The sequence below is a fragment of the Lycium barbarum genome, chromosome 5 (assembly GCF_019175385.1).
Source record: "Lycium barbarum isolate Lr01 chromosome 5, ASM1917538v2, whole genome shotgun sequence".
Lineage (NCBI taxonomy): Eukaryota > Viridiplantae > Streptophyta > Magnoliopsida > Solanales > Solanaceae > Lycium > Lycium barbarum.
In genome coordinates, this window is record NC_083341.1 from 12,340,485 (window position 1) to 12,484,663 (window position 144,179).

General features: G+C 37.0%; 1 protein-coding gene, 1 long non-coding RNA gene and 2 pseudogenes across 4 annotated transcripts; all 4 read left to right on the plus strand.

Annotated features, from left to right (window-relative positions):
- The first annotated feature begins 10,374 nt into the window (after positions 1 to 10,374).
- Positions 10,375 to 15,119, plus strand: LOC132640479 (2-hydroxyisoflavanone dehydratase-like; annotated as a pseudogene).
- Positions 15,120 to 15,339: 220 nt separating this feature from the next.
- Positions 15,340 to 17,576, plus strand: LOC132640481 (uncharacterized). The gene is made up of 3 exons (XR_009582245.1): positions 15,340 to 15,655; positions 15,777 to 16,190; positions 16,330 to 17,576. It is a non-coding gene; the product is annotated as an uncharacterized LOC132640481 (long non-coding RNA).
- Positions 17,577 to 18,099: 523 nt separating this feature from the next.
- On the plus strand, positions 18,100 to 26,788 carry LOC132639205 (2-hydroxyisoflavanone dehydratase-like; annotated as a pseudogene).
- Positions 26,789 to 37,929: 11,141 nt separating this feature from the next.
- On the plus strand, positions 37,930 to 81,637 carry LOC132640482 (structural maintenance of chromosomes protein 6B-like). 3 transcript variants are annotated; one of them, XM_060357079.1, is made up of 28 exons: positions 37,944 to 38,275; positions 40,983 to 41,088; positions 42,998 to 43,131; positions 43,955 to 44,010; positions 44,203 to 44,289; positions 44,514 to 44,834; positions 46,778 to 46,897; positions 47,419 to 47,553; positions 48,718 to 48,794; positions 48,931 to 49,006; positions 49,089 to 49,163; positions 56,290 to 56,394; positions 59,832 to 60,001; positions 60,202 to 60,325; positions 60,728 to 60,840; positions 61,333 to 61,537; positions 64,710 to 64,841; positions 64,979 to 65,093; positions 65,188 to 65,273; positions 65,383 to 65,478; positions 66,357 to 66,493; positions 66,682 to 66,784; positions 76,072 to 76,151; positions 76,260 to 76,338; positions 76,475 to 76,532; positions 79,790 to 79,887; positions 80,533 to 80,627; positions 81,360 to 81,637. In XM_060357079.1, the coding sequence occupies exons 1-28, from the start codon at positions 38,134 to 38,136 to the stop codon at positions 81,415 to 81,417; spliced, it is 3,183 nt and encodes a 1,060-aa protein (XP_060213062.1). In that variant the 5' UTR covers positions 37,944 to 38,133; the 3' UTR covers positions 81,418 to 81,637. The 3 variants fall into 3 exon arrangements, 2 of the variants coding, with proteins under 2 accessions (XP_060213062.1, XP_060213063.1); XM_060357080.1 differs by having other exon boundaries at positions 37,946 to 38,275; positions 60,202 to 60,304; XR_009582246.1 differs by lacking the exon at positions 81,360 to 81,637 and having other exon boundaries at positions 37,930 to 38,275; positions 76,475 to 76,613; positions 80,533 to 80,551.
- Positions 81,638 to 144,179: the final 62,542 nt, after the last annotated feature.

Below are 144,179 nucleotides of genomic sequence, written 5' to 3' on the forward strand. Positions count from 1 at the left end.
CCACGCGACAGGTCCCCCCATGTCCGTCGTTCGTGAATGTGTTGGCCGATAATTGCTCCAACCCATTCGGTCATGTTCCAGACGGCTGGAGATATCCACGCCATATCTAATACAAAAAAACGGGGGGGGGGGGGGGGGGGGGGGGCAATCACGTGAATACAAGGGAGTAAAGTGTTGACAAAGCATGGAGGAAGAACTGAGAAACTTACGTCTATCGTTCCGCCTCTCGGGGAAAGGCATGTACTCAATCGGAATAATGTCTGCGGTCCTTACCCGGACATAGCGTTCCAACCACCCTCGATCTCTGTCTTCGTCCATTTTGCAAAAAATCGGGTTCCGACCTCACTTGGCGAGCTTTATCACGCCCTCTCGGAATAGCCTCGGGGAATATAATCGGATGAAATGCGTCATCGAGAATTCCCTTTTGACTTTATTAGCCAGTAGTCGGAGGCAGGCCACGGTCCTCTAGATAATCGGACCAATTTAGGCCAGGGTCATATTGTACGTCCGGCACATCTCCAAAATAACCGGGTCAATTGCAGGGTAGAGCTTGAGCGTAAATGGATAGGCGTAAACATACAAGAAGCCTTCTCTATGATCAGTGATGGATTCGTCGGGGCCTGGGGGCGAACACTTGCACCGGACGGTTATCCCATCCGCAGTCGACCCGGACCTGGTCAAGTTTATCCTCGGTAATAGACGAAAGATATCGCCTTACATCAAAACATCTGTCCGCAACTGGAGAGGGCTTCTCGACTTCAAACTCTTTGTTGTTGTTGGGTTTGGACGGTACTATGTCCAAAGCGGTAGGTTCAACGAAGGTTTTTCCCTTGGGTTGTGAGGTTGGCTCGGCTCCTTGAGAACAAACCGAGGGAACATCCTGGGAGGTAGTTTCGATGTTGGCAGAATTTTGGGAGATATGAAAAGGATGATTTGTAAATTTGAATTAGGAAACAAAACAGGTAATATAAGAAAAGATTGAAAGGGCAGTTGAAGAATTCAAAATGACGAGTGAAAGAGGAAACAAAGGAGCACTTTCGATCAAAGAAAAGCAAATGGAGAAATTGCAAAGTTGGCTTTTCTTACGATCAAAACAAGAAAGAAAAGAAAACGATCAAAACAAGCAAGAAAAGGAGAGATAAAAACGATCAGAAGTAAAGAAGTGAAGAAGTGAAAATGGTAAAATGAAGGGGTTAAGGGCCTTATATAGGCGTGGTAACTGTGGCGGTTACAGAGGTCAGCCAACCAGGGGGGGCCACGTGTCCCACAATTAATGAGACGTGTTATGAGGCGTCGTGCGTTACGGCGGTTCCCGAGGTCGGCCATTCGGGACGAGACATGTGGCTGATTTAAGAGGAATGTGACATAACTATTTTCGCTAAAATTAAAAGATAAGAACGAGCTTATGAAACCACCGGTTTTGTGACTTATCCACTTCCAGTTACTCCGGTAAAACTACGGTCCGAAAAGTGTGGGTACTATCTGTATACGGTAAAAACCGGATATATGCAAGACCGGTGAGACAGGGGGCCGAGGGTAGGACCAAATGAGCACTAGTATGATTGGTTTTTTCTTCGACCAGGGGGATTGCACAAGATGTGGCTGATCCGAGAAAAGAGAAGCGAATCTGTCGGTCCGATGTCTCCGGACCAAACTCAGCATTATCGTTAGTCCGGTTTCTCTAAGTCAAGTTCTCGTGGCCGTTAGTCCGATTCCTCCATGTCCGAACTGATCGTGGCCGTTGGTCCGGTTAACCAGTTGCGGAACTGCCACATGTCAAGACCGTTCTGTCATTTTGTACTGACAACCGTACGGGTGTCAGACCGTACGGTCCTACCTTATCCTTTTAGGGTTTCTTTATTCTAAAAGGATTTATATTGTATGTAAGGCCCATGAGGCAAAACTATAAATAGATGACATTTCCCTACTTTTAGGGGTTGATTTATTGAGATCTAGAACATTGTAATAGAAAATATATATTGAAGCTCTCTCTCTCTTTTGGTCCGATTCAGTGGCGTTTTTTGGCTTTGCTTATTAATTCAACACAATTAGCTTAATCAACAATATATACATATTCATTCAAGGCATTGATACTGTCACGCCCCAAACCATGGCATGGGCGAAACACGGCACTCTGTGCCTTACTGCATGTGACCGAGCGAACCTCATGGCTTGCTTGTCAACATGGGCATCAAAACAATATACTCTATATGATGCAATTTAAATGAATCGTGTAAATGTAATTTGCGGAATAAAGTCATGAAATTATCTCATAGCGTGAAAAATCATGAAAACATAATAGTCTGCAAACATGAAAGCATAACTGACTCTGTGAACTAATATCTGTCTATGAAACCTCTAAAACATGTCTGGACATGGCCCTGGACTACCATAAACTGAATACTAATGGAGACTCCATGTTGAACCCCGAGAGGAGTGGGGCTCACCAATAAGCTGATAACTGAAGTGACCCTACTGCGCAGGTGTATGCTCCTGAAAATCGGTATCTGCACTGTGAAGTGCAGGCCCCGGGCAAAAGGGACGTCAGTACATGGTGAATAGTACTAGTATGTAAAACCTGCTGAAATGAAGAACATGGCACAACATAGGTATAGGACATGAACTGAAACTGAATGTAACTTGAACATGAGCATGAAACGTGAGTAAAGTCTGAAAACAGTAAATCAATGGAAATACATGTATGTAAAACTGCTTGTAACGTGGGGAACGCTATAGTATAACCGACAACATGATCTGGTACTTGCGTCCTACCAGGAAAACACTCACACCTTGCCAGGGATATGAGATTTAAGTAATAATAAGCATGTAAGGATCCAAACTGCATAATGAAGGTGTTGCCTCCTTGCTGACAACCCTTATCCTACGGTGGCAACGTAGTTTCAGGATATCTGAGCCTTCTCGGTTAACTAAGCAATTCCCAAAAATATGAACATGATATAGTTGGCTAAGAAGCCCATGATTTTCGTGAAATAACTTGTAAATAACTTGTAATCGTGATTTCACGAAATAACTTGTAACATGGTTTCATGAAATATCTTGTAATATGGTTTCATGAGATAACTTGTCATAGTCTGGCAAACATATTCTTGATTCATGAGTAATAACAATAGTTCATAATTATATATATAATTGACTTGAAAACATGCTTGTAACTTGCTGGATAAAATCATAAAGTTTCCTATAAGCATAATGAGAACACACGAGGAAGAATTCATGATTCATGGATTAAGCTAGGGTTCCTAATAACCGTAATGGAAGATTAGGAATACAATAACGAATCTAGATACAACATTCATGTACATAAATACATAAATACGGGGCTACCAATATGTTGGGTTTAATGCCCTAGGATTTGAACTTCATGGATATCAAGAAATGGAGCATAGGGAAGAACGTAGAGATTCCCACATGTGGATTGAAATTCTACATACCTTAATTGCTCTAAAACTTGAATTAAAGACTTGAGCTTTGAAGAAGATTTCCAAAATCTTGAATTCTTGAACCTTGAGATGGGTTTTCTTGAAAACCCTAGTTTTGGAATGATGATTTCTTGTTTAGATTACAAGGATATGTATTAGAATTGACTTGGAATAATTAGAGTAGGCTTACCTTGGTGTTCTTAATGATGGAAGAGGGTAGGAGGTCGTTCTAGGGCTTGAAGGAATGAAAAATAATGACTTGAACTGTAATGGACGAATATATACTGTTCTGGAAAAATTAGATTTTCGGCCCAGTTAAATACTGGCCGTATTTTAAAATACGGGCCGTATTTTGAAATACGGTCCATATTTTGAAATACGGTCCGTATTTTGAAATATGGACTGCACTGCGTCGCTTCAGTAAAATGGCCATAACTCTTTGCACAGATGTCCGTTTGACCCCCATAATATACCGTTGGAAAGTTATTTCAAAGATCTACAACTTTCATCAAGGAAGTTTTCCCAAATGCCAAACAAGATTTGAAATACGGGCCGTATTTTGAAATACAGTCCGTATTTAACCATATGACATCCAACTGCCAAATTCCAGAATGCTCAGAAATCCTTGGTACCAGTTTACGATTTGAAATACGGGTCGTGTTGTGAAATACGGTCCGTGTTTAACCATATGACATTCAACTGTCAAATTCCAGAATGCTCAGAAATCCTTTGTACCAGTTTACGACTTGAATTACGGCCGGTATACTGAAATACGGTCACTGTTCATGGGCGTAAACCCCCATCTTACAACTGAACAGGGAAATTCCAATTCCCACATTCTTTATCTGATTTTCTAAGTCTAGGATCATGGTCAAAGCTTAGGTTAAAGGTACGGGGTGTTACAGATACATATACTCATGTATACATATTATCGCATACGATTCCATACATATTTCACATCAACCCTAAGTAGATTAAAGTTTATCTACATATCCTATACCTCACTTCAAATTCAATTGTTACCTAAATTCGGGGTAAACAATAATATTTAAAAAACAAAAAAACACAGGAAATGAAAGAATAAAAGAATCTGGACTGTCGATTTCCCTTGCATATTAAGAAGCCAAATCAACTTCAATAAAAAAACAATTATATTTGCCACTCAAAAATAAGCTATATTTGCCATCCCTTGTATTTTTTTCAACAAATATACCCCTGCAGACATACTTTAGAGCTATAGTTACCCTTCACCCGTTAAAACTAGTCATATTTACCCCTCATCCACTTAAAACTTAACTTTCAGCTTTAAAAAGTCACATGTCATGCTTTTATGGACGAAAAAACCCAATTAAGGAGAAGGAAAAGATAAAGTAAAAAGGTAAGCGAAATAACATAAGTGGTCCTTCTAAACTTATTCGGAAAAGTTAATTACGCATTCTAACTTGGGCAGGGTGAAAATATACTCCTCAGCTTTGCGATTTAGAGCAGATATGCCTCCGTTAAAAAAGTAGTGTATATATATCCTTATCGTTATAAAATGGTGCAAATATACCCTTTTCACTAACAGAATTTTTTAAAAAAAATCATTTAGCTTAATTTAAGAAAATGCGATGTGGCTTTAAAAAAAAGTCTACTCATTTTTAGAAGACATATTTTTCCAACGCCACATGGTAAAAAAAATTCTGGTGGATCGGGTCTGGTTCGTTTAAAAAAGTATCTCCGTGGCTTTAAAAAAAAGTCTACTTATTATTTTAAATGAACCAGACCCACCAAAAAACAATTATCACGTGGCTTTAGAAAAATATTTCTACTCAAAAAAAATGGGTAGACTTTTTTTTAAAGTCACGTGATATTATTTTTAATTAAAAAATAAATTAAATAATTTTTTAAAAAAAATTTGTCAGCAAAAAGGGTATATTTGTACCATTTTGTAACAGTAGGGTTATATTTACACCACTTTTATAATAGGGGTATATCTGCTCTAAATCGCAAAGTTGAGGAGTATATTTGGACATTTTCCCTTCTAACTTTACAAGCTATATTTTATCCCCTTATTCAAAAAGTAATAAAGTGAATAAGGTGTTAGCTGGAGTTGGATTGTGAGTTGCCTCAGTCCTGAAAATTCTTGCACCAGTTTTGTGAATTTAAACACAAGGGAAAAAACAAATCTTAAATTTTTTTATTGTATGTTCTTGATCTATTTCATTTTCAATTTGACTTTTGGAATCTTTGGTAAACTTACACAACCAACCTTAGGAGACATTTCCTTTTGCTTATTAGGTTGAAAATTGATCACTTGTTGAAATTGCATAGTGTTCATTTTGGTTTGAATTTAAAGTTTTGGACGGTGTGGTTATTCACGTGCTTAACATGGGCCAAACGCGTCCTTATAATTTTACATTCGGAAAGGGGCCAAATATACCCTTGTATTATTAGAAATGGTTTAAATATATCCCTCGTTATACTTTCAATTTCAAATATACTTTTTCCGTTATACTTCTGATCCAAATATAACCCACCTTTCTTATACATTGACACTAATGTACCCTTATTTTTAAAGGAATAACACGTGTCAGTTCAGAAATAAAAAGACCTGCTCCAATGTTTTTACCCACTACCCCACCCAATTTCAAAGCAAAGAAATTCACGCCATTCTGGAATTGGGTCGAGTAATGAGTAAAAAAATTGGGGCGGGCCTTTCTTGAGCTGACACATGTCGTTCCATTAAAAATAAGGGTAAATTAGTGTCAAAGTATAAGGACAAATGTATATTTAGACCGAAAGTATAATGAATGGGGTATATATTTGTTCCAAAAATATAACGAGAAGTATATTTAAACTATTTCTAATAGTACAGGGTATATTTGGCCCTATTCCGTTTTACATTTGATCAATTGGTGCCTATGAAGTTGTTTTCTAGATGGTGCTTATTAAAGTACTCCTTAATAAGAAAATATCGTAAGTTCTAAACAAGTATCTGGATAATTAACCCTTTGAAGTTCGCCCAATTTCTAATTTCTGGTACTACTTTTCTTTTCCTTGTAAAGCAAGCCATTATGGAGTACTTAATTTCCATACTTTTTCTCTTAAATAAAAAGTTACATGGTAGGTGCTAGATACTCTATTTTAGCATTGATGTATACCTATGACCAAGTTGAGTCTTGCTAGAAACTGTAGTTCATAATTGCAAATGATGCATAGTTGTATCATGTATGCGTATGACAAAGCTGAAAAAGGAGAAAACAGTCAACGGAGAAAACAGTCAACTCCAATAAGATCTGATGAAGTAAGATAAAAAATTATTTTTAATACTGTATAAGAAATTAGTAAAACGGAATAGAGGAAGTAATTGTCAAGTGAACCAAATAAATAAACAAAAATTGCGACCAAGATGAATATAAAAAGGGAAAGATTGATAAGTACCTAGATAATATCAACAGATCTTTACACAAATAGCCAGACTAGAGTTATTTGCTTTCCCTAGCCGGTGTACATTGATTGTACAAGGTTATACATGTACTAAATATATATTATACATGTATAATGTATTATACATATACTAGTTTCATGCGGCCCTTGCTCCAAACTCAAAATATAAAAATTTGTATCAAATTTTTTTACCGCACTTTTTTCAGTAGACCTTTTTGGGGATTATTAAATATACCCAAAGTGTATCACTTATGTCACCGGAGGAAGAATTATAAGAAGAGGTTAAAGTAGTGAAGCTATCTAATCACAATCTAATTCAAACCAAAAATAGATTATATTTACATTGCATTTTTGAACAAGCAGTTTAGATTATAGTTACAGGACTCCTAAGTTGTGCTATTTGACAAAAACACATTTTCACAGTGGGCAAAACTAAGAGTAAAAGCTATAAGCACGAATAGTTCTGTATATTTTAACTGTTGATTTATGACTGTCTGGGCCATCAAAAGTTTGGTATGTACAAGCCACCAAAAGACCTAAGTACAAGCTCGCCACAGTCATATCTTTTGGAAAAAAATACGTTATCCTTTGAATGAAGTTAATGAAAGTAAGTTAGAGTTTCACCATTTAAAATTATCAAGCCAATAAAAAGTTTTATCGCTGAATTAAGTGAAAGTAGAAAATAAATTATAGTTCTTCAAGTCTAGGCTTTGAATTACTCCATGTTTTTTCTCCATTCTTTTGAGTTTGACTTTGATGGTCTGGTCTAATTTTTTTTTAAAGAAAAAAAAAGTTAAACTCTTCTCTAATAATTAAAGAACAGATTATATACACAAATGATACATATTATATACAAAAATGATACATACCTTAGTGATTCATATTTTATACAGTTTCTATACATTAGAGATAGGTACTGATATATATATTTTTATACACAAATAATACATATTATATACAAAAACACCTCAGTGTTTTTTAGGATATTTCTTATTAAATATACACATATTATACATGTTTTGGGATGGTTAACCTTTAGTGGCGACTTTTTTAATTGCCACTAAAAAGCTTGGTTTTACCTTTCTTTGAGAAAAGAGATTTTTCAAACTATCCTCAAATCTTTAAGTGATATAGTGAACTTTGTTCTATAGGCATAAAGAGCACACAAGTAGAAATGTAACTGGCATGATAGAAAGAAGAATAGTAGGATAACTTATCTCAGGATAAAACAGTGAGATTGACTAAAATAGCTCTAAGGTTCTCAAAATCCTTTTTCTACTACGTAAGGTGGAGGGTATTTTTGTAAACAAATAACTTTTTCTTAAAAGTTATGCAATGCATGTTACTTTTAATATAACAAACCAAACAATCAATAAAAAATAATATCAGCATAACTAATTCCAACATAAATAATCTCAGTATAACTTATCTCAATATAATTAATCCCATCATAACTTGTGTTCAAACCAAACAACCCCTTATGTATTTGTAAATTGTAATACATCATAAAATTTCAAAAGTGATGGATAAAATTGTCCACAAATCATCTAACAAGTGGACCGTGCTTCCTGGAATTCCAAACAGTTTAATCCACCAAATCCAGCCTATCTTTAAAATACCAACTATATATCCTTTCCTCTTTTTTTTTTCTTTGCTTGTCTATAAGTAACACTGCCCCACATAACTTTATCCAGAGTAAAACTTTTGCTTAGCAAAGCCACGTGTAGGCTTCCTATAGGACCTTTAAGGTCTGTGAGGACGACAAACATTTAGGATCAGCGCTTATATATAATAGTAATATAGTGTATTGTACATATATTATACAACTACAGTCTACAGTCTACAGTCTATTTTTAATTTAACCGATGAATGACTATTTAGATTTATTTATTAATCTTTTGATTAATATAATAATTATTCCAATTTCTAATCTCTTGTACAGTACTACTTTTCTTTTCCTTGTAAAAGAAGATAGTTTTTAGGCTGTATTAATTTCTAGAAATTTTCCCTTAAATTAAAAAGTACACTGATAGGTTCTAGATACCCTATTTAGCATTGATGTATACGTATGACTAAGCTGGGTCTTCGTTGAAAGTTCATACTAATTACAAATGATGCATAGATACGTATGTATGACCAAACTGAAAGGGATAAATAGTCAACTCGATTATGATTTTACGAAGTAAAATAAAAAACATATTTTTTTTAATATAAGAAACTAGTAAAAGGGAATAGATCTAGGAAGTAATTATCGAGGAAGAAATTTTCCCTTAAATTAAAAAGTACACTGATAGGTTCTAGATACCCTATTTAGCATTGATGTATACGTATGACTAAGCTGGGTCTTCGTTGAAAGTTCATACTAATTACAAATGATGCATAGATACGTATGTATGACCAAACTGAAAAGGATAAACAGTCAACTCGATTATGATTTTACGAAGTAAAATAAAAAACATATTTTTTTTAATATAAGAAACTAGTAAAAGGGAATAGATCTAGGAAGTAATTATCGAGGGAAACAAATAAACAAATACAACTAGGGAGAAAAATGAATGATAAAAAGGGAAAGGTTGACAAGTAGATAGGTTACTTAATTTGGAGACTTACTGTGAATGGATAGAAAGTGTTCGCCTCCTCCTTGGTTGCCCCTCAAACCTTATTTGTCTCCTCTTGAGTCTTGCCGAGGATAGTTATGTTAAAAATAATCCTTTTAATTTATTCTACTTATCATAATTATTAAAAATAATTAATCAGAGATCTCGAATTCGACGAAGAAAATGAAAAAATACCTTCTAGAAGGTGAAGTAGGCATTTACATTTAATCGTGAAGCTTGTGGAAAAAGAGTGAAAAAATTGAATTCGATTAAATTCATCGAAAAAGGATCAGATTTACCCTTGCACTTTACAAGAAAGTTATATTTGTCTTTCGTTATACTTTTTCGAAATACATGTTCTCGCTATTCAATTTTTAGCCACATTTTTCCCTAATTCATTAAATTCTCATATTTTCACTTTAGACGCCACGTAAAAAAATTAAGATGGAGACATGAAAGTTTAAAAATTAGATGTGAATATGTCTAGAAGTTGGACGACAATAAAATGGATGTGGAAAAGTATAACGAATGACAACATAACTTTTTTCTAGAGTGAAGCAGCAAATCTGACCATTTTCCAATTCAAACCGATCAAATAAAATGAGGATGACACCCACACGGTAGGCAAAATGGCGAACATGACTTCCAACCCAATGCCAATAATTCAAACAAAGGCGATCCCCATTCTCCCAAAACGGAAAGTCCATTTTCTCCCGCAACAAGAATAGAAATTAATAGGAAGTGGACATATTTTACAAATTGGCTGTGTGCACAGACATTAAACAATTTACACGGAAAAAATAATTTCTAAGTTAGTCAAGAGTAACCTTTTATCTATAAATATATATATATATAATAAAAACCGGACTCTATTATATTCCATCTCTAACTATCTAACATTTGCACACTTAGTTACCGTTATGGCAGCTTCCAACAACCCCGACGAAGTAGTCACTGATTTCTTCCCTTACTATCGACTTTATAAAGACGGTCGAGTAGAGCGTTTCTACAAACTTCATGGTGTAACCGAAGTCCCACCATCACCGGAAGATCCAGCCACAAGCGTATCATCCAAAGACGTGAACATCTCCCCTCACGTCTCCGCCAGGCTCTACCTTCCAAAGAACACCACCACCGATCAAAAGCTGCCCCTCTTGGTTTATTACCACGGCGGAGGACTTGTGTTGGGATCCGCCTTCTTCAAAACGGAGCATTGTTACCTCAACCATTTAGTTTCTGAATCAAACTGTGTCGCCATCTCTGTAAATTACAGGTGCGGGCGTTAAATGAGCAGGTTGAATGAAATTTGGGCGGGTTAAAATGAATTGGATTAATAACGGGTAATAGGCAGGAATGCCCTTATTTTGGGGCGGTCTTTAATTTTTGGCCATTAAATTGGTGATCTTTAATTTTTATCTTTCGTTAGAACCTCTTGATTTCGGATTCCAACCCCGCTCAGTTAAAAATATAAAAAAATCACAAGGCCTCTACCTTAAGGTAGAGTTTTGAGGCAAACTTTGCCTTAAGGCCTAACTTTGCTGCAAAACTCTTGCCTTGCAAATTGTCTTTTTTTTTTTTTTACTAAACCGAAGTTCGAACCCCAGACCTCATGGTATTAGGCGAAAGGGGCAAAACTTAAAGACCCCCAACTTGAGAGGCAAAAATTAAGACCACTGCATTTGAAGGGCACTCCGCACAAAAAAATGATTAATAACTGGACAGTCAAAAAGTTGAATTGACCTGCCCAAAAGTTGATTGGGCTGAAATAAATTGGACTAAATGGGCTAAAAAGTGAGTTATAACCCCATGTGCCCAAGCCTTAATTTTTTGATTTCTTTGTTTTTTTTTTTTTTTTTTTTGTATTAAGGTTGACGAGGTTAAGGGTGCTGTTCGTAGGATGCGCAGGGGAAGAGCAACCGGACCTGATGAGATTCCGGGGGAATTTTGGAAGAGCGCGGCCCCAGAAGGTTTGGAGTGGCTGACTAGGTTGTTTAATGTCATCTTTAAGACGACATTGATGCCCGAAGAATGGAGGGCGAGTGTAATGATCCCTCTATACAAGAATAAGGGAGATATCCAGAGTTGCAACAACTATAGAGGTATCAAGCTGCTAAGCCATACTATGAAAGTGTGGGAAAGGGTGGTGGAGATGAGGGTGAGGAGAGGTGTGACTATTTCAGAAAACCAGTTCGGATTTATGCCGGGACGTTCAACTACAGAAGCCATCCATCTTATGAGAAGGTTGGTCGAGCAGTATAGGGAGAGGAAGAGGGACTTACACATGGTATTCATCGACCTAGAAAAGGCTTATGACAAAGTTCCAAGACAGATCCTATGGAAATGCTTGGAGGCTAAAAGTGTACCTGTGGCGTACATTAGGGTGATCAAGGACATGTATGAGGGAGCCAAAACCAGGGTGAGGACAGTAGGAGGAGACTCAGAGCACTTTCCAGTTGTGATGGGGTTGCATCAAGGATCAGCTCTTAGTCCGTTTTTATTTGCCTTGGTGATGGATGGATTGACACGGCAAATTCAAGGTGAGGTGCCATGGTGTATGCTTTTCGCGGACGACATAGTCCTGATTGACAAGACTCGTAGCGGAGTTAACGCTAAGCTGGAGTGTTGGAGACATACTCTGGAGTCTAAAGGGTTTACGCTGAGTAGGACCAAGACAGAGTACTTGGAGTGTAAGTTCAGTGAAGCAACTCAGCAGACTGACTTGGAAGTAAGGCTTGGTACCCAGGCCATCCAGAAGAAAAGTAGTTTCAAGTACCTTGGGTCTATTGTGCAAGGCAGCGGGGAGATTGACGATGATGTCACACATCGTATTGGGGCAGGGTGGATGAAATGGAGGCTTGCTTCCGGAGTGCTATGTGACAAAAAGGTGCCACCAAAACTTAAGGGCAAGTTCTACAAAGTGGTGGTTAGACCGACTATGCTGTATGGGGCGGAGTGTTGGCCAGTTAAGATCTCTCACGTTCAAAAGATGAAAGTTGCCGAGATGAGAATGTTGAGATGGATGTGTGGCCACACCAGGAGTGACAGGATTAGGAATGAGGATATTCGGGATAAGGTGGGGGTGGCCTCGGTGGAAGACAAGATGCGAGAAGCGAGATTGAGATGGTTTGGGCATGTGAAGAGGAGAGATACAGATGCCCCAGTGCGGAGGTGTGAGAGGTTGGCCATGGATGGTTTCAGACGAGGTAGGGGTAGGCCGAAGAAGTATTGGGGAGAGGTAATTAGACACGACATGACGCAATTACAGCTTACCGAGGACATGACCTTAGATAGGAGGGTTTGGAGGACCCAAATTATGGTAGAAGGCTAGTAGATAGTCTCGTTATCCGTTCTTATTAGTAGTCGCATTATTGCAATATAATTTCTTGTGCTCCGATTTCTGCTATTATTTGTTACTATGTGTTATTTCCTGTGCTTTGGTTATCCTGTGTCATCTGCTCTGATTTCTGCTATTATCGGTTATTTTCTGTGCTCTGATTATCCTGTATTATCTGTGTCGCTTGCATTATTTCATTTCCATATCGCTTTAAATCTCTTATCCGAATCTCTTAACCTTATCTAACCGTATCTGACTTCGTTTTATGCTTTTATTGAGCCGGGGGTCTTTCGGAAACAGCCGTCCTACCTTGGTAGGAGTCAGGTCTGCGTACACTCTACCCTCCCCAGACCCTACGATGTGGGATTTCACTGGGTTGTTGTTGTTGTTGTCTTTGTTTGTTTTTTTTTCATAATGTCTTAAGTACCTAATCAACCAACTTTATTGAGAAATATTACTTTTTTTTAGGCCAAGGGATTAATAGCGAGATTTCGAATCAACTTATTGGTCTTATGGTTAGTAGTAATTTTTTGGGCCCTTCTTTTGGGGTGGTCTTTAAATTTTGTCCCTCATATTTGAAATCTTTAAATTTTGCCCTTCGGCTAAAACCCATGCGTTCCAGGTTCGAACTCCCACACAGTTAAGATTTAAAAAAAAAATCGCAAGACAGAGTTTAAATTTCGTTATGCCCCTACCGGCATACACTTGTGAAGGAATTACCAAAGTTATGTCGGACCCGACATACTTATGCCTTATGGGCAGACTTGACATAAGTATGTTGGGTCCGGCATAACTTTGGTAATTCCTTCACAAGTTTATGCCGGGTCCGGCATAAAAGTTTCCCATTAAAAGTTTGCCCATAACTATGCCCCCGCCGGCATAAACTTGTTAAGGAATTACCAAAGTTATGCCGGACCCGGCATACTTATGCCAAGTTTGCCCATAAGGCATGAGTATGCCGGGTCCGGCATAATTTGGTAATTCCTTAACAAGTGTATGTCGGGTCCGGCATACACGCGACCCAAACCTTGCCTTGCAATTTTTTTTTTAATTTATTCTTGAGCGGGGGTTCGAACTCAGAACCTCGTGATTTCTGCGTGAACGCTCAGAGTTGCAATGCGAAGGGTAAAAATTAAAGACCAGCAATATGAGGGGCATAATTTAAAGACCACAAATACGAGGGGCAAAATTTAAAGACCACCCCAAAAGAAGGGCAATCCGCGCAAAAAATGTAATTTTTTTCCCTCTTTGTTATGACTATATAACTATAAACAAAAAAAACTTTTTGACAAGGTTTTTTATGAATCAATTTGGGCTACATGGCAGCCCAACTTTTAAATAAGTGGAGTTAATAAATGAGCGGGTCAACTTGAATGAGTTGGACGAATCATGTTTTCATAAGCTAACTTTGTCACGCTTAATTATAGGCTTGCCCCAGAGAATGACTTGTCAACACTTTACTAGGACTGTTGGGATGCCCTTCAGTGGGTCGCTTCACAAGCTGATGCTACCACCGTTAACAAAGAACCATGGATAGAAAACCACGGTGATTTTAACAGAATGTTCGTCGCAGGGGATAGTGTCGGTGGCAATATAGTCTATAACGCGGTCATCAAAGCCGGTAGAGAAAGCTTAATTGGAGATGTGAAACTCTTGGGTGCCATCTTGGCTTTCCCTTTCTTCTTGTTCCCATCGCTAGAAAACATTGAGCACGCTATGATGTACAAGCTTTGGAATACCATTTTCCCACAGTCTGAACAGGGAATTAATAGCCCAATGGCTAATCCAATTGCTGAAAGGAGCCCGAGCTTATCGATATTAGGGTGCTCGAGACTTTTCGTATGTACAGGGGAGAAAAATGAGCTTATCCCAAGAGAAATTGTAATTCAATTAGTTGAAGCGGTGAAAGAAAGTGAGTGGAAAGGAGAAATAGAGTTTATTGAGGTTGAAGGTGAAGGTCACTGCTTTCAGGCTGCTAATCCTGAAGCTGAGAAAGCGAAAGATCTGATCAAGCGCATGGCTTCTTTCATCCAATGCAAGTGATGGAGTTTTGCAATTCAATTATAGCATGTGTCCGATGAATTATTATTATTATTGAATTAATATTTGCAAATAAACATATTTAAAGGTGAATCTATTGGAAGTGTTTTCTCATACCTGTAAATTGTTAGCAGCTATTACATTAGTTATGAATGATATGTGGGAGAATTTTTTTTTCCCTTTGGAGAGTTTAATTTGGGCTTGTAAAGAGTTTGCTATTGCTTACATTAGACTATTAATTATTATTTATTATTTATTAATTAATAAGTGAAAAGTGAAAGTTCATGGTACGGCAAAAGGTATTACGGTAATTTTATATTGTCCAACCTTTTTTCTCCTTCTAGACAGATCCTAGACAAATACTTTTCTAGACAGATCCTTTTCTTTTCCACTTTAGTGCCTTATTTCTCATTTCTTAACTATCACATTTGCTTTCCTCTAATTTCTCACTTCTCCATTCTGCTTTACTCTCTCTTTCAGGTAAGTCGTCATTCTTTCTATTTTCCTTCTCTCAAATGTTTTAGATTATTTTATGTGCTGACTTTTGGGTCTTTGATTTTCTCTTGCTACTTTTGTTTTTAATTTGTGTTTTTCCTCTGCTTTCTCAACCATGCATGTGTTTCGGTCTCATTTAAAATAATATTTTAGGGTCTAATTTCTCTAACTTGCATGTGTTAGCTAGGATTTTAAATAAATAGTACTAGAAGTTAAGACTTGCCCTCTAATTTTATGATGTGTTTCGTAGTGCAGATTTTGCTATTATTGAGCAGAGTAGTAATTTGTTGTTGTGATACTGTGCTGGAGTGAATGTCGTGGTGAGTCGATTGCTACTTTTTTCTTTTGATTGTTTTTACTTTCATTGCCAAATCTGTCTTTGAATGCATCAATTAAAAAAGGCTACATTCCTACCTTTACCAATATTTTATATTTTAATAGGTTTTAAACAACAATGGAGTCTTAATCTTTTATTGTTAAAGCTTCAACTAGATATTTTTTGGCAAGGTAACAATCACCCGTTCTACTCACTCGTTGGATTCCTAATTTCAAAATTTTCTCTAACTTTGTTTTTAGTCGGAAAGATTGTGCATATTTCTGTTCCAGATCGAATAACTGAAAAGAGAATTTGCAATTTCTTGAGGGTAAGAATAGGGGTGTACCAAAGAAAGCTCATCTTAGGTGTTCAATATTTATGAAGAGAGATGTATATAGGAGGGTCAGTTCTTTAAGGTTTCACGAAGAACTTCGTAGAGGCATGTCGCTACGCGTGTTTGGTAGAGCTATTCACGTATTTTATATCACCATATGAGACACAAGTTTGGATTTTCCCCCTTATTTTGGATTAAAGTTGAGGTGATAATTCTTTTCTATTTTTGTGAATTGATTGGAATTGCACTGAACTAGAGTTATTCCATTGATTTGTCTATATTTTCTGGATTCATGAGTTTCTGAAAATCATGTCCTCATAGTTGATTTTTATTGGACTTCGCAGGTGTGCATTTTTTATATGGTAAGTCGAGCTGTTGGTAAGCTCAGTTACTTTTTAAATTTTGTTTATACCTTTGAAATTCTGAGGAGATATGAAGCTCAAAGAGAACATGACTAACCATAGTAATGGTTAACATGATAGACTAACAGTCAAATGTAGTTATAGAATATAACGGATTTGGATCTTGTGTGTGCAAATTATAGTCTGATTATTTTAGCACCGTAGTATTTAATTTCAAAGGGTAGGAAGGTTAAGTTGTTGACCTAACCAATCCTGCTAATCTTTTCCAGCTTCTCACTAGAGTAGAAAGAAGAGGAAAGAGGATAAATTTATGACACAGTAACTTCAGTTGCTCACTAACTGAATAAAAGAAAGAAAAATTCATACCAATTATATTGGCAACTGATAATTTATTTCCATCATGTTAAGCTGCCTAGCTTTTGGTCAAATTCATCTTGTTTACAAACAAGTTTATGTATGCTAGTTTTTTATTACATAAATTAATTACTATGAGCTACCATACATCGTTTGATTAATTTATATATAATTCTAGACATTCATAAGGTACTTTTACCTTGTAATATTGATTTGATTAGGGGTTGTTGTCATAGTTTTGAGACACATTTATTGCTTCTTGTTCATATATTTAGTTGTTCTTAAGCAGAGTGAAATTTATCTGTTGCCAGAGATGAGGATATTTCGAAAGACAATTTGGAGAAGTTGCAATGTTGGAGAGACTCATTTAGTCAAGTAGGCAAAATAATAGAAGGCAATTTACAAGTGTTATGACGTGTACAAGTCTCTCTGTCTTTTCCTCTTTAGTTTTCTCTGTTGACAAGTTCTCTGAAAAGTAAATGGATTTTGTGTAACCATGATGTTTCAAAATTGTTTCTTCTTTTTTCTTTCCGTGAATGAGTTTATTGGTTGAAAAAACAATGGTAACAAGTGTTGTTGAAAATACTATCCCTCCTTGCTAGTTAAAAAAATAAAAAATAAAAAAAGAACGGAAAACAATCAAGTCTAAGAGGGACGGAGAAAACACACAAAGAAAGGTTGTTACTATATTGAAAAATATTTTTCAAGTTCACACAATGAAGGCTGTATAGGATTTTAGGGAAGCAGAATAATATCTAGCTGTACAATCTCTTGAACTCTTCTTCTTGGGCACATTTAACAAATTCTAGCTGCATTGTGATTCAAATTAGTGGATCTATTGTATTTAAGAATTGACCCTTTAATGTGTCAACAAATAGTGGAGGTTTTAATCTTTGTAATTGCACTTTCAACCTCCACAAATCACCCTTTTTTTAGTTGGCATGGAGATGGATTAGTTTTTGACGCATGAACTATATCATCAACTGAAAATAAATGGGAGACTGATTGCCAGACACAATAATCAACCGCCATGTCGATACGACGGAAAAGCAATTCCATGCAGATAATAAAAAGGTTCGGGAATAAGGAGTCCTCTTGTCTGATTTCTCTAGAAGGCAAAAAAAAAAATCAGTGGGCTTACCGTTAGTAAGAATGGATATGATTCAGGTGGAAATACAAGGCATAATTATTTTTAGGGAAAAGGTGCAAATATACCCCTCAATTTTGTGATTTAGAACAGATATATCTCTCGTTAGAAAAGTAATGCATATATACCCCTGCCGTTACACAAATAGAGCAATTATACCCCTGTTATTAGAAAATTAAAGTACTTGAGAGCTTGTTTAATGAAAGATCAATCCAAACAGTGAAGGACTTTTCGAGTCAAGCTTTAAAAGCATGTATGCCTTTACATTTACTGGAAGAGAAACCACCTGGCTGTTGCAAATTGATAAAGAAGCAGGCCAAGCGATTGAAGCGGAGGCTTTAGGCCCCTCAATCTGTGAGGCCCCATTTTCTATTATAACAGTATGTTCTAAATAGTTGTGGTTATTTGTCTTTAAGAATATTGAATAATTTAAGGTTAAGAAATAAAATATCTTCAACAGCAAGAGCATTGAAGAATTAAAATTTCACATTTCTTTCCATTAATTTTAATAACGTATAGTATTTTTCGTATAGTTCCTGAATATCTAACTTTAAATTTGAAAATATTAAGTTTATATCATCCAATTTAGCTTCGAAAATTAGTTAAACTAATTCTCGATAAACGAAAAATGTCACATATTTTTACATTTTCTTATATATTTAGTTCAAAGGTGTATATTGTTCTTTTTTAATACTCATTTAGAACTCAAATACGTCAAACAATAAAATATGAATCAAGTTACTCAAACACACATACACAAAATAAGAAAAAAGAAAAGAAAATAAAAAACAAAGTTGAAACTTTTATACAATCTCAAGAAGAGCTCTCTAAACAATGTCTCATGGAAAACTAAAATACATCCGTTATATTGTCCATTTAAAACAGAATTGTTAGAATAAGTCCGTTATAAATTTGATTAAAAAGCTAGAAAAATGGACATTAAATGAAATAAAAAGTTTTTTTTAAAAGTAAAAAATCCAAGGCCTCTTGATAAACTTTTGCTTTAGGCCACCAAATATATTGAGCTTCCCTGTAAACAAGCATAAATAAAGAGGTAATAGGATCAATAAGGCAAGAAAAGATGTTGTTGATACTCCCTCCGTTTATTTTTATTTGTTCACTATATTAAAAATAAATTTCACTTTTACTTATTCACTTTAGCATATCAAAAAAAGATAAAAAAAAAAAACTTATTTTATTCTTAACATTAATTACTCATTTTCAAACTTTCTCCAAATTCAATGAGATTATATATCAATTAATATAAATATTATAATAAAATATATATTTTATGTATTATTAATTTTATAGGAACATGCAAAGTGAAAAGTTAAAGTGAACTGAATCTAGAATCTAGAAAGAGATGAGAGAGTGGACTGTCTACGGTCATGACTCTGACATAAGGCATTGAATAATAAATGGTCTATTATAAAATGAAACTAAAAGAGTCACAATATTAAAGGATGAAAACCATAGAAATAGAATGACAAAAGAGGAGGAATTTTTACTATTCTTCCAAAATGTGTTTCAAGTGTATTTCATATGAAAACTTATGCCTCTATTTATAGTGCTACATATGCATTCAATATATGAGAAAATGGAGGAACCATTAAGATGGTGGAGCAAAATGGAGGAACCATTAAGATGGTGGAGGAGAAGCATTATATTTGTGTATTGGACATCCATAATATATTTCATAACACTCCCCCTTGGATGTCCATAGATGATGTGCATCGTTAAAAACCTTATTGGGAAAAACTCTGTGGGAAAAAGCCTCAATGAAGGAAAAAAAAAAGAGTACACATATCTAGTAATACGCTTTGAGAGCTGCCTCATTAAAAAACTTACCAAGAAAACCCAATGGGACAAAACTTGGTTAAGGAAAAAAAAGTACAACCCGTATTTCACTCACCCTGACGAAGACCAATATTCAGATGTCGGAGTCTTCGCATTCCAATCTTGAATATCATCTTCTCAAGAGTTGAAGTTGGCAAAGATTTGGTGAACAAATCTGCAGGATTTTCACTTGAACGAATTTGTTGCACATCAATATCACCTTTCTTTTGGAGATCATGTGTGAAAAATAACTTTGGTGAAATGTGCTTCGTTCTATCTCCTTTTATAAATCCTCCTTTTAATTGAGCTATGCATGCAACATTATCTTCATATAATACTGTGGGTAATTTTGTATCACACTTCAAGCCACATCTTTCTCTGATGAAATGTATCACTGATCTCAACCACACACATTCTCTACTTGCTTCATGAATGGCTATTATCTCAGCATGATTCAAAGAAGTAGCAACAATGGACTGCTTTGTGGATCGCCATGATATAACAGTACCTCCGCATGTAAACAGATAGCCTGTTTGAGATCGAGCTTTATGTGGATCAGATAAATAACCTGCATTTGCATAACCAACAAGATCTGTACTACCTTTGTTAGTATAAAACAGACCCATATCACTAGTTCCCTTCAGATATCGCAATATATGCTTAACTCCGTTCCAATGTCTTCATGTAGGAGAAGAGTTATATCTTGCTAGCAAATTAACAGAGAACGCTATGTCAGGTCTTGTAGCGTTAGCAAGATACATAAGTGCACCAATTGCACTAAGATATGGTACTTCAGGACCAAGAAGCTCTTCATTTTCTTCTTGAGGTCGGAACGGATCTTTACTCACTTCAAGTGAGCGAACAACCATTGGAGTACTTAAAGGATGCGCATTGTCCATGTAAAATCTTTTTAAAACCTTTTCGGTATAAGCAGATTGATGGATAAGGATCCCATTTGTCAAATGTTCAATCTGCAAACCAAGACAAAGTTTTGCTTTTCCCAGATCTTTCATCTCAAATTCTTTCTTTAAATATTCAATCGTCTTTTGGAGCTCTTCTCGAGTTCCAATTAGGTTTATGTCATCAACATAAACAGCAATTATAACGAACTCCGATTTTGCTTTCTTAATAAAAACACATGGACAAATGACATCATTTATATAACATTCTTTTACCAAGTACTCACTGAGGCGATTGTACCACATGCGCCCTGATTGTTTTAGACCATACAACGATCTTTGTAATATGATTGAATACATCTCCCGAGACTTTGAGTTAATTGCTTCAGGCATTTTAAATCCTTCAGGAATTTTCGTATAGAATTCATTATCAAGTGAGCCATAAAGGTAAGCTGTAACCACATCCATTAGATGTATTTCAAGGTTTTCATGTACAGCTAAATTGATGAGATATTGAAATGTTATGCCATCCATAACTGGTGAATATGTTTCTTCATAGTCGATACCGGGTCGTTGAGAGAATCCTTGTGCAACAAGGCGTGCCTTGTATCTCACAATTTCATTTCTCTCATTCCTTTTTCGCACAAAAACCCATTTATGGCCAATTGGTTTTACACCATTGGGCATTTGGACTGCAGGTCCAAAAACCTCACGTTTGGCAAGTGAATTCAATTCTGATTGAACTGCCTCTTGCCATTTTGGCCAATCATATCTTCGTCGACATTCTTTGACAGATTGGGGTTCCTGATCGTCAATGTCTTTCATAATATTTAGGGCAACATTATATGCAAAAACATTATCCACCATAATCTTCGATCGATTCAAATTTATCCCATCACCAGAAGTACTCAATGATAGTTCTTTATTTACTTGAGTCTCGGGTTCCCTAATATCTTCAGGAGTATCAGGATTAGTCAGATCTTGAATATCTTCATGATATTCTTTCATAGTGTCATTTTGATCATTTTTTGTGTTTCTTTTTCTAGGATTTTTATCCTTAGAACCCAATGGCCTACCACGCTTCAGGCGTGCATGAGATTCAGAGGCTATGACACTAGTAGATTTTCCCTTTGGGACATCAATTCGGATAGGCACATTCTCTGCAGGGATATGTGACTTAGTTATCCTTTTCAAATCAGTAAATGCGTTTGCCATTTGATTTGCTATTTTTTGCAAGTGAATGATCTTCTGGATCTCCTGTTCACATATGGGGGCACGTGGATCAAAATGAGATAGTGATGGAACTTTCCACACAATTTCTCTTTTGATTTCTTTTCTCTCTCCCCCTAATTGTGAAAATTTGTTTCATCAAATCGACAATCTGCAAATCGGGCAGTGAATAAATCTCCCTTCAATGGCTCAAGATAGCGAATAATAGAGGGTGATTCAAACCCAACATATATACCTAACCTTCTTTGGGGGCCCATCTTAGTACGCTGTGGTGGTGCTACAGGCACATATACAGCACAACCAAAGATTCGGAGATGAGTAATATTTGGTTCATGACCAAATACTAATTGTGACGGGGAGTATTTATTATAATGAGTCGGTCTGAGGCGAATAAGAGATGCTGCATGTAAGATAGCATGTCCCCAGCCGGTAGTGGGCAACCGTGTTTTCATAAGTAGTGGTCTTGCTATCAATTGTAGTCGTTTAATAAATGACTCAGCAAGGCCATTTTGGGTATGAACATGTGCTACAGGATGTTCAACTTTTATCCCAACTGATAAACAATAATCATCAAAAGATTGAGATGTAAATTCTCCGGCATTATCGAGGCGTATAGCCTTAATGGGATAATCCGGACACTGTGCCCTTAAGCGTATTATTTGTGTCAATAATTTCGAAAACGCCAGGTTTCGAGACGATAGGAGGCACACATGAGACCATCTTGAAGATGCGTCTATTAGGACCATAAAATATCTGAATGACCCACAAGGTGGATGAATAAGTCCACATATATCCCCATGTATACGTTCTAGAAAAGCAGGGGATTCAATTTCAACTTTCATTGGTGATGGCTTAGCTATCAACTTACCCTGATAACAAGCAGCACATGAAAATTCACCACTTTCAAGAATCTTCAGGTTCTTAAGTGGATGCCCATTTGAATTTTCAATAATTCGTCTCATCATTATTGATCCAGGGTGACCTATTCGGTCATGCCAAAGCATAAAAGTACTTGAATCATTAAACTTCTGGTTTACGATCGAGTGTGCTTCAATTGTACTAATTTTTGCATAATACAGACCAGAAGACAAAGTTGGCAATTTCTCCAAAACATATTTCTGGCCGGAGACATTCTTTGTAATGGCAAGATATTCATCATTTATTTCGTTTAATGTCTCAGCGTGATATCCATTACGGCGGATATCTTTGAAACTTAACAAGTTTCTTAGGGATTTAGAAGAGAATAATGCATCTTCTATAACAAGTTTCGTCTCCTTAGTCAGAAATATAGTAGCTCTTCCGGAGCCTTCAATCAATTTTGAATTGCCAAAAATTGTATTAATATTTCCCCTTTTTCTATGCAAGTGAGAAAAGTATTTCTCATCTTTGAATATGGCATGTGTTGTTCCACTATCAATCACACAAATATCTTCATGATTGATCATTGATCCAAATAAAATTTGAGGATTTCCCATAGATTCTTCAAAATGAAACAATAGATAAAGTGAATATCAAAGTAGATATTATGATTAGGCAAAGCATTACACACATTTTATTACATATATTACTATTTAAACAAAGCATTACACACACTTCATTTACATAAACATGGAAACATAACCACATACAAACGACACGTATGAAATATCTAAGTTTTTACAGATCCATCACCGATCAAATGATCTATTTTCCCTTCAGGGAGTTCAAAGAAATCTGCCACATCTAGATGCATGGGCTCAACATTATCTTCAGAAATAAAATTTGCTTCGGCATCCTTTTCTGCCCTTTTGAGAGAGGCTTGATACAAATCAACTAGGTGCTTTGGCGTACGACAGGTACGTGACCAATGCCCCTTTCCTCCACATCGGAAGCATTTATTTTCTGAATTTTTCTTTTGCACAGCTTTATGCTTTTCATCCTTCCTTTTACACTGCTGGTGGTGAAGGATATTATTTGGTGCAAGACGAGAATCATGATTAAAATTCCTTCCTCGACCACGACCATGACCACGACTGGGGTCACAACCTCTTTCACGCCTAGAATGACGAAAATTTGCCTCATTCACTTCAGGGAATGGGGCAGTACCAGTGGGTCGGCTTTCATGATTTTTCATTAATAATTCATTATGTTGTTCAGCCACTAAAAGATGTGTTATTAAATCAGAATATTTCTTGAATTTCATCTCTCGGTATTGCTGCTGCAGGAGCATACTCGAGGCAGGAAAAGTGAAGAATGTTTTCTCCAGCATATCATGATCAGTAATATTTTCACCACATAATTTCAACTGAGAAATAATTTTAAACATGGCGTAATTATATGCCTTAATAGATTTAAAATCTTGTAGCCTTAAATGGAGCCAATCAAAACGTGCTTGTGGAAGTATGACCATCTTCAGGTGGTCATATCTATCTTTTAAATTATTCCACAGAGTAAGAGGATCTTTAACAGTGAGATATTTCATTTTCAAGTCCTCATCAAGGTGATGGCGGAGGAATATCATAGCCCTGGCACGGTCTTGGTTTGATGCCTCATTTTTATGTTTGATGGTGTCTGTCAGACCCATCGCATTAAGGTGAATTTCGGCGTCAAGAATCCAAGACATATAAGTATTGCCGGATATATCTAAAGCTACAAATTCACGTTTGGTAAGATTTGCCATTAGTAAAGAAAGATAAAGAAAGATAGAAAATCAATACCTTCGAGGCTTTAAAGTATTTGCTCGGAACGGCAGAGTCTCGTGCTGATAACGTATTATAAAATGAAGCTAAAAGAGTCACAATATTAAAGGATGAAAATCATAGAAATAGAATGACAAAAGAGGAGAGATTTTTACTATTCTTCCAAAATGTGTTTCAAGTGTATTTCATATGAAAACTTATGCCTCTATTTATAGTGCTATATATGCATTCAATATATGAGAAAATAGAGGAACCATTATGATGGTGGAGGAAAATGAAGGAACCATTAAGATGGTAGAGGAAAATCATTATATTTGTGTATTAGACATCCATAATATATTTCATAACATGGTCTTATTTATTACTCCAGTTCTTCAACAACGACTAACTGCTGGTTCATACGTAATTTCGCTAAACATCTTGAGCATTTATTTATTTGGAAAGTTGAAAGTTCTTTCAATTAACTGGAAGTGGAGTGCCCATAGACATTGGACAATTTGCACGAAAAAGTAATTTTAGTTGCTAAATTGCCACGTTAATTTGATCCAAATTTAATTATATTTATGTAAAAATTATTATAATTTCTATTGTATAATTTTGAATTAAGATAAATTTTAAAAAAATATATATATTAAATAAGCATAGATTATTAAATTTAACCTAAATAATCATATAAATTTATCCTATTTGAATCATTATGGGCAAAATAGTGTGACAAAAAGACGTTTTCCTTTCTAAAACAGTGAAGAGTGACCTTTTCTCTCTCTCTGTCTCTCTATAACCCAGACTAATCTTTCCAGATATATATAACCCAGGCTAATCTTTTCATATATATATATATATTATAATAATCCAGACTCTACTCCATCTCCAACACAAAAACAACATTTTCATAGTCACTGTTTTCTAACATTTGCACATTCTGTTTCGACTATGGCAGCTTCCGATGAGGTGGTCACCGAGTAGAGCGTTTCTACGAACTTTATGGTATAACCGAAGTTCCACCATCGCCAGAAGATCCTGCCACGGGTGTATCATCCAAAGACGTGTACATCTCCCCTCACGTCTCCGCCAGGCTCTACCTTCCAAAGAACACCACCGCCGATCAAAAGCTGCCTGTCTTAGTTTATTACCACGGCGGAGGACTTGTGTTGGGATCCGCCTTCTTCAAAACGGAACATTGTTACCTCAACCATTTGGTTTCTCAATCAAACTGTGTCGCCATCTCTGTAAATTACAGGTACGAAAGATCAATCCAACCAACTCTTACTAAATTCAATTTCTTTATTTTTATTTTTAATTTCTGAAGTACCTAATAATTTCTTTATTACGGTTATATATAATAATCAATAAAAATAAAAATAAATTAAAGTATTTTAACTAGGTTTTCTATGGATTAATTCAATTTTGAGATGGACTGAATTGAACGGGTCAAAATGAACTGAGCCAATGGCTAGGGTCAATTTTAATGAGTTGAGCGGATCATGTTTCATAAGCTAACTTTTTCACCTTAATTACAGGCTTGCTCCAGAGAATGACCTGCTGACACTTTACCAAGACTGTTGGGATGCCCTTCACTGGGTCGCTTCACACGTTGATGCTACCACCATTAACAAAGAACCATGGATAGAAAACCACGGTGATTTTAACAGAATATTCATAGCAGGGGATAGTGCCGGGGCAAATATAGTCTATAACATAGTCATGTGAGTCGGTAGAGAAAGCTTGATTGGAGATGTGAAACTCTCGGGTGCCATCCCTCCTTTTCCTTTCTTGTTGTTCCCATCGCTCGAAAACATCGAGCATGCTTTAAGTTACAAGCTTTGGAGTACCATTTGTCCCCCGTCTGAACGGGGAATTAATAGCCCAATGGTTAATCCAGTTGCTGAAAAGAGCCCGAGCTTATCAAGATTAGGGTGCTCGAGACTTTTCGTGTGTACGGGGGAGAAAGATGAGCTCGTACCAAAAGAAATTGGAACTCGATTTGTTGAAGTTGTGAAGGAAAGTGGGTGGAAAGGAGAGATAGAGTTCATTGAGGTTGAAGGTGAAGGTCACTGCTTTTCAGGCTGCTAATCCTGAAGCTGAGAAAACTAAAGATCTGATTAAGCGCATGGCTTCTTTCATCCAACACAAGTGATTAGAGTTCTACAATTATGTATCCTAGGAAATATTATTGTTGAATCTTCTAACTTATATTAGCGATGAGTAATATTTGCAATAAACATATTTAAGAGTGGATATTTGCTATCTATTTTGTTCTACAAATATATATTAAGGGGTGAATATTTTATTGAAAGTGTTCTCTTGTGCCTGTAAACTGTTAGCTACTGTTACAGTTTCGAACTTTTGAAGCAAATCGCTTCGAACAAGTAATATATAGGTTGGCCTCATTTCCCTGGAATAGTGGAACCCCGTAAGGAGGAGGCAATTTTTTCCCCTTTTGAGTCACATTTTAAAGTAGTGTGATATTCAATGTTTGTAAAGATGCTTATAGCAATAGTTTATTACTAAACAACAGCCAATCAGTGGCGGATCTAGCGCATAAACAACAAGGTTCACAGATATTCAGTAACTTTCCATAGACGTTGTATATATAATAAAAAATTTATTTAGTATCTGAAATATTTGATTGAGAATTCAATTATTCTTGTATATTAAATTTGAAATAGCTATAGAAACTCATAAACCTTAAGTATCTACTTGTCATTATTCAGCCAACATTTTCCCATAAAACATAGTGCAACGTCCCATTGTCCTAATAAAAGAGTGAGTTACTTAAATGGTCATTCAAATATAATAAATTATCTATCAAAGTCTCTTATCATTAGTTTGTATCAATAAAGTCACTCAAGTTAGACTTATCTACAAAGCCATTACAACTAAAAATCTAAAAGGGTAATTTCATAAATTTCCCCTGAAGTTTGATTTTATGACGCTAACTTTCTCTATAATATTATACGCCGAACTCCCTTATTTTATATATCTTTGCTTCAAGCGACAATAGTTTATTATAAGTACACTAACATTTCTTATTCTACATTTTGCTTCCATATTATATGAGATTGCTTTTTTGCACTTGATAGGATTGATATAGTCCCTCCATCCTTAACTAGAGTTTTTGAGTTTGACCTTGAGAAATATTTTACAGTGTCTACCCTTCTCATACCTAGCGTTTTAAAAATGTCAATTATATATCGTATCATCTCTTCAGGTTATGTTTGGTACCAAAAGAAGGTCGCTAGAAAATATTTACATCAATCTACATAAGAAACTGACAAAAGAAATAAAATAAAATGAGAAATTGAACAAAGTAATGATGAAAGACAACAACATTGGTAGTGTCACTACAGGAAGGTATGGAAATATCTTATAGTGGTCGAGTTTTTACTTCTTGTTCAATAATTCCTTTAGGCAAACTTCTCTTGTTACTTTTTTAGAGGAAGGGAGTCAGTACTCTCTCCGTCCTATAATAAGTGATACTTTAGTAAAAAAAATATTTCATAACAAGTGTCATCTTAGAAAATCAAGATATAAATTGGTTAGTTTTTTTTTCCAACTCTACCTTTAAAGAAAAAATGACAAGTTAAAGTAACATCTAAATGATGATTCGAAAAGCCACATAGTAACTTAATATTGTTGGATTCTCAATATCAAAAGGATTACTACTCAGTGCTCATGCATGCTCTAATCAAGAGGAAAAAATAATTCATTTTTATTATATAGGAGTAATTTAATAAACTTCAAATTACATTATTATTTTTTTAATATTCATATTTTTTAATAAGGTGACACTTATAATTAAAATCCTGTTATGATTAGACACAAGCTTTTGATGCAATTATTTTGCATGACTATGATGGGTTACAAAGCCATTGAAATAAAGAATGAAATTATTTCGCTTATGATTTGATCTTTCACTGATCGCAGCTGTTCACTTCTTGTTGGTGGTTTGCCACTTCTTTGTTAGTGTCATCCTGTGATTTTATTTTAATTGGGTTATTGTCTGGACAAATTTGGTACACTTCTTTAAGGCTTCTACATTCACTAGCAATACATGCACGTGCGATGCATGAGCCGAATATATTTATTCATTTTAAATAATCAGTCTTTAAAGTTTATATTTTGAAAATAACTTTAAAAACATTCTAATTGTTATTATATATACAAAATGTATTTTATATATCATCACTTTAATTGTAATTAAAAGTCTTTGAGATGGAAAGAGTCAGACCTTTTTATCATTATCATGACAATAAAAGTTGTTCATTGATGTAAAAGAAAATTAGTAAGAATATGAGGGAAAATTAATATTTTGATTCTAAATTTTTTCTTTTAAATTCTTTAATCTTTTATATGTATACCGACAGGTTGATATTCATTTCAATTAAGTAATTATTCAGATCCAAACATAAAAACCATTTTGTTGTATATATTGGATTAAAATATTTTTATTAAATTAATTAAAAAATATATTATAATTTTTTATATTAATTGTTACAAAAAAATAAAAATTAGAAAGATATATGTTATATCATTAATCATCAAATTTTAATTCTGAAATGAAAATATAAAGTAATACATTTTATAAATGTAAAGAAACAATAATCAGAAACTGCAAAGGAGAGTAAATAAGTATAGTATTGACAATGAAGGGAAACGGGGATAAATGTCACTCCCTTCCTTTACTTTTACTTGTCGATGTTAACATATCAAGGAAAAAAAAATTCTTCTTATTTTACCTTTCACATTAATTATTCATTTTCAAATCATTTTCTGAGGCAATTGAGACTATATACCAATAAATACGGATATTATGATAAAATATATACTTGATTTATTAATTTTCAAAGAACGTGAAAAGTCAAAAGTAAACAAGTTATGTGTAGGAGCATTAAAATAACTTTTGGTGCAAATATACATTGCTATTATTTGTCCTCTCTTCACGTTTAAAGTATTGACAAAGAAGGAAAACGGGGATAATAGAAATAAAAAAGAAGATAAATATAAAATAGAAAAATAGACATATATTTTTAGTAATGTGACTAAGTAATATGGACGAAGGGAGTACTTCATTTTTATTAATTCTTAAAGAACGTAAAAAGTCAAGTTTAGTAATGTGGACAAGTAATATGGGACGGAAGGAGTACTTCATTTATTAATTCTTAAATAACGTGAAAAGTAAAAAATGAACAAGTAAAAGTGCACGGAGAAAATAAATATGTGTCGGAGAATTAAAATAGAAGTGCACACATGTATACATGAGAAGAGAATAAATATTCAGTACGATGACATGTATCCACGTGAGATTTATTAATTCTCAAAGAATGTGAAAAGTAAAAAATGAACAAATTAAAGTGCACGGAGGAAATAAATTTGTGTAGGAGAATTAAAATTGAATTGCATATGTCTATATATGAGAAGAGGATAAATATTTAGCTACGCGAAAATCAAAAGTGAACAAGTAAAAGTGCACGGAGGAAATAAATGTGTTGGAGAATTAAATTTAAAGTGCATATGTCTATACATGAGAAGGGAATTAAATATTAAGTACTATGACACATGTCTACGTTAATATGGACGAAGAGAGTACTTCATTTTTATTAATTCTTAAAGAACGTGAAAAGTCATGTATAGTAATGTGACCAAGTAATATGAAACGAAAGGAGTACTTCATTTATTAATTCTTAAATAACGTGAAAAGTAAAAGTGCACGGAGGATATAAATATGTGTCGGAAAATTAAAATAGAAGTGCACGGGTGTATATATGTGAAGAGAATAAATATTCAGTACATTGACATATATCCACGTGGGATTTATTAATTCTCAAAGAATGTGAAAAGTCAAAAGTGAACAAATTAAAGTGCATGGAGGAAATAAATTTATGTAGGAGAATTAAAATTGAACTGCATATGTCTATACATGAGAAGAGAATAAATATTCAGCTAAAACACGAAAAGTCAAAAGTGAACAGGTAAAAGTGCATGGAGGAAATAAATGTGTCGGAGAATTAAATTTAAAGTGCATACATACATGATAAAGGAATAAATATTAAGTAATATGACACATGTGTACATGGAATATAAAAATAGTTGGATAAAGTGTTCAAATTATATAGCTCATGATACAAGAATTTAATGCGGGTACAATTAGTGGAGCAGTGGGGTGCAAGGAGGGACTGTTGTGTTCGTCCCTCCATGGCACTTATTATACTCCATGGCATTTATTATATGGAAAAGGGCCAAAATTACCCCTGAACTTTGAGAAATAGTTTATCTATACCCTTCGTTATATTTTAGGTCAATTATATCCTTACCGTTATACTATAGGGTCAATTATACCCTTATAGCTAACAGTAACCACATGACATCATCTCAAGCCTTCAAAATTATTTTTCCCTCAAATAATTTTTTACCTATTAAAATAACTAACCCGACCCAGAATTTATTATTTTCAGCCAACTAATACTTACCCACTACAATAACCAACCCGACCCGAACTTATTATTTTCAGCCAAACTAATACGACCCAACCCATTTACCCTAAAACACTATTTCCCTCTCAAAACTCCCACTCTCTCTCTCTCTCTCTCTCTCTCTCTCTCTCTCGTACGTCTTCAACCGGTTCTGTTTATGTTTAGCTGCTCTAGTAATTGTGCTATTTTGCTCTTTGATGAAAAAAAAAAGTTTAGCTGTTTAGCTTCTTACCTTCCTTTAGATGCCTCTTACGTGTTCGTTTATTTAGAAGTCACAGAGAGTTCAATCTTTGTTGGTTATAAAGCTCAAAGTGAAACAAATAACTGCAGAAAGTTATTGCAACCAGTCAGACGAGCTGTTGAGTGATTCCACTAGTTATAGGAAGCTATTGTATTAAAACTGAAGGAATCTTTGTTTTGTCTAGCATCAGTGGGTTTATGGAGAAGTCGGCTATGGAAGTTGATGACAATGGAGAGAGGGAGAGTGGAAGTTTTGAGAGGGAAATAGTTTTTTAGGGTAAATGGGTTGGGTTGTATTAGTTTGGCTAAAAATAATAAGTTCGGGTTGGGTTGGTTATTGTAGTGGGTAAGTATTAGTTGGGCTGAAAATAATAAATTCGGGTCGGATTGGTTATTTTAGTGGGTAAAAAATTATTTGAGGGAAAAATAATTTTGAAGGCTTGAGATGATGTCACGTGGTAACCGTTTGCCATAAGGGTATAATTGACCCTATAGTATAACGGTAAGAATATAATTGGCCCTAAAGTATAACGAAGGGTGTGGATGAATTATTTCTCAAAGTTTAGGTAATTTTGGCCCTTTTCCGTTTATTATATATAGAAAATGTATCATAAAAAAGATTTACGTTATTCCTCAAATACTTTGTATTTCATCATTTTTACAAAATTAAAGGCTTATATATAGAGAGTATAATTCTGACTTCTTTTACATTATGAAATGTTAAGAAGCGTTCATTGATACAGTTGTAATTAAAATAAGGGAAGTAAGCTTAATGGAGTATGATAAGCTACAAGGAAAGTTAGTGTCATAAAACGAAATTTGAGGGAGTTTTATGAAATTATCCTCTTAGATTTCTAGTTATAATAATTTTATAGATAAAATAGTTTGACTTGAGTGACTTTGTTGATACAAAATAATGATAAGTGACTTTGTTATATAATTTATTATACTTGAATGACCATTTAAGTAATTCACTCCCTAATAAAAGAAAGAGTAAATTACAAAAACTTATCTAGGTTTGCCTCTATGATAGTTATCTCCCTTCACATTTTAGACATTACAAAAATTTCTCTTATGTCCATCAATTGAATGTGTGCAATACAACAATTAATCCAAGGCCCCAAGAAAAAACGAAAATTTACCCGCATCGGGTGTTTGAGTGTTTACTTCTTTGCTATTGAGAACATTTAAATGTTCTTCTCAGGAGAGGATTCAGCTTTTGCTCAAATCCTATTTATGTATTACAATTTAAATATTTATAATTTTTGACTGTGAACTCAGTTATTATCGTATATTAACTTTATATCTTGAGCACATATGCTTTAAATCCTGAATCCACCTTTGATTATTTTCTCATATTTTTTGTTTCTAAAACAAAGACACACACCACTCCAACTTTATTTCTCTTTGATGTATCTCCGTGTCTCAAAAACATGTGTTTCTCATCGTATTTCATATTTGTAGTACTAGTTTTTGAGACAACGATTCTCATAAATTTTTAGTGGGGGTAACTTCATGGATTAAGGAAACTCATCATGCACGTTTTAGTTATAACTAGACAACGACGTACTAATTAGTCACAGATATGTGTCAATTTTTTTTTTCCCATCCGCTATTCGATCGAACATCAATTAATTTGAATTTGCGCCGCGTAAAGCAATCATTCCATATACCAAGTTTTTATTTTATTTTTGAGGCTCGAACTCAAGACTCGTAACTGAAAAAAAGAGGAATGATATTCATTCCACTACAAATCTCTTGGTGGTCGATCTATACGGCATATTCAAACGAGCCACAGACGAATCAGTATGTTATTACACGAACGATTTCCACACATTTCTTTGGAGCTGCAGTACTTGATGAAACTTTAATTTTGTTGCCCCCATTTTCTATTGCTTTTGTGGTAACATGACAAAGGATGGTTGCTGAGATATATACATGTCACCTTCAATGGGCCACCCAGAGCCTCAGTTGCTTTCATGAATTAATAACATTGCTACACAAATGTGGTTGAAAAATTGTGCAATATGACCACTGAACATATCACAGGCAAAAAGATAAATCGATACCGGTTTGCAACAATTTTTTCAAGTACGGAGAATACTGTAATCATAAAACAAATAAAAAAAGCGACTTTATTTATCAAGATCGTGAGCACAATTATGTGTTCATTCTTCTATTTTAAATTTTCTATGCATTCGAGGGTTGTTAGTAGCGTTTTTTTTTCGACGTAGGATGATGAGGATCTTCTTGTGATGTATTTGATCACCAAGAACGTCGGGCAACACTTCGGTATATATTCCGAATTGATCTTGAGAAGAACGCCTCTTTATCATCCATATGATGCAAACTAAAATAATATCATCATTGACACAAATCCAAGAACATTAAATACGCTTTGAACAGTTTTGGTCATTTAAATTTGTCAAAAATTAACACTTTTAGTCTCCATCAAATTAATATTTAACGAACTCCGTTTGTTGATTTGATGCGAACTATGAAAAAAGAATTTAACAGGAACTTACATTCGGAGGTAGAGGTTTTGCAATTTATGCAATGTTTAGTTCTCTTCCTAGAGTGAGGTGCAATTTCTGCTATTTTTTTTATATCTAGTAGTATAATTTTAAGATTGGATGGAAATTAAATATGCTAGTGTTCTTTATTAAATTTCTTTTTGATTAAATCTGCAGATGGAGTTCGTTAATATTTGATGGAAAATATGCTCACTTTCAACAAACTTAAGGACTAAAACTGTTCATAACATACTTCAGGGACTGTTTTGAACCCTCTCCAAATATAAGGGACCATTTTTGTCATTTTCTCCCCCAGATGTATTTGTTATAGAGGGCATGCACACACTGACACTAGTTACTGCCTCTGTCACATATTAGTTTTATTGTTTCGCTTTTCGAGAGTCACTAATTTTCAGAGCTAAATTGGATTAGATAAATTTAATATTTTAAAATTATAATTTAGATATTAAAAAACTATACGAAAAATATTATAAGTTGTAATTTTTCTCATATTAATAAGGGGAAAAAATATATCTCAAAATATTGGTCAAAATTTATATAGTTTAACTTTTTTTAAAAAAAGTGGATAAATAATATGAGACGGAAGAGTACATAATTACATTACATCCAAACGTGCCTCTTCCGTTATATGTTCCATAGACCCATACGCCTTCTATGCTACGAGAGAGAGTTGTGTGTATAATTGTACTCCGGTACCGTTAATTTTATGCATTACTAATATAAAAAATATTTAATATGATTGCATAATTTATATTAATTACAAAAAAAAAATCTTACTAAAAAATATTGATAATTTAATAATAAAAATCACGGGAAAAAAATAACTGAATTATGTCGATGGGCAAATTGAGAAAATGACAAAAATGATTCTGGTAAGTTCAAATAGTCATATAATTTGCGATTTGTACCCCTAACGTATACGCTCTTTTATGACTTACACCTTATTCTATCGTTTTTAGCGATTTGCACCCTCGTCTCCTTAATTCCTTGCAAAACCATAAAACCCCATTTTTTTCAATAATTCACAAAGGGCAAAATAGGAAAACACAATTAATATTTCCGTAAATATTATTTTATCTACACGAAAAATGGGTGGGTATTCTTCCCGCCTTCTCTGCGCAGTTTAGGTTTAAGCCATAATTCTTCTCTGTGCAACGGTAGCATATTGTAAGCAAATAAAAAACCCAACAGTTGCAGGTTATCATATTTGAAAGACGATTCTCAACTTCACTAAATCAATCATGCATAGGATCAAAGAGGAGAAATTGAAAGGTAAGTGGTCTTTTCTGTACGTATTTGCAACCACAATACCCCACTAAAGCTCTACGAAAGGATCTATTTTGGTTGTGATCACCAATGTTATTTTGCCACTGTAATATTGACCTTTAAATATATATAAAAAAAAAAAGTGTTTGTTTCCAGCAACATAAACGAAAACTAGAAAAGCTTCAAACTTAATTTAACAAAGGTAGAACCATAAATACTATCCGAATAGTGAAGGGTGCTTGATAATATTCCATTCCTTAAAATCTTGTGAATACTAGAACCAGTGAAACGCAGCTACTAAAGCGTAAACTGCTCGTTTTTCCCAAATTCAAAACAAAAACAACTTTCACCTCTGTACAAGTAAATTGAATTTAACCCCAATCGATGAAAAAATAAATCCCTAGATCTTGAAATTTCCAAGCTAATTCAGGAAAGAAAGCTTTACTCCTTGAGTGGAGAAAAGTTGTAAAGGCAAAAAGAAAAAACTTGGAGTCCCTGTAGATGATTCTGTTTGTATTCAAATGTTGTTGCTTTTTTTCTTATTTATTTAAATGATTTTTTTTAGTTTTTATATGTAGTTTTCCTATTTTGCCCTTTGTGAATTATTGAAAAAATTGGGGTTTTCTGGTTTTGCAAGGAATTAAGAAGACTAGGGTTTCGGCTTTCTTTTTCTAGCTCAGGCGAAGCAAACCATATTATGAAACACAGATAGACCCCAAAATCATATTATGAAACACAGATAGACCCCAAAATCATATTATGAAACACAAATAGACCCCAAAACAATAACAACCCATTACAATTCAGTTCAATGAAATTTTCTTTGACATTTGAATCAATTTCACAGCCACAAACTTTGAACTCTGAAAGACCCGGAGCTTTATTATTTGAATTCAAAATTTTCCAACCTCAAGCTTCAGTTTCAGTAAATTGATTCGATTTTAAGCTAAAAAACTTATATCTAAATGAGTATCCCAATTAAAATATAAAGGGAAAAGGTGTAAATATACCCTTTAACTTTGCGATTTAGAGCAGATATGCCCCTCGTTACAAAAGTGGTGCATATATACCTCTGCCGTTACAAAAATGGTGCAAATATACCCTTTTCACTAACGGAATTTTTTAAAAAAATCATTTAATTTATTTTTTAATTAAAAAAAAAGTCTACCTATATTTTCTTTAGTAGACATAATTTTCTAAAGCCACATGGTAATTTTTTTTTTCTGGTGTGTCGGGTCTGGTAAGTTTCAAAAAATATCTCCGTGACTTAAAAAAAAAATTAAGTCATTTATTTTTTGACTTTAATTTGACTTCTTCTTTTTTTACTTTTTTTTTTTTTGGTACCATTAGAATATTTTCTTATCCTACATGTGCTTTGAGATCGTACTCGATTAAATAAATATAGTTGCATGAAGCAGCATAAGTGCTAACCTGATTTTAAAAATTAAAAAAAAGCTAAAACGTTAGGTTATTTCGAACGTCAAACATCTGTAGATCTACTAGTGATGAGGTATACATAGGTGGAAATAGACTAAAAGGAAGGCTATACGGTGCGACATCTCATTAAAATCACATAAAATAAAAAATTCCTAATAACCTAACGTAGTCTATTTCCACCTATGTATACTTCATCACTAGTAGATCTACACATGCTTGACGTTCGAAATAACCTAACGTTTTAGCTTTTTTTAATTTTTTTTAATTTTTAAAATCAGGTTAGCACTTATGCTGCTTCATGCAACTATATTTATTTAATCGAGTACGATCTCAAAGCACATGTAGGATAAGAAAGTATTCTAATGGTACAAAAAAAAAAAGAAAAAAAGAAGAAGTCAAATTAAAGTAAAAAAATAAATGACTTTAATTTTTTTTTTAAAAGTCACGGAGATATTTTTTGAAACTTACCAGACCCGACACACCAGAAAACAAAATTACCATGTGGCTTTAGAAAATTATGTCTACTAAAGAAAATATAAGACTTTTTTTTAATTAAAAAATAAATTAAATGATTTTTTTAAAAAATTCCGTTAGTGAAAAGGGTATATTTGCACCATTTTGTAACTGCAGGGGTATATTTGCACCATTTTTGTAACGGCAGGAGTATATATGCACCACTTTTGTAACGAGGGGCATATCTGCTCTAAATCGCAAAGTTGAAGGGTATCTTTGCACCTTTTCCCAAATATAAATGCCTGAAAGTAAAGAAAATGAAATGAGAAAAGAAAGTAGGAGAAAAAAAAGAAAAAGAACACCAAAAAAATGAAATATTTTAAAAAATTATAATTAAGCATAATTAATTGTCATCCAATTAGAGGATGACACGTGTACAGTTTGGACCCTTTTTTCATTTTCACGCGCTTGTAGGAAGGTGAGTGCACTTTTTTCTTCCATGTCACTTCTGAGGTGATACTAGGCATTTGTATGTTCATTTTTGGGTTGTTGTTTGTTTCAACATTAAGGCCCCGTTTGTTCATAGATATCAATTTTTTTTCCACTTTTTTTTTTGGGATTTTAGAGTTGGAGTTGTGTTTGGCCATAGTTTTTGAAATTATAGTTTTTGTTGAAATGTAATTGTAAAAAAGTGATTTTTTTTTGAAAAATAAGTTTTTTGAGTTTTTGGTATTCCGGAATACAACTTCAAGTTGTATTCGGAATTCTCATGGCCAAACGCTGATTCTGGAAAAAAATGAAAAACTTTTCAGGAATAAAGTGAATAATTCTTATGGCCAAACGGGGGCTAAGTTTGTGATTCTGGGTCCTATTTCTTAGCACCCCTTTTTCAAAAGTTTCAATTTCATGTTTTGGTTACCTACTCGAGTTCTTACTATCAATGAAGCTAGGTGGTACTTAAATACTTATAAAGTTAAATTGGTAAAGTGAGTTTTGGAGACAAGTTATATATGTATTTTGTCCCAAGTATAAAAGACCATTTATGTCATTTTCTTCCCTCCAATAGTGTATTTGTTGTAGAGGTCATGCACACATTAGTTACATTACATCCAAACACGCCTTTCCCGCCATATGTTCCTTAGACCCTAGGCCTTAACAGTTGACACTACTAGAAAGAGAAAATAGAGAGGTTGTATAATTGTAAATTCAATCGGCGATTGAGTATCAATCAAATCAAAAATGGAGGATAGGGTTCCTCCTTCTCAGAAGCGTCTAGAAGCTGGTATTATTTCTAGAATCAAGTTGGAAAATTTCATGTGTCATAATAATCTCGAGATCCAATTCGGTGATTCCGTTAATTTCATTACTGGTCAGAACGGCAGTAAGTTACTGTTCCTTTTTGATCTGCTTTGTTTTTTGCTTTATCTTGTGCCGAGGGTCTATCGAAAACAACCTCTGTACCTCACAAGGTAGGAGTAAGGTCTGCGTATACTTGTCTTTGTTGTTGTACCTGGTTTAGCCCATATTTGTGTATAAACACCTTTAATATTTCACATGTTTGGGAAAATTACGCTTTATGTTTACTGGGAGAAAATATTTACGCCATATACTCCATATTTTGAGTTTGTTGCCTGGTTTAGCCCATATTTGTGCATAAACACCTTTTAGACACAATTATGTATAATGCTTTCTCCCCTAGGTATAATGTTGTACTATAATATTGTATAAACTGAAAATATGGCTTGGAAAACATTTCTTTGGAGCCGAGGGTCTATTGGAAACAGCTTCTCTACCCTAGACCCCCTTGTGGAATTACACTGGATTTGTTGTTGTTGTTGTTGCTGCAGTATTTGAAGTTTATGGGTTCGAAATGACACTGAACCCGCTGATCATTTGTGGGGTGAATTGATTAAATGACCCTCTACAAAAAATATAACAGATTGTCTCTGTGTTATTTCAAAATCACCCATGTATACAGAGGGTCATATACCTCTATTCATTTTGTAAAGACTAATTTCCTCTATAAATATCTCATTAAGGATAAAATGGGAAATTTAAAGGGGAAATTGCGCTCTAGGTCTATTGGGAGAACATATTTATGCTGCGTAGCCCATATTTTGAGTTTGTCACCCGTTTTAGCACATATTTGTGTATAAAAACCTTTTATACAAGTTGATAAATTATGTATAATGCTTTCCCCTTAGGTATAATGTTGTACTACAATATTGTATAAACTGAATATATGGCTTCGTGGCATAATATTTTATGTTGGGCTGTATATTTTCGAAAATTTCCCGTGATTGGGTTAAGTTTCGTTACTGGACAGAACGGAAGTAAGTAGCTCTTTGTATACTCGTTGACATACTCGGTTTAAGTTCCGTTATATTGTTTGTCTTCCCCTTTACCATAATGGAAAATTGCATTCCAGTAAAGGCCTATGCAGTGGCTGAGCAAGAAATAAATTTTTCTAAGGGGTGTCAAAATATTAAAAAAAAAAAAAGAAAAAAAGAAGAAGACATACGTAGAAAATAAGGGGAGTTAACATATACTCCCTCCGTCCCAATTTATGAGATATAGTTTGACCAGGCACGGAGTTTAAAAAAGAAAGGAAGACTTTTGAAACTTGTAGTCTAAAATAAGTCATAGATATATGTGTGGCGGTAAAATATTTCATTAAGGGTAAAAAAGGGGAAGTTTCAAGCTAAATTATTTCTAAATATAGAAATGTATCATTCTTTTTGGGACAGACTAAAAAGTAAGTGTATCACATAAATTGGGATAGAGGGAGTAGCATATATACATTAAACTTTTATTTTACCTAGCTAAGCTCTTCCCTATAACCTTTTTTTCCTGTTTCTCTTTGTATTCTCGTTGATATACTTGGTCTAAGTTCGGTTATGTTGTTTGTTTTCCCTTTTACGTTAATGGTGAATGGTGAATTGCATTCCACTGTAGGATTTGAAGTTTATGGGTTCTGAATGACACTGAACCCGCTGATCATTTGAGTTAGTGGATTTGAACTTTAATAAGTACTCCCTCCGTATCAATTTATATGAGGGTGTTTAATTGGGCATCTAAAATGAGCCATAGATATTTGTGTGACTATTAATCATCTCATTAAGGATAAAATGGGAAATTTAAAGTTAAATTGTTACTCTAAATATGGAAAGATGTCATTCTTTTTGGGACAGACTAAAAAGGAAAGAGTATCACATAAATTGGGACGGAGGGAGTATATGTGTAGCTAGCGTTTGACCATAGATTTAGTTGAAACTTGAAAAAAAAAAGTGTTTTTGAAGTTGTGTTGAAAAATAATTTTTGGGACTTGAAGTTGTGGACATGCATTTTACATGAAAAAAAGTTGATGTTTTGTGAGTGGAAGTTAAAGTTCACCCAAAAACTGGCCCAAACGGGAGATTAGTAGGTTTCTTAACACATATACATGGTTTGAGCTAAAGCTACTTGGTTTGGATGAAACCATAGCTTTAATTGTGCTTCCGCCCACTAGTCCTCTTTGAGAATGCAACTTACCCGAAAAAGAAGTCTGCTGTGAGAATGCATGCAGACTTAGTATGAATATATCTTTTCAAAATTTATCAACTATGTATATTTTTTTTAGAATCAAAAGGCAAGCGGATGCACCCTGCTATTTAGTACGGACTTAGTAAAAATTTGAACTAGTTTCCCTTGCAAAGCAGGAGTACAAGTTGTAGAACTTGTCTGCTTAGTGCTTACAAGGACAACTTCCCAAGACTCCAGAGTCATTTTCCCCTACTGTGTGTGTGGAGTACTTACTGAAAATGTGCTTGCATTCATCTGCTCTACCTGGTATAGTAAATTGTGGATAGGTGGTTCACTCTCAAAAAGTTGGATTAGAGTGGCAGTTTGAGATGCACAGCAGAAGGAATGCTCTGTCCGCCATTAGTAATATGACTTGAGATCAAATAGTGTAGTTATTTTGGTTAATTTAGAAAATTTTAGTACTATGTGTGAATCATTGACTAAATTGGTGTTTGCTTTTATGATCTTTTCCACAATGCTTGAGATGAACTGTTTGTTGTCCGTGTATTGGTTTTTGATTGTTGTAGGTGGGAAAAGTGCTATACTGACAGCATTATGCGTGGCATTTGGGAGCCGTGCTAGAGGCACACAAAGGGCCAATTCACTAAAGGATTTTATAAAGACGGGCTGCAGGTTTATTGTTGTTTAATTATCCTTATCTCGTGCTATTTTACAAGGAAGCATTTATTGTCTGCTATTTTGTGGATTGTGTTAAAAGTCCTGTTTTTGCTGGAAGATTAGTTGTTTGTTCTCATACTAATTCGCTCCTCCCCCCCCCCCCCCCCCCCCCCACCCCCCACCTCTTCCAGTTTTATCTCTATTTCCCTCGGTGTGGAGAGGGTGAATATGTTCTGAGAGAATTGCAAGATGGTGTGTGTAATTTTTTTGACTTAAAACTTACTTTGCGGAGAGCTGAGTGTGTTGCACACGTTAGATCAACAGGGTAACAATATGAATTCAAAGATGCTGCGATGGTTTCATCAATTGAACGATATGTACTTTTCTTAGGTTACCTTTGAAGTCAACTGCATGAAGAACTGCTTTTAAGTTTTATAATATGCAAGCCAAGATTAATTCAGTTAGGAAGCGAATTTGCAGAATTGGCTTTATATCTTTATGTTCGATTCTGGTGCAACAAGTTGATTGCTGAGTTGTTGGCAACACGGAGCATTATGCGTTAATCTATTAGCGGATGTCCAAAACTCAAAAATCTAGTTGAGCCCCGAACTTTTGTGATCAAATGTATCCATGAATAACGGTTACACTTGGTGACTTCCTTGCTGTCATGATTTAAGGGTTAGTAGTTAGTTAAGGGCAGCCCGGTGCACTAAGCTCCCGCTATGCGCAGGGTCCGGGGAAGGGCCGGACCACAAGGGTCTATTGTACGCAACCTTACCTTGCATTTCTGCAAGAGGCTGTTTCCACGGCTCGAACCCGTGACCTCCTGGTCACATGGCAACAACTTTACCAGTTACGCCAAGGCTCCCCTTCAAGGGTTAGTAGTTAGTTGACCGTCATAAAAGAGTTGCTCTCAACATTGCAGATCATATAATATTTCTGATATGTATATTTAGCTGAAGCTCGTAATAGTGACTAAAGAAGCTTTTGAGTTTACCTTCTAGTTTCTTTTTTGAAATTCTGTTTGAACTCTTGACAAAGAAAATTCTCATAGAATTGATGAAGGAAAAGCTTTAGAGGAAATGCTTGTCTGATGTGATTCATGTCTAAAAAGAAACTTAAACATGGATTAACATCTTCAGTATATGCCCATGTTATTTAGGCATGAAAGACGAACACTTCTCTTCTCTCCTTTATGTTTTTCAAAAAAAAAAAACAAAAAAGAAAGAAATTGGATGGGCAGACACAATAACATTTCTCTTCTTTTCATAATGTATAAAAAATTGAAAACAAAAAAAATGGATGCATAATTTTTTAAATATATAACCAATAGTTTCTCTTATTTTCTCAATGAAGAAGGAAATACTGTTCTGTTTTCCCAGTTGCTACAGATATCTGGAATATTCCTCTCAATTTTTGGACTCTACTGGATCATGCCTCAAAACATCAAAGAACCTTATGAGTGTTGGAGTTGTTCGAAAGTCGGTAAATCCGTCAGGAATTTCCTGAAGATTATACGAGCTTGTTTTTTGGTGTATTTGGGAAGAAACTGCAGATGCTTTGATAGAATATCAACTCCAAACCACTCCTCTAAGGCTAGGTGTTTTTTGTGTTTATTTAGTTGGCTTAACCAAACAAATACTAATACCTCCTTTATGTTTTTGGACCTTGTCAGCTTCTTATCCTTGGCGTAGGCCCGTTGTAATGGAGCTGTCAACCTTTTTTTGCACTCTATGTGTTTTGTTCTGTATGCATCTTCTTGATGCCATTAATGAAACTAATTACTTCATTAAAAAACACTGTTCAATCTAGTATCCATCTCATTGTTCACCTTTCCTTTTAGCAAGACAATCTAAGTTGATATCTGTGTTTGAATTTCTACTAATTTGCTTATAAGGTGCTGCTAATTTGTATCTATTCACAGCCATGCCCTTGTTCACGTGGAAATGAAAAACCGAGGAGAGGATGCTTTCAAGGCTGAAACTTATGGTGACCTCATAATGATAGAGCGCAGGATTTCAGAGTCTACTAGTTCTATCGTACTAAAGAATTACCAAGGTTTCCTATATTGATTTCAGTAGCTCTTTCTAGTTGATAGATTATGCTAGCATCTGTGACATATATCGAATACGTAAAAGGAGTAAAGGACAGCAATCTAAACTTTCGTGATATATGATTATATCTTGATTTTTACTGAAGATATTTGTTAACTAATATGCTATTTTTTGTGCTGCTTGCTTATTTTTTGTTTTCTTAAGATGTTCCATTGAGAAATTCCTTACTTTCTACAGAACTGATGTAATTAGTATTTAATTACTGCTTCCAAAATTTTCCTGGTAAAGCAAATCTTCATCCATAATTCTTCATGTCCAAAGTTCAGCTGAACCTTTGTTTCTTCCTTTTCTTTAAATCTTTGTTTTGATCTCGTGTTAGCTATGCTCAATTAGATGTTGGAGTAACTTGGGTTGATATCGGTTGTGTAGCCTGATTAATTTACAATATAGTACTTTTTCTGTCTGTCTGTTTCTCCTTTAAGTTCCCAACTTTAGGAGTATAATCATATTCTTCTGAAATTTAATGACCAAGTTGGAGATCAGGCTGTGCAGCATTTATGCGCCATGTATTCAGTTTCCAGTTTACATTCTAAATCATTGCTCTTATGTCACAATTGATGATTCAGTAAACATTCAAATGCCAAAAAACAAAAGTAAAAGAAAAGTTCATCAAGCCTCAATTTATGCTTGTGGATACAAGAGCTCAACTAAACTAAGTTACCTTGCTTGTTATCTCTTGGCTTTTGGGGCAGGAGCTTATAGATTTCCTGCTGAATCTTCTTGTGTTTACCTATCTTTTTTACCTTCTTCTAATTGACATTTAACAGGTAAAAAGGTGGCTGCCAAAAGAGAGGAACTCCAAGAGCTTATAGTACATTTCAATGTGAGTGCCTGCTTAGACAGAGAAATTGTTCTTAATTTTATTGATGAAGCTTGAGCTTTACTTTGCCTAGACTGGTAGAATTTTTCTTCCTTGAAAAGCACGAATATGAGCAAGTGGAGGGTATTGTTGGCTTCTTCTTTATGCCATTTCCGAAACAAGGTTTCTAGATGTTGTTCATTTTTGATTATGCAGATTGATGTGGAAAATCCATGTGTGATAATGAGTCAAGACAAGAGCAGGGAGTTCTTACATTCAGGAAATGCCAAGGACAAGTTCAAGGTGAGGTGCTTAATTGCTAACTTTATTAGGTAATGGTTCTGTTATTTGATCTTCCACTTGGTAGCCCTTTTTCTGCTTTACTCATATTTCATTTTGAGTTTAGAGTTTGGCCAGCTTTGTTCGATGAACTTTATATCTTTTACTGTTTCATATTTTTAGTTTATCAATGACAATTGTTTAGTGACATTTAGTGATTAATCTGCCACTGTCATCATCTTTTGCAGTTCTTTTTCAAAGCAACACTACTTCAGCAAGTGGAAGATCTTCTGATTGGTATTGAGATTCAATTGAAAAACGCAAATGAACTAGTTGCTGAATTGGAGAAATCGATAAATCCTATAGTGAAAGAACTTGATGAGCTGCAAGGAAAGATTAGAAACATGGAGCATATAGAGGAGATTTCTAATCAGGTGGACTTGTTGAAGAAGAAATTGGCATGGGCATGGGTCTACAGTGTAGATAAGCAGTTACAAGATAAAAACAAACGGATCGAGGAGCTGAAAGGACGGATTCCCACCTGTCAATCTCGAATTGATCAGCATCTTGTAAGTGCTCTGGTTTTCCCCAGAGAAAGTTATGCTAAGAGTTTGAAGTTTTCTTTTCTTCCACATATGCTAATGGCAACTTCTTCATTACCTTGATGTAATGTTTATTAGTATGGCAATCCCGCATTTGTTAGAACCGGCTGCGCTGCTGCCTTTTGGGAGATAGTTAAAACTTAAAAGTGCTCCCTCCCTTCAAATTTATGTGACGTAATTTTACTCGCCACAGAGTTCAAGGAAGAAAAAAATACTTTTGAAACTTGTGATCTTAAACATGCCATGACATGTGTGTATAACCACTTCTCATTATGTGTGAAGTGGGAAGTTCACAGTTAAATTGTTTCCAAATATAGAAACGTGTCATTCTTCTTGCAATGGATTATTAAGTAAAAAGTGTCACATAAAATGGAACTTAATTAGTAGAATGTTATTGCTCTTATTATATTATCAAATGAGAATAAACATCAGTTAATAGACAGTGGAGGTAAGATTTTCTTCAACCAACAACATATCCTAAGCTAAAATATGAACTTAAAGAACTTGTCAATTAATCTTTTTGCTATCATCAAACTTCTGTTTCTTGCTTCCTGCAGAACTGTTCTTCCCCTTCCTCGTGTATAGTAAGGTGTAGTCTGTCTGTGAAAAGTAATATTGGATATTGGGATAAAGAAAGATGGCCCACTCTATCTTCGCTTGTAACCACCTCCTTTGAAGGAAAATTGTATTTTCAAGGAACTTTCTTTTGTTCCCCTGGTCTCTCCTACTCAAAAATCAATGGCAAGTAGCGCAATGACCGCTCCCAGCCATTTAAAGAAAGCTTTAGCCATTTAAAGAAAGCTCTTATGCCAGTTTACATGTAATCAAGAGATGCCTTCAAATATAGTTAGGATTGCTCTTAAATGCCTGATCCGTGTCACCTCTGGTTCTCAAAAAACTAGAGCATCATCTGCATACAATAGATGTGTAACTCCCATAGCATTTTCTCTAGTTGTATGTGCACAGAAACCTTTCATACATGCATTTGCATTTGCTTTCCTGATCATGTGATTAAGCCCCTCCATGGCTAAGATGAATAGAAAGGGTGACATAGGATCCCCTTGCCTCAGGCCTCTCTGGGATTGGAAGAAACCCTCAGTGCTTCCATTGATAATAAGAGAATTTCACTCATCTTTAAAGAAATGAGAATTTGAAGTAGGTGTTTGGACAATATTTTGTTGAAGTTGAAAGGAGTGTTATTTGAAATTAAAAGAAAGTTTCTGGAGGTTGTAGTGTTTGGGCATGAACTTGAAAAATTAGTTGATGATTTATGAGTGAAACCATTGTTTCGCCTGAAATACTCCTCAAACGAACATTTTAATATTCCAAATATAGAAGTTCAGCATTTGCAGATACTGATGGACTACCAGTATTTGCAAATACTGAAGACCGTAATCATCCTTCATTTTTCCACATTGCATTTTTTTATCTAAAGAAAGAGTTGGCCATGCTGTCATATCCCTGTACAGAGTATCTGTGACGTTTTCTAGTCTGATTCAGTAGTTTCTCCTTTTCCCCCCTTCTCTTTTCTTTCAAAGATGAAAGATCTATATAACTTGAAGGAACTAGGGGATACATTTTCTCTCTCTGAAGATTTATCTCTCTTGAAGGAAGTAGGGGATATGTATAATATTGTTGCTATACTCTTTCTGTACCAACCCCAACTTGCTTGTGACTGACGCGTAGTTGTTGTGTTTGTCTCTTTCTGTACCAAAGTCATACATGTTTTAGGCGTGTTGTTAGGTTCATGATAATGTTAGTCAAAACCAGAAGAGGGCATTGACAATTTGTCCTTGTGTATTCTGTGGTGAAACTTTGGTTTGTGGCTCTATTGCCTATCACATTGCCTGATGTGATGTCTTATTCCTAGAAATATATAACACACTAAGCAAACTTTTTTTGGTTTTCAGAGGAAGATGGAGGAACTGAATGATCAGTTATCCAAGAAGAAGGCTCAAATTGCTCATATGATGGAAAAGACATCAGAAGTCAGGAGGAAGACAGAAGAGTTGAAGCAGAGTCTTACTTTGGTATGTGTGCAATTTCGTATATTTTGTTTCTGATTTGGATGGTGTTATTTGATATGTATGATGATGAGATGATGGTTTCATTGTCGTCCTAGCTTTGATTGTAGTTGATGCCCAGTTCTGCTACTCTTGTTCTTATACAACAGCAACAACAACCATGCCTTAATTCCAGGCTAGTTGGGGTTAGCTATATAAATCCTCACTGTCCCTGTCACTCCTTCTAGACCCATTCTTTGTAGAAAGGGCTTTTCACATTTCCTTTGTCTCCTTACTTCTTCGGAGTTAGGAAATCAAGTTATCAGCATGTATATTTTGATCATCTTCAGTGGTGATCTATTACTATTACTATAAAAATAAACGTACTATTACTACAAAAATAAACGTACAGTACTTGCCAAGTTTTGCTCCTTCAGCTGTATCTCCTGCTGAAAATGACTGAACGCTGTATACATTCAAATGCTCTTTCTCTACCATTTATCTTTATTGCAGAAACTTTTCTAATCTATGTGCATTTCATTTGTTAGGCTACAAAGGAAAAACTTGAGCTGGAAGAGGAGCGGGGTCGTAGACTTAATTACATCCAAAAGATGGCAAAACGGGTCAAGATGTTTGAACAACAAATATGTGATATGGATGAGCAGAATATTAGAAATACACAGGTCCTCTACACAGGTTTCCTTTGCCTCTGTGAATTGGTACTCCATATAACTAGTTCTCAGTACACCCTGATATTGCAACCCTAGAATGAAAGTATGCTTCTTACAAAATAATGATAGTAAGCCCATTCCGACCTGTTCTTTTATTTTGTTAAGATATTCCTTCCAGCCTTCTGATTGTTTCTTTTGCTACGCCGTCCTAGTATATTTCTGCTATTTCGGCTTATTATCACTGTTTATTATTACTAATGCTTTTTATATCCCTCTTTGAGTCGGGGGTCTATCGGAAACAGCCTCCCTGCCCGTCAAAAGGTAGGGGTAAGGTCTGTGTACACTTTACCCTCCCCAGACCCCACATGGTGGGATTATACTGGGTATGTTGTTGTTATTCCTTCCAGCCTTCCATGATGTGATGTGGTTCCTAATTTGACAGTAGCATTCCGGTATTTAAGCTAACAGTAGTAACTCGACTGTACAATATGGAACTTTTCACTCTAGTATCTCAGAGGGAAAGGGATGGTGAGGCTTTCTGATGCTATATGTTGACGTTGAGGGTAGGTAGCTCTAATGACATAAACTCCTTTGTGATCACCTAGCAAAGTCGCGTTCCATGGATGGGGTTAATGCAGGAGCTATAAATTGTAGGCATTTCTCGTGTAAGGGCTGAAAGTTGTGCAAAGATGTTGAAATGATTTTGACCTCAACAAATCTTCTCGTTTTCTATGTAGCATAGCCTTTTGCTTAAACAATGATAATCCAGTGTGTTTCCAGCCATGGTGAATAAGGTGGGGTTTCAATAATGTCTGCCTCTGATCTAGATAAAAGCTGCTTCTGTCAGGGGCGGAGGTACAATATTAGTGTGTTCGGACGAACCTAATAGCTTTTGCTTGATTTTTGAAATTCATTAAGTATGTTTAAATAGTTAATTGCGAACCGAGTAACTAAAACAAGCTATGAATTGGTGGCAACTGGCAAGTTCAGGCTCCACCTTTGGTTACTGTAATGTTGAGGTTCAATTGGGTGAAAACTGATAAGATAAAAAGTAATCATCTTGGAAAAATGTGTGTTTTGCTGAATTAAATTATTTTATTCAGCTGACTAAATGTGGGGTTCTATATTTATCTTGTCAAAGTGTTTTACATGCTTCGATCTTCCAAAATGCTGTAGGCTGAAGAACTTGATATGGAGGTGAAACTGAAGGAGTTCCAAGCTGAGGTTGACGATGCTAATATTGTATTTCAGAGGTCATAGAATATTGTGTTATGGAAACATTTGATTTTGTTATTGCTTGACTCCTTTACGAGTAATGTCCCTTTCTGTATTTTTTTAAAGAAATTATTCTCTTGATCCAGCTGAAGTTTTGAAGCTTTAATATGGCAGGTTGAGGAATGAACAAGAGAACTTAATAGAGAAAATTAATCAGGTGAAGGATCAGATAAGCAATATTGTTCATGAGGTATGAAGATTTTAACTGATTTTCCACTGTTCAACGAGCATGACAGAGTATGCGGAAAGCTTTCCTGATTTGGTTCTTTTAGATTGAAGAGAATGACAAGAAGGATCGTGACAGTCGCTCTCGCATTCGCGAGCTTCAACTTCATCAAACCAACAAGGTATCTTATATCTATAATGTCGACTAGTGTTATTCTTAGAGCTTCTTTATTCTTCCTAGCTTGCTTGAATCGAGGAAATTCACTTTGCAAAGTTCTTAACTTCGCCAACCCTAACAATTGATAATTTGGTGATCTTCATCTTGTGGAAAGCCGGCTTCACCTCCTTTGTTTCATTCATGTGTAAGACCTCTATCTGTCATGCCATTTTAGAAGACTAAATCTAGATATCTAAATTACTGGCAATTAGAAATCACAGTATCATCTAACCTCACTTCCCCTTCGTTCTTCCTATGGGGATAAAGTTGCAGCAAATATATTCTCACTTTGACTTTTCCTAAAACCCTTGCACTTCAGATTCTCCGGTGGTTCTCTGCCATTGGAGCTCAGCCAACCCTTTTTCTTTCTTTATTTCTTTCTTTCTTTCTTTCTTTCTTTCTTTCTTTCTTTCTCTCTTTCATGGAAAACAGGCTGTACTTCAGACAAGGGGGTAAATCTTATGATTTAGCAAAAACTATCTCTTCCTCAGAGACATGGTTCGATTGGGTGGAGAGCTCAAGATTGTCGATCAGACGCACGGTCTTGAGTAGGAGAGCTCTACTCTGGCTTTGTAAAAGGCTAAAGGAAGCATCAGAGAACAGGGGGAAATCTTTCAAATCATGGAGATGTCGGGATTTCTCGACAAATATTTATTGTGCTCAGAAGTTCAATAAATATGGACGATTCATATCAGTTATTTCTGTTAAGGGGCAAAGTAGATCAGTGATTATTATCCCAGAAAATGCATTCAATGAGGGGTGGGGGAGTTTGGTAACAAAAGTGGAAAAATTCATTAACAGGAATGCAGAGACAAAAGGTGCACTTATTACAACAAGGGAGGCAAATCTCAATACAATCATTGGCAAGGGGAATTACAAGGAAGTTTTACATAACAATAAATGGAGCCAAAAAGAACTGGTAGTAGTTAAGGAGGACTTGAAATTGAAGACTTCATCAGACATTGATGATAACCTCTTGCGCAGATGTCTTGTCGGCAAGTTCTGTGGAGGGGAAGATGCTCCAGTTCGCAACGATGTTTGTAGATGGGCCCAACAGACGTGGAAGGGGGCGCAGAATATATAGGTTTATGACATGGACGGGTATCTCTTTCACTTTGAATTTCAGACTAGGAAGGCTGCTGAACATGTTATTATGGGGGAGTGGAAGAGATAAGGTTCGATTTTGAAGCTTGATTGGTGGTCACCAAAAAAAAGAGCCTTCCCAGATGAAACGAGGTTCGATTGGTTTTGGATTAGGGTACTAGGGCTCCCATTACAGCTATGGAATAAAGAGGTGATGAAGAAAATAGGAGATGAATGTGGGGGGTGGTTAGAAAATGAAGAGGAAACTGAAATTAAAAATCACTTGAGATGGGCAAGAATTAAAGTTAAAGGGCCAAAGGAGAAGATTCCGACAAAGATAGAGATAGAGGACGACGGATTGATATATTCTCTTCCAGTGTTGTGCGAGTCGCCGGCAACGTACAGATCGGCGAAAGAGGAGGATAACGTCCTTCGAGGTGATAGCGAGGATGAAGCTGTTGAGATAGAGATCAGAGATGAGCCTGCAAAAGACAGAGACTCTCAATCCTTAAGAGGAAAGGGGAAAGAACTGGAAAAAACATCGGATATCGATGTTAACATAGAAGGGGTAATAGAGATGACCAGCAGTCACGTGGCTAGTGGAAGTGGGGCCAAAGACTTTAATTTGAATCTAAATGAAAGTGGGGTCAAAGACTTTAATGTGAATCTGAATGAAAGTGGGGCCACAAATTTCAATTTGAATCTAAATGTAAGTGGGGTCAAAGTATTTAATGTGAATTTGAATGAAAGTGGGGCCACAGACTTCAATTTGACTCTGAATGAAAGTGGGCACACAGACTTTGATTTGGGTCTGAATGAGCAACTTTCTTCACAGGCCCAGGACTCTCAACAAGTGGGCCTTTCAATTAAGCCCAAGCAAACTATTTTTACAGAGCCTTTTTCAGAATTCATTAATGTGGATTGGGGAGAAACTTATCAGCCTTTTAAACATTCGATTTTAGATGGGATACTGGAAAAAAACATGCGAATGCCTTCTGAGTCTCAAAACTCATGGAATCAAAGCATCCAGGAGATTCAAAAAGAAAATTTGGTGAATGGGGAAGATCCTCTATCAATTGAGGTGGAGGTAGGTGATAGGGATACGAACAGAGAAGGTTATTCTTTTCTAGAAATCTACGACAATCAATTGGTGTCTTTCAATGACCTAGTTCCCTTGAGCATCGAAGAGAATCTATCAGAGAAGATGATCGAGACAAGGGACACTATACGGTTACATCTCAATGTGATCAATCTAGGCCATGCCTTTGGAGAAGCTATTAGGGGATGCGAGAAGGAAGCATATGCTTTGTGTATGAAGCTAGACCAAAAGAGGTACATGGAGAGACAAGCAGGAAAGGACAAAGCTTCAAACAGCAGCAAAAACACAGTTCCAAAAGAACTCAAAAATCTCATTTTTGATATGAAATTCAAGGATGGGGAACCTAGAGTTAGAGGGAGGAAATTAGCTTATCACACATCAATGAGGATACAAATTGTATCCTGGAATGTATGGGGGCTTAATGAGAATAGCAAAAGGGGATTAGTCAGAGATATGATTAATCAATGGGGTGTAGATGTGTATATATTGGTAGAAACTAAGTTGAGGGGAAACATAAATAGCCTTATCCATAGTATGTGGGATAATAGATGGGTAGGGGAGGTGCATATAGAGGCTGTAGGTAGGAGTGGAGGGATAATAATTCTTTGGGATAAGAGGGTTTGGGAAGGGGAGTTGGTTGAATGTGGCAACCAAAGCATAACATGTAAAATGTCTGATCAAAATTCTGATTTCACCTGGTTTTTGACAGGAGTATATGCCGACTGTAAAAAAGTTGAAAGAAGGGAATTGTGGTGGGAATTGTATGCAATGCGGGGAAGGTGTGAAGGGCCTTAGGTGGTGGGTGGTGATTTTAATGTCATCAGGTATCCCAATGAGAGAGCAAATTGTTTTAGAATCAATGGAGCAATGTCAGAGTTCTCTGAATGCATTGAAGAATTGGAGCTTGTGGATCCTGCTTTATTTGGAGGATCTTATACATGGAGGAGAGGAGAAAATCATAGAAGCACCTCAAGAATTGATAGATTTCTTCATTCATCAACCTGGGAGGAACAGTTTACCCTTTTAAAACAAACACTTTTGCCAAAGATAGGATTTGATCATAATTCTATCATGTTATCATGTGGAGAGATGAACTTCAAAAAGTCCTACTTCAAATTTGAAAGCTGGTGGATGGGAGTAGAGGGCTTTAAAGAGAAAGTGAAACTTTGGTGGGGCTCTTTCAATGTCAATGGGAGACCTGGCTTTGTTTTGGCTGAAAAATTAAAAATGCTAAAAGCAAAGCTGAAGGATTGGAGCAAAGATAACAGGGGCAATTGGAAGCAGAGAAAGGAAAACATTCTCAATCAACTGGCCAATTGGGAGACAGTTCAAGAACAAAGAGTTCTCACAGATGATGAGTTAATCCAGAAATCAAATTTAGCCTTGGAATTTGAGGAAGTAGTTAGAAATGAGGAGATAACATGGAAGCAGAGGTCCAGGATACAGTGGTTGAAACAAGGAGACAAGAACACTAAATACTTCCATAGGATTGCTACAGCTCATAAAAGGGTTAATTCTATCGATTGCCTAAATGTGGGGGGAATGAGGTGACAGACTCAGAGGATATTAAAGAAGCTATCCAAAACTTCTACATGAATCTTTACAAGGAAACAGAAGACTGGAGGCTAGAATTGGTGTTACATGAAGCCAATGGGATTTTTGTGGAGGAGCAAGGGTGGTTGCAAAGGCAATTTGAAGAGGCACAGATTCTGGAGAGCATTAAAATGTGTGCTATGAAGAAGGCTCCTGGGCCTGATGGATTTCCTATGTCATTTTATTTAGCTTTTTGGGAGACCTTGAAAGTTGATATACAGAAAACTATCCAGTATTTTCATGATAATCGGAAGTTTGAGAGGAGTTTCAATGCAACATTCAAAGCATTGATTCCTAAAAAAGCAGGGGCCTCAGAGTTGAAAGACTTTAGACCTATAAGCCTCATTGGTGGTATTTACAAGATTATTGCAAAATTACTGGCTGAAAGACTTAAGAAGGTAGTTAACAGTTTGGTGAACAAGCATCAGATGACATTTATAAAAGGGAGACAAATCATGGATGCTGCACTTATTGCTAGTGAATGTGTGGACTCCAGATTTAAAGGTAGAGAACCAGGGGTCATGTGTAAACTGGACATAGAAAAAGCTTATGACCATGTGAATTGGAAATTCTTGCTCAACATTCTGAGACAAATGGGCTTTGGTGAGAAATGGATAGATTTTTGCATAAAAACTGTCAGATTCTCTGTTCTTGTGAATGGAGAACCTGTTGGTTTTTTTCCTTCCGAAAGGGGACTCAGACAAGGTGATCCATTGTCTCCTTTTCTGTTTATACTAGCAATGGAGGGTTTTGATAGCATGATAAGGATAGGTATGCAGAACAGATGGATCAAAGGCTTTGAATTAGGTAATAACAGGGGGCAGATGAAGGAAATATGTCATTTGCAGTATGCAGATGACACAGTGATCTTCTGTGAGCCTAAGGTTGAGCAGACTGGTTACATTAGAATGATTTTGACAATTTTTGAGGCCTGTTCTGGATTGAAAGTCAATTGGGGGAAAACAAGTTTGTTTCCAATAAAGGAGGTGCCAAACATACAAAATCTTGCTCACATTTTAGGTTGTAAAGTGGAGAGCTTGCCAACAACTTACCTTGGCATGTCTCTAGGAAGCAAACACAAAGCAGGGGAAATCTGGGATGGTTTAGTGGAGAAAACAGGAAGAAAACTAGCTAGGTGGAAGGCTCAATATTTATCTCTAGGAGGAAGGTTGACTCTTATCAACTCTGTCCTAGATTCTTTGCCTACTTATGTTATGTCCTTGTTCCCTTTGCCTTCTAATATACAAAAAATTCTGAATAGACTCAGAAGGGAGTTCTTGTGGCATGGGAATAGAGAGGGCAAAGGTTACAACTTGGTGAAATGGCAGATAGCAATGCAGGGGAAAGAGAGGGGTGGTTTGAGCATCAGAAACTTGAGATCACAAAACAATAGCTTATTGATGAAATGGCTATGGAGGTACAATAGTGAGGAAAATGCATTGTGGAAGGAGGTTATTAAATGCAATTTTGGGAAACTCAATCCATGGTGTACTAATGTGAGTAATGGTACTTATGGTGTTGGAGTCTGGAAAACAATAAGAGCTCTTTGGCCAAAACTGGAAAGGAACTTGCAGATGAAAGTAGGAGATGGGAAAAAAGCAAAGTTCTGGAAAGATGCTTGGAATGAACAAGTCCCTCTTATGGAAGTTTATCCAGATCTATTCATTTTAAGTGACAACCCGGAGGTCACTATACATGAAGTTTGGAGTGCTCAGGGATGGGACTTAACTTTTAGAAGATTTTTGAATGACTGGGAGGTGGAAAGGGTGGTTAGTCTGTTTAATAGAATTGGGAATTTTCATGGCACTACCTCTGATCTAGACACTTTGAGATGGAGACACAATATTGATGGGCAATTCACTGTAAACAGGGTTTACAAAAAGGAGGACATGGTGCCGAATGGGGAGCAGTCAAAATTTTGGATCAAAATATGGAAGTGTCCAGCCCCAACCAAGGTGAAATGTTTCACTTGGCTGGTGGCAAAGAGAGCTTGTTTAACACATGAAGTATTGAGGAGAAAGGGGCGCATCATAGTTTCCAGATGTTATCTTTGCAATGAAACAAATGAAACCAACAACCATCTTTTTCTTCACTGCAAATTCGCAGCACAGCATTGGTCTTTGTTCTTCAACCTGACAGAGACTAACTGGACTATGCCTGAGCATACTGCAGGTTTACTAACTTGTTGGATGAGAAGAGGAGGCAGCAAGAGCCAGAAAAAATGGTGGAGGATGATCCCTCATTGTATTTGGTGGACTATTTGGAAAGAAAGGAATGAAAGGTGTTTTGAAGATAGATCCAATTCCATTCAGAAAGTCAAATGGAATTGTATAGTATCTTTCTACTTTTGGTGTAAAGAAATAGGATTAGAAGATATAGATCAGTTTGTAGATTTATTAAGATCAATGTAAGTGTTTCTTTCTCTTTCTGTCTTCAGTTTAAATCTTTTTGATGGTCTCCAGCATATCCTAAATGCTGAGGAAATACAATTTACCAGTTTCAAAAAAAAAATAATAATTTGGTGATCTTCCAAATTTTATAGTTAGATGGGTTTGAATCATGGCACTACCATATGATTTTCCATTGACCTAGATGAACCACCGTCTTATTTACCACTTTCAACAATTGTTTCGAAGATCATCCGTTAGAATTGTATTTTGGTTATCAAGAGCTCAAAAATGGGGACATGATTGCCAAGAGATTTTTTAAACACGAGACATCATATATCTGTTACATATAATGCCATTTTCTGAAGTCATCCTTTGTTTTTATTTTTATTTTTGTTTAGTGAATACGAAGTGTAACTTCATCTTTAATTCTGGATTTTCTAATGCCTTTTCTGGTGCGGATTTACCTCTGCTTGCTCTGATGTATTATAGGGATAAGCTATGTTTCTTGTCACGAAAAGAAAGAAGAAATTTAAGAAAACGGATATTGGGATTCCTATTGAATTCTTCCTTTTTTCACCAACATCCCCTTCTCACTCAAGAAACTGGTGAAAGGCCTTTCCCTTTGGGGAATGAATTGCTTGATTATTCCCTTAAAAAATGTTTAAAATAGTCCTAGTGTTGTTCAGTTGATGTTAATAGACAGATGATGGAAGCTTGGCATGATGCTTGCCAGAACTATGATGCAGATTTTGAGTTGTTCTGTCAGCCTTGTGTGGATTTTTTCCGGTTTATTTGTGTATTAACATTTACATAAGAAGTTGAATATTCCATCTGGTTTATGTTCTGTCTCTGTAGCATAAGAATCTGTATTAGAATTTACTCAAGCTAATTGACGGACTTATTTGCTCTAATTTTCTTTTTCTCAGGTTACGGCCTTTGGAGGAGGTAGAGTGATGGGCCTCCTGGAGGTGATTGAAAGACAACGTAGAAAGTTCAACAGGGCGCCGATTGGTCCAATAGGTGCTCATGTGGTATGTGATAGTGAAAACTCATTGTACATTAGTGAAGTATATCTTGTCTTGCTTTTCTTTGCTGAGTTTTTTTGTTTTGTTTTGAGAAGGTAACATTTGTATGTATTAAACACAAGACAGTACATGGGTTGTACTGAAACCATGTTTACAAGTGAGCAAGAGATAGCAAAACCAGTCTACATTTCTAAACAGGAACCTAATGTGTCTAGGATAGATATAGCATCCTCTGGGTAGATCTGGTTGCACCAAAAACAAAAAAGCTTAATACAGTTAAGTTTGATCATCTGCATAGTGTTGTTATTCTCAAAGCATCTAGAGTTCCTTCTTTCCAAGTTGTCCACCAAACGCAAGCAGGGACCATCCTCCATCTGTTTCTGTCATCTGCTCCAGCTCCAGCTACTTCCCAACTAAAGAGAGCTTCAGTAATCTTAAAAGGCATTGTCCAAGCTATGCCTATGACATTAATGAAGATCTTCCATAAATGATCAGTTATCCTGCAGGGCAGGAAAAGGTGGCCAACTTTTCTTTGCTGAGCTTACAAGCTAATTGTTGAGGTGTGTGATCATCTCGTCTAAAAGGTTAAGCTATTATAGATAGCACACTCTTAATTACTTAATTACTCTTAATTACTTAATTATGTCTTCAACACGCTCCCCTCTCGTGCGCGCTTGATTTTTTTATGGACCAAACATGTGGAAATTCTTTTTGATAATATGTGACAGTGAGATTCGAACTCAAGGCCTCTGTATGCTTGATACAATTATTTATCAATTTACTCTTCAATCCCTGCTTGCAACTTATGGTTGCTCTCAATTGGCGCCTGCTGGTTTGCACCCCAACCTACCAGCTTCCTTCCAGAGATCCAAAATATATTTCCTCTCATAGTCTCATAGATGAAGATTCCTTTTCGTGATCTGGCTACTTTGATTCCCAAGAAATATTGTGTAGCTTTCCTAGATCCATGGTATCAAACTCCTGAGCAACAAGCTTCTTCCGTCGAGCGATCTCTTTTTTGTCATCTCTTGTTACCACTATGTCATCAACGTATAAAAAGAGTGATTACCTTGTGATGTCTTATAAAGAGAGTATGATCTGCATTGCTTTGTTCATAACCAAAAAAGATCACGGCTTTGCCTACAGCCCTACACAGCTTTCCTTGAGTTTTCTTATCATCAATTTCAGGTGGAGTCTTCACATACACTTCTTTCAAGTTTTCTTGCTGGAATTCATTTTTGAGATCAAACAACTGCTATTCTAAGTCAAGGTTGACTGCTCAGGGTAACAAGATTTTGGTTGTGTTTGTTTTTGCAATAGGAGCAAATGCTGCCGGTTGTCCGCTTCATATGTTTGACTGAATTCCTTAGCTACTAATCTGGCCTTGAACCTCTCAATCAAACCGCTGATTTTATGTTTCACAGTGAACATCCACTTGCAGTTGCCCAATTTCTTGTCCAGTGGATGAGTAACTAATTCCCAAGTCTTATTTTCTGCTAGAACCTTCACTTCTTGACCAAAGCTTTTTTCCACTTGGGTATCTTTGGCTCTAATCTTGTGAAATAGAAAAAAAAAGAAAGAAAAAGAAACGGACAAGGCAAAGGCTGAACAAAAAGGGGACAAGGAATTATTGGACACAAAGTTAGAAATAGGATATTTGGACTTTGGTACAAGATCTGACCCCTTTCCTTTGAGCAATAGGTGTATCTAGATCATTAGTGGAGTAAAATAGTAAAGATACTCACCACAATAGAAGGGTTCTTGGCATGGAGTAGGATGCATGATGGCTTTTTTCCGTCTTGTTTCTCTTTGTCTATCCCATCAAATCAAGTTTATCCAGATATCTGCTAGTTCCCTGTTCTCCCTTTGAACCTACAGTCTTCCCCTGAATACTTTTTCTAACGGTACTCTTCCCGGGAGCAAGGTCATCAAGAATTCCAAAGCTAGGGGCGCCTCTTCCCTTTCATCTCTCTCCCAGAGTCCTGACATGGTGATTGGGTTGCACTAAAGTAAGGTTACTTCCATACTAACAAAAACTTTCTTGATGGTGGATGGTAGTACTGATAACTTTTTGTGGTGGATACCCGATGAACACGGATCTAAGGGCTCTCAGATCCAATTTCCCTGTATCCCTAGTATCAACATAATAAGCACACAAACACCTTTTGGAGGAACAATATAAACATTGCCCCCCGTAAGACCTCTAAAGGACTCATAAAGTTGAGTGCTTTGAGAGACATTCTATTTTGGAGGAACAATATAAACATTGCCCCCCGTAAGACCTCTAAAGGACTCATAAAGTTGAGTGCTTTGAGAGACATTCTATTGATAAGATAAGGAGCTGCTAGAATTGCATCCTCTAGTAAGGTTTTTGGGGGATTTACGGTGAACATAAGCATTTAGCAACTTCCAAGAGATGTCTATTTTTCCTTTCAGGCACTCCCATCTTTTTTCTAGTGTAAGGACAACTTGTTTTTTTTTTGAGTAAAAGGTAACTTTGTATTCACACAAAAAACTCATCTTATGGTGATGAGGTATAATCTTACATCCCTTGGTAGGCTGAAACTACCCTGAAACAAAAAAAAAAAAAAAAAAAAAAAAACTAGAGCTTACAGATGTCCTATAAAATCAACTAAAGATTCTACTTCCCCCATCATATCCTGTTTACACCAAAAATAAAGTAAACTAAGGCACTTCATCTTGATCTTTTGAGTGCTGCTGCCATTATCATGAAAACATCTTGCATTCCTTTCTTTCCATAGTGTCCACCAGATGCATGCTGGTATATTCTCCCACCAGTTCTCCTTAGATCTTCTTTTTCCAATTCCTTTCCAGCTGTTCAAAAGTTCAAAAGTGGTCTGTGGCATGACCCAACTCACCCCAAGTAAACATAAGAACATGCTCCACAGATTTACAGCTGTTTTGCAATGTAGGAACAGGTGACCATTGATCTCTGTTTCTTGTCCACACATAAAACACCTTGAGCAAATCTGAGTACCTCTTCTCTGTAACACTTCATGAGTTAGGCATGCTATTCTGATCACCAACCATGTAAAGCAGGCAACCTTATGAGGAACTTTGACCTTCCAGATTAGTTCCCAAGGCCAGTCTACTAGCGTTAACTGATTGCTATTCATGTTCCAATAACAAGATTTTACCTAGTGTAAGGACAACTTGTTTGGTGGATGATCACATTATACTCCAAATAAGTACTAAATTGAGCATCTATGTATTCAGTGCCATTGTCAGTTCTTTAAATTTTCATCTTAGTGTCAAACTAAGTACAACCAATCTATAAAAAGATTGAAAGCAAGAAAATAGATCATTTTTTTGTTTGCTTTTATCAGATACCCTAATTTGCATGTACAATTAATACATTTAGCTTCTCTTGTTGTTTAACTTTTGAGAGCTCTTGCTAAACATGTATCAACATGTTATTGCAGACCTTGGTTGATGGTGACAAGTGGGGTACTGCTATTGAAGGTGCCATTGGCAGGGTGCTAAACGCTTTTATCGTAACAGATCATAAAGATTCCCTTATATTAAGAGCATGTGCAAGGGAAGCGAACTATAATAACTTACAGATAATCATTTACGAGTTCTCTAGACCAAGGTAATGATTTTTCTCTATATGTTCGACATTAGTATGTGTGCGTGTGTGTATTGATATTTGATAGGGATGATTTATGTATTTGAACATAGTTGATGGATGATGTATACCAGTCACTTCTGTGGAGATACATACTTCTCTGTTTTATTTCTGACAAGTGGACTATTTATTTATCAAGCTTTTGCTTATATTTATTGGTGTAGGTTGAATATTCCCGATCACATGCTTCCCCAGACTCATCATCCAACAGCAATTTGTGTTCTACGCTCTGACAATCCTACAGTACTAAATGTCTTGATTGATGTGGTAAAGTTGCGATTTCTGTTGGTAATTTTTTTTCCTGATAGTTACCAAAGTTTAGCTGTTCTTTAGTTCCGTAGCTTCTTATATTGATCATTATAAGCAGTTTTGAATTCGATCTTAATTAGTTTTTATGCATAGGCATATGATGGCGAATTTGCAGTAAACACTCATTGTCATATCGATTATGATTATGGTAGCTCGACTTATCCCTTGCGGTCATGTTCGTAATTCCTTGTTTCTTTTATTCTTCTCACTTCCGTGGTTTCTCTAAGTTGTTAGTTTTGATTGGTCTTCTTATTCGTTGCCATGAACTCCAGACAGTTTTGCAGTCTCTTGTGTTGATTTTTAATCACTGTACATCCGTATTGTGCTATTATTTAGGTTAGTTGAGCTGATTATGCCTTGATATTTCCTGTGTCTTATTAGGGTAATGCTGAGAGGCAAGTGCTCGTTAAAGACTATGATGCTGGAAAAGCAGTTGCTTTTGAGCAAAGGATTTCAAATTTGAAGGAGGTTTACACTTCTGATGGGTACAAAATGTAAGATTATGTGGTCTCTCATATGCCGCTTAATTCTTTCTCCATACTAAGTTGTTTTCTTGTAACCCCGTGAGTAACTTTCCGTATGAGTCAGGTCAAAGTATTGGCTAAGTTGCACATGGTTCGCGTATAGATTCATCTAGTACTTGGTGGGCAAAGTTTTTGATTTATTCTCGATATAATTAGATCTATATATTGCTCTCCATCAGCTTATTTTGTGTGGTTTAGGATAGCTAGCCTGATGCTCTAAACCTGTCCAAATTTATAGTATCAACGCCAACGAAAACAAGTCGGGCAATAGTTTGTTTATTACAAGAGAACATCCTCCACTATAACCATGGTTCTAATTCAACATTGCTTAAAACTTATAATTTGTTGTATTTATGAGCCCTTAATTAATGTAATTAACTCTGGCATTTCTTATTTTAGTATTGGCTTAGATAGAACAGTACATTTTGCACTGACATGATTAACAATCCCAAAACTTCCTAGGTTTTCTCGGGGTTCTGTCCAAACTATTCTTCCACCAATGAAGAATATGAGAGGCGCGCGTCTTTCTGGTTCATATGAAAATAATATTAAAGCTCTAGAAAGCGAAGCATTTGAGGCTCAGAGGAAAGCTCGGGAAATCAGGGGTATGAAAAGGAGTATGGATGAAGAGCTTCAAGGACTCCATGAGAATCTGCAAAGGGCTAAGGTATTTGTTATCTTTAGTTAAGTGTAGCTTCCACCAGAGTAATAGTTTTTACTCCCTTTCTAAAGCTGTTGCAAGTTTCACTTTGGTTTACTTATCAGAAGTACAAGTGGTCTTTCGTGAGTGAAGGGACATCATCTCAGGCTGTTACTCTTTGCTATCTGGTTGTCATGTATATTTGATTACCTTATTGTGTTATGAATACTCCATACACACAATTGCTCGACACCATTTCCAGATAATGATTAGTCCATCTATCAATTGCATCATACTTCTGCTGTTCCATTGCATCATACTTCTGCTGTTCCATTGCATCATACTTCTGCTGTTCCATCCTATAAATATGTGAAAGAGCATCAAGCCTCACGGACTGTTTGCTCTGTCCGGAAAGTTAAAGACTTGAGCAAGAAAAAGTAGTGCGTAGCCATTAAGCCAAAACTATGAACATAAAATTATTGACTGGCCCTTGCAAATTTAAATGGGATCCTTCAAAGATCTTGATTCTCTACTACCTCCCTTACTTAATTAATTACTCAAGTCTTAAATATATGAGATCACAAGCGTAGTTCTTCATCTCACTTTCGTGAAGGGACATCATCTCAGCTGTTACTCTTTGCTATCTGGTTGTCATGTATATTTGATTACCTTATTGTGTATGAATACTCGATACACACAATTGCTCGACACCATTTCCAGATAATGATTAGTCCATCTATCAATTGCATCATACTTCTGCTGTTCCATCCTATAAATTTGTGAAAGAGCATCAAGCCTCACGGACTGTTTGCTCTGTCCGGAAAGTTGAAGACTTGAGCAAGAAAAAGTAGTGCGTAGCCATTAAGCCCAAAACTATGAACATAAAATTATTGACTGGCCCTTGCAAATTTAAATGGGATACTTCAAAGATCTTGATTCTCTACTACCTCCCTTACTTAATTAATTACTCAAGTCTTAAATATATGAGATCACAAGCGTAGATTGCTTGCGGCTGCCCCCTGACTTTGGGGGTGGGGATTAAGGGGGAGGATGTCCAAAACTTACCATAAAAAAGTACACAGATCTGCTCACAAAGAGCTACAGGACAGCCAAAATATAATGAGGATCATATAAAGCTTGTACTATCAGAAGGGATAATTGTGATGTCCCTTCATGGCCGGCATGTTCAGTGTGGAGCCAAAGGCGAGGTTTTCAGCAGGCCTATAAAATGCAAGGTGAGGCTGCGTACAATAGACCCTTGTGGTCCGGCCCTTCCCCGGACCCCGCACATAGCGGGAGCTTAGTGCAATTGGCTGCCCTTATGGCAAAGAACAGGAAGAAAATAAAAGGAGAAATTTGTCCAATAGTAAGAAAGCATGTGGAAGGGTGCTTTCCACAGGTTGACCATGTTCCCAGAAAAAAGATATTTTCGAGAAAGGACGAGCAAAACTGCAGTGGCTATGCATTCAAGTTTACTCACTGATATATATGCTCCGAAATCCAAATACAGTGGGATGGGCATCTTTTATTTCTGCTACTATGCCTCTTGTTTATTGTTTAGTTCAGTTACTTCTCTCTCTCTCTCTTTTTTTTTTTTTTCAAAAAAGGGGAAAATTTTGAGTTTTGTTTAGTGATGGGCAATAATGGTATATATATGTTGGGCCTTATTGGCTGAAGCAATTCAACATATGCCAAGATTTCCATGACGTGTATCTTTTGTTTTGGCCCTAACTCCTAAGGTAGATGTTTTGCAGTTAAGAGTGATCCTTATTCCCGATTACCTGTTTTTTGAGTTTGTAGTTTCAGCATCTACACCCTGTGTAATTGCATGTAGAAAATTGAGCATCTTCTTATCCCTGTTTTTTTTTAGGGAAAAAGAGAATTCAGGAGGCCCATAACTGTCCTAGTTAGATGCCTAACACCTAATTATTTACTGTTTCGATTTATGTCATCCTCAAATTGAGATCTACCCTCTTCAGATTATTCTGCAGAAAGAGTGCTTGTGGTTGCCCGATCACCAGAATAGTTTCATGTGACTGATCATTTTGCTGGCAAAAGAGCTAACATTCAGAAAATGATAAATTAAATTAACATATGGACCAAGTAGGATTAACTACTGTTTTTTTTTAATCGTTAAAAGGTATTGAATTGGCCTTTTCCAGAACCCACCATGTGGGAATTCACTGGGTATGTTGTCATGTTAAAAGGTATTGTATTGGATGTCCAGCAACCAGAAGGTGCTGTGAGGAATTTTCTAGGGGTAGCCCCATTACATATTGTGTAATGAGTCCAAAAAAAAATCTATCATGGCCTCTATATCATTTGCAATTTCCATGTTACACCAAAAAACACTTGGGATAAACATCTGTATACTAACTACAGATTCTGATTTGCTTTAAAAAATCCTTGCATTCCTTTCCTTCCAAATGGTCCAGCATACTGCTGAAGGGAGAGTATTCCATGTTTTCTTCTTTGTCTTACCCAGACCTTTAACTTCTCTCTTTGATTTCATTAGTTTTTCGTTTGCATGCTTTATTTATATTTTAGATTGTCTGGACAATTCCTCTTCATCTGGTTATTGGAAAACATCTGTGTGTCCAGATATATCTGGGAAAATGTGATTTTATTGCCTAGAAACAAAGAAATGGTATAAATTTCACACATTCATAGTCGATGAAAAATTTGGGAATGTGAACTGGAGGACATAGAGAATCCATTGCTAAGCTTTTAATATGCTTTTTTATGGATGGTTCTTTCCTGAAGAATCATACAACCTTCTTTTAAGGTACAAGAAGAAACTTTGACTTGCTGTTATTTTTTTCTTCTCACAGAGGTTTGCTGCCTCTTTGATAGTGAAGCAATGCCAAACCTTCTAAAGAGAAAAGAAACAAAAAATATGTTGTACTTGTACTGCAGAGAAGTTGGTGCTACTCTCATCTAATTGGGTGCATCATTCTTTCTGGATCATGATTTGTATGGTCAAGACAAAGGAGTGTTCTTGCTAGTCATAGTGACTGTCATCCATATTCTTTTGGAATTTGATCCTTATGGCTCCTGAATAACTTCCTATTACAAACTTTCCTTTAACGAGCTCTGATAAGAGAGTAATTCGGACCCCGATATATGTGAGTGGGGTTTTTTAAGTTTTGAATGAAATGAATAACTATTGATATAACCATTAGTTTCTCTGCTCCTGTAGAAGAGGCGCCTTGATGCAGAGCGAGTTTTGAGGTCCAAGGAGTTTCGCTTGCAAGATTTTAAGAAGTCATGTGTTGCAGAATCTAGCTCCACCGCTGTATCAACAGTAGATGAGCTTCATTTAGAGCTATCGGTTTGTTACTCTTTTCATCCACCCCCTCAGAAAAAATTTCACTTCTGTTTCCGGGGCTTCAGTTTCAAATTCAATGTTTTCTTGATCTTTTAGAAGGCATTCCACTATAGTTTTATTTTCTTGAAAACGATGTACAGAATATCCGTGATGAGATGCATGAAAGAGAGAATTCGTTGGAAAAGCTTCAAGTGAGGTTGAAAGAAGCAGATAGCAAAGCTAATGATGTCAAAATATCCTTTGAAACTTTGTGTGGTATGCCATATTTTGCTTCTTTGTCAGGTTCGAATAGTATATTTCCTGCTATATATGCCCTTTTCATAAATTCCATTCCATTCTGGAACTGTAGAATCAGCAAAAGTGGAAATTGGTGCCTTGGAGGAAGCAGAACGTGAGCTTATGATGATTGATAAAGATCTAAAAGATGCAGAATTGGTTCAGTCCCACTTTCTTCTGTTAATTGACACTTCATAGTTATTTTTTACCGCGTTGTGATGTTCATTGAAATTCATGGCATGTGTTACGATTTAAACTCTTACTTCAGAAGAAGAATCACTATGAAGATGTAATGAGTACGAAAGTTCTTTCCCAACTCAAAGGAGCAGAAGAAGAGTATCAGGAACTTGAACACAACCGTAGGGTATGAATAATTGCTTATATTCATATAATTTTATGAGCACTGACTGGGATTGATTTAGATATTATTTATTGTACTACCTACCAAAATGAAAATTATTTATAATACTGCATTATCTGCTTTGCTACTGATTCAACTTGTTAAATAATAGCTCGAAAAGCTTGATGAAGTGCTTAAACACAAAGGGTCTTAATTAATTAGAATATTTTGTTGTATACTGATTGAGACTTTTGGCTTTCCTAGTTCTTTTTCTTATTGTACATGTAATTTTATTTGTGAGTTTGTGATGTGTGCAACGTTACATCACTTAATTTTGTTGTTGGGCCTATACTTTTATTCTTTTACTAAACTAAAATCTTGTTATTATTAGGAAAAGGAATATTATTTGCTCCCAATAAATTGTAAACTTCATTAAGGAACCTATTCATGCAATGGAAAGAAACATCATCTTTAATTTCTCCTCTTATTTTAAGAACTTCTTTGAGAGTACAGTTGTATTGCACATAGAACTACAAGTACTTGGTATTTTTTTCCAAACATTATTTGTCTGATATTGTGAGTTTCATGAAATGGCTAAATGGATATATTCTAATTAAGATAGCTGTGGAATTAACGGAAAGTCTACTTTTGGCAAGTTGCTGTATTTAGAGAATGATTATTAGAGCTATAGTTCAGTTACTGGTTGACCTATGTACTAACAATATGAAAACTATGACCACAAATTTTATTAGTATGATTGATTGCTCACTGCGTTGTTCCCCCTCTCCATGGTCTACCTTATTGGTGCATGCATGCTTCTTTCTCTCTCTACTCTAGTTTTCATTTCATGTCAGAGAAAGAATCTTACAATTACCTTGCTTTAACTGTATCCCTGGTTGCAGGAGAGCTACAAAAAAGCTTCAATCATCTGTCCTGAAAGTGAAATTGAGACTGTAGGAGGCTGGGATGGAAGCACTCCGGAGCAACTAAGTGCCCAACTAACTAGGCTAAGTCAAAGACTTCAGCAAGAAAGTCGGAGGTAAGATTTGATTATGTTTGATTGTTTATGTTGAAGAGTTCCACATCCCATGAAAATGGGATGGGTGGTATCCTTATATGGACTTGGGTAATCCTCCCCTCATAAACTAGCTTTTGGGGTTGAGTCAGGCCCAAGATCCATTCTTAACAGTTTACCTATTCAAACTCATTTTTGAAACTTCCATGCAGACATCCAGAGTCCATTGAGGATCTCCGCATGTTGTACGACAAAATAGAACGCAAGATTTTAAGAAAGCAGCAAACCTACAAAGCATTTCGTGAGAAATTAGGTGTAAGTTACCTCCTTTATGGTTTTCTTGTGGTTACAGAGGCTCAAGTCCTCTCTAGTTGCATTATATGTGAGAACTGATCTGTTTCTGCTTTGTCATCATCCTACAGTGCTTAGATCTTAAATTTTGTTCTGTAAATAAAGATATGTTCTTCCCATTGATATGAATGACTTGTTCCTCATAGAAACTTTATCCTAGTTAGGAAAGCTTTCCTTGAAAGCCACTTTGCATTTTTGGTATAGGCTTTGTGGTACCACATATCTTTCACTGAAGAGGGTACAGAGAGATGTTAGGGGGCAATAAATCTTACCAAATTTGTCTGATCTTCCTCAGAAGAAGGCAATTTGCTATAAAACCTTCAGTATTCTATCAGAATCGGAGATGATATAAGGAGGAACTTCTTATAGAACCGGACAGTGTTAGAGTTTTCCAAAATGGTCGAGGGAATAAAATGTTGTCTCATTGTTTGGTCTTTGGTAATCCTCACCTCAAGAGCTATGGCATGGGGTTGAGTTAGGCACAAGGTCCATTTTCTTACCATAGTGAGAGAGCTAGACTCATACCTGTTCTTGGTTTGTCAAATGTTGGGCCAATGTTATGTTGTCCATGCTTCAGACGTCTAACCTTGGGCATACAGGGGTGTTAGAATTTTTCACATTAGTTGGAGGAACGGGCGGTTGTCTTGTATATGGTATTGGACAATCTTCATCACAAGAGCTAGCTTTTGAGTTGAGTTAGTCCAAGGTCTATTTTCTTATCATGTCAAATAGAAGAAACTTCTCATTGATTTGATAAAATAAGAATTTTCTATGCCCTGTTGTATCAAGTATGAGATGACACCTAAATTGATGTACAAGTTATACTGGAATGAAGGACAAATAACACCAAATTTGTAATGGGATTATTTTTCCTGATCCCTCCAACCAAAGGACCCTATAGGCTGTTTTGATTTTATCATATAGGTCAAGTTTCAATTCTTACTGAAGTTTGGACTGTACTCATCTTTTTGAATGTTTTTTTTTTTTGCTTTTATACTAGAGTTACTTCTTTACTTCTTAGGAAGGATGATAAAGGTTTGTGCAAAGACTGTAAGGTCATTCCGAGGGACAACCTTACAACCCGACATAAGCTCTTGGTGATGGATTTAGGGATCAAGATGACGAGGAAGAAGAGGGTCGTGGATGATCGACCTAGGATCAGATGGGGGAGTTTGACCACGGCTAGTGCCCTGGAGATGGAAGAGAAATTGAAGGATATGGGGGCCTGGGATAGTAGTGGGGATGCGACCAGTATGTGGGATAGGACGGCTAGTTGTATTAGGGTTGTAGCAAGGGAAGTGTTGGGAGTCTCGACAGGTAGTCGTGGTCGGCATCGAAGGGACTGGTGGTGGAATGGAGAAGTGCAAGGGAAGGTGGAAGCAAAGAAGATGGCATATGCGAAGCTGATAGAAAGCAAGGATGAGGTGGAGACGTGGACGAATAGGGAACTTTATAAGATAGCGAGGAAGGAGGCGAAGTCGGCGGTTTCGACGGCAAAAACGGCAGCTTTTGAACGCCTCTATGCTGAACTAGAAGAGAAAGGTGGGGATAGGAAATTGTTCAGGCTAGCCAGGGTGCGGGAGAGAAGGGCGCGCGATGTGGATCAAGTGAAGTGCATTAAAGATGAGCATGGAAAAGTATTGGTAGAGGAGACTCTCATTAAACAGAGATGGCAGTCATATTTTCATAAACTCTTGAATGAAGAAGGGGAGAGAGACATCGTGTTGGGAGATTTGGAGTAGACAGGGAGGCGTCACGATTTTGGGTATTGCAGGAGTATTAAGGTCGAGGAGGTTAAGGGTGCTGTCCGTAGGATGCGCAGGGGAAGAGCGACCGGACCTGACGAGATCCCTGGGGAATTTTGGTAGAGCGCGAGCTCGGCAGGTTTGGAGTGGCTGACTAGGTTGTTTAATGTCATCTTTAAGACGGCAACGATGCCCGAAGAATGGAGGTCGAGCGTAATGATCCCTCTATACAAAAACAAGGGGGATATCCAGAGTTGCGAAAACTATAGAGGTATCAAGCTACTAAGCCATACTATGAAAGTGTGGGAAAGAGTGGTGGAGATGAGGGTGAGGAGAGGCATGTCTATTTCAGAGAACCAGTTCGGATTTATGCTGGGACGCTCAACTACAGAAGCCATTCATCTTGTGAGGAGACTGGTGGAGCAGTATAGGGAGAGGAAGAGGGACTTGCATATGGTATTCATCGACCTAGAAAAGGCTTACGATAAAGTTCCAAGAGAAATCCTATGGAGATGTTTGGAGGCTAAAGGTGTACCTGTAGCATACATTAGGGTGATCAAAGACATGTATGAGGAAGCCAAAACTAGAGTAAGGACAGTAGGAGGGGACTCAGAGCACTTTCCAGTTGTGATGGGGTTGCATCAAGGATCAGCTCTTAGTCCGTTTTTATTTGCCTTGGTGATGGATAGATTGACGCGACAAATTCAAGGTGAGGTGCCATGGTTTATGCTTTTCGCGGACGACATAGTCCTGATCGATGAGACTCGTGGCGGAGTTAACGCTAAGCTGGAGGATTGGAGACATACCTTGGAGTCTAAAGGATTTAAGCTGAGTAGGACCAAGACAGAGTACTTAGAGTGTAAGTTCAGTGAGACACCTCAGGAGGTTGGCGTGGAAGTTAGCCTTGGTGCTCAGGCCATCCAAAAGAAAAGTAGTTTCAAGTACCTTGGGTCTATCATGCAAGGCAGCGGGGAGATTGACGATGATGTCACACATCGTATTGGGGTAGGGTGGATGAAATGGAGGCTAGCTTCCGGAGTGCTATGTGACAAGAAGGTGCCACCACAACTCAAGGGCAAGTTCTACAGAGTGGTGGTTAGACCGGCTATGTTGTATGGGGCGGAGTGTTGGCCAGTTAAGATCTCTCACGTTCAAAAGATGAAAGTTGCCGAGATGAGAATGTTGAGATGGATGTGTGGGCACACTAGGAGTGACAGGATTAGAAATGAGGCTATTCGGGATAAGGTGGGAGTGGCCTCGGTGGAAGACAAGATGCGGGAAATGCGACTGAGATGGTTTGAGCATGTGAAGAGGAGAGACACAGATGCCCCAGTGCGGAGGTGTGAGAGGTTAGCCATGGATGGTTTCAGAAGAGGTAGGGGTAGGCCAAAGAAATATTGGGGAGAGGTGATTAGACAGGACATGACGCAGTTACAGCTTACCGAGGACATGACCTTAGATAGGAGGGTGTGGAGGACCCACATTAGGGTAGAAGGCTAGTAGATAAGTCTCGTTATCTTTCCTTATTAGTAGGCGCATTAGCGCATTATAATTTCTTGTGCTCTGATTTATGTTATTATTTGCTACTTTCTGTACTTTGATTACTCTATTTTATCTGTGCCGCTGTCGTTATTTGCATTTCCATATCGCTTTGAATTCCTTGATTATCCTGTTTTACTGTGTCGCTTGCATTATTTCATTGCAATATCGTTTTGTATCTTTTAACCTTATCTGACTCCCTTTTTATGCTTCTATTGAGCCGAGGGTCTCTCGGAAACAGCCATCCTACCTTGGTAGGAGTAAGGTCTGCGTACATTCTACCCTCCCCAGACCCCACGATGTGGGATTTCACTGGGTTGTTGTTGTTGTTGTTGTTGTTGTTGTAGTATACTAGAGTTACTTCTAAAGAGTAAAACAAATACTTGTTCTTGTTATATATAGATTACGAGCTGCTATCTCCAAATACTTAGTAATTGATTACCTACTAAGTGATTGTTCAAGATTGATTAGTCAGAATTGTACATCTAGTTTCTCAGCTTCTCCTTTTTTTTTTTTTTGTTTTTTTTGTTTTTTTGTTTTGTTTTTGGGAAACTGGTAATGTTGTATTCCTCAGCATTTAGGATATGCTGGCCACCATCAAAAGAGCAAAAGGCAGTAACAAGAAAGAAAATACTTACAGAGAGCCTAAGAAATCTACAAGTTCTATTTCCTCTACATCTTTCTCTTTACACCAAGAGTAAAAAGATACAATACAATTCCATTTGACTAAGTGGATGGAATTGGACCTATCTTCAAAGCTTCTGCTATTCCTTTCCTTCCACACTGTCCACCATATGCAGAGTGGAATTATTCTCCACCATTTCTTCTGACTCTTGCTTCCTCCTCTTCTAACAAATCTGCAGTCTGCTCAGGCATGGTCCATATTGTATTTGTAAGACTAAAGAATAGTAACCATAGTTGTGATGTGAAACTGCAATGCAAAAAAAGATGATTGTTTCTCTCTTCAGTTTCCCCCCATAATTGACATTTTGAAACAATGATCTGCCCTTTTTTTCTTCAAAACTTCTTGTGTCAAACAGGCCCTTCTGACCACCAACCATGTGAAGCATTTTACCTTAGTTGGTGCTATGTTTTTCCACACATTTCTCCACAATATTTGCTGGTTTCTGTTTGGTTACATATTAGTTAACATGTAGGCCTTGTTGACAGAGAATACCCCATCCTTGCTATGCATCCACCTCAAAGTATCTGGCTCTAAGGTGGTGCCTTTGAAGTCCTCCAGGCTATGTAACAAATTGGCTACCCTATCCACTTCCCAATCATTCAGCAATCTTCTAAACGAAAGGTTCCATCCCTGATCTGAACAACATTCATTGACAATGCCCTCTGGATTATTGCATATCCTATACAAATCAGGAAATGAGTCCTTTAAAGGCCTCTGGTCGTTCCAGCCATCTCCCCAAAAATTTGTCTTCGTCCCATCTCCCACTTTTATGTTCAAATTGCTTTCCAGACTTGGCCACAAATTTCTAATTGTTCTCCAGACTCCTGCCCCATAAGGGTTTGAACTAACATTACTGCACCATGGATTTAATTCCCCATATTTGCTTTTGATCACCTCCTTCCATAGGGCTTGTCCTTGTTCATTGTATCTCCACAACCACTTCATTAGGAGGCTGCTGTTCTGGTTTCTTAGATTTCTGATTCCCAAACCTCCTCTATCTCTGCTTTTCAAAACTTTCTCCCATTCTACCAAATTGTATCCGTTGTTTTCCTTACAACCATGCCACAGAAAATCCCTTCTAAGCTTGTTCAATTTCTTCAGCACTTTAGAAGGTAGAGGAAATAAAGACTTCACATAGGTTGGAAGTGAGTCAAGCACTGCATTGATAAGAATGACTCTGCCTCCTAGAGAAAGATATTGAGCCTTCGACTTTTCCGATTTCTTCTCTGTTTTCTCTATTATGCCATCCCATATCACTTCTCTTTGTGTTTGTTTCCTAGTGGCATGTCCAGGTAAACTGTTGGAAGATTATTCACCTTGCATCCTAGTATTTCTGCCAGAATTTGTATATTTCCCACCTCCTTTATGGGGAACACGTTACATGTCCCCCAATTTACTTTCAACCCATATGTAGCCTCAAAAAGCTGAAGTATTACTCTTATGTAGCTTATGTGTTCTCTGAAGGTTCACAAAAGACTGAACTTGGGGGAATCAGGGGTCTATGGAGTGACAACTGGGTTGTAGAGGGGGATTTCAACGTGTGTAGATATATAACCGAAAGACTGAATTGTACCAGAAGATCTAAGTCTATGAGATGCTTTTCGGAGACAATTGAAGATCTTCAGCTTATAGATCTACCATTGGAAGGGGCACAATTCACTTGGTCTAGAGGTGAAACTTTGCTACAAGCCTCTAGAATAGATAGATTTCTAGTCTCTTCAGAGTGGAATGTTTCAAAGTCATCAAACAAATAGTACTACCAAGAGTCATCTCAGATCACAATCCTATACTACTTGAGAATGGGGAATGGGATGCACCACCTTCTTACTTTAAATTCCAAAATATGTGGTTTCAACATGAGGGGTTCCTTGACATAATGAGAGGATGGTGGCAGAATTATTCAGTTAATGGCACCCTAGATTTTGTGCTAACTCAAAAATTGAGAAACTTGAAGAAAGATCTTTCCAAGTGGAATAAAGAGGTTTATGGCAGATTTGAAACAAGGAGATGCAAGGCACTTGAAGAACTAGCTATCTTAGAGCAAGCAACAGAAACCAGGGTTCCATCTCAGCTAGAAAAACAAAAGTTTATTAGCCTGAAACTTGAGTTGGAAGTGATTGCCAAAGCTGAAGAAACCTGCTGGAGACAAAAATCAAGATGCCTTTGGCTGAAAGACGGGGACAAAAATACCAAGTATTTTCACTCTCTAGCCAACTCACATAGGAGGTTCAACTCTATTGATAAGCTCAAAATTGGCAATGTTATTACAGAGGACAAAGATTTGATCAAGGGGGAAATACTGAACTATTACCAAGAGCTATACAAAGAAACTGAAGAATGGAGGCCAACCACCAACTTTGAGGATGTTGCTAGACTTTCTGTGGAAGACAGTGAGGGACTAGAAGTTGCGTTTGAGGAAGAAGTAGTTCATGCAGTCATTCAGTCTTTTGCACCGGATAAAGCCCCAGGGCCAGATGGCTTCACAATGGCATTCTTTCAAAAATCCTGGGAGTTCATAAAGCCAGAAATCATGGGTGCTATCAGTCACTTTCACCTACACAATTATATGGTAAGATCATGCAATGCCACATTCATCTCCTTGAATCCTAAAAAGACTGGTGCTATGGAAATGAGGGGCTTCAGGCCAATAAGTCTCATTGGTAGTGTTTATAAAATAGTTGCCAAACTTTTAGCAGAAAGGTTGAAGAAGGTAATTGGGAAGCTGGTTTCCAGTCACCAAAATGCTTTCATCAAGGGAAGACAGATAACTGATGCAGCCTTAATTGCTAATGAAGTTTTGGACTGGAGGATAGGAAACCCTGGGATCATGTGCAAATTTGATTTGGAGAAGGCTTTTGACAAGATCAATTGGTCTTACCTGACCTCCATTATGAAGAAAATGGGATTTGGGGTAAAATGGCTTAAATGGATCAAATATTGCATCTCCACAGTCAAATATTCAATTCTGATAAACAAAGGGCCCGTGGGTTTTTTCTCTCCACAGAAAGGAATCAGGCAAGGAGATCCACTCTCACCTTTCTTGTTCATCTTGGCTATGGAAGGTCTAAGCAAGATGCTGGAAAAAGCTAGACAGCTGCAATGGATACAGGGATTTAGTGTGGGCACAAATACAGGAAACACAATGACTATCTCACATTTACTGTATGCTGATGACACACTGATATTTTGTGAAGCAGAGAAGTCTCAAATCCTTTATCTGAATCTTACACTGATGCTTTTTGAAGCATTGTCGGGATTGCACATCAACATGTTGAAAAGTATAATTTATCCAGTTAATGATGTTCTTAACATGGAGGAGCTGGCAGGTTTTTTGGGGTGCAATATAGGATCTCTTCCTAGCACTTATTTGGGCCTACCTTTGGGTGCCAAATTCAAGTGTCGTGATATATGGAATGGGGGGGTGGAGAAATTTGAAAAAAGGTTATCCAGATGGCAAATTCAGTATCTCTCATTGGGTGGAAGGCTCACACTTATCTGTAGTGTTCTTGATAGTATACCAACCTATCTCATGTCCTTATTCCCCATTCCCAAAAAGGTGCTAGATAAGCTGGACAAGATCAGGAGAAATTTTCTATGGGAAGGGAATAGCAGCACACACAAATTTCATTTGGTAAAATGGGACAAAGTATTGCTCCCAAAGTGCAATGGAGGCCTAGGAGTCAAAGATTTGGCAATTCATAACAATTCCTTACTCATGAAATGGCTTTGGAGGTTTGGCTCAGATGATGATGAAAGCCTCTGGAAGAAGGTGATCATAGCTAAACATGGTAAAAAGGACAATTGGAGCTCTAACACTGTACTTTTACCTTATGGAGTTGGGCCATGGAAGTATATCAGTAAGTTGGGTTCTGAGTTTTCTCATGAAATCCACTTCCAGCCTGGTGATGGTGTTCATATTTAGTTTTGGAAGGATAGATGGCTCAACAATACATCTCTCATGGAGGAATACCCCAGCCTCTTCAACATTGCCAGAGACAAGGATTCCTCAATTGCTCAAAACAGGATCAACAACAGTTGGGATGTGCATCTCAGAAGGTCTGTACAGGATTGGGAACTTGGGAGTCTGATGGAAATGTTAGCAAAGGCGGAAGCTCACAACATTGATGAAAGTGCACCAGACAAGTTGAGATGGGGAAACAAAGGCACATTCACAGTGAAAGAATGCTATAGGCTGCTATGTTCTCATAATCAACTGCCTGATATATGGCCATGGAAGCTAGTATGGAAGACTAAACTGCCTATGAAGATTAAATGTTTCAGCTGGGTTATACTAAAGAATGCATGTCTTACTCTGGACAATCTGAATAGAAAATGCTTCCAGTTGGACAACATATGCTATTTCTGCAAGAGCACTCAGGAGACAGTTAACCACCTCTTTCTACATTGCCCACTAGCTTATGGCCTTTGGAACATGTTCCTATGTATTTTTCAGTTAAGCTAGGTGATGCCACAAAGTTTGAGAGAAGGCCACATGTCTTGGAGTTTATGGATAGTTGATAAGACCATCAGGAAGGTTTGGAATATGATTCCTGCTGCAATTTTTTGGTGTATTTGGACTGAGAGGAACAAGAGATGTTTTCATGATACCTCAATTCCTATTCAAGCTCTTAAAGCCAAATGCTTAGTTAATCTTTTTTGCTGGACAATGTTGTCCCCAGTAGCTAATACTGAACATTTCTTAGATTTTATTAGTACTCTAACTTTAGAAGGAACCAATGTATAGGGGCTTGCAATTCTTTTGTTTTTTTGCCTATCTGTAATTACGCCCCTGTAATTATGCATCTACTTGATGCTTTTCTAATGAAACATCTTACTTCATCAAAAAAAAAAAAAAAAAAAAAGGTTCACAAAAGATGATTGTATCATCTGCACACAGCAAATGACAAATCTAATTTCTCAGCTTCTGTACATGTTCTGAGTTAAATTGGCATGCCTAGAAAAGCTAGTCATCTTAAAGTCACGAATCTTGGACCTCCAATGTTACTCAAGTTTCTGGCTCACAGCTGAGTTAGTGAGGCAATGCCTCCTTAAGCTATGTGTTATAATTGTTGCAGTTCAGCCAATATTCATGACATATGGGAGTTAAGTCAGTCTTTTATTCCTTATACTTTTTGGATTTCTTATTGCTTCGTCCAAGTTGGTACTCACTTTCATTTGCAATTCTTTTACCCTTTTGCTTAGTTCTAATGTAATCCATCTTGTATCTTGCCTATTTGTTTTGTAAACATTATTTAATAGAATTCTTCCTAATATATTGTCAGGCATGCCATAAAGCCCTTGAGCTACGGTGGAGCAAATTCGAGAGAAATGCCACTCTTTTGAAGCGCCAATTAACATGGCAGTATGATCTCTATCATTTACATATATATATATATATATATATTGTGTAGTTTCCTTAGTTGGTAGTTCCTACATATCTCAATTTTCTTGATTGCCAATATTGCATTAGATTTAATGGCCATTTGGGAAAGAAAGGAATCAGTGGGCACATCAAAGTTAGCTATGAAGAGAAGACCCTTTCAATAGAGGTGACTTGAACTAACATGACACGGTTCTGTTTGCCTAACCTAGTAGACCATTGTTATTATTATGTGGACTGATTCTTTAAATTTTTGTCCCACCCATCTATTTTTTTGTTTGTTTGTTTCTCTGAATATTCCTTAGGTAAAAATGCCCCAAGATGCATCAAGCAGCAGTGTTCGTGACACACGAGGGCTTTCAGGTTTTTTTCTCATTCTTTACAAATACTTAGAAAGTGAGTGCAAGAAACAACGGATGACGCCCTAGCGCAGGAAATTTGAATGTAAAAATCTTTTTCTCCCTCAAATTTAAATAGATACTCACACCACAATCACTTTTACATTTTTCTCCCTCAAATTTAAATAGATACTCACACCACAATCACTTAACTAAGGCGTAATCCATAAATAGCTGGGTCGGCATTGTGTTCACATTTGGTAGTAGTGGTGTGGGAAAGAGAAGTATTCTTAAACATCTTCAGAAAGATCAACTTTAGATCATTAAATTGGGATGTGGGACTGGTTTGTTGCTGCAAGTACCAGAAGGGAAAAATCTTTTCTATCTTGAAATTGCTGCGGATACTATATAAATAAATGTGCAAGCATAGAGGATATAATGAGTGATTGCAATAGATTATATGTTCACATCCTACGTAAGCCTGATAAAGGAGATGTGCTAATTCTCAACGAAAACTTAACTTTTGGCCAACGGTTCAGTACACTTCTGAGGACAGTTCCCCGCAGGTTAAAATCTTTATGGGGAGAGACCTAGCCAATCCCCTGGCCCCTAAGCCCTAAGGTCGGTTGGTCAGGGGGTAGTCCAGTCTTGTTCTTAATTTTTTCCTTACTATAAATAAATTATCTTGCAAACTGTTTTCATTTGAATTCAAGTAAATTTTTCATTTTATTCTTCTTCTTGTAGCAGTTGTTCATTTTATCCCTCAGTGTAACGTTATATATGAGACTAAAAAATGGGCTATGTTCAGAGAAAAATATAATTGTAATACGTGCAAAATTGAAAAAACTTCATAAGATAGTAGATTGTAGTTATAATTTAAAGAAGGGAATAAAGTAACTAGAAAGCTTAGGGCTAAAGATAGTGAAAGATTGAACCTTCAAGTGGATCTAAGTTTGTGCCGGTGTGTCTGTTTTCTATGATTTGCTTAACTCATGTATTTTCGAAATTTAACTCTGAAAACAATCAACTGTGGTTTAACTTTGAACTAAGACATCCTTTTTCTATTTCATCCATAACCTTAAAAGGATCAACTTCCAATGTTAGGTATATTCAATATTAATTTTAGTATATCCCATTGTATCAATTCTGATTTACTTCTTGTATACGGGCATTCCTTGCCCAAACTTTTAATAAATTATTTACTCTATCAAAAAAATCATATTTGATTTTAAAGTGATTGTTCTGTGTTATAACTTGAAATTCAAATCATTGTTTAGGTTCATGTTGGATTTTTTATTCTATATTGGAATCTTTTATGAATTATTTGTTTATTATTTGAATTTATTATGTTTGAAAGTACTCGCCAATGTAAGTTTGTTATTATTAGACTAATAAAAGGGAATACCAATCGTGTATTTCGGAAAGCATTTCTCAGATAAGGATATTTCAATAGATAATAAATTGGGAAAAAAAAACATAATTAGGCAGCATTTTAAAAATAATTGCACAATAGTAGCAGCATTAGTTAGTTAACATTCCGTGTCAATTAAATATTAACACATCTATCAGCTTACAAATAACCATCCCTAAATTTTAGCTGGATAAAAATCAACCACACGCAAACTTTTCCTAATTTCTTGGTCAACTTTTTTTATCTTTACAACCACTCCATTCTTTTTCTGTTCTTTCCGTTTCTCATGCCTTTACGTATATATATATATATATATATATATATATATATATATATATATATATATAGATTTATATATTTTGTATACCATACATATAAACAAAAATATATACAGTATATCTGACTATATATATAGTATAATAAAGATATATCTGGTATAATAAAGACATACATGGTATAATAAGTATGACATATTTGAAGTATATTAAAGGTATATTTTTTTTTAATAAAATTGTCCCAAATTTTATGTGTGTATATCTAATTATATTTATAGTATAATAAAGATATACATGGTATAATAAAAGACTTACACGGTATAACAAAGATATCTCTAAGGATATTAGATATATATACATGGTATAATATATATAACCAAACTGAAAACATTTATTCCTTAATTAGTGGAAAAAATAATGATGAAAGAGAAAGGGATATGTACATATTAATTAGAATCATGCGTAAACTAATTTCTAAGCGAGAAAGATGATGATGAAAGAGAAAATGATATGTATTAATTAGGATGTAACTTAATTCCTTAGTGGTTAACGGCAAGTGATTTCAGAATATGCTAAAATGGTAAACAAGTCTGTCATCTTTGGAATAAAAGAGTACTCTTATTTATGAAAATACTTTTAAACAATTGACTTCTCGGGTAAAAATCTCTAATAAATTTGTCCATTTGTTCAATTCTTGCTAAACGTATATTAACTTATGGAAAAGTTTATCTATAAATTATAATTTCAAATAAAGTGAAGTGTTGAATTTGTATTTTACGTGCTTAGTAAATTTAATTTTCTTTTTTTTTTTTTAATAAAAAATCGAAAAAAAACGAGAAAACCAAATTGAGAAGGAAAATATTACTGACTGTTGTAGCTTTACTTTTTTATGTTTTGATTATATTTTGCTATACTTGACCGGTTTGGTCCGAAATGGGTTCGGCTCCAATCCCAAGCTGGTCTTTGGGAGGGAGAACCAATTCTAGCCCCTCTAGGAGGCAGGCCTGCTCAGAACCCTTAAGCATGGGCCATGGATGGTTCCAGCCTCCTTTAGCGGGCTGGGCTGAGCCGGTTCAGAGCAAATTTAATCCACTTGACTTGTATGATGCCATGTGCTAATAATGGTTTAAAGATAAATACTAATTAGATTGTAATGGCTCAATGTTGCCCCTGAAATTAATCATTAATGCTATTTGGTTAGAAAAAGGAAGGGTCCTTAATGAGTTATTAGGTAAACAAGTGAGGAGTATGAACCTCTCTGCATGCATTTAGCAGTCTTGAGTCTCAGATTGTTCGCAGGACTCAAATTTTCTCTCTTTTCCCCTTTTCTTTTCACCTGAAGGTTGGGGGAAGGGGAAAGTTGTGCTTTTCCAATTCCCATTTCCCGAGGCTTATATATATAAATGTAATATGATGTTTGCATTTTCAGGGGCCATGAAGAGTTATATCTAATTTGTTTGTTAATTGCATGCTTTATTTGTACCTCTTCGGCGATTATCTTTGACAATGAATTCTTTCTCCTGGGAATATGTACTATGGATGACTTCTTTGAGTATCCTGGTAAATTTGATCTGATGTGAAACTATGTAAAATCAGGGGGAGAACGCTCTTTTTCAACTTTGTGCTTTGCACTTGCTCTTCATGAGATGACTGAAGCTCCATTTAGAGCAATGGATGAATTTGATGTATTTATGGTGAGTTTTTCAACTTTCTTAAAAGATGCTTTCCCTATTAATTGGGAAATAGTATTTGGTGGAAGAGTCATTTTTTCTTCTTCTTTTTTTGGGAGAAAATTGCAATTTTCGTCCGCAGTTATTGCTTTATTCCCTAGCCCCCAAGGTAGAGGTAAGGTCCGCGTACACTCTACCCTCCCTAGACCCCACTTGTGAGATTACACTGGGTATGTTGTTGTTGTTGTTGCTTTATTCCGGTTTAGCCCCTGTTAGCACATTTGATGTTCAATTAAGCAAAATGTTTGATTTTAGCCCGTCACACGTTGAAAATATGTTTCTTCTTCTAACAGACCTCAACTTGGGCAGTTTCTATACATTCTTGATTTCAACTTGAAAATAATGGAATCTGAAATATACTTCCAATCATCATCATGCCAATCTTTATCATTGTTTTTACGTCACTTTTTACTCATTGCAATGGGAGATTGGTTTACTCATATATCTGTTCCTCAATATGAATAAGAAATTTGTTGAAATATACTAATCTGTTGTGCAATTATAAATCCTTATCCTAGTGGGGATTACATAGGGACAAGTTCAGTTGCACTACGCATCCTAGAGAAACAGTCAATTGGTTGCAATCTCTTACTTTCTGATAATTTACAGGATGCTGTAAGCAGAAAAATCAGCCTAGACGCTGTCGTGGATTTTGCATTGGCACAAGGATCACAGTGGATATTTATTACCCCTCATGACATCAGGTAATCCGGAAACACGATTACTAAGTTGTCTATCAATCTGAAAGCCCGATTCTATATTGCTACGTAATTACTGGATATTTGTTACGCCCCATGATATCAGGCAATCTGAAAACACGAATAGTAAGTTGTCTATCAATCTGAAAGCCTGATTCTGTACTGTTACTTTAAATTGATAGACAGACGGATCGTGCGCTTATTAAAACATGTACTAATAAGTCTATGCCTCTCAATTTTTTTCATTCTACCTTCTATGTCTTCTCCGGACCCCGCGCATAGCGGGAGCTTAGAGCACCGGGCTGCCCTTTTTTAACCTTCTAAGTCTGGTAAAGTCGGTTTTTGTAGTAATGACAAATTGGCACCCAACATATTAAAATGCTTAGTTTTCCGTAGGCTCATCAACCCTCTTTAAAAGATTCTTTTTTTGTTAGTCAGCTTAAAATCTTTCATTTGTTCTAATTCCGCCCTGTTCACAAAGGAAAAGAAAAAAAGAGGTGGGACAATGGCTGTTACAAAGTTGGATTGAGTTTATCAATTACTAGAATATGGCAACCATTTATTAAAGAGAAAGTTGCACATTTGGCTGATCGGCTAAAACTATTTACACATATTATGTGTATGTTATACATCTGCTTGGTATTTTTCTTTTTGTGGATGGCTATTTATGTCAATTTCTAATTTCTTTGCTTTGAATTGGTTGCAATGTTGATCCGTCAAACGTTCTTTTGTGTTCAGTATGGTGAAGCAGGATGAAAGAGTAAAGAAGCAACAAATGGCGGCTCCTCGTTCCTGATTGCTTTTGTATTTATCTTTTTGTGAGAGATTTCTCTTGGGGTTTTCAGGTGGGCATGAAGAAGAGTTTGCTTACAAAAGAGGTCTTTGGCTTACATGTTCCAAAAAACATTACAGTTAAATTAATCATTTTGGATAGGTAACTTACTGCCATTAGAAATTCTAGAGAAATGTAAACTAGAAGGTGAATTGCTTTATAATTTAATGTGCTCTATGTCCAAGTCTTGTTTCCAATTTCTTATTGTACAGTTTGTCTTTTTAATGATAGTGTAACACATCCAAGCTTATAGTCAGACACACGCGTTGTGAATGACTATCATCATTTGCCTACTAAATAGAAATGCCATTTTTTTGGTATGATACATATCAAATCATGCATCCTGTCAATGCCAATGTTCCGTGCCCAGTTTACCAAAACCAGGTATAAGGCATGCTTCATCATCTCGAAAGTGTTGTGTCATAGACATAAGAGAATATAACATAGCTTCATACAAGAAAGTCATATCAAAACATAGCATTTATCTCAAGAACTGAGTACATATCCCACATCGCGCTCGCCCCACAATATACTAGGTAGTTGGTAGGATTTGTGCGAATTCTCAAGTCATACCTTGGGAAAGTTAAGCAATCAAAGTTTAAAGTCTCACCAACCAAATGACCTCTAATAGTCTCAAACTACATAAATTATCAAATAATGGGCAAATATGCAGCTCCGGCTGCTTTCATAAATTTTGACATTAAAGTTGATACGTTCAAATTATACCTAAGTTAATAGCGTAGAGCGGTCGCTGTCAAATATAGTAACCCGACTTGGTTGGGATTGAATCCCATATTTTCCCCTTATTATTTCATTTACCTTTTCTGAAACGGCTCCACTTATTCGTTGAACACGCTCGTTCCTTCCCTATAAGTTACGTTCACTTACCATCCTGTCAGTTTCGTGTCTTTTCCTCGTCCATACATATGCATTTATTTTTATGTGCGACAAGAGCAGCGAGACGCCATTAACAATTAATCTCAGAGTCTAGAAGGCTCATCGTTCTTTTTGTTTTTTGGTCCTTATGATTCTCGGAATCTCTGGTAGTATCATACTACTACACTTAAGTAGCAGTGTACTGTGTATTGACAAAAAGAACTTCTCCCATGAGATTCACATGGTCAAACTTTTGAAGTTTACTTTATTACTACTACTGTAGAGACTAGGACTAGGCCATATTTTCTACGAAAAGTTTGGATTGCTCCAAGTTTTCACGTGATACCTACTTTTCAGTTTTATGCATTGTATTTCATGGGGAAAAATGTGACTCTCTCTAATTATCTATTAATCATATCTTTATTCCTTTCTCTCCCGCCTCTCCAAATATCCCTCGGCCTACACATTTGTTCGTCAGCAATTCAGTTTTATATGGCTCTCTGCATAGACAAGTTAATTGTTTTCTTATATTTGTAATATAAGATAGCGTAATCCTAATTGCACATATTTCATAGACATATTAACATACTAAATGGTTGTTTTCAGGTTCAAAAGACAGAGATTTGCAGCCTGAAATTTGGGCTCCAGGACAGAGAGATCCTTGACGTTTTTCCTTAGAGATCCTTGAAGTTTTAACTTTAATTTAGACGACTTATCATAGGTGCCGACGTTGGTCAGGTGTAATCTTTTCCCCCTTCATTTAGTTAGAGTTAAACTTCTAAGTCTTGTTAGGATCTACAACATCTCTGTTCGTTAATTTTTTTATACACCTCTCTAGCATGCTAACTCATATGTTGATGCTGAGGTCAAATAATCAGTTTAATCATGCAAGATATATGTTATGATGAAGTTGACACGAAATTTAAAAAAGCCTTTTGTTATTATCATTAATAATGATGATGAGAATGAAAGTAGAGAAGAAAAATGTGACATGGAGATGTGCCGAATGTAAATCATGATATCATAAAGTGTTGAAATGCACGAGAAACCCCACAGTTCATCTCTCACAGATCGAGGAAAGAAGAAGAATGAAGAAGACGAGTTGAAGATGAGAGAGATGAAGATGAGAGATGAACCATGGGGTTTCTCATGTATTTCAACATCTCCTTTCAAGGTGGAGGGGAGAGTCATTACCCCCAACTTGCTTAAAATAGCCTTGTGAGAAACCCCAGAAAGGGGTTTAGTAAATAAATCGGCTAACTAGTCTTTGGAAGGGATCCTAGATAGAAATTGTTGGCGCACAAAGTGGCAGTCCAACTCCACATGCTTTGTGCGTTCGTGAAACACGGGATTGCGTGCGATGTGGATGGACGCCTGGCTATCGGAGTGTAAATAAATAGGAAGAGTCACCGGAGGGGATAGATCTGCGAGAATACGGATTAACCACGTGATTTCGGCCGTCATCCGTCGCATTGAGCGGTATTCTGCCTCTGCAGAAGAGAGAGATATGGATACTTGCTTCTTCGACTTCCACGAGATCGGAGCACCGCCGAGAGTGATAAAGAACCCACTTATCGATCTTCGAGAGTCCTTGCAAGAGGCCCAATCGGCGTCACAAAAGGCAAGGAGAGAAAAGGAAAGATTTGATGCTAGTAAAATTCCTTGTCCTGGGTTTTGTTGAAGATAACGCAAGACCCTCAAAGCAGTGGAAAAATGAGTCAAACATGGGCTCTGCATATATTGGCTTAAACAGAGCACTTCAAATGAGAGATCTGGTCGGGTATTGGTCAGATAATTCAACTTCCCGACCAAGTGATGATAGATCGTGGGGTTTTCCATGGGAGGACCTTGATTCATGCGAAGCTTGAGAGATGGATCTAGTGGAGAGGAGACTGAGGGTGAAGAACTCACGTTGAATTCGTCCAACATATCTAAGGTAAACTTTCTCTGGCTTACAATAAATCCTGATTTTTCTCGCAAAATTTCTATACCAAGAAAGTAATGTATGTGTCCCAAGTTTTTGACTTTAAATTCTGTATTGAGAAAACATGTGATGTCTGATATTTCTGGTTGGTCATTCCCTGTCAATAATATGTCATCTACGTAGACTGCGATAATTGAAACAAGTGAACCCTTTTGCTTGAAAAACAGTGAATAATCGTTTAGAGAGGATGAATAACCTTTAAAACTCAAAGCCCCTGCAAGCCGAGCATACCATTGTCGTGAAGCTTGCTTTAAACCATACAAGGAATATTTTAGTAGACAGACATGCCTAGGAGTTGGGGGAGGCGTTCCTGGAGGGAACTTCATGAACACCTCCTCCTGTAAATCACCATGTAGAAACGCGTTAGTAACGTCCAATTGAGACACTTCCCAATCTCTTTTGGCTGCAATGGTCAGCAAACATATTATGGTGGTCATTTTTACCACTGGTGAAAATGTCTCTCCATAATCTATGCCCTCTCTTAGAATGTACCCCCTACCACAAGCCTCACTTTTAATCTTTCAACACTACCATTTGACAAATGTTTCACTTTATACACCCATTTACAGGGTAGTGCCTTCTTCCCAGGAGGTAGTTCTATGACATCCCATGTTTTATTATCTTGTAAAGCTTTGATTTTTGCATCAATGGCCAATTGCCATCCTGGGTATTGTGAAGCTTGATTGAAACTGGTAGGTTCAGTGAGAGTAGAAAGGGAGTGTAGGACAAATTTGTTGTGGGTAGATAGAGATGAGAAGGCATATTGAACAGGAGGATCAGGCTGAGTGAAACATGCTTTGTTAAGATCAGTGAAGACAATACTGTTACAAATATAGTCTTTCAAATATGCTGGTTCTTTTGGTACCCTGCTTGTTCTCCTAGGTTCCTCAGGTGTAGGATTGGTAGTGACTCCTTGAGTAGGAACTTGCTCATTAAGACACATAGAGTGTGATCGAGGTGTTAAGGTAGGGATAGGTGAACTATCAATGTTTGGTTGTGTAGGAATCTGTACATTAGGACTCATAGAGTGTGTACTGGGATTGGAAGATGTACCAGGTGTGTAGGATGAGATAGGAGAGCTGTGGGAAGTTTGATGAAAGGGATTAGAAAAGTGTGCATCATCTGAGTGTGTTGAACTTGATGCTTCTAATTGTGGTGGTAGGTGAATATCATTGGCATCAGGTGTGGAAGGAATTGTAGAAGGAAAAATGGGCATATGAGATTGGTTGACATTAGCAAAAGGGTAGTATGATTCATGGAACTTGACATCCCTAGAAACAACTATTTTTCTAGTTTCTAGGTCCAAAACTTTGTACCCATTTTGATGTAAAGGATAACCTAGAAGTACACAAGCCCTTGCTCTAGGCTCAAACTTGCTCCTTCCCTGCTTCAATGTAGACACATAGCAAAGACAACCAAAGTTTCTCAAATGATCATAACTAGGTTCATGTTTGAACAGTATCTCATATGGAGTCTTTCCCTTTAAGACACTAGATGGCAGCCTGTTGATTATATAAGTGGCACTAAGTATGCATTCTCCCCAATAGCACTTAGGAATACTTGACTGAAACATGAGTCCCCTCGCTATTTCCAATAGATGTCTGTGCTTTCTTTCAACAATTCCATTTTGTTGAGGTGTAGCTACACAACTTAATTGGTGAATAATACCTTATGATGCAAGGAATGCTGCCTCCTGTGATCCTTTCCCCAATTCAAGTGCATTGTCTAACCTTATGATTTTAACTTTTACTTTAAACTGTCTTTCCACCATAGAAAGAAAATCCTTGAGTACAGGGAAAACATTGCTTTTGATACTCAACAGGAAAGTCCAGGTCCCTCTACTACAATCATCAACTATAGTAAGAAAATACCTGAAGAAGAATGAAGAAGACGAGTTGAAGATGAGAGAGATGAAGATGAGAGATGAAACCAAATGAGTTCAAACAGGATGTGGTCTTGGATACATTCTAGATTTTTCTTTTCCAAGATCAGATGGACATGTGGGAGCATCAATACTATTTATCAGGAAATGTGGCAGACACATACATACCGTTGGATGGTCACGTGTGCAACACATGAGGGACTGTAGATATTTTATATATCCCTCACGTGAGAAGCATATGAGAGAATAATATTTGGTTACATGTAACTTTCTGTTACTGCATAGACTAATTAGAATAGGACAGGTGTCTATACAATTTTTATTTTGTTTTAGCTAGTTTTGTATATATACATGTACATGGAAGAGCAATAAGATCAGAGCAAATTTTCCACAAATTTACAATCTCTCATCAATGTTTTCATAAAGCGGAAGGGAAAAAAGAGAAAATAAATAAGGACAATAGTGATAGAAATTGCAACTTGATTACATACTCGACATGCTCTCCCTCTGTGTTATTCTCAAATGAAATTTTACCTACCTAATGGAGTAAATATCAAATTTAAACATAAAAAGAGTCCAAGTAAACCTATTTTCTCTTCTTTCCATTTTCGGAAAATCAAAGAAATTAATAATATATATATATATATATATATATATATATATATACACACACACTTGAAACACATTTATAGCAGGAAAAAAACTTCACAATTCTCACTATGATGACAAAAAGGTTCTATCACATACATTTTTTATTATTAATTTTAATTTAATCGAAAAGTGTTGTGTTACTAAATGGTTGTACATATAAAGTTATTAAGTATGTGTGGAGCTAACCAAAGAAATATATTAATATTTTGAAAAATATTTTGATGAATATTAGAAATTTTTATATTGATGACGTCTAATAAGATATTTTAAGACCGCGCAAAGCGCGAAATATTAACTAGTTAATTATATAGTTAGTGTTAATTAATTATTTCCTATGTCTAAATATTATCTTCTTAAAGAGTTACAGGTTTGGCGTGGCTGTGTGTGTGTGTTGGGGGGGGGGGGTTACAGTACTGACCAGATACAAAAAGTAGGATGGCCAGAACACAACCAAACTTGCTTGAAAAACTCTTTCCACCCACACTACAAGAAAGTATAGAAATCACAACAATATTTTTTTATATTTGACAACAACTTAGTTTTATTGTTGGCAAATGATTTTTTTGTTGCCAAAACATTTAATTTTGTTGTCATAGTATTGATTATTGTTGCAAAAAGTACTTTTGGCAACAAAAAAAAAAGTTGTTGCACGTTGTTGCAATAACAGCCGTTGGGAAAAGTTCATGCAACAATTTGTTTTTGTTGCCAAAAGTACTTTTTGCAACAATAATCAATATATGGCAACAAAATTTTTTTTGTTGCCAAATATAATTTTTCTTGTAGTGCCATTGTGCTATGAGAAAATAAAATAATTATGAAAAAGAAGATGTGCCAATTGTATTGCATCCATGACATATTTATAGGGGGTCTGGAGCATGTTGTTCTTTCGTGGTTGTATAAAATGAAATAATAGATTGAGTCAGATAGGCCACCTTAAATGGACCTTGTAAAGTGTGAATTTAAATTAGTTGGACTCCATGCTCACTATAAAAAACTAAAAATTAGAATTAGCTACGGATTTAGTCATTAATTTGTCGTTATAGCTCATACCTAACATAATTTCCTTGATAATATATACGTCAAATAGGATTAGCGATGAATTTTCCTACTCCTTCCGATCCCTCTCAATTTATGTGGAATTTTTTGTGCAGTTTGAATCTCGAGAAGCAAAAACTGTCTCATAAATTGGTAGAGAGAGAGTGTGTTAACTGAACATTGATATATATGCGTCTATGCCCATGCTCACACACTGTGTGTCTAAGGAAAGGTGCCACATCATCACAATGTTTTTTATTTTTCACTTTTTGGTCAATTGTGATGATGTGGCACCTTTCATTAGACACACAGTGAGGCTACTCATGCCCCTCCCGTTTCAAATATACCCCTTGTTTGACGGAGTGGCACGTGGAAGCCTCACAACGGCTAACCCATGTTTTTAATTTTATACCCGTTAAAACGAGTTGACCCACTACCCAAATTAATACCCACCACAAATTAAAACCCCACCCCAAAGTAAACCCCACCCACTGATTAAAAGCCCCACCCACTCATACAAACCCTATACTCGTACACTCTCATTTTAGAAAGTTATGGGTCAGATCTGTGTTGCAATTGGAGCTTCAAAAGGTAATTTTATTCAGTAAAGATTGTTGTGTTAACTGATATTAACTTTTTAGTAAGTTCATTTTATGTTTAGTTGTTGTTTTTGTGCATTTATAGTTGTGTTGTCATGCATGTGGTCTTTAATGCGTGGTCCTCTGCTTTTTTGGATTTGTTATGTTTTTTTTTAGTTATTGTAGGGTTTGAGGGGGGAGGGCAGGGGGGGGGGGGGGGACCATAAGACTGAAAGTAGAACTGTTTGGTGGTTTAGGTTTTCTATTTTGGTGTTATGTGTGGGTTTGAAGTTTTTTGGTGGTTTAGGTCTTCCTATACCCGAATTACATGTCTTAAGTTGCCTTTTTATTATTGAATTTGGTCCCGACCCTATGTGACTGATTTTGAATTGAAATGTGGTGGTTGAGAGTTAAATATGTTAACTTTATGCATTCTTTATTAAGTAGGGGCTCTTATTGTGGTACGTTATTAATAACTTTTTTTGGTGTTATATGTTTAGTGGCCCCAATGTATGCTGTTTTATAACATATGAGTTGTTTAATATGACTTTATGCACTGTTTGTCTAATTTATGTTTGTTTTTTAACTTTATGGCTCATTCAATTTTTGTACCATGTTTGTAGGTTAAAGATGGTTCATTTGGACCTGGTTTTCAATCATGGTGGTGAATGGATAACTAAGCCCTATGCTCTCTACTCAATTAAGGAATTATCTTTGGAGAGGGTATGACTCAGACCTTCTGTCCTTTAAAGATTTAGTTGACGAGTATATTCATAAATTAGGGTTTGTAGGGGTTCAACAACTAATTATTGCTGGTCCATCTAGAAAATATTATGAGATTGAAGATGATGTTGGAATTAGGACCTTGTTGTGTCTTGTTAGTGATAAGTTTAGTGTTATCAATATTTATGCTGTAGATGATTGTGAGCTTGCTGTTTCTATCCCCTCTATTGTCCACCATACCTAGACTTATGCAGTTGTAGCTTCAGTTGTTAGTGATGGTAGTAGTACTGAAAATGAAGGGGAGGATGATGATGAAACTGATCCTGAAGATTTGGACTATGACTCTGAACAGATAGGTTGCTTTCTGGCACAAAGAAAACAAGAAGTTACTGAACACCTTATTGAGTATAAGGAGATACATAGTGGTATGTCTTTCAAAGATATAGATGAAGCTAGGAATTTTTTGAGCTTGTATGCAATTGTTAATAAGAAGGAGTTAGTGCTTTTGAAGAGTGACAACAATAGGTTGAGATATAGGTGTGACAAGGGATGCTAATTTATTTGTCTAATATCCAAGGACAAAGGCAGGGAGGGCTGTAGAGTGAAGACATTAAACACAAAACATGATTGCAATGATTACTTTAAGAACAATAGGGTTGATTATTTAACCATTGCACACTACTTCAAGAGGAAGTTGCAAGGTGATCCTAAGTACAAAGTGAGAGAGATGAGGGCTGATTTGCAAGCTACCTTTAACCTTAATGCTACTCATGGTAAGTGTAAAAAGGGAAAAGAGAATTATCTTAGAGAAGCTGGAAGGCAATTTCAATAATGATTACAACAAGTTGGAGGGTTATGCCAAAGCTTTGAGGGGTAGTAATCCTGGATCTGATATGGTTATTAACTTATCCAAGGAGGCACTACTTCAAGGCAAAAGAAAATTCCTTAGAGCCTGTTTGGATGGGCTTATGCCTTTAAGCTGAAAACAGCTTATAAGCCAAAAAAAATAAGTTGGGGTAGTCCAACTTATTTTTTTTGGCTTATAAGTTGTTTTCAGCTTATAAGCTGTTTTAGATAAGTTAAGTCAAATGGACTCAATTATTTTTTTGAGCTTATTTTAAGCACAAAATGACTTTAAGCTGGTCAGCCAAACACTCAAAAAAGCTAAAAACAGCTTATAAGTCAACTTATAAGCCAATCCAAACGGGCTCTTAGAATGTACATTTGTTTCCAAGCCCTAAAGATAGGATACAAAGATGGTTTGAGTCCATTTATTGGACTTGATGGCACTTTCTTGAAAGGAAAAGCAAAAGGCCAACTGTTAGTGGCTCTTAGGCAAGACAACCAAACTCATTTCTATCCTCTAGCATGGGCAGTTGTTGATAAAGAAACAAAGAGGAGTTGGACCTGGTTTATGGAGCATCTGAAGGCTTTATTGGAGCTGAATATGGGAGAAGGAGTTACATTTATCTCAGACATGTAAAAGGTACCTCTATTGTCTTTACATTGTATTAATTCTGTCCTTAGTTGTTTTTAGTTAGGTCCTTGTCTTAAATTCTGTACTTATTCTACTTAACTTAGATAAGTAAGTTCATTAGTTGACTTAGCTTAGGTACCTTTATTGTCTTTACATTGTATTAACTCTGTCCTTAGTTATTTTTAGTTAGGTCCTTGTCTTAAATTCTGTACTTATTCTACTTAAATTAGATAAGTGAGTTGATTAGTTGACCTAGCTTAGGTACCTTTAGTGTTTTTACATTATATTAATTTTGTCCTTAGTTGTTTTTAGTTGTCTTAAATTCTGTATTTATTCTACTTAACTTAGCTTAGGTAATCAGTTTACTTATTTATGCACTGTTATTCTGTAGTTAGTATACTAAGTAAGTTGATTAGTTGACTTAACTTAGGTAATCAGTTTATTTATCTATGCACTGTTATTTTGCAGTTAGTTGACTTGAATTCTGCAGTTAATTTCTGTAATTAGTTGACTTCAATTCTGTACATATTCTAATGCAGGGATTAATTGATGCCATTAAAAATGTGCTTCCAGAAGCAAAGAGAAGGTATTGTGCCAAACATGTTGAAGCAAATTGGGCAAAAAATGGAAGATCCTTGGAGATGAAGAAGCTGTTTTGGTGGGCTTCATGGTCAACTTATCCAGAAGAGTTTAAAGACCAATTAAAGTGTATGGGGCAGTTGAGTGAAGCTGTTGTTAAGTCATCGTTGAAGTATCCTTCCCAAAGTTGGTGTAGGGCCTATTTTGAAACTGTTTGCAAGAATCCATCAGTGACCAACAATATCACTGAGTCCTTTAACAAAGGGATTTTGGATGAAGATACAAACCAATAATTAAGATGCTTGAAACTATAAGGGTGAAGGTAATGAATCATCTAAGAAATCATGAACAGAAAGTGAGTTCATAGAGACAAGAGTATAGTCCTAACTGCTTAGAACTGTATTATGCCTTCCTCAAAATTGCTCAAGTTTGTGCAGTGGAAGCAAATGGTGATGATGGTTTTGAAGTTTCAGAGGGGCAAGACAAGCACATTGTGAAGTTGGAGATGCGAAGATGCACATGTAGGATGTGGGACATCTTTGGGATCCCATGTCCTCATGCAATAAAGGAAATGCAGTATTTGAAGAAAGACCCTATAAGGGATGACATTAAACAACCTAATCAGCTACTCCAAACCTGCCGGGCCCGTGCTCTTCCAAAATTCCCCAGGAATCTCGTCAGGTCCGGTCGCTCTTCCCCTGCGCATCCTACGAACAACACCCTTAACCTCGTCAACCTTAATACTCCTGCAATACCTAAAATCGTTACGCCTTCATGTATGTTCTAATTCTCCCAACACAATGTCTCTGTCCCCTTCTTCATTCAAGAGTTTGCAGAAGTATGACTGCCATCTCCGTCTAATGAGAGTCTCCTCTACCAATACTTTGCCATGCTCGTCCTTGATGCACTTTACTTGATCCACATCACGTGCCTTTCTCTCCCTCGCCTTGGCTAGCCTGAACAATTTCCGATTGACATGTATAATAAATACAACATCAATATATCCTTAAAATTTCTTCCTGCAGAAAATCCTGAAGAAAAGATTTTAGCAAAAGCGGTTTTGCCGATCTCTCTAGCTACACATCTCATCTTTTATCCTGGACATTCTCTATCTCTCAAACTAGGAACCAAATATCCCTGGTCGTTAAATTTCATGACAAAAGCAGAAATAGATCCTAACTACGTTGTAGCTGATATCATAGTGATCTATAAATGTTACAACACCCCTATAAACCATCATTGTGAAAAAGAGGTGCAGATATTATCTCTCTAGTACCATTTTCAGAAAAACCCACATGCATGGTTCTGGTTCCACCTTGAGAAGGTTCTAGTTTTTAGACCATTAAACTGCATTATAGGATCAAGTCTAGAAAGGATGCAGAAATAATTTTTATGATGCAGAAAATGGGAGTAGATGTAGAAGGGCTACAAACAATCAAACAGTCAAGATTCTTCACAAAGCTGTTCAACTTGTTAAACAACAACTACTCAATATAAAGTCTCCTATAAGTGAATATAGCATCAAAGAGATATGTATACCATCTCTGAAGTGAATACTGAAAACAAACCATTAAGAGTATGTGTATATATATACACGCAACAGAAAAGGAAAAAGAAAAAAAAACAGTAATCTTCATAAATTGTCGTTAACACACAACATATAAAACAACCTTAGACCTTGGGAATAATTGAAGAGACAATTTGTTGGTGAAATAATTGAAATGTGTACAAGATGCTCCAGAGATCACTATCCTAAAGAATTAACATGCCATATTGCCATGCATGCATGGTACGAAAGCAAGGACTCAGTAATGACCCAAATTAAAAGTCTGCCAAATCTCAACACACATCATATGATTTCCAAAATAGAGTGTTTCAGTCTTGCTTAAATTTAACAAATAAGTAATGATTCACGCTGAGAAATAATGAGATAAAGAGCCAGAGAGAAGAACCTGATAAAGTGGAGTGCCCAGTGAAATGAGAAGTGAAACCAAATAAGTTCTCTTGAACTGAGAAGTAAAACCAAATCTATTTGTTAGTTTGTATATATAGCAAAAAGAAGATGCATGAGGCTTAAAAACAAGTACATGTATACAACAAATAATCTTACGATTCAAGTTTTGATAGGCAAGCCAATAATTCATCACAGGCTTTATTAGGTTATTAAAAGTTCAATTTGTATAGCCCAACTTTTTGGATTGGGGCGTAGTAGTCTTTGTTGTTCACAAATTTTGCAATGCCAACAACACTTGCTTGTAAGTTACAAATCCTTAAGGGCCTGTTTGGAAAGCCACCTGGTAATTGGAATTGGTGTAATTACTAGGTTAGTAATTACACAGCCTAGTAATTACACAGTAGTGTAATTACAACGACCTGTTTGTTTGTCATAACGTAATTACGTGTAATTACAAGCGTGCTGTTTGGTTGCACAAGTGTAATTACACAGTCAGTTTAATTTAAAAATAAAATTTAATTATAAAAAATTTAAAATTAATATTTAAAAAATATTGCCTTTATAAATGATATTAAATTAGTTATTTAATAACACATTGTTTCTTGAAAATATATTAATTAATAATTATATATTTGCAACTAATATTGTAACAAAAATAATTGATATATATTTTTCAAATTAATATTCAATTTTAATTAATTATAAAACTTAAAAGAAGACTTTTTTTTTTTTGTGAGAACGTCATGGATTGGATGTTTGACAAAACAATAATATTAATAAATATAATGTCATAACATTATTCAAATGTTTGATACAAAAAATCCATCAAATGTAAGTAAAAAATAAATAACATGCAATGTGAAAGCAAATAACTTAAAATTGAAATATAACCTAAATTCAAAATCCAAAAGAAAAAGTTCAACATAATACTCTTATGTCAAATTCCAACATTACATAAGTAAGTTTCAACGTAACATAAGTAAATAACTCAAAAGAAATGAAAAATATAAGTTTATAACCCCATTCACAATGAAATTCTACTTTAATAACGTCACCCGTTATATGTCAAGTTTGTTAATAACTCGTTCTTTTCAATATTAACAGGTGTAGTTTCAATTATTAGAATAATAACACGGTTATGCTAAATGAATAAAATAAAAAAATACGAGCAATTACATGGAATCACAAGAAGTAAAGGTTGAGAATGAAAATAAAGAAAATGAAAAATAAATAATATAAAAAGAATAATACATTTTAAAAAATAAAAATAAAAAAAAGTAAAAATAAAAAAGAAATAAAAATAATAGAAATAAAAAAATATTAAAAAAATATATTAAAATAATAGAAATAAAATAAATTAAAAATAAAAATAAATTAAAGTAAAAAAATAAGCAAACTAAAAAGTAATCATGTAATAACAGGGTGTAATTACACCCAATTCTTAGCCCCCCCCTTGAGAATTGGAGAGTGTAATTACACCCTGTCAATTACACTCAATTCTCACCTAATTGTGTAATTACTTGGTCAAACAAACAGGCCAAACTGTGTAATTACACCCAATTACACCCAATTTCAATTACCTGGGTGGCTTTCCAAACAGGTAATTGTTGCCGGCTCGACAAAACTTGCAAACAATTTAACTTTTTGACTTCCGACAAGACTTGTGAGATTGTTTACACTTTTGGTACGTCCGTCATCTTGGGTTATTTTTTTAACAAAATCCATAAATGGGAAGAAAACTTAATAGGGCGCATTGTCCAAGTTTTAAAGGGCAAGCCAACCAATCATCACAAGTTTTATGAGATGCCAAGTTCAATTTGTTCACCCGTTTTGCCGATGGATATAGCACTCAACTTGTTTGGGATGATGGCATAAATAGTAAGCTATTGTTGTTCACAAGTTTTGCGGATGTGAGTTCAAATCGTGACTGAATAATTGAAAAAACAATTTGACGGTGAAATAATTGAAATGTGTACAGGATGTTCCAGAGATCACTATCCTAAAGAATTAACATGCCATATTGCCATGCACGGTACAAAAGCAAGGGCTTCAGTAATGAACCAAATTAAAAGTCTTCCAAATCTCAACACACATCATATGATTTCTAAAGTAAAGTGTTTCACTCTTTCTAAAATTTACCAAATAAGTAACGATTCACGCTGAGAAATAACGAGACGGAGAGCTAAAGAGAAAAGAACTTGATAAAGTGGAGTGCCCGTTAAACTGAGAAGTAAAACCAAGTCTGTTTGTTAGTTTGTATATAGGAAAAAGAATCAAATTCCCCAACCCCATCAAAAATAATCAAAAAAACACAATGTACTAATTCAATGGCAACTTATTGTATTACTGAGCGGCCACGTGACGCTCCGTCTAAATTAAAGTTCTGTGACAAAGAATATATAATTCGTATAAGAGAGATTTAGTGTGACAAAGAATATATAATTCGTATAAAAGAGATTTAGTCATAAAAAATTTAGTCAATGTCAAAGTTTTAAATATTAAAAAAATAATTAAATAAACCAAATTTTGATAGTGCAAAATTATTGAACTTTCAATGAATATGACTATAAAAAGAAAAAAAAAGAAGATCCAAGTTATTTACATGAAGGTAAAATTTTGTATACGTTTTAAATCCCAAGATGTTGTATCTGATTCCATATTCACTACTGAATTGTTTCTCTATACGCCCACATTCAAAAGATGAAGGTAGCGGAAATAAGTACTTACTTAACTTTGATTTAATAGAAATAATACTCCCGTAGATTCTTGTCCTTCGATTTCACTTACATAACTTTGATTTAATAGAGATAACAAGTATGAATACTATATTAACCAGGTTGGCTCAAGCTAGTGTCTCAACTGTCATTTGTGCAAATAAGACAGCAATAGCAGCAGCAAAGGCCCACATTGATGACGAAGCTGGTATCCATATCTAATAATTTCACTCCCAAACCCTCCCCTATACCTTATCATCGCTTCAAAAATTTACTCTTCCAATATATGTCTCCTTTTTTTAAGTTCAATCGATCTTCCAATGACAACTCAAAATAAAATTGCCATTTCATTAGGACTCTGTGCATATGTCAAAGAAAGTTCCTAAAGCAAACTTTTAAGGAAAGTTTACTTAAAAATCCAAAATACCTACACACAAAAAGGAAATACTTTGTTATCACTTATAAATCACAAACTAATTCCATTAGAGAAAAGACGATTAAACATAAAGTTCGTTCTTTAATTTCATTCCATTAAAGGTAGCTACCATGACCCTCCTTATTTATACAATCATAGTACGTAGTAAAGATGCTACTACTACACCACCATAGATGTATTACACTTATTGAATTAATTACCAGTAAACATATATACTACCATTCGATTGTGTACTGAATCACGTCGATTTTTATTGAGCTTCTATATTTGCTCCAGACCAGGAAAGACAGGTTAAAACATCGTAAAATGCAATACAATTACATATACACTTGTTACATAGTAACATAAAAAGAGCCCTTCATATAAAACAAGTTCTTGCGATAATTCAGTGCCGCAAGCTTAAACTTTGTGTCTACCATATGCTTGGAATTTCCCCCTATGATAGTAAATACATGAACTTCTAAACTTAAAAGTTAATTTACCTAAATACCCTTCTAAAACTTAAATATCCCTACTTAAAATAAAAACCAATAACACAACGGTTAGCAACAACCCAAAACGAAAAGACCCTACTCTAAACAACTTGCACCGTTTGAGAAAAAAGACGCATAGTGTCACCAAACACATCTCCTAATGAGCGGTTGATCAAACATTTCTCTTGGTGTCAATTGAGACAACTTCCAATTGGACAATCAAAATTTGTCTGTGTCTAATTTTTTAAAATACAAGGAATCTTGGTTTGTTAAGATTCCAGATCATCCAAACCAGATAGGTGTTTTACTTGCTGATTTTTTGGTAAAGATGTTGCCTTTTAATGGCTCCATTCGGGTACAAGTTGTGGGTTTGGGTCTGGGCCTGTATGTTAGGATTTGAATCCCAAATTCGACCTTTGTAAGCAGGTTCCCAGGAAAGATTGGAGGGTCACAGCTGGACCACTTAAATACCAACCTCCTTAGACAGAACCTACTTACGCCGTGATGTAAGCGAAGAATAAATAGCACACACAAATTTATAGTGGTTCACCCTCAATGTGAGAGCTACGTCCACGTTGCTGCTGCAGATCTTATTAAAGAAGAATTATTACAAGTGTTTACAACACTCAACCTCACAACCCCAATCCCAATTACACTCAAGAATTTTACCACAGAAAATTCTCTCAAAGACCTTCTCTTACTTAGGCCTTTCACTAAGAGTATTTCTCTTAGATTTTTTTTTCTCTCTTTGGGATGTGTTGTCTTCTTCAATTTGGTGTGTTTTACAAATGAATCATAAGCTACCTATTTATAGGAATGAATTTCCTATGATGAGGTAAGCGCTTACATCACAACTATCATGAGGTAAGCGCTTACATCACGACTATGTGAACTAAAGAATTGACTTGTTTGGCCAATTCCACACCCAACACTGTATGCACTATTATCAATAGCTATCTTTCCTACAAACGTATTTCATGCATTTCCTAGTATTGTATTTCGAACAAGTGTCGCTGTGCCGCTGCAAACTGGTTGATGGAAAACATAGCAGCATATAGTGGCATTGGAAGTCCTTAATTTTTTTTATTACGGTAATCTTTTTCTTTTTATACTCCCTTCATTCACTTTTACTTATCCACTATATTATAAATATGTTTTCACTTTTACTTGTCCATTTTAGCATATCAAGAGAAAGACAATTTTTTTCCAGTTTTACCCTTAGCATTTACTTAATTCCCCAAATTATTTCTCAAGATTTTTGAAATGTTAATATTCATGCATATTATAGTACACTATGCACTTCATTTATTAATTTCTTAAAAAAATACAAAGTCAATTGGGTACAAGTAAAAGTGACCGGAAGAAATATTTGATATTAAAAGTTAGTAGGAGAATTAACAAAAGAATTAGAGATTTGATCTTCAGAACCATACAAATATAAAGATACTTGTTTTTCATTAATTCAACATTCTCATTCTGATAGAATATGATTGATCATGCTTTATTTATATTTCTCCAGACTGATTTCTTTTTTCGGACGGATGTGGTTGCTTTTCTTTGAGACGAGGGTCTTTCGGAGTCTCTCAACCTTCATGGAAGAGGTAAGGTCTGAGTACACACTACCCTGCCCAGACCCCACTTTGTGGAATTACACTGGGTATGTTGTCGTTTAATACTTGTATTATTTTATAAAGGCTAAAGTCATAAGCGACCTCCTAAACTTGTCCACAGATTCCTCATGGCCACCTAAACGGACGCTAGTTCCAATTTGACATCTAAACTATTCAAAATGAGTACCTATTAGACACTTTTTTAACAATTAGCAAAAAATCAAAGAGAGTGTAAAACTGTTACACCTCGGAAAATTTTCCGTTGGTACGCAAGAGAATGAACTAGTGATGAATATGAGTGCATGACGTCCATGAGCAAGAAACGACGTTTGATGACCTTAGGCGAGATTTCGAAAGTATCCGATGTGAGACGAGGAAGTTGGCTAAGTTAAGATAAGATACAAGGTGGGCAATGCGTGTGCATGGACGGGGGTGATTAAAATGAGAAGTCTAAGAAATATGGGAAGTTGCAGAATTGCAACTGCCCAGTGGTCGTAAATTGCAAAATACGGACCGTAAATTGCTATACGACGTAAACTGGCAGTCGTAAACAGCCATGCAAAAAGCTTCAGCTTTCAAACCAGCCGATAAATGGTAAAATACGACCAGGTTTACGGACCGTAAAGTGATTTACGGCCCGTAAACCATGGTCGTAAATCACCATGCATGCAGCCTTAAGTTTCTGGTTCTGCTTAAGCTTAAAGACAACCACGAGGGACGGTCCGTAAACTGAAATACGGACCGTAAACCTCCATGGACGACCACTGTTCACCCAGCACAGATTTTTCAATTCATTAAATATGAGGATCAAGACTTGTTTCATTTCATTTCCACATTACACCACTTCTCTCTAGAATCATCTCTCTACATTTATTTCATAAGTTTTCAAGGATTATAAGTCACCAACAACATAAACAAGTGAATCAAGTGTAAGCAAGCCATTAAATACCATTCAAGTCAAGAAATGCAAATGGAGAAAAACTAGGGTTTGGCCCAAAGTGGGGTATTATCAACCAAAGCTTGTTCCTACAACTTCTAAGGTAAGGTTCATGAGTTTTACATGACGTTTAAGGTATTGGAGAATTAAAATACATGGATTGTAGAAAATGTGGTCAACTAGGTCATGGATGGTGAATAGTGACATTTTGAGGAATAGTTTGAATTGAATTATGAATGTTGTTGTGTTACGATATGAATGTATTATAAATGGTACTAAGATCATGAACTCGACACTTTAGACTAATGGACGAAGTTGGAGGTCATGACCATAAATATGGGAGAATTAGAAGCAAATTGAGGAATCTAGATAATGTGGATGATGTGAATGACTAATGGCCATTGTTATGATATTAATGAAGGTATAGACGCTAGCATTGGAAGGAAACGTGCAAGTGTAGAATAGTCTGACGAAAAGGTATGTAAGGCTAACCTTTCTTTCATAAGGCATGGTTCTTGGCCAAATTTCTAATTCCTCTATATGAGTATGTTGTATTCAAGTGATTGACATTCCGAGCTCATAAGCTCACGATCCTTAACATGTACTACGATTGTACTACGCCCCTCATATGACGAGTAAGCCTAAGATATGGATGTAGCAATAATGATGATGATAGTGATGACGATAATAATAATAATGATGCCAAAGGTGCCTATGGGCTATTATACTTATATGTGCCTATGAAGGGCTATAATGATACCCCGAGCTTATAACGCCGGGTAGGATATATGTATATGATTATGTATAAAGTATGTATACGATTACGTGACGCGCGCACACCTCTGCAGATGGTACGGATAACCCTGATGCCTTGGTAGGGCCAGGTATGTATGATCTTGAGCCTTGGTTGGCCAAGTATGTATGAAACACCGATCCTATAAGGTCGGGTATGCTATGTAAATGTTATGTATATGAAATGACTAAGTATAATATGAATATGAATGTGATAAGGCTATAAATACGAATGTGAGCACAATTATGGTACGGGAACTCTTATGGAATACGAATGATGATGTATGCATACGAGTACGTATGAGGAATGGAAAGCCCCTACGAAAGGTAAGTAAGTGCCATGACGATGACATTATTGTCTCCCCTCCTACGCTATTTCTACTATTATGCATTATGCTTATATATATATATCTCGATGTTGATCATGCTTTACATACTCAGTACATTCTTCGTACTGACGTCCTTTTGTTTGTGGACGCTGCGTCATGCCCGCAGGTGCACAGGGAGACAGGCTTGATCCATAGCTGTTTATCCAGAGATTGCATAGCAGAGCTCCATTTCTTTCGGAGCCGCAGCTTTTGGGTAATCATTATTTTGTGTACATAATTATGGGCATAGCGGGGTCCTGTCCCGCTCATACGATATGTCAATACTCTTAGAGGCTCGTAGTCATGTGTATGTGGGTAGAGATGTTCGGCTATGTCGGCCCATGTTTTGTATATCTTTTGTTGGCCTCGTCGGCCTTGTACTTATGACGTGGCATAGATGCCTATGATAGGTTAAATGATGATGGTCGTCTAATGGGATCAATATGATTAACGAAAAAAAAAACATGAATTGACTTATGGTTCACCTAGATGTTATGTTATGTACGATAAGGGGGTGCCCGGGTGGGGTAGCACCGGGTGCTCGTCGCGGCCCCCTAGCCGGGTCGTGACAAAAGTGGTATCAGAGCAGTTCAGTCCTAGGATGTGTCTACGAGCCGTGTCTAGTAGAGTCTTGGTTATGGGTGTGTTGCGCGCCACACTTATAAACATGAAGCTGCAGACATTTTAGGAATAAATGACCTTCTTTCTTCATAAGAATCGTGCGATAGAGCTATGATGTAAGAAATTATAGTTCCTCAATCGTGTGTTGTGTATTTCAGAGATGCCTAAAAAGAAAAAGGCTACAGCAGCCCAAAAGGGCAAGATGGTGGCAGAAAAGCGGGCTGAAAGAGCACCGCCACCGGTAGTAGAGGAAGATGAGTCCCAGAGTGCGGCTCAATCTCAGTCCTCCCAGACAGTGCCTATTACCGAGGATCACGTGGGAGCCTCATCCCCAGCTCCAGCTCCTCCACCGAATGCTTCTGGCCAAGATGTGAGAGAGGCCATTAATTTGTTGACTCAGTTGGTTGCGGCCCAGACTCAGAGGCCAAGCGCAGGGCAAGGTGACAGGGCTGTTAGTGCAAGGGCCCGTGACTTCATTGCTTTGAAACCCCCGGAATTCTTTGGGTCGAAACCGGAGGAGGATCCTCAGGACTTCATTGACGGTATGTCGAGGACGCTCCGGTTGATACATGCTTCAGACACCGAGTCGGTAGAGCTAGCGTCATATAGATTGAAAGATGTCTCGATCCAGTGGTATACGGTGTGGATGGCTTCACGGGGGGCCAATGCACCTCCCCCGGTATGGCAAGAGTTTGTTGATGCTTTTCTCCGTCACTATATGCCTCCAGAAGTTCGGCGAGCAAGGGCCGATAAATTCTTAAATTTGAGGCAAGGTAGTATGAGTGCCCTAGAGTATAGCATCCGCTTTAACTCCTTGGCTAGGTATGCTTCGGCCATGGTGGCAGATATGGGCGACAGGGTACACCGATTCGTAAAGGGCCTAGGGCCACACTTGATGGATAAATGCTTGACTGCGTCCCTTCAGGATGGCATGGATATTGCACGCATTCAGGCACATGCTCAGGAATTAGAGGAACACTTACAGCAGCGGAGAAATGAACGGGAGCAAGATAGGAGGCATAACAAGAGGGCTAGACCTTCGGGTTCGAGGGGCGAGTCCAGAGGCGGACACAGGCAACAGTTTCCCAGCCATTCGGGCTATTCCATGACCAGTCCACCTCCACGGTTTTCAAGCCAAGGCCTTGATAGATCTGTTCGTTCAGGGCCGACTCAGAGTTATTCAGGGTCCCAGTTCAGAGGTGATTCAGGCCAGTCAAGGCCGCCTGTGCCACGATGTTCCCAGTGTGGGAAGTCGCATTGGGGTTAGTGCCGATTGGGTTCAGATGTTTGCTATTCATGTGGTCGACCGGGCCATATTATGCGTGATTGCCCCTCAGTGCATGGTAGAGGTAGGACCCAGCCATTAGGGTCGGTAGCCGGATCTTCGGTATCTATACGCCCTACGGGGCCAGGTTCACATGTGCCAGTCGGCCATGGTAGAGGTAGAGGCAGAGCTCTCAGTACTAGCGGTTCTCAGCACCGTATTTATGCTTTGGCTGGACGCCAAGATCTTGAGTCTTCTCCTGACGTGGTCACAGGTATATTATCGGTATTCTCTCATGATGTATATGCTTTGATTGATCCGGGCTCTACATTGTCTTATGTTACTCCATACATTGCAGGTCGATTTATAGTCGAGCCGGAGTCGATCAAACCTTTTGAGGTGTCCACGCCCGTTGGCGAATCGGTGATAGCTAGACGAGTGTATAGAGGTTGTGTAGTCGTGATTTGTGACCGTCGTACCATGATTGATTTGCATGAGCTAGAGATGGTAGATTTTGATGTCATTATGGGCATGGATTGGTTGGCTTCTTGTTATGCCAATGTTGATTGTAGAATGAAGATGGTTCATTTCCAATTTCCGGGAGAACCAGTCTTAGAATGGAAAGGAAATACGGCATCACTAAAAGGTAGGTTTATTTCCTATCTAAAGGCAAGAAAGATGATCACGAAAGGGTGCATTTATCACCTAGTGTGAGTTCAAGATGTAGAAGCTGAGTCGCCGACTCTTCAGTCAATTCCGGTAGTGAACGAATTTCCGGATGTGTTCCCGGAAGAGCTTCTAGGCCTTCCTCCCGAGAGAGAGATCGATTTTGCGATTGATGTGTTGCCAGACACTAAACCCATATTTATTCCTCCCTATAGAATGGCACCCGCAGAGTTGAAAGAGTTGAAGGAGCAATTGAAAGACTTGCTTGAAAAAGGCTTCATTAGGCCTAGTTCGTCCCCGTGGGGAGCGCCCGTATTGTTTGTCCGAAAGAAAGATGGCTCCTTGAGAATGTGCATCGATTATCGGCAATTGAATAAAGTGACGATTAAGAACAAGTATCCTCTCCCGAGGATCGATGACTTATTTGATCAATTGCAAGGTGCCAAGTGGTTTTCAAAGATTGATTTGAGGTCTGGGTATCATCAAGTGAGAGTCAGGGAAAGAGATATCCCTAAGACGGCCTTCAGAACAAGATACGGTCACTTCGAGTTTTGAGTGATGTCGTTTGGGTTAACTAATGCCCCGGAAGTGTTTATGGACCTAATGAACAATGTATTTAGACCTTTTCTGGATCTATTTGTAATTGTATTCATCGACGACATCTTAGTGTATTCTAGATCTGAGGACGAGCATGCAGATCATTTGCGAATTGTCCTTGGAGTTCTTCGAGCTCGAGAGTTGTTTGCAAAATTCTCCAAGTGTGAGTTTTGGTTGAACTCGGTATCATTTCTGGGCCATATCGTTGCAGCCGATGGTATTCGAGTGGATAGCCAAAAGATCGAGGCCGTGAAGACTTGGCCAAGGCCCACGACTCCTACGGAGGTTCGTAGCTTTTTGGGCTTAGCAGGCTATTACAGAAGATTTGTTGAGGGTTTTTCTTCTATTTCTGCGCCACTCACCAAGTTGACTCAGAAGTCAGCTAAGTTTCAATGGACAGATGCTTGCGAGCGTAGTTTCCAAGAGTTGAAAGACCGATTGACTTCACCCCCAGTCTTGACACTTCCAGAGGGATTGGAAGGATATGTTATTTATTGTGATGCTTCAGGCGTCGGGCTAGGCTGTGTATTGATGCAAAAAGGTAAGGTGATTGCGTATGCTTCGAGACAATTACGGAAACATGAACAGAACTATCCAACCCACGATATAGAATTAGCCGCAGTGGTCCATGCATTAAAGATATGGAGACATTATTTATATGGTGTCCATGTGGATGTTTATACAGATCATAAGAGCCTTCAGTATATCTTCAAGCAGAAAGAGTTGAATTTGCGACAACGACGATGGTTGGAGTTGCTAAAGGATTACGATGTTGATATCTTGTATCACCCCGGAAAGGCTAACGTTGTGGCTGACGCTCTTAGCCGCATATCCATGGGAAGTCTAAGTGATGTACGACCAGAAAAGAAAGAGATGGCCAGTGAGCTTCAACAGTTAGCGAGCCTAGGAGTCCGAGTAGTGGACTCAGGTAGCAGCGGAGCTACTATTCAGCATTCGGCAGTTTCATCGCTAGTAGCGGAAGTAAAAGAGCGACAATATGAGGATCCCATGCTAATGCAGTACAGAGATACACTCCCTCAGAAGGAGGAGTCATCATTTGATATTTCGGAAGACGGAGTTCTCCGATGTCGAGGCAGGTTATGTGTTCTCGATGTGGTAGGTCTACGTCACTAAATATTGAGGGAAGCTCATTGTTCCCGTTACTCCGTTCACCCCGGAGCGACGAAAATGTATCATGATCTTAAGTCTATATATTGGTGGAATGGGATGAAGAAAGACGTAGCGGAATTTGTAGCTCAATGTCCTAATTGCCAACAAGTGAAGATCAAGCACCAAAAGCCGCGTGGCTTGTTGCAAGCTATAGAAATCCTGACGTGGAAGTGGGAAGTGATTAATATGGACTTCATCACAGGGTTACCCCGTTCTCGACGTAAATATGATTCTATATGGGTGATCGTGGATAGACTCACAAAGTCAGCGCATTTCTTACCGGTCAGAACGACCTATATGGCAGAAGATTATGCCAAGCTTTATCTTAAAGAGATAGTGAGACTCCATGGCGTTCCGGTATCTATTATCTCCGATAGAGGGACTCAGTTTACAGCTAAGTTTTGGGAGTCTTTCCAAGAGGGTTTAGGGACCTAAGTGCGCCTTAGCATGGCGTTTCATCCACAGACAGATGGGCAGGCCGAACGTACCATTCAGACTCTTGAAGATATGTTGCGAGCATGTATGTTAGATTTTGGAGGAAATTGGGATGATCATTTGCCACTCATTGAATTTTGTTACAATAATAGCTACCATTCCAACATTCAAATGGCACCGTATGAAGCTCTATATGGGCGAAAGTGTAGATCCCCAATTGGGTGGTTTGAAACCAGAGAAACTAAGTTGATAGGGCCAGACTTGGTCCAGCAAGCAATAGAGAAAGTTAAGCTCATACAAGATCGGTTGCTAGCGGCTCAAAGTCGTCAAAAGTCCTATGCGGATAATCGTCGAAGAGAATTAGAGTTCGAAGTGAAAGATTGTGTATTCTTGAAAGTGTCGCCGATGAAGGGCGTAATGAGATTTGGCAAAAAGGGGAAGCTCAGTCCCCAATATATTGGGCCATATGAAATTGTACGCAAGATAGGTAAAGTGGCCTATGAGTTAAATCTACCTCCAGACATGGAGTCAGTTCATCCAGTATTTCATGTTTCGATGCTTCGGAAATGTGTTGGAGATCCTACTAGGATCGTCCCAGTGAATGATGTGCAAGTTACAGAGAAATTGACTTATGAAGAGATACCCATTGCCATACTAGATAGGCAAGTACGGAGACTTAGAAACAAAGAAGTGGCCTCAGTTAAGGTCTTATGGAGGAACAACAATCGAGAGGAAATGACGTGGGAAGCAGAAGAGAGTATGCGATCCAAATACCCACATCTATTTCAGCCCTTGGAAGAAGTACAAGATGAGACGTCGAGATCATAAGGTATGCATGTTTTCCTTTTATGCTTTTGGGTCGTGTGTGGCCAATTTTTATGTTATTATGTAGTGGCCCTGTGTGGCATCGATATTATGGGTTGTTGTGGCAGGACGGCAGTGCCATAATGTAGGGGAAACTCTGACGAATTTTTTATAGAATCCCCGAAGACTTTAACATTCGAGGACGAATGTTCTTAAGGGGGGAAGAATGTTACACCTCGGAAAATTTTCCGTTGGTACGCAAGAGAATGAACTAGTGATGAATATGAGTGCATGACGTCCATGAGCAAGAAACGACGTTTGATGACCTTAGGAGAGATTTCGAAAGTATCCGATGTGAGACGAGGAAGTTGGCTAAGTTAAGATAAGATACAAGGTGAGCAATGCGTGTGCATGGACGGGGGTGATTAAAATGAGAAGTCTAAGAAATATGGGAAGTTGCAGAATTGCAACTGCCCAGTGGTCGTAAATTGCAAAATACGGACCATAAATTGCTATACGGTCCGTAAACTGGCAGTCGTAAACTGCCATGCAAAAAGCTTCAGCTTTCTGCCCAGCCGAGAAATGGTAAAATACGACCAGGTTTACGGACCGTAAAGTGATTTACGGCCCGTAAACCATGGTCGTAAATCACCATGCATGCAGCCTTAAATTTCTGGTTCTGCTTAAGCTTAAAGACGACCACGAGGGACAGTCCGTAAACTGAAATACGGACCGTAAACCTCCATGGACGACCACTGTTCACCCAGCACAGATTTTTCAATTCATTAAATATGAGGATCAAGACTTGTTTTATTTCATTTTTCCACATTACACCACTTCTCTCTAGAATCATCTCTCTACATTTATTTCATAAGTTTTCAAGGATTATAAGTCACCAACAACATAAATAAGTGAATCAAGTGTAAGCAAGCCATTAAATACCATTCAAGTCAAGAAATGCAAATGGAGAAAAACTAGGGTTTGGCCCAAAGTGGGGTATTATCAACCAAAGCTTGTTCCTACAACTTCTAAGGTAAGGTTCATGATTTTTACATGACGTTTAAGGTATTGGAGAATTAAAATACATGGATTGTAGAAAATGTGGTCAACTAGGCCATGAATGGTGAATAGTGACATTTTGAGGAATAGTTTGAATTGAATTATGAATGTTGTTGTGTTACGATATGAATGTATTATAAATGGTACTAAGATCATGAACTCGACACTTTAGACGAATGGACGAAGTTGGAGGTCATGACCATAAATATGGGAGAATTAAAAGCAAATTGAGGAATCTAGATAATGTGGATGATGTGAATGACTAATGGCCATTGTTATGATATTAATGAAGGTATAGACGCTAGCATTGGAAGGAAACGTGCAAGTGTAGAATAGTCCGACGAAAAGGTATGTAAGGCTAACCCTTCTTTCATAAGGCATGGTTCTTGGCCAAATTTCTAATTCCTCTATATGGGTATGTTGTATTCAAGTGATTGACATTCCGAGCTCATAAGCTCACGATCCTTAACATGTACTACGACTGTACTACGCCCCTCATATGACGAGTAAGCCTAAGACATGGATGTAGCAATAATGATGATGATAGTGATGACGATAATAATAATAATGATGCCAAAGGTGCCTATGGGCTATTATACTTATATGTGCCTATGAAGGGCTATAATGATACCCCGAGCTTATAATGCCGGGTAGGATATATGTATATGATTATGTATAAAGTATGTATACGATTACGTGACGCGCGCACACCTCTGCAGATGGTACGGATAACCCTGATGCCTTGGTAGGGCCAGGTATGTATGATCTTGAGCCTTGGTTGGCCAAGTATGTATGAAACACCGATCCTATAAGGTCGGGTATGCTATGTAAATGTTATGTATATGAAATGACTAAGTATATAATATGAATATGAATGTGATAAGGCTATAAATACGAATGTGAGCATAATTATGGTACGAGAACTCTTATGGAATACGGATGATGATGTATGCATACGAGTACGTATGAGGAATGGAAAGCCCCTACGAAAGGTAAGTAAGTGCCATGACGATGACATTATTGTCTCCCCTCCTACGCTATTTCTACTATTATGCTTATATATATATATATCGATGTTGATCATGATTTACATACTCAGTACATTCTTCGTACTGACGTCCTTTTGTTTGTGGACGTTGCGTCATGCCCGCAGGTGCACAGGGAGACAGGCTTGATCCATAGCTGCTTATCCAGAGATTGCATAGCAGAGCTCCATTTCTTTCGGAGGATCAACTTTTAGGTACTCATGATTTTGTGTACATAATTATGGGCATAACGGGGTCCTGTCCCGCTCATACGATATGTCAATACTCTTAGAGTCTCGTAGTCATGTGTATGTGGGTAGAGATGTTCGGCTATGTCGGCCCATGTTTTGTATATCTTTTGTTGGCCTCGTCGGCCTTGTACTTATGACGTGACATAGATGCCTATGATATGTTAAATGATGATGGTCGTCTAATGGGATCAATATGATTAACGAAAAAAAAAAGCATGAATTGACTTATGGTTCACCTAGATGTTATGTTATGTACGATAAGGGGGTGCCCGGGTGGGGTAGCACCGGGTGCTCGTCGCGGCCCCCTAGCCGGGTCATGACAAAAACACCCGCCAGTGATGTGGCAAAGTGGCGAATTAACTGCATACACGTGGCATTTAAAAACCCGACACAATTAGTTTGGTTTGGTATTTGAAAAACCCGAACCAACCCAATCCATGTACACCCCTACCAACAACTATTAGTTTATCTCCTTCTACATATATCTTCTCTATTCCTCCATTAAAATACAAATACCATTTTCCTTCTTTTCCCCATAAAATGCACAATAACGAAGGATTCCTGTTGTTCTGCCTATTTCAATCATAAAATGCACAATAAAGAAGGATAATCATAAAATGCATGGAAGACACAATACACACACTATGAAGATCATGATAACAATCCTAACATTTATAGATATTGGATTTCATGAATCATAAGAATGAGTAGGGTAAAGAAAGCATCACCCGGAATATATAGTTGTCACTTTTAGTCTCAAAGATAATCTGATTCATGTATAGTGAAAAATTCTCCTTCCATAATTCCTTGCAAATACCAGAATGATGTAAATATATGAACGACAATAATATGATGCTTATGTAAAATGAATAATCGCTTAATTCATAATTTTAAGGCCGCGTTCAATGTTCAGTTGTTCATCATTCCCTCTTGACATGTTTATGAATTCAATTTATTTGCTCTTGACGTAATTTAACTCAACAAATTAATGAAGCGCTTCCAATATTTTTCTTTGGCTTGGATGATCCACTTTTTTATGCCTCTGGAAGAATCGGTCCTAATCCATAATTTTTCACATGAGGGGTGGTGAGTTTTACCCACAAAAGTACCCAAAGGCACTTACTATGTAGATCATACTGGTCAAATCACCTGTTAGGATTGGAAAAGTCTTCTATTCATAACCGGAACAGAATTACAATAGGAGGAGCAACTCTCACACTCAACTATTACAAAAAACCAATCCTAAACTGAATACCTATATCTCACTCAAGTGTTTTCCTTACTGTTTTTCTCTCTTGCTCTTGGTGATGCTACAAATGATAGAAGGCTTCCCTATTTATAGGGATGAAATGAACCTATTGATGTCATTTGTGACTCAAGCAAGCATTTGACAATTTGCCAAATACAAGGAAGATGTTTTCTTCCTCAAAACAAGGGAAATGTTTTCTTCCTTGTTTTCTTCCTTAAAATGAGTGAAATGTTTCTTTCCTCAAATTATGGGATGGACCCAACAAATCTTCCCCTCCAGTCCCATAAACCTGAAGGAGGGTACACTGGCTTTTAGTTTGAGTGTATGCCGACAAGTTCTTTGCACAATTCGAACTTGTCTCTCGGTACCACCTTGGTCAGCATGTCTGCAGGATTGTCGTTTGTGTTGATCTTGGAGTGCTTCAGTTCATGTTGCTCGACTGCTTCTCTAAGCCAGTGATATCGAACGTCAATATGTTTGTGCGTGAGTGGTACCTCGAGTTTTTGCTGAGATCCATAGCGCTTTGACTATCACAATGAACTGTCTATTCTTCTTGTTGGAAACCCAGTTCTTGAAGGAAACGTTTCAGCCACATAAGCTCCTTCCCAGCTTCAACTGCGGCAATGTATTCGGCTTCTGTGGTTGATAGTGCTACACACTTTTGTAACTTGGATTGCCATGACACAGCTCCCCCTGCAAATGTGAATGTATAACTCGAAGTTGATTTCCTGCTATCATAATCTCCTGCCATGTCAACATCAGTGTAACCTTCCAAAATCGGCTTAGCTCCCCCATAGCACAAACATAGTCTGGATGTACCCTTCAGGTACCGTAGTATCCACTTGACAGCTTCCCAATGTATTCTTCCTGGATTTGATAAGTATCTGCTCACAAACCGAAAACATGAGCAATGTCTGGCCTTGTGCACACCATTGCATACATCAAACTTCCAACTGCTGAAGAGTAGGGCACTGCTTTCATCTTCTTCTTTTCTTCTTCGGAAGAAGGACAACTTTCCTTGCTCAACTTGAAGTGATTTGCTAGTGGAGTACCAACAGGCTTGGTATTTTTCATGTTGAACCTTTTGATCACGCGTTCAACGTATTCCTCTTGTCACTCTTGTGACAAGAATAACTTCTTTGCCTTTCGATCACGAATGATTTTCATGCCCAAGATATGTTGTGCAGGGCCTAAGTCTTTCATATCAAAGAACTTAGACAAATCTTTCTTCAAGTTGTTGATCATAGTTGCATCCTGGCCTACTATCAGCATATCATCCACATAGAGCAGAAGGATGATAAATTTTCCATCGGGGAACTTCTTCAAGTACACACAATGATCTGCAGTTGTTCTTTTGTATTGATGTTTCAGCATGAATGAGTCGAACTTTTTGTACCATTGCCTTGGGGATTGTTTGAGACCGTAGAGACTCTTCCTTAACTTGCAAACGAGATGCTCTTTCTTTGGGATTCGGAAACCATCGGGCTGCTCCATGTATATTTCTTCCTCCAAATCACCATGCAGAAAAGTTGTTTTCACGTCCATCTGCTCAAGTTCAAGATCCATACTTGCCACCAATCCGAGAACCACTCGGATAGTCATCATCTTCACAACCGGCGAAAAAATCTCATCAAAGTCGATTCCTTCCTTCTGTTGGAAACCTTTGACTACGAGCCTTGCCTTGTACTTCACGATATTTCCGCTAGCATCTTTCTTGAGCTTGAAAACCCATTTGTTCTTCAAGGCCTTCTTTCCGGGAGGAAGTTTCACCAACTCATATGTTTGATTCTTTTGTAAAGAATTCATTTCTTCCTCCATGGCCTGTCGCCAATTGGATTTTTCACGATGAGATTGAGCTTCTTGAAAGCTCTCTGGCTCCCCCTCGCTGGTAAGAAGGATCCATTCTGTTGGCGAGTATGACCTTTGAGGGATTAACCCTCGTGCAGAACGTCGAACTTGATTATTTCTAGCTGCGTCTTGGGGTGAAGGCTCCCCCTGCTCAAGAATTTCTTCGTTTTGATCATCATCAACATCTTCCGGATTAATGTTTTCTTGTTCATCATGGACATTATCATGAATTTCCTCGTTGTTGAGAGGAATGTGTGGTGATTCAGGGACATCATCTGGAGCATGATAACTTCATTGCTTATTGACTGTTGAAGCACACTCATGAAACTGGTTTTCATGGAACACGACATCTCTACTTCGAATCACTTTCTTCATTTCGGGATCCCACAGCCTGTATCCGAACTCTTGATCTCCATAGCCGATAAAGATACACGGAGTTGATCTGAGATCAAGCTTCTGCCTCAACTCCTTGGATACATGCACAAATGCCTTGCATCCGAACACTTTCAAGTGAGAATATGAAATATCTTTCCCAGACCATATCTTTTCTGGAACTTCAAAGTTCAATGGGACTGAAGGTGACCTGTTTATAAGATAACAAGCTGTTAGAACAGCTTCGCCCCAGAATGGCTTTGGCAGTTTAGCCATACTGAGCATGCATCGGACTTTCTCAACAATAGTGCGGTTCATTCTTTCAGCTACACCGTTATATTGTGGTGTTCGTGGCACCGTTTTCTCATGTCTGATCCCATGTTTAGCACAATATGCCAAAAACTCCCGGGAAGTGTACTCGCCTCCATTGTCGGATCGGAGGCATATCAGCTTCTTTCCAGTCTCCCTTTCTACCATAGCATGGAATGTCTTAAAACGATCAAATACTTGATCCTTCGATTTGAGACAATAAGCCCAAACCTTCCGTGATGTGTCGTCGATGAATGTCACGAAGTATTTGCTACCACCAAGAGATTATTCTTCAATGGGTCCACACACGTCAGAGTGGACAAGGCTCAGCAACTCGGAACGATTCTTTCTGGTGGAACTGAAAGAAACTCTATGTTATTTCCCAAATAAACAGTGATCACAGGGATCCAAAGTTACGTCTTTATCTATTGAGATGGCTTCTTTCTTTGCAAGAGTCGTCAATACCTTCAGACTCATGTGGCCCAATCGTCTATGCCCCAAAGTTTGGCGATGTCTCTTCTTCAACTGCATTGAGACTCGATCGATACAACTTTACATTGGTTTTGTAAAGAGTACCACAAATATGTCCTCTAGCAATAACCATAGAGCCTTTGGACAGCTTCCACGTACCATCCTTGAACAGATTTCCATACCCCTGTCGATCCAGAGCTACTCTTGAGATCAGATTCAATCTCAGATCCGGAACATGATGGACCTCTTTCAACACAAGTGAGCTTCCATTGCTGGTTTTTATGTGCACATCACCAATGCCAACAATGCTCGAGAAGTTGGTGTTTCCCATCTTCACAACGCCGTGGTCTCCAGATTTATAGGTACTGAACGAATCCCGGTGTGGAGTGGCATGGAATGATGCAGCAGTATCAATCACCCACTCAATATCATTTGTGCTCACGTGTAGGCATGCTTCCTCTCCGCATGTAACAAGTGCAATGTCTGGTGACACGGTGACCATGGTCTCACCATCTTCCTTGCTCGAACTCTGGTTAGTTTGAGGCTGCTCCCGTTTAAGCTTTCGACACTCCACCTTCTTGTGGCCATAGTTGCCACAATAGTTACAATAGCCCTCGAACCAAGTGTTGGTATCGACGGACTTTCCCCGCTCTCGTGATCTCCCTCGAACTTGAGATCTTCCTCTGCTTTGACCTCGACCTCTACCTTTTCCTCGGCCTCTTCCTCTACCTCCGCTTCTACCTCCGTTGCGTCCACTATTTTCAGAAACAAGGGCATATGATTGATCTACCCCGGCTTCTTTTCTTCGCGATTTCTCGTTTATTAAGGCGTCCGTGACCATCTGCATGGTCACCTTACCATTGGGGGTGGAATTACTGAGAGTGATGACAAGAGTCTCCCAGCTATCAGGTAGAGAACTTACGAGCAAGATTGCTTGCTCCTCATCTTTGATAACCCATTCGGCTGCAGTTAGCTGGTTCACGAGATCTTGGAACTGACTTGTGTGTTCTGTGACAGAGGTACCGCTACGTAGCTTGTGATTTACCAATTGCCTCATCAACAATGTTTTATTTCGAGCCGTTTTTGCTTGGTACATGCTCCCAAGCTTTTCCCAAAGTTTGTAAGCACTTGTTTCCTGCGCGACATGATGGAATACACTATGGTCAATCCACTGTCGAATTTGTGCGACCGTTTTCCTATTCAGTCTTGCCCATTCTTCGTCTGTCTTCTTATCGGGTTTGGCACCTTTATTTTCAAGCGGCTCGGCTAAATCCTTCAAATTTAACAAGTCCTCCATATGAGGTTTTCACATGTTATAATTTGAAGATGTTAGCGGAATCATGGTATCCGATGATGATTTCTCCATGATAAAGTGCACCTAATCTGCTTGTACTGGACTGTGGAAGCAGAATCAGGAAAAACGGGACTCACGGTTGAATCCGGAATGGTCGAAAACCTAGGGAGCCGGTCTGACCAATCTGAAAATCGGACAAAAACAGAGTGAACCGGGCTGCACTAATTCAAACCGAACCGGGCCGGTTTAACCACTAGCTAGTTGAAAGAGTCAACAAAAGGATGATGTGGCAATTGGACTTTGACCAGATCTGGTTCTGGTCAAACGGGTTGGTCGGATCGGGTTTCTCCGGTCGTATTCTCCGGCGAGCTGGTGGCCGGAAGGTGGCGGAGCGGCGACGGCGATGGTGGACAGAAAAACTTTGACTGGACTTTTGGAGGCCTTCCGGTGGTCGAAAAATTCCGAAAATTATATATTCGGAATCCTCGGAACGAGATCTTTCTAATGGTATACTCAGAGCACAATTTTGGGACAAAAAAGTTTTGACTGAAAATTTTACGAAACTTTAAAAGATTGGCCTGGAAGATTAACCAAGCTCTTGATACCACTTGTTAGGATTGGAAAAGTCTTCTATTCATAACCGGAACAGAATTACAATAGGAGGAGCAACTCTCACACTCAACTATTACAAAAAACCAATCCTAAACTGAATACCTATATCTCACTTAAGTGTTTTCCTTACTGTTTTTCTCTCTTGCTCTTGGTGATGCTACAAATGATAGAAGGCTTCCCTATTTATAGGGATGAAATGAACCTATTGATGTCATTTGTGACTCAAGCAAGCATTTGACAATTTGCCAAATACAAGGAAGATGTTTTCTTCCTTAAAACAAGGAATATGTTTTCTTCCTCAAAACAAGGGAAATGTTTTCTTCCTTAAAATGAGGGAAATGTTTCTTTCCTCAAATTATGGGATGGACCCAACACCACCAAGGGAGGAGCCATTGTAGAACATAATTGTGAATGATCCACAAAGGAAGGAATTTCGCCAGAAGCGTTAGTTAATATATGGCTGGTCATTTCATTAAGTTACACACAAGAGTGCCATGGTTATATACTTGAGAGCGTTCCAACAAACTGTTATATTTTTTGCTCCCCGTTATAATTCATCTCACTATTTTCCTGGTTAAATCCTCGCTGATCTTCGATAGGTATAAGATATGAGTTGGTAGGTTAAATGGGTTCGGGTTGGGTTGAGTTAAATGAATTTGATGAGTTAAATAAAATTATTATTCAACAAAATAGAAGTTTATGTGACATGACATGCCAACTAGAAGAGACGAAGAGTTTTGTATGTTAAGTATATTCTGAAGAAAATAGTGATAATTGAATAATATTTTAATCCTAAAAAAAAGTGATATTTATAGATAATTCAAATATATGAGTGACCTTTTAGAAAATTTAGAGCATGGCGAAAAGTAAAGGCGTAAGAAGTGACACGTGCTTAGAGGATAATTATTAAATTCCATTTGAAATGACATCATCTTTTGTAGTACATATTTAAATGAGCAGGGCAAAATAGTGAAGGTAGAAGAGCACGAGATTGAATGGGAAATGGGACCCAAGGAAGATTCAATGGAAATGCATTAATATTTGTTGTGAATTACAATACTACCCTTGGTCGTTTCAGTCATCACTCTTCTATATAATAGAAACTAGACGATTTATGTGTTGTGCACGGGCCCAACACTTTAGATTATAGTGCATCTATGTGTATGTAGTTGTCTTTGAATAGTAATTATATATATATATATATATATATATATATATATATAGTATATGTTATGTTTAAAACATGATTAATATAACATTGTAGTTTGTGCTCCGTATCTAAAATTTTACTATATTAATATTTGCTACGAATACAAAATCGGCAAATTTATTAATATTTTTTAAAAGAGAAGACTTGTTGTAGAAATTGATTTTCTATCTAAACGAAGAAATACTATTTTTTAATTGTTGGTAAATATTCTCGGTTTAGCTCATTTTACTTGTCATGTTGTCTTTTGCATTAAATTCTATCTTATTTTAAAATATAAATATTTTAAGTATATTTAGTGAACATAATAACTTGATTTTGTCAATATGGGATACTATGTTCAAAACACGATTAATATAACATTGTAGTTTGTGCTCCGTATTTAAAACTTTATTATATTAGTGTTTGCTACGAATACGCATGGTGTTTAATATGGGGCCCACATTTTTTTTAACATTGTTTGTTTTTTAAATATGGGATTCACTTTTTTTTTTTTTTTTTCAATATTGCTTGATTTTGTTAATATGGGGTCCACTTTTTTTTTCCCGTGAGTTTGGATGTGGTGGGTTCCATTTTTTTTTTAATACTGGATGATGTTTAATATGAGGCCCACAATGTGGGATTCATTTTTTTTTTTTTTTTATATATTGCTTGATTTTGTCAATGTGGGATACTATGTTCAAAACACGATTAATATAACATTGTAATTTGTGCTCTGTATTTAAAACTTTATTATATTAGTGTTTGCTACGAATACGCACGGTGTTTAATATGGGGCCCACAATGTTTTATTTTTAATATTGCTTGATTTTGTTAATATGGAGTTCACGTTTTTTTTCCCGTGAGTTTGGATGTGGTGGGTTCCACTTTTTTTTTTAATACTGGATGGTGTTTAACATGGGGCCCACATTTTTTTTAATATTAGTTGTTGTTTAATATATATAGGGCCCACAATTTTTTTTAATGGGCCTGTTTAATATGGGGCCCAATTTTTTTATTTTTTATTTTTATTTTTTTTATATACTATGTTCAAAACACGATTGATATAACATTGTAATTTGTGCTCCGTATCTAAAACTTTATTATATTAGTGTTTGCTAAGAATACAAAGTCTTCACTTTTTTTTTTTTACATTGTTTATTTTTTTAATATGGGATTCATTTTTGTTTTTTTTAATATATTGCTTGATTTTGTCAATATGAGATACTATGTTCAAAACACGATTAATATAACATTGTAGTTTGTGCTCCGTATTTGAAACTTTATTATATTAGTGTTTGCTACGAATACGCACGGTATTTAATATGGGGCCCACAATTTTTTTTTAACATTGTTTGTTTTTTTAATATTACTTGATTTTGTTAATATGGGGTTCACTTTTTTTTTCCTGTGAGTTTGGATGTGGTGAGTTCCACCTTTTTTTTTAATACTGGATGGTGTTTAATATGAAGCCCACATGTTTTTTAATATTAGTTGTTGTTTAATATATATGGGGCCCACATTTTTTTTTTACAATTTTTTTTTATGGGCCTGTTTAATATGGGGCCCAAATTATTTTTTTATTTTTATATGTACTATGTTCAAAACACTATTGATATAACATTGTAATTTGTGCTCCGTATCTAAAACTTTATTATATTAGTGTTTGCTACAAATACGCATGGTGTTTAATATGGGGCCCACTTTTTTTTTTTTTAACATTGTTTGTTTTTTAAATATGAGATTCACTTTTTTTTATAATACTGGTTGGTATTTAATATGGGACCCACAATTTTTTAAAAATATTAGCTATTGTTTAATATATATGGGATGCACAATTTTTTTTTTATTATATATTTTTTTAGGGCCTGTTTAATATAGGGCCCAATTTTTTTTTTTTAATGGGCCCATCAACGGACGACGAAGAGGGACGACCAAACTCCCTCTTCTAAGTAGTAGAAATATAGGCACTCTGATTTTTTTCTTTTTTAAATAAGTTCCACTAGGCTTGTGAGCCTAGGGCTGATTTTATAAATTTTCTCAAAGCAACAAATTAAATAGTCTTTACAAAGATTGCCAAAATGGCTAATAAAAGTACAAGAATTAAACTAAAGACCAACCTAAGTCCTATATGATGACTTAAGTTGGCACTACAAATTGCTAGAATAAGAAAGTGGTAAAAGACTAAGACTTGAGTAAATGAACTGCTAGTCCCATTTATTATGCATATGTGAATGTTGTTCCTCCTCTTGTCAACCAAAATATGTCCTAAGTTTGATCCCTTGATGCACAAGTTGGCCAACACTCCATGTATATCAGCTGTATACCTGTGTATATCAGCAATGTACTTGTGTATATCAGAGCCTGCAATCCTGTAAAAACTCATGACTGCACATGTATGTCCTTTGTCTATCAGTAACACAAGATTTATCCTCCAAAACTCAGGTAGTATACTGCAATATACATATGATATACTGCAGGATACTAGCTGCCTGAGATTTTGCATGCATGGTCCTAAATTGATACATTAAATTCTAAGTGACCTTAACACTGAAGTTGTTCCTTTGATCCTTGAAACATTCTGCAATCTAAAGCTTGTACCTTTGATGCCCATAGCTTCCTTATTGCAGTCAAACCAGTCTCCATATAATGTCATCTCCTCTGCAGGTTGAGCACAAAGTGCTAATACCACTGCATAAAGATTTGTCATCATATAGGAACTGATTGACACTGTAAGGATTTGCCTTAATTCCCATAACAGCAGTTCTGGAAATTCCTGAACACCTACCATCCTCAAGTGATTGTACAGATTCATTGTATTCCCAAAAAATAGTCTTAAAAGGCCATCTTGATTTCTTCTTGTCTCTTTGTTGTATGAGTCCAGTACTACCATCCACTCAAATTCTGAGATTCCCATATCATGTCTTATGTGAATAGGATCAATAGGACAAAGCATGTGATCAGCTTTGTTTATAACTTGAGATTTAACCTCAGAGATCCAAGTCACTCTAAAGAAATTGATCTTCAGGAGTGTGTAATCTAGCAGCTGGACCATGTCATCTCCTATGTGAGTAGTATCAATGGTGCCAAGTATTTGACTAACTTGGGAATAGTTGAAATTCCACTCAACATGCATTATATCCTTTCCAAATTTAGTAGGATCAATGATACAATGCTCGGTAGAAATTCCAGTCAACTTGTAGAATTCCAGTTTCCATGCATAAAGTGTGCCTGCAAAATAGAAAATACTGTTAGTGTATAAAGCCTCATCATGTTCTCCTCCAAAAGGCCTTGAACATGATGAGTGAAAATTATCAGCACAGTACCAACACCAACTCAGATCCTCAGAGTCATAATCCATCAGTAATATGTTTTGACAGTTGTAATTCTCAGATAGGGACACTGCAGTTTGTCACTATTGAGAATTTTCCTTCCTGTTGAGTCAAGTTTTGCAAAAGAGGCTACATTCACTTCTCCATGATCCAGTGCATAATTAGCTAAATGATCTGCTAATTGGTTTCCTTCCCTCATTATGTGCAGTACTTGAACATTAGCATTGTGTATTATATCCCAAATCTCCTCTACTGTATGAATAATATTCCACGGAGGCTTCCATTCTCTATCCAGAATCTTTTTCATCAGTAAAGAATCAGTTTCAAGAATAAAGGAGTACACATGTTTTGCCAGACAATATCTTGCAGCACTAAGCAAAGCCACTGCTTCAGATGCAGTGTTAGTGGTTTCCTGCATTTCCTTGGCCCTTGCATAAACCAAGTCTCCATCAGAATTTCTTACACAAAAAGCATAAGCACTCCTGCCAGGATTCCCTCTAGTGGTCCCATCAGTATTGCACTTCCAAATTCCTGCAGTAGGTAGAGTCCACATGACTTTTGTAATTTGAAGCTTTGGCACAAAGTTCTCCAGAATCTTCAACATTTCCAACCATCTATGAGGAACTGAACTTATGCCTGGTTTCCTGAATTTCACCAACTGTTGAATGTTGCTTGATGCTTGATATATAACCTTGCTAGTAGAAACCTTATTTCCATGCTTGTCCCCATTTCTTTTCTTCCATAACTCCCATATAATTATAGAGGGAATAGCATAAAAAATAGGCTTCAATCTAGCTAGTGTATCAGTAGTCCACCATTTTGTAATCAGTTGATGCAAGTTCAGGCCTGCAATGTTGATACCAGCAACAACAGAGAAATAATACCAGGCCCTTTGAGCAGTTTGGCACTTAAAAAAGATATGATGTACTGATTCCTCTGAAGGTTCAGTACAGCAAAAACACTTTGATGGCATATGATATCCCCAACTTCTAATCACATCATCCAGAGGTATTTTGAAGTGCCACACCCTCCACATCAAGAAGGCTATTTTGAAAGGCAGACCTTTCACCCAAATCTTCTTATATGCATCCCTAGGCTGAGCTCTACTCCTTAAGTAATCCCAAGCTGATTTAACAGAAAACTCACCCCTAGCTTCAAGTGTCCACCATGGCTTGTCAAGTTCTCCAGCACTACTAGGAGGTTGTACTTCATGCATTATATGTTAAGCAAGTTCCTCAGGTAGACAGTTCCTCAGAATATTTTCATTCCACCTGCCTTCTGTAACTACATCAACAACATTATTGATGTTCTCATCACAGTAAAAATCAGGAGGTGTAAGAAAATAGAGTGGTCCCAACCCAGACCAATTGTCAAACCAAAATAAAGAAGAGCCCATTCTGAGTTGCCACCAAATGAGATGATCAATTGCATCCCTTGCTCTCAACATTTTTCTCCAAACATGAGAACCTTGTTTCCAAGGTACCAGGATTGGATTGTTCTTTTTTAAGTACTTGTTACTCATTGTTGCACCCCATTTTTACCGAAGGCTAAACAAAGCACAACTTATGGAACTCTGAAAGAATTAATTATGTACAGAGTCGCCACCTAGCATTTAAGGTATACTAGGGTACCTATAAATTATTAATATATGCAGCTTAACATGGTCTACGAAAATAAGTGAGATTCTAGGTAAGGGTTCAAATTATTCCGAAGGGAAGGTGTTAGGAATCCTTCAGAATCCACAAATGTGGTTCCCGGCTGGACCAATTTAACTATTCGAGGGATGTGTAAAAAGGCTTGATTATTACTTACAAAAATTAGTAGAATTTAGACTAAAGAATAACTAATATGACTATTCACATAAATAATCGTGCAATATGTATTTTTTACATATGTGATATAATAATTACTTTTTTTAAAAAAAGGTTATGTGCAACTTAGAAACTTGGGTATGTGACAAAGGTATAAAAAGAAAATGGATATGAAATTATTTTGCACTCGAAGTGAGTTAACTAATTTAACTAGTTAAGTATGTACGCCTAATCAATTAATTATGAGAGTACATTCTAAAGCCTAAATATTGAGGCAAATCACCCTATTTATTCACTTAAGTGTGCTAAGCTATTGAATTAAAACTCTAGTGAAACATGATAACTATCAGAATATTAACTACAAAAATAATAACTGTCTAATATTAATTTATCTAAAACACATAAAATTTAAATCACCTAAGCAGATCATAAATAAATACCACTAGCCTACACCCTAAAAAGTAAAGTTTCACTATATTTTATGCTTGCATAATTTAAGAATGTAAAATATATATATATATATATATATATATATATATATATATATATATATATATATATATATATATATATATAAACAAAGAATTTAAGAAGCTATTTGAACTTCTTTGAGTGTCATCTTCCAAAAAATAACTTCAGATACCTGCATGAGACTTAATAAAAAATGTTAGTAAGAAAATAAATAATTATCGGATGAATTAAAAAATAATAAATAAACTTATAATAAAAATCCGTCTTTGTACATGGAAGGCCTTGGAAATCGACGGAAATTTCTTCATCGGCCACTTGGGTTTAGTATTCGCCCAAATGAATTTAAATAAAGTTGACAAAAAATGTAACAATACAGTTGACCGTCGGAAGTATTTTCCGGGCACAAAACCAACAATGTTATTTGTAAAAATAATGTAAAAATGTGTAAAATCAGTCCAAATAATTAGCAACATCGACAGTAGTAAAACCATTGGAAAATGATAGAGATTGTCAGGGAAGTGTCACAAAATAATTAACGGAGAATAAAATCAATCCCTTGTGGAGCAACCATCAGTCAAACAGAACAACAACCCAACATTAACATCATTACGCAGTAACGGAAATAATAGCAAAACCAATCAGCAATGGTAATGCTTGGAGCAAAAAATAATCACGAACAAAATTTGAGGATCGTCGGAGAAATTAGAGCTACGCCGGAGTTTTATTCTGTCCGGCTAGATCTGAACATTCACAACCTAAAATAGAGCAAAAATAAAACGTGAAAAAGAGAGAAAGGGGAAGGGGAGCAAGAAGAATGGTTCCTATGTACATCTTGTCGCTTCCACACATAGCCAGAGAATATAATAGCTGGAAGCAACAAATGGAACTGGCAAAAGCCAAATTAGGCATAACGTTTCGATTTTTTAAACAGAGGAAGAAAAAGAAAGCTGCATCAAGAAATGATAAATTAACACTAAATCTATATCAGAAGCAAATTCACCAGCTTGGAGGCCATTTAAACATCATCTCAAACATGGCCTCGGTGACATATTATTCCAGAAAGCGACTGGTTCGCGATGGTGCTGATGGTGTTTGGTTGTTCCTCGCCAGAGCAATGAAGAAAATAAAAAAAAGGGGCTGTTTTTGTTGTTGTTGGCGTGGCGTTTGGTCGCTGGTGGCTGGTTGTATCTCGTCCTAGTAGTGACGGGAAAGAGGGGAAAGAAAATAAAAAGGCAAATGATAGAGGTGTGGTTGCAGTGGCGGCCTGGTTGCGTAGGCGAAAGAGAGACGAAGTGGTGGGGCAATGGTGGTTGATGGAGGTGTTGTCGTGGTGGTGTGTGGGGTGGTTTGGTGCGTCATTTTTTGGTGGAGCTCGCTGGTCGCAGCGATGGAGAAAGGGACGAGAAGGGGGGGGGGGGGGGGGGGGGTGGAGAACGGAGGGCGTAGTGGGCTGGTGGAGCGTGGTAGCTGTTGTTGTTTGGTTTGTGGAGATGGTGGCTCGCCGGGGTGGTGGTCGGCGGCGGTGAGGGTGATGGTCGGCGGCGGCTAGGAGAGAAAATGGGGGGAAATGTTTAGGGTTCTTGTTAGGAGAGAAGAAGAGCCAAATCTGAAAATTAGGGTGTGTTGTGCAAATATGTGTTGGATCCCATCATTAAATTAACCCCCCCCCCCCCCCCCCCCCTTTTTTTTCTTATAATATAAATAAACACCCCTTTTTATGCCCAAAAATAATGAAACCATACCCCTTTGTCCCCAACACATCACCTCAATTAACTTTTTTTTTAAAAAAAGTGATAAGACCTTTACTTTAATCGAATTCTTGCTCCGCGTTTAAAAATTAATTGCTCTAATTTTTTCTACACTGTCGGACTGCACTAAAATATAATTAATTAATACATGTATAAATAATAACGTAAGTATAAAATATAAATATTAATGTGCAAGATATGAAAATGTATTGCTATAAAATTAAGAAACAATTTAATTGCACGAAAATGGTAATATTGTGCTATACATGTGCAAAATAATGGTTTCTTGAAAAAAAATGACAATAAATTGAGAAAATTCCTAAAAAAGGGTAATCATCAATAAATTGTAGAAAAAATGTAAAAATGTGTAAAAAATGTATTTCGTGCTCTTTAACGAATCAGAGCCCCCCCAAACGTTAATTTTAAGCACGTCGAGCCAAAATTAGGTGTCAACACTCATAAATGAACTCCATAAAGAAGGCCTGGTTCTAAAGTTCCACCAGAGTTTTGAGAACAAAGCCATAGACATATCCTCCAGCCTTCTAAAACCAAGTCCACCCTTTTCTTTAGGCATGCAGACCTTATGCCATTTAACCTAGTGTCTGTTAGTCTCACCAACAGAATTGCTCCAAAATAATTGAGCAAATATCTTGTTTAGCTTATTAATCACAAAGGAAGGAGCATCCATAGCAGACAGTAAATGGATTGGCATTGCCTGTAAGACATGAGCCAACAATGTGGCTCTCCCACCAAATGACAGTAGTTTGCCTTTCCACCCCTGAAGCTTATTTCTTACTTTGGTGATCAGATCAGAGTAAAAAGCCAAGAATGCTCTACTATAGTAAATAGGACATCCTAAGTACATTAATGGAAAAGTATGTCTGCTAATACGAGTAACTCTTTCAACTTTCAAAAAAATTGCCTCATCCACCTTATCATGCAAATAGGCTGAGCTTTTTGCCTTGTTTATCAGCTGGCCAGATGCAGTCTCATATTGAGTTAGGACATCCATTATCAGGTTCAATGAAATCTCACAAGAAGAGGTAAAAATTATGGTATCATTTGCATATGCTATGTGGTTTATTTTTGGACTCCACTTAGGTAATCCAAAACCAGTATACCACAGATTATCATGAATAACATTCAGACCTCTAGACAAGACCTCAGCAGCAAGTATGAATAATGTGGGTGACAAAGGATCACCCTGCTTGACACCCCTGGTAGAATGGAAGAAAACATGTGGCTGACCATTTATCAAAACTGAATACCAATTGTTACCTATGAGCTCATGGATCAGACTAATAAATCTTTCACAAAATCCCATTTTCCTCAAAACTTTAGTGAGAAACAGCCATGACAGCCTATCATAGGCCTTTGTCATGTCTAGTTTCATAACAACATTTGGAACAACAACATTTCCATTCTTCTTGCCTTTGTTAGTTCTCAACCTTATATCAGTTATGATCTCTTGGGTTAGTAGAATGTTTTCTACTATACTTCTACCTCTCACAAAGCATGCCTGGTTCTGAGGTATCAGGTCTGGTAAAAGATGCACCATTCTTTCATGCATAACTCTAGAGATTACCTTGTTCACAAAATTGCTCAAACTTATTGGTCTCATGTCACCAAAAGTTTGAACATCTTTCTTTTTAAGCAGAAGAACAAGGTGAGTGTGAGTTATGTACCTAGGTAAATCCACACCTCTGAGAAAATCACATACCATGTAGAATAAGTCATCTGCAACTATATTCCAACAGGTTTGAAAGAACAGTCCTGTAAAACCATCAGGCCCTCCTGCACTATTACTACTCAGACCAAACACTGCCAATTTTACTTCCTCTTTGGTAGGAGATGCAACTAATTCCTCATTTTGTTCCCTTGTGATCAGAGAACGGACATGCTGCAAGATATCAAATCTTGCAGGATCTCTATTTTCAGGTTGCTGATGAAATTGATCCTGAAAAAATCTCAAAGCCTCCTCTGCAATGTCATTTTCATCATCTAACCACTGCCCTTGATTATTTTGAATCCTCTTCAGCTGAAGCCTTTTCATCCTACCATTGACATAATTGTGAAAGAATTTATAATTCTTATCACCATCTTGGAACCACTCCATACCTGCCTTCTGTTTCCAGTATTCCTCCTCTAGAGCATATACTCTAGTCAGCTCAACCTCCATCTGTCTCAGCTTTGCTCTATTCTGCACAGTTGGATTCTCCTCAAAAAGACCTTTATGAACTTTTATCACTTCTTCAAGATTGGAGATTTTTTGAAAAATGTCTCCAAATGTTGCTCTACTCCATTGTGATAATGCCTTCCTCATATTTTTCAATTTGGAATTGAATTTCATGAAGGCATTTCTTTCCACCTCAGTTATCCAGTTTGCTATGACTATATCCATGAAAGTTTCATGTTTGGCCCAAAAGTTGAGAAATTTGAAAGATTTTCTCACTTTTGGAACTTGATCCTTGCATTCTATGAAAAGTGGGGAGTGATCTGATCCTTGCTTGATCAAATGAGTTATCTGCAGTCCTGGAAAAAGCTGCTGAAACTCAATATTACCCAAGCACCTATCTAATCTTTTGAAGACACAATCTGCAGCACCTCTCCCATTCCACCAAGTGAAAACACTTCCCTTGTACCCCAGGTCTGTGATGTTACATGTGTTTATGCAGTGTCTAAAGTCCTCCACTTCATTCAAAGACACTGGCAGACCACCATACTTCTCCTCTGCATCACATATGACATTAAAATCTCCACCAACAAGCCATGGCACTGTCATATCAGAAGCTAGATAATACAAAGAATCCCAAAGTTCAATTCTTTCCATTCTGTCACATTTTGCATATACAAGTGTGACAATCATCTCCTCTTCAGAATTCACATTGTGCAGTTTTAAAGTAAGTTGCTGCACACTATCAATCAGAACTGTGACTTGATAATCTTCATTGACAAAAGCCCATATTTTCCCAGAGACATTACACAAAGAAATTTGAATTCCTAATCTCCTCCTGTAGCTTTCCAGCTTGTAAGATTGCTGAAAAGGCTCCATAAGGCCTACTAGAAAAAACTTGTGTTTATTATGCATTGTCAAAAGCCTCTTAAAAGCATTTTTTTTGTATTCACTGATCTAATATTCCAAATTAGTGCATTCATCACTAATTATGGGATTTAGAATTGGCTCTCCTTGTTGTCACCCCAAGAACTTGAGGTGTGTTTTGACTTGCTGCCTTCTTTCCTTCTCTACCAACACCTTTCACAATTTGCCTAGGTGAAATATCACCATCTCTTGCTGCATTTTGAAAATTTTGGGCAGTTGATTCTTCATCCATATCCACTCTCAGCACCTCCCCAGATAGTACTGCAACCTGCATACCTCCCTCATAATCTGCACCTGTTACTTGATTAATCTCCTTTGAAATGGCCTTTATAACCTGTAAAGTTCCTGCTGAGTTCCTTTGGTTCTTCTTAGCATTGGAAGCCTTGTCCTCAGGCTTGTCTACTTCTGTGTTCACTTCTTGGCTAGCTTCAGCAGCACTAGTCACAGGATTCTGCAGTTCTAAGGAGATATGTTCCTTATCCTACAAATTTCCTTCATCTTGTACATCCTCCTTACCAAACATTACCTCCCAAGCAGTCTGAGAAGGGCTGGATAACTCCCTAGTGTGATCATCCTGTTTGTCAGTATGAATTTGTCCATCATTCATATCCTCCTCTCTCTGATCACTCCACAACCTTATACCTCTAACATCAGTAGCAAAGGAGGTAGATGGAACATCATGACAAACTTGATTCAAAGTTATCAAATCTTCCACTAACTTAGAAGGGGAATCCACCCTTTGCTTGTTAGGAGAATACTTATTCTTATTAGGTGTAAAAACTGCTGCATGCACATTCAAAGGTCTCTCCACCATGGTAAGTTGATATGTTTGCAACTCTAAACCATGTGTTTGATCCATTGCCACATGATTCAGCACTGTTGTAGCCTGTAACCTACCAATCTGGTTCAAAGGAGAACCAACAGGCACTGCACATGCAAGAGCATTCCTAGCATCAGCTGCACTCATAAGTTGTCCTTTCTTTATTGTTGATATTTGATTATCAACACTTGGAGCCACAACCTGATTTTTAGTTTGTTTCCCCTTGTCCTTGATCACTACTGGCACTTCATCCATAGTCTCATTCACCTTAGCCAATTGCAAATCAGTAACTGCAGTGGGAACCAAAGTCTTCTGCACAGTGCACCCTTCTCATGCTGAACTTCCATTACATCCTCATGCACCTCATTTTCATCATGCACCTCATTATTATCACTTAAGGCTGCAAACTGATTGGTAGGTTGCTAATATCCACCAGTATTATATGCAATTTTTGTTTCTTGAGGCTTGGCTTTAAAAACCATTTGGCCACCAGTATTATTCATATGCTGCTTACCATTGCCAAATTGTCCTTTGTATAAATCTTGTGTGTTGCCTATAACCTTACCACTTTGTAAAATTTTGATGACATCCCTTCTAACCTTATTGAATTTTCTTGCCTGAGTTTGCCATTGACCAGTTTTATTTCTTTGAACAACTGACTGCTTGTTCTGAACTACTACAGCTTGATTGTTCTTGCTAATCACTTCACATTGTTCCTTGACAACTGCAACCTGTTTATCATTGTCAACATGCACCTCTTCTGGTTCTCCCAAACCAACCTCTACCTAAGCTTTTTCATCTTCAGCATTATCTTTAGGCAGTAGATTAGGATTGAGTTTCCAACTATCCTCTTCATTATGACCTTGTAGGCAACATGTTTTACAATATTTAGGCAGAAAATCATATTGTATGTTCACCCACTTGGTCCTAGTTTCCCCGGTACTAGCAACAACTTGTATAGCAACTCTTTTAGGATGATCTTTTAATAAATCAACTTCCACTTTCACTCGAGCACAGCTAGGTCGAGTCTTGTTCTTTGTGGCCAAATCTAAAGTTAGAGGCCTTCCCACTGCAGATGCCATAGAGAATAATTGAGACTCACCATAATAATTAGGAGCTAGGTTAGGGAATGAAATCCATGCAATGGCAATACTAGTCTCCTCCTCGAGTGTAAACCAAAGATCCCACTTTAACGTTCGCATGGAATAATACCATTTCTTATCTTTAATCCAGAATGCAGGCTTAGACATGAGTGTTACGTAGTCTTCCAACAAAGTACACCTTATAAGAACATGACGATTACATAACAAACCTATCGTACACTTAGCTTTCAACTCACATTGAATAGGAATAGCATTACGTAAATAATTCAAATTTGGCCATCCATAACTGAATTTTCCAATGACTGCAAACTCCAAATCCTCTTGGAAAATCATATGTTTGATCTCCTCCATGGTATATTCAACCATTGGCTCGCCATGCACGTAGTTCACTTTCTTTATGGGAATTTCATAATTGGACGTAGTTGCATTATTTTTGGTATTCAAAGATGAAGGTTGTAGAATATGGGAATAGTCTAGGGGTTTCTTAGGTATTGTAGTTGGTTGTGGAGGCTGGACAACCTCAAGGGGAGGCTGTCCAGTGGCGTTAGACGCCATTAATGGTGAAAAACAAACTTTCTCTCACTAGGGTTTTGCCGTCGCCTAGAGAGAGAAGTTAGGGTTTTTTCCTTGACAACATAGGCACTCTGATAGGGAAGTGTGATAAAAGTTTTTTTGTTTTACATGTGTACTTATGGTCATTAAAATTTGTTTTAAGGGCATTTTGGTCATTTAATATTCTACTTTGTTCATTGATCACTTCTGATGAACCTTAAAAAGGTTTGGTAGCAACTGTCGTGGGGAATCATCAGCTCTCAATCACTCCGTATGTCTAACTCGTCGTTCAACTAAGAGACGAATTCAAGATTCTAACTGAATTATATTTTTAAAAATTGAACTACACCAGATGTTTACGCCAACTTAATAAATAAATTACATGTTCGTATATAGACTTCTAACACTTAATAATGATTAATTAATAGCATACTACATAAATAGGCCCTCAAACTTGGTCTCATTTTTTAAGTATGTCCTCCAACTTTGAATGTGCACAAGTAGACACTTCAACTTGTTTCCACTTTGTCAGTTGAACACTTTAACTTACAAAATGATCATCTAGACACCTTCAAAATTTATGTGTCATGTCAATACCATGTCGTGTTCAACTTTTTACAAGTTGAGGCGCTTACTTATACACATCCAAAGTTGAAGGATATATTTAAAAAATAAGTCCAAGTTTGAGGGCCCATTTATGTATTATGCCTTAATTAATTGATATTTTTACTTTATTAAATTACTTAACCAAGAATAATTAAATTGATTTGGTATAAACAACCGGTGTAGAGTATTTAATTATTGCACCCATTACTCCTTTGCAACAATAGGTCCATCCTCAAACTATTTTTGTTAAACTGGCTAAAAGCCCTTCTTAATACTCACTTAGCGTTTATTGAATAGCCAAATCAATTCCTAATTTAATCTATTTCGAGATGTATCGATGAGATTATTTAGGGATTGAGCTCCTCTCCATTTCTCTTCTCTCCATTTTCCCCAAGTTCTATCTTGGATTAGAGACACATGACATGGATTAGAATTAATGACTAAGATTTAATTGACTAAAACAAGACTTTAACCAGGATTACATTATTAATAACTTATCCATAAATATATTAGAATATTTTTCTATCTCTTCCTATTTACTTTTCCTACCCAGTAAAATATCTTTTCTAATTTACCAGATTATTTTTTGCCACTTAATTTTTTCCCCCTAATAGACCCATTATTCAATTGGTGATATTTTCCATTTTTTTCAATTATGATGCTTACTAATTCACATAATATAGGTAATTGTATATTTCTGAAAGAGTTGTCTATATTCTGAAAAATATCACCATTAAAGAGTTATCATGATTGAAAAAAAGATGGAATATTACATAGGAAGAGAGAGAAAGTATTTTAATATATTTATGGATAATTTATTAATTATATAAACTATGGTTAGGGCCTTGTTTTAATCAATTAAGTTTTAGTCATTAATTTAACCCATGCCATGTGTCTCTTTTAAATAACCCCAAAACTATACAATATCTTGAGCAACAAGTAAATAGATCCTTATATCTGATGTAGTAAATCTTTTTCATAGACAAAATATAAGAAATCAGGTGCAAATAAGAATGGTTGATAATTTATTCTCTAACATTCTCTATTGATTACAGATTATCTTATTAAAAGTAGTTTCAAAGAGATTTCTAAATAGAAACACACACAATATATATATATATATAATCTCTCGGCACGTGCATTTCACGTGTATGTCAAGTTACGTAGCATATGATTTAGGAAAATAAATCAATATCAACTTCGCAATTAAAAATGTGCAAACAGAACAATTAAAAATGTGAACTAACATTAACTTTGAAAGCAATAAATTCTAGAGTCCCATAAGCTTCACAATCTTGACTTGTAATTCAATTGCATTATCATAGGTAAAATTTTGCTCAGTGCGGAATAAAATATACATTATCTATGTCAAAGATCTGTTGATTTTTGAATTACTGGATCAATTATCACATTATTAACAGGAATTGTCGATATCTTAAAGTTCCCTAGTTAGAAGAAATAAAGAATTGTAGTATATATATATCCGTAGTTTGAACTATCATCTTTCAACTTTTTAAGAATTTCCCCATCATTCAGCAAGATCACCCCCACAAAGTAATATTTGTATGAGCATACGTACATGTTAGAAATTACAAACTGTAGAAATTAATTAATTTATCTATATAGCAAATCAGACAAATTTTTATTCAATTTTAACTTACCTTTCATTTGTAGTTTTTATCCCTTCTATTGTTATGTTCTTCCCCAATAAGCAGTTTCAATATTACTAACATGCAAACTACATATGAAAGTATATTTATAAGTGTTAAGTAAAATGTACGAAAATAATTCATAAATAACTATATAGGATTACAAAAGATAGCGTGGTCATTAAATTTTTTTGCCTCTTGACTTCCAAGGATACAAAGCCATTATAAAATCTTTGGGTGGAAATCTACACATTTGTATTATATTTGGAGAATGAAGGAAAACTGCTCCAAACAACTTTAACTTCACACAAGTTATTTGCACTTAACTTAGATAAGGATAGGTCCATTACCTTGCATCAGAATTGAACCCAAGCTAACAATCAAATTTTGAAATATTCTTCTCTATATAATATTGTTCTCAGTGGCGGATCCACCTTAGGACCATGGTGCACATGCACCCATCTCTTTGCATTAAAAGTGAAGTTACACAACAAATTAAATCTTGAGTTTTTGGCTGTGGTGTAATATGCACCCATGGTCAAAACCTATCGTTGGTTCCATATATAGTTCGAGTCTCCACAGTTTAATTATGTACTTCATCAAGCTATTAGATTTTAAGAAATTTTTATTTGAAGAAACCTGTAGCTAATCTCTGAATCCTTTCCAAAATAATAAGACTTGCTTAATTTTAATTTTATTCCAATCAATTCAATTGCTTCCCCAATTTTTTAATGCTAAATAGAATTTGTACTGTTTTTGGTAACAATTCACAATAAAAGAATTCATGGCTCTAAGTCTTTTTTGGTTTTCTTCTGCTTTTCTCGTGACCTAAAATTTGCATATATTTCAATCTTACGGCATTAATTTGCCATTAGCATTTTACCTCCTCTCTTTTTTGAACCTTAACAGCAAGAGCTGGACTTTAATACTTATTTACTCTGGTCTTTGATCCTGCAATATGTTTTTGATAATATTATTCAATAATTTTATAGATTTTAATGATAATATTAATGATATAACATACTGTATGGGTAAAAAATCGCACCTAATACGTGGACCAATATGTATCCGACACGTGTCAGTTTAAATATTGACGCGGAGATATCATATGGTAATGCCGAGTAAAGCGTTTACGGAAAGGTGGTTGATACTTATGATGTGGTCAACGAAGAGAGCGTTAGTGAAAACAACACACAAGACCCTCTTGATTGCGCATCAAATAGAGTTAATACAGTAACGGCCAAACGATTACTAATGACCAGAGTCGAGGATTAAATGACAATCATTAATTCAGCAATTAATGATTGCCGTTACATGTATATAACGGTAAAGACACCAGATAGGACAAGAGACCTATAAATAGGACTTTCACTTGTATATCTAGGCATCGAATATTGACCAAAAAATACACTATTATTAATTTTTATTTTTTATTATTTTTTTTTTAACAAAAAAATTGCCTTATCAAATCTGAATCTAAGGTTAGGCAATTGTAAACTATCTAGTACAAAAAGGCCTTTAGCACCAGATGGTATCTGTTCATAGGTACTATAGAGAGTCTGTGCATCCAATGATGTGGCAAACTTAGCAAGAAAATCAAACACTTTGCTGGCTTCTCTATAGCAGTGAGCAAAAGTAATATCAGTATTTTTAATCAGCTCCGATGCATCCTCTACAATAGTCTTCAGGTGCATATTATGTGAAGCTTGATTCTTCAGCATATCTACAACCGTTTGGGAGTCCATCTCAATAATCCAATGCTGATAGCCTCTCTATGTGCACACTTTGATAGCAAGTAGTGCAGCCATGGCTTCAGCAATATTATGATCCCTGTAATGGACTGGGGATGCAAAGGCAAACGCAAAATCCCCAGCATTATTCTTGGCTACTCCTCATACTCCAGCTTTTCTATCCTGTGCACAGAAGCTGTATCAGTATGATCCCCAATGTCTGTCCAAGGCACTTCCAAAGCCGCCTAGCTGGTTCATTATAAATGAACAAGTGCTTAATGGTCTCTGGTAAAGGGTCGCTGCAGCAACGACAGTCCATTGGATCCCTCTTCCATTGCTTGCATATAACATCAAGCGTAAATCCTTAGCTGCTTCTGCATTGTATCTTAATATGCTTGCGCCTGAAAGATGGCATTTGGATTAAATCCAGTCTGAAGGGGTCGAGAGCCTCTTTTGGGAGGTTGTTACAGTTGTAGACGATCATATCTTGTCCCCTTGTGCTCACTTTAGCCATGGCATTCGCTACTTGATTCGCTTCCCTAAAACAGTGTTGTGTCACCACATTTATCTGAGAAATAATCTTTCTAGTCTCCTCAATAATATGATACAGTTGCCACGGTACAACACAAGCATATTTCAACATATCTACTACAAACTTAGAGTCACACTCTAAAATGACATTATGCAAACCATTCTCCTTGCACCACCGAAGCCCAAACAAGGCAGCCTTTGCTTCAGCATGGTTGTGGCTGCCCGTATCTAAGCTTTTTGCAAACGCCATATGCATATGGCCAGCGAAATCCCTGATAACACCACCTGCCCCGATCTGATCATCACCGAATTTACTACCATCCGTGTTTAATTTTACCCAATTCAGTTCGGGCCTTTCCCATTTAATGATGGTACATTTGAATTCGTCTCGAGAGTTCATGATAGTATTGCAAATCGCTGGCCAGCGAGATTCCCAGTCGATGTTCATATCATATTTAGCCAGGATCCATTTGAGATGAAAGAGGATTTGATAGACAATTCTGGAAACATACATCTTTTTTTCACCAAATTTAGCGGCACACCTAGCTTTCCACAACTCCCATATAATGATCGAAGGTAATCCTGTTAGAATTTCCTTGTGGACTGAATTAAGATGCTTGGCGCTCCACCATTTCAACAACATAGCAATAATAGAGACATCCTCCCAAATGATACCAAGAGGAGCCCCAAAAAATTTCCACACTTTGATTGCACATTCCCCATTTACAAAAGCATGTAGCATAGTCTCTCTTTTTGGCATAAAACAACAGTGACATCTAGAGACGAGTGAAATGTTGAATCGCAATAAAATTTCATCGAAAGGCAACTTTCTTTTGAGAGCTCTCCATATTAGGAAGGAAATTTTAAAGGGGAGAAATTTATGCCAAAGTTTAGCAAGAGTGCTCATGTTATTTCTGGACTGCCTCAACATGTTCCAAGCCGATTTAGTAGAAAACTTACCTGACACTGACGGCATCCAAATAGCTTGATCTGGAATATCAGGATCACCAACCTCAATCGAATTAATGAGTTCAATAATATATTCGGGCAGTTGGTGAAGCTCAGGGAAGGCCCATTCTCCATCGATTCTGGCATCTTTCACTAGTAACTTTAAATTTGCCCCTGCTGTATCGACCATAAAAGCTAAAGCCCCTTGACCGGTCCAGTTGTCCCACCATAAACTAATATCTCCCCTGTTAATCCTCCAGAGGATATTTTTTTCAACTGCAAATTTTATCTCCATGAATTTCTTCCAACAATGAGACTGCCCAGATTGGTATTTTCTCTCAACTGGTCCAACTCTTTTGCAATATTTGGCAAGTAGAAAATCTGACCATAAGGTTCTGACCGCTCGAAATCTCCACCATCTTTTGTAAGCAAAGCTCTCCGAAATGTCCATAATTCTTCTAAACCCCAAGCCTCCTTCCTTTGTGGGATAGCATAATTTGTCCCATGAAGACCAATGGTATCGATTTTTCCCATCAGAAGATCCCCAAAAAAAATTGGCTAAGTAAGCTTCAGTTTGTTTTATGACAGTCTTAGGGGGATTAATAGCAGCCAAAAGATGAAGGGGTTGGGATTGCAAAACATGTTTAATGAGCACTGCCCTTCCCCCTATAGATAAAATTTTACCTTGCCAACCATTGGTTTTTCTTACAATTTTGGACACCACTTCATTGAATAAAACAATCTTCTTTCTTCCCACATAAAGGGGACACCCCAGATAAGTTATAGGAAAATCACAATGTTTGTAGCCAGTAGAGAGTTTGAGTACCCGGATTAGATTATCAGCAGTATCTGGAGCCACTAAAAAGCAGCCCTTATTGGCATTGATCAGTTGACCCGACCACTCCTCATAGAACCTAAGTTGTTGAAGGACCAGCTCAATAGAGGACTGAGTTCCAGATGTGAAGATGATCACATCATCTGCATACGCAAGATGTGTAATCTGAGGGCCACGGGGCTGCATTTGAAAGCCAGAGAATTGGGGATGTAAAGGGAGTCTGTTTAACAACTTGGAAAGAACCTCGGCCCCTAATAGAAAAAGAGATGGGGATAGAGGATCCCCTTGTTTTAAGCCTCTGGTAGAATGAAAGAAGCCCCTCCTGTGGCCATTAATCAAGATGGAGTACCAGTTCCCAGAAACAAGTCTCAAAACCATATCAATCCAAGTGTCAGAAAAACCGAATCTTGTAAGAACATTCTTCAAAAATTCCCAATCAACTCTGTCGTAAGCCTTGGACATATCTAACTTCAAAACTACATTTTCCCCGATCTTACTTTTTCTTATGTCATGAATCACCTCTTGAGCAAGAAGAATATTCTCCGTGATCAACCTTCCCGGAACGAACCCACTCTGATTTTCTGAAATTAAAACTTTGAGCATTGGAGACAATCTAGTGCTCAAAATCTTAGAAAGGATCTTGTTGGTGAAATTGCTCAAGCTTATAGGCCTAAAATCGTTTAAAGAGACAGGGTGTTCTACCTTTGGAATAAGCACGAGGCAAGTGCTTGTGTAGAATTTGGTGAGATTTGCACCCTTGAAAAAACATTGAACGAATTCCACGATGTCATTCTTGATGATTTCCCAACTGGTTTGAAAGAAACAGCCCCCAAATCCATCAGGCCCTGAGGCACTGTTTTTGTCGAGATCAAAAACAGCTTGCCTTATTTCTGCCTCCTCGGGCAAAAAACACATATTATCATTATCTCGCTGACACAACACCTTCTCAATACAATTAAGATGATCGGGGACTATATGCGACCCCTCTTTAGTGAACTGGTGAAGGAAAAATCTTATCGCTTCTTCTCCAATATCGTGATCTCTAGAAATCCATTGGCCGTCCTCCTTTTGAATTTTGTGTAAGGTGAGTCTTCTCCTTTTTTCATTTATAATAGCATGAAAGAACTTACTATTAGAATCGCCTTCTTCCAACCATTTCACATTTGCTTTTTGTCTCAGAATAGATTCCTCGCATTAAGCCATCTTGTGTGTTCAGCCTGCGCTCGGTGGATCTCAGCTCTACTGTTCACATCATCATCATCAATGTATTGAATTTCCATCTGGGCCATTTTTTCCTCCCATTCCTTTACTTTGTCGAAAACATCCCCAACCTGATATCTGGACCAGCTACTCAAAGACCTAGCAGTGTGTTTCAATCTTTGTTGAAGTCTCCACATTATATTCCCTTGTACCTCCAGTTCCCAAGTCTGTCTTACCACATCTAGGTAGTCTGATTGATCAGCCCAAAAGTTGAGAAATTTAAAATACTTGATATGGTTTGAGTCTGTCATAGAACACCTTGCTAGCATAGGTGTATGGTCAGAACCAGTGCTAGCAAGATGTTCTACCTCACATCTACGAAACTTAGCAGTCCATTCGTTGTTAATGAGAACCCTATCAAGTCTCTTCCAAATCCTCTGGCCAAAGCCCCTAGCTTTGCACCAAGTAAATCTGGGGCCAGAGAAACCCGCATCTACCATACCACATTCTTCACTACAAGCTAGAAAATCCCAACTTTTTTCCATTCTGTGTGGTCTTCCACCTTTCTTTTCATCTGCCTCCCATATAGCATTGAAGTCCCCTGCTATACACCAAGGACCATTAATTTCTTGGTTGCAATTCTTCAAACTTTCCCACAAAGGTAGCCTGAGATGAGTCTTGGTCTTAGCATAGACAATAGACAACCAGAAAACCTCGTCCGAGCCTTTGAATGATAGTTTGAATGTCACTTGTTGGTCATCTTCTTTAAAAACAGCAGCAGATATAGCGGAATTCCAGAATGCCCAAATTTTGCCATTACTACTAGAGTGACATCCATCAAAAAATAAACCTCTTCTGAAATCGTCAATTTTTGTTTGTTCCACCAAGGGCTCTTGGAGAGCAACAAAATGGACTTTATATAGTTTTGTGAGGAACTTTAGCCTGTCAAAAGCTCCCCGAGATCTTACCCCCCTAATATTCCAAATAAAGCAATTAAACATTAAACCAATTGAGAGGTGGAACCAATTTGAGAAGCTTTCCCCTTGGCCCTAGTAACAGGACCAAGGTCGGAGTCAATTTTTTCAACTTCTTTTTTTTTTTTCCTTTGAATCTTGGGGAGAGATTGCCTTTGAGAATCATTTGACTCAGATGCTGATCAGCTGCATTAATAATCTCCCCTTCGTGCCAAGCAGTTCTCGGGGCAAAAGCTTTTAAGAGATTCTCCTCGTCCGAGGAATTACATTCTTTAAACTCCTCAGCAGCCTCCCTTTCTTCATCACTCACTTTATCTTCACTATCTTCCGATTCATATTCACTTGTATCAACATCATCCGGAATAAAAGGATCCTCCACAACAATGTTGGATCGCAGACTGTGGCATACATCAGTCGTATCATCTGAGTTCCAAATGTCCACAGTGAGATTTATCCCCATAGGATCGTTAGCAAAAACCACCCTGTTAGGCTCACCTTCACCCGTATGCATACTAGACAGTTCCCCAGTCCTTTCATCAGAAGAAGACGACGAGCCTTTGGAAGTAGGGGAAAAAACGTTTTTAGTAGTAGGGGCCGAAGATGAAATTCTCAGGGGCAGAGAATCATCAATTGAAGATTTTGCTTGAGCCGATTTGGTGATTAGAGCAGGGACAATATGGGATTTTATAATTTGGGAAGAAGGGGTGTTAGGGACCATGTCTGTCTCATCAAAGTCAGACCCAAGAGGGCTGCTTACAGCATCCACAAAATTTTCCAAGTGACGAAACATATTATTCACTTTCACAGGAGTCTCCTCTGCAACCATCAAAGAAGGCTCAATAGAATTCACCACGCTGTCTTGGGCTAAGTCATTTACAGACGGCACAACCACAGAAGCAACTTGTAAAGTCTCATGAGTATCCTTCTGCTCACTAGATGTAATAGGTTGATTGATAACATTAGAGGTTGGTTTAGGCCTCCAGCTAGAAAGAGTTGGTTTAACTCCTTTGTGAAATCCTTTCTTGATATTCCTCTCGCCCTTACCCTTCGCATTAACAATCTGTTTTGATGGCCTTTCAGTTTGAGGGAACCTTCCTTTCCTAGGATTGGCTTCTTTTTTCATCACATTATCGACATTGGCACCAGCAACGGGATTAAAATTCCTGCTGGGTCCAGCAAAATTATTGGTAAAAAGAGGAGTTTCAGTGAAAACCTGTGCGTTCTGCAAAATAGCTCTTTTATCACGGTGTGTCGAAAAATCTGTCCCGCGAAAGCATACGGCCTCGGAGTGTCCCTGGTGCTTACATTTGAAACAGTACTCCGGAACGGATTCGTATTCAATCATCTGCCAAAAACCACCCATTTCAGTACCTTCTTCATCCTTGATCCCAATCCATACCGAATTCCTCCTTTGAATAGCCAAATCGATTTCGACCTTTACCTTTGCACAGTTAGGTCGGGATTTCGTGGTTGTCGCTTTGTCCACCACCAGGAGATTTCCAATCGGTTCAGTAATTCGCTGAAGTGCATCCCAATTATAGTAATGCCATTTCAAACCTGGGAGATAGATCCAAACCGGTGCTAGAGTTGTCTCCTCTTCTGGGATGAAATCTTTGGTCCATCTAAGGATTCTCATCAGATCCCCCATGATAACAAGTTTTTCTCTGAAATAGATGTTGCGGAAATCATCCTCGTCAGTGAAATCCATGAATATTAGCTTTGAGCTGTAGTGACCAATCGTCATCGGGCCCTTGGTCGGAAACCTCGCTTTGAAATCCCGACGGATCTCGTCAATCGTGGCTCTTCCATGAGAAAATTTCCCCAATAAAGTGAATCTGCACACTTTGGCCAGTTCCTCCTCTTCCAAAGGGGAGAAGAATACAGCCGGTTTGCCTTTGACGATTTCCGGGGGTCTATATTTTAGCTTAGGACCTTTAGATCTTGAGGGGACAGCAGCTTCTGCATAAGAAAGCTTGGTTGAGGCATCAAGATCGTTAGGAATAAGGTGGGTAGGGATGGGTTGACCAACGACGGGAAGGGGATGGCCGACCATGGTCGGAGATGGTGTTAAAAAGGGGCGCGCGTGAGGCGCGTTGTCATCTGTAAAAGCAGCAGTCAGTTGACTAGCTTTTTTACACTATTATTAATGATACTCTGATTGTTGTTATTATCATTATTCTTGGATCATCAAATTCTTACTCATTGTTGGGAAGGTGGAAATCCATCACAGAAGTTCATCATAACTGGCATTGGTCTACTTTTTCCTTTTATTTATTTTTTATCAACTATTTGTAACTTGCTTGTGTAACATCTGTATCAAATTACTACCAATTGTGGTTAACCTTAGAACAAATTCAACTATTTGGGTAAAATACGAATTTTGACTCAAACAGTTTGGCGCTGTCTGTAGGAATTCTACAGTTGGATTTGTAGTTTGATCTCTGTTTACACAAGTGTTATTACTTTGGTATTTTCTTCTATTTTGCATTCAAATCTTACAGGAACTACACCTACACCACCCATTGCCGAAAACAGAAACGACGATAAAGAGGGACTGGTTGACATAGCTAACAGATCACCAGGAGAAACATCGACGGTAGATCAACATAACACTTCAATCCCGATGAGTTTGAAAACGAAGAAAAGCAAAACTTTGTTAATAAAGACAAGCTTGAAATACGTAAACACCATTGAAGAAGATAACGATGAAGCTGTGGAAGACAATTTATGAACAAACGGGCAGATCATCTCCAACAATTGCAACATCAGCAATTTGAATCTATATCATTCCTAAAGTAGAGATACATTCTACGAGTTGTACTCTTTACCCGGGTTCAATCCCGATTGAGTTCTTACCGGAAAGACAGTTAGAAGAATATACAAGAATGGTATACATACTACATTATTTGAATATTCATACTTCACACCCAAACAATGAGGGACTGCAAGTCATCCCGATAAAATTGCAAATTACTCAAAATACCGTTGTATCAGTATGGTTTCAAAGTCGCACATCGGATAACATTGCACAAACATGATCCCGATTCATAGAGCGATTAGATCAACCTTAGTTCCGGTTATTTAAGTAAATCTACTACTTTTCAATTCCTAGGGAAATTCAATTCCACGGTATTATGTTAAAAAAATGAAGATGAGAAAACACGCTCGTGAAATGACTCAGGCAAAAAAGTTTATCCAAAACAGGGAAAGCACAATAGAAGAATACTCGAAAATACTAAAAATATACATGGATCAATTCTTCTACTTAAAGATAGCAGGAATCTAAGAATCAACAATGGTGATCGTTGTTAATAGCAGGAATCTAAGAATCAGCAATGGTGATCATTGTTGATAGCAGACATCTAAGAATCAGCAATGGTGACCAGGATTAGAAATATCAGATGGCACCACGAACCAAATCAGCACACCTTTTTTCAAGATTCTTAACGATCTTGGATGAGAGACTGATTCTAATCACGAGGATCTTCTCCGGAATTTTCCAAGTCTCTCAGAGATGCCGATGCAATTTGAAGCTCATTGGTAGCAGCTTGAAGAGATGCGGTCAAATTAAAACTTGGAGTAAGAGCTTCTTCAAAAGCCTCTTTCTGAGATTTAAGAATGTCCACATCACGTTGAAGGCGCAGCAGCTTACACCGGGAGTAGCAATGTTCACGAGAAGCTTTGACACTTTTAAACCGATCTTGAAGGTCAGCATAGGATGTGCTCAATACTTGCATCGCATTATCCCGATGTTGTAATGCACAAACAGCATCCTCTAGGCGCAACATCACAGCAGCTTCAACAGAGTCAGAATCCCGAAGGTCAGACTTAAGTTTTTTTACTTTTATCTTAAGTTGTTCGTTTTCTTTTCTCGTTTCAGCAACATGTGATGAGGAAGATGCAGCAAGGGCAAGACCTTGTAGAAGCATCTCGGATAGGCGAACCAAGGATAACTCCGCATCACTATGAGACGTTCTCGGTAACGGGAAGGATCCCAAAGAGCTTTCTCGTCAAAAATGGTTGACACTCTTCGGAGATGCTTCTCTTACCAATATCTCAGGGTTAGGCAGAAGAGGAGCAACAAAATGACGAATATCAACTTGAACCTCCTCGTTATCATTTTCTATTATGATTATGTCCCTCTTTCGTTTCCTATTTCAAAGTCCGGGCCTTTCTAAAGGAAAAACTGAGGGAAGAAGCCTTAAACTTCTCCAAGAACGTATAACATCCCGAGAAGCCCCCAACAAACCTGTGGTCCAATCAAGAATGTCCGCAATTTCATTTGGAATAACAGGATTCGGAGTTGGGTTCCACATCTCCGAAAAAATATCGTTAGAGGGGCGATGAAGTAATTTTGTTCTAATTTTGACAAATCATTTCAATCGATCCACGTCACCAGAATCGATAGAGTCGATTAGGTTGCGTTCTCCATGGGCAAACAAATGAATCAAGCCACCCCGGAAAATAAAAGGGATGTATAGATGGATCTTTTGATGCCCCTTCAAATAACAAATACGGTAAAAGATTCTTATCTTTTGATATTCCCGAATCAGTTAATATCATGCCTTTGAATTTCGATTCAAAAACCTAAACTAGGGACTAATGGGATTACATCAGCGGGACAATATTTCCAATATCCATAAAGGAAACCCTTATCTCTCCAAATATTTGGAGATTCTGGACAGAGATGAACTCCATTCACCGATATCATCAACAACTTAAGGTATTTTTTTGCCTACTATATTTTTAAGTTACATTGTGATTAAGAGGAAAGTAAATTGTTTAAACTTTCTTTTTCACAAAGTAGAACAAATTTCTCATTATCAGTGAGGACCTCTTTTTCGGCATTGGGAGTAAAGGAATTTATTCATAATGAATAAGATGCCAAAACCATCTTCCCGGATATATTTGCGGCAAAATTACGAATCTCCTTACAAGTATTTCGAGGTCGGAATTCTGGAACGGATTGATCACCCGGGAAAGGTTCTAACAAAAGAAATCTTACAAGAGATTTATCATAAAAAGGGAAAAGACGAGATATGGATAAACAAAAGTTTCATTCATTAAAAAGTCAAAACAAAATTCTTACAAAGCACCAGCCAAAACCAAGCGGGGCAAAAGTAAGAGAAACAATCAAACATTGGAGGGAATAGAAATGCATGAGCTTCTAAAATGATCTAATTATGATCATTGTCGGACGAAATATTCTTTTCAAAAAGTAAATCATCACCGGCATCCCTGGAATCACTTTTCTCCTCCAACTCCTTTTCGTCATCTTCTTCTTCTTCAGTATTCTCATTTCCGAACATATCACCGAGAAGATAATGACCATCCTTTAGTATTTGCTCAACAATAGCGAGGGCGCCGGCATGATCAAATGAGGAAAGATCAAGACCTTTAAAAAAATTGAAGCGAGTTTCAAGAACAGCCAGGTTAACGACATTTTGCTTTTCCACGGCATGGGCTTCTTCCAATCACTTGATCTTCTGCTTATACTTGTCTTTCCGGTACATGAGTTGCTTCGCGCACTCTTGCAGATCTTCTAATTTTCTCAAGATTTTAGTAATAAATCTATCTTTCTTCTCCAATGAAGTTTTCATCTCGAGATGTTTCTCAGTATATTTCTCCTCAATTACAACTATGTCTCTCTTTCTTTGATTTTAGTCAATCAAAGCTCTACTTAAATCCCCAGAATCTTGAATGCTTTTAACCTGTAATGATTGAAATTTTGCATCAAGCTCGGCGAATTCGGCATTCCGAGAAGAGAATCCATCTCAGATATTCTGGATTTCCTCAGTAGCTTTTTCAAACTTGGCCTCTGATTTCATACGTTTCACCCTTAGATTGCCGATGGCCATATCTTTCTCAAAGATCTCTCCTTTTAGTTTTGAAAAGTCAGATACTTGATCTTGAAGACGCTTCAACTCAGCTTTATACACGTCGGTTTCTGCTTTAGCTTTCAACCGTATCAGAACAAGATTGCTTTGCTTTTGGAGCTGACAACTCCTCAGTTAGAGTGACGTTGTCTTTATTGAGTTTATCAATATGTTTAGACTCACCCTCAGAACGCTCAAGACTTCCTGCCAAATAAGTCTGAGCCTGCAAGCAGATTATCAAAAGTTATAACATATGAGGAAAATTTATAGAGGAAGATGAAAAGAAACATACCTAGATCATAAGCCCTAAAGCAATCATGTTCATCTGATAGGTAGGCATGTCCTTTAGAATGACTTGTTCTTTTGGTCCTATGAAGTTATTGGCAAAAGTGCTCATAATATGAGGATTAGCCAATAAATTTGCCTCATCAGATAAACCGAAAGATCGGTTGTGATTAACAGTAAGAGGAACAAAAGACTGCATCCACTTGACTACGGGATCATCAGCCCGTAGAGCTTCATCACAGTATCAGCTTCATGCGAATCCTCTTGAACAGGTCTTTTTCCTTCTGTATAATCAGAAGATTGACCTGAAGGAGTTGCAATATCGCACGGGAAGGTGTCAACTTTAGGAGAACCTTTAACCTCATCCCGAGAGGCATCAACTTTGGGAACATCGACAATCTTCATCCCGACAACATCATACTCGGTTATATTAGCAGCGGTGATTGCGCTTTAGAAAGGTGCCTCGGAAACATCATCAATGATCATCACCTCAGGGAGAGTAGGTGATGAATCTTTTTCCCGAGAAGGAGAAGGAACTTCAGGGATGCCAGATAAATCTTCAGAATCCTTCATCGGAGATGCCTTTGAGACATTTGGCACATCAATAAGAGAAAGGTTAGTTCTTCTTCTTTTCCTTAAAATTAAAGGCGATTCTTTCTCGGAATCTGTACTTTCAGTGCTACGCCTACCTTCGGTCTTCCCAATCATGGAAGGACCAAAAGAAGATTGCTTCTTCAATCTCCTCTTCTTGAGAACAGGTTTACTGACATCTTTTGAACCTTCGGCCTCCGCACTCAACCTTTTTCTGACAACAGAACAGATATTATCTAATGCCGAGTTGTCATCATTTGGA

Bases quoted from the DNA above. Each gene is read 5' to 3' on its own strand.
- LOC132640482 (XM_060357079.1), top strand. From the start codon at position 38,134: ATGGAGGATAGGGTTCCTCCTTCTCAGAAGCGTCTAGAAGCTGGTATT. The intron at 41,089-42,997 runs GTTTATTGTTGT...ATCTATTCACAG, and splicing joins TTTATAAAGACGGGCTGCAG to CCATGCCCTTGTTCACGTGG. The intron at 76,339-76,474 runs GTGACTTGAACT...AATATTCCTTAG, and splicing joins AGAAGACCCTTTCAATAGAG to GTAAAAATGCCCCAAGATGC.